Source organism: Oryctolagus cuniculus, chromosome 15 (genome assembly GCF_051225735.1).
Source record: "Oryctolagus cuniculus isolate XC-2025 breed Fujian yellow rabbit chromosome 15, ASM5122573v1, whole genome shotgun sequence".
In the NCBI taxonomy this organism is placed as follows: Eukaryota; Metazoa; Chordata; class Mammalia; order Lagomorpha; family Leporidae; genus Oryctolagus; species Oryctolagus cuniculus.
Window position 1 is genome coordinate 60,826,494 of NC_142881.1, and position 114,238 is coordinate 60,940,731.

The window sequence follows — 114,238 nt, forward strand, 5'->3', positions numbered from 1 at the left end:
TGTGAAGGTGTGCAGTCTGGGCTCACTCCTGTTCTGTTGGGTTCCTCCCCAAGGCAGGCTCCCTCTTCAGGCCTGATTGGTGAGGAGGTGTTACCTCCAGACAAGGCTCCAGGGAGTTTCTGCTAGAACTGTGTCCTGCCAGAAGCCTCTTTCCCAGGGTTACGGAGCCTCTGGAAACACCCTGTCCCTCACCCTCAGTGTCACATGATGGGCTTCCCATTGGTGAGGACAGGAACAAGGCGGCCAGACCCTGACCTGCCGCCTCTGACCTTGGCCTTTCTGCAGGCGCAGGAGACTCTGCTGCTGAGAACAGTGAAGACCAGGACAGGCGCCCCCGCCATGGGGCAGAACTGCCAGCGAACACAGGTAAGCGCGTCCTCGCCTTTCTCTGGCTGCTGCTCCCCACGGAGGGGCCTGCGTTTTCCCTCCGTGCTGCAGCAGAGGCGGAAATGCCCCCTTCACCCAGCCCGCGGCCTTCCTACCCCACAGGGCTTTGAGAAAACTGAATCCCACCCTGTTTCTAACGCCCAAGTGGAAGCTCCTGGTCCCATTCTCTTGCAGAATCTGAGTCGCCTGCTTGGTTTACAGTGGGCTCTAGGGGTCAGTAAATACATAAATCTGAAGACGCCCTTTGGCCGTTGGACCCCCGGGGGGCCACCTTCTTCTCTCCTCTGTCACCCCCTCAAGCAGGGTGGAAGAAGTGTTGCTGGCTCTCCAAGCTGGGAACTTGTTTGAGATGTGATTGCCACCTCTCACGGCCCCCACCCTCCCCCGCCTGTGCCCCTGCCTGGCCTTGCCAGCCCCAGGCAGAATGCCACTGAGGGTTTAAAGCAGGCCAGGCCAGCCTTGGAGAGGTGGCACAAAGCAGCCAGTGTCACGGGCGCCATGTGGCAGTCAGCAGGTTTGGGCTCTGGACCCGAGTTCAGTGTCAGTCGTTGGGCTAGGATTGGTCCTCTGTAGCAGGTGGGGGTCCAGAGAGAGGAGCATGGGCCAGACACAAGACACAACCCCAGGAGTTGACCTCCAGGTAGCCCAGGGTATGTTCAGTTCTTGTTTTTTTTTTTTTTTTTTTTTTGCTTTTTAAAAAAAATCTTTTTTTAAAATTTGAAATGGCTGCAACAACTTGGGTTGATTTAGTCTATAACTGGGAGCCAAGAACTCCATCCAGGTCTCCCTTGTGGGTGGCAGGGGCCCAAGTACTTGGGCCATTTTCTGCTGCTTTCCCAGGTGCATTAGCAGGGAGTGAGTTGGGAAGCAGAACAGCTGGAACTTCAACTTGCACCCTGAAATGGGATGCTGGCACTGCCAGTGGTGGCTTAACCCACTGCATCACGGCTCCAGCCCCATGTTCAGTTCTTGCTCCGTCCTACATCCATCAATGCTCTTTGCTGCAGCCACTGCCATTTAACAAACAACTGGGATAGGTGTGTGGTGCAGGGGGTTAAGCTGCCACTTGTGACGCCCGCATCCCGTGTCAGAGTGCTAGTGTGAGTCCTGCCTGTTGTGTCCCATCCAGCTTTCTGCTAATGCATCCTGGGAAGGCAGCGTGGATCCCTGCCATCCATGTGTGAGTCTTGCATGTGGATCCTGCTTCCACCTGGTCCAGCCCCAGCTGCTGCAGGCATTTGTGGAATAAACCAGCAAATGGAAGATATCCATTTCTCTCTCTCTCTCTCTCTCTCTCTCTCTCTCTCTCTCTGTCACTCTCTGTCACTCTGCCTTTCAAACTAAACAAATTGTTTTATCAAAAGAAAAAAAGGACATCCCACAGAAATCATGGTGCTAAGGAAGAAAAAAGTAGGGGGACACCCCAAAAACAGCCGTCTGGCAGGTTTTCCACATGCCCAAGGATCGAACCGTCTAGACCTTACAGGTACACCCCGCAGAAGCTGAAGGGGCAGCTACTTCAGGCCCGCAGGGAAAGATACCGTCTGGGGCTGGACAGGGAGCCCAGGAGAAGGAGACTGAATGGACCCATGAATTTTGGCTCTTCCGTAGACCAAGAGTGGGAAGTCAATACCCAAAGCATGGCGTTTCTCGGCCGGGAACAACTCAAAATACCTCCATCCTTAGGAATATGTGGTTGGGAGACCTCAATTTTCTTTCTTTTAAAAAATTCTTATATATATATGGGGTAGGGGAAGAGACAGACACTTAGAGGTACAGACAAAGCAGAGACGGAGACAGGGGTCCCAGGTGCTATTTTACTCCTCAGATGCCCACACAGCCTGGGCAGGGCTGGAGCCAAAGTTGGGAATTGGGAACTCAGCCCAGGTCTCCTATGAGAATGTGGCTGGGGGGGAACCCAGTCATGCGGGCCATCACTGCTGCCTCCCAGAGTCTGCATTAACAGGAAGCTGGAGCCAGGAGCCAGAGCTGGGTACTGAACACAGGCAGTCCTATGTGGGACACAGGCATTTAACTTAACTGGCATTTTAACCGCTGGGCCAGTTTTCTTGGTTGTGATTCCCTACCCCTTATTTTTCTTTCCCTGATGCCATAGAGGGCTGCATCAGGCTATTGATGTAGTCAGAATCCTACAATTGACAGGATCCTAAGCCTCTAGTCAGGACCAACGAATGTGCTTGCCTTTGGGTCGCATCTCTTCTAGCTTGGGGTCCCCCAGAGAGGCTGTCTGTAGCAGCCCTGGGATAGGTTGAGACCAGGGCCTGCCCCACCCTGCCAGAAGGGGTGGAAGGGCGCAGCCAGGCTCTCGTCCATCTGACTGATCTCCCATCACTGGACAAGCCTGATGTGCCCCCTTCCCACTGACGGTGATGCAGGCCTGCTGGCCATGTGAGTGTCCCCAAGCATCCATTACTGGCGGTGTGATTCAGCCCATCACGGAGCATTTTAACTCATCTCTCCATCCCCGTCCTGGCAGCCTCAGATGTGGGGACATTGGCCATCCCTGCACTTCTTAGGTAGCTGTCTTCTGTGCCTGAAGACAGGTGACAGCTGGCTCCCCAGCCTCAGCCAGCTGCCCCAGCTCGCTGTCGAGGCAGGAGGGTGGTATTCGCCTGTCCCTCAGCTTCCAGCCCTCTTCACCTCCAGTAGTCTGGGCTTCCCCTTCCATGACACATTCCAGCAACGAAAGGGCCAAGCATCCGAGTAGTGGGTACTAGAGGAAGAAAAATATCCCTAAGATGTGTGTGCCCTCTCATTTCTGCCTCTGACTTTCAAATCTCTCTGTATCAGTCTTTGCTGTGTAATGAATCACCTAACCAGGGGCCAGTGCTGCAATGTAGCAGGTAAAGCCGCTGCTTACAGTGCCAGCATCCCATATGGGCACTGGTTCGAGTCCCAGCTGCTCCACTTCTGATCCAGCTCTCTACTATGGCCTGAGAAAGCAGTAGAAGATGGCCCAAGTCCTTGGGCCCCTGCACCCACATAGGAGACCCAGAAGAAGCTCCTGGCTCCTGGCTTCGGATCAGCACAGCTCTGGCCATTGCGGCCAACTGGGGAGTGAACCAGTGGATGGAAGATTTTCTTTCTCTCTCTCTGCCTCACCTTCTCTCTGTGTAACCCTGACTTTTCAAATAATTAAATAAATCTTTGAAAAAAATAAATCACCTATTAGTAGCTTAAATAATCTTTTATTTAGCCTCCATCCTGTGTTGGCAGTTTGGACTGAGCTCAGCTGGGACAGCTCTTCTCTGTCTCACCTGCTGTCAGCTCTGCTCACTCAAGCATGATGCTCAGTTTGAGGTCTGTGGCTTCTCTTTTATGTCTGACTGTTGACTGGCTATTGGCAGGGGTGAGGAAGGTAACTAGGCCATGTGTCTACAGCAGACCAGCTGGGACTCATTCATTGCAAGGACCCCAGGATCAGCAAGAGAGCAGACCCCAAAAAGCAGAGGCATTTTCCAGTCTCTGCTTGCATCACATTGCAGTTATCCGATTGGCCAAGGCAAGTCATATGACCAACCCCAGAGTCACAGTGGGCAGAGAATATATAAGAGCATGAGTGCAGGGAGAAGCGTTACCTTGGCCGTTTGTGCAAACATTGTATTGTGCCCCCACCCCACCCCTTCAGCTACTATTTTAAAGAAATTCACATGGGTTTTTTTCTGGACTGGCTGCAGCTCCCCTAATCTGTCAGACAAGGGGAGCTACACAAGGGCAGGATGCTGGCTCACCCTTCCCAGACCCCACCAAGAGCTGGCTGTGGCTCCATGGCTGTGTTCCCCCCAGGCTCCTCTAGGGAGCGTTGCATCCTGCAATCTTTGAGACTTGGCGGGGCGGTGGCTGAGCAGGGATCGGATCCCTCTGGTCTGTGGGAGCAGCCCCTTCCTGGGCCTCCGCAGCAGGTCAGCAAGGAGCTGAGCTTTTAATATTGATGGACACATCTGCCTTCCCTCGTGGGCGGTGGGTTCTCTGAGGCTGAGCCTCTGTTGGTTTTCCTCTTTGACTCTCCAGGGCCTAGCACCGTGCCTGGCACGTTTGAAAGCACGCAGTAAGCATTGATTTGCATACATTTGGAAATTGCGTGTTTCTGAGCTCTGCTGAATTTGCTTAGACCATCCAAGGTTATTTGTCACTGCTTTTGCTTTCTGAGCATGCTTAGTTATGAGCATTAACATGTTGTAAATACAAGTTGCGAAGATGCTTTTGTAACACCTCTTCTTGTCCTGCCTCTTTCAGGCTACAGAACCTAAAATGGTGATACAGCCCCCACTTACTGAAAAGAAGGTAAGAAATGTTAATGTTCTTCTCATTTGCTTCTGTAACATTGACTGCAAAAGGTAGACGTTGCATGGCAATCCCTTTGGGGAGTTCTGATAATAGTTTGAAGGCGGCCCAGTAGCCCATGTGGACTCCCTAGGGTGAGGAACAGCCGGTTCCTCGTGGCCCAGCCCACCTCTGCAGAGCCTCTGAGGCAAGGCTTTCCTTCTTAGCTCCTCTTGGAAGCAAAATGCTGAGTGTCAGAGCCACACACAGAGCCCTTGTGTCCCAGAGCTGCACGGTGCACTGATGGTGGGCGAGCCTGGGATAGGACATAGAAGGGGCTCTCCCACCTGGCTGACCTGCGTTGTGCAGTCAGGCCAGACAGGAAGTTGCCCCGGCCCTTCTGCACTTTGGCATGGGTGTGTTTCAGATCATCCCTACTGACAGTCCCTAGGGTCTCAGATGAGTTTTCTTTGCTGTTGCGGATGCTGCTTCCGCTCCCCTCGCTATGCCTTTATGCCTTCAAAATTGTGATTGAGCAGATTCAGCTATGTGAGGGCAGTGAGTGGAGACCTGAAGAGTCCACTCGTTGGGAGCAGGTATGGCAACATTCCATTTCCCCTGCACCTGGGCCTATTTCCTGGTCCCAGGTGAGGCCCAAGGCTGGCTTTGGATTCATCACCACCACTGCCTGCTCCTCACTCTGCCAGTTGAGTAGCTACTTTCTTGTTCTTTTAAAAATGAATAAGACTCAGTCCCCAGTCTCAAAGGAGTTAGGGCTGAGAAGTGGAACTCAACGAGAAAGGAAAAAAAAGTGACAACACAGAGTGACAAGTGTCTTAAAGTAAGGGAGTGATCATCCCTGTCTTAGGGGACAGGGAAGGGTGGGGAGAAGTGGCAAGATGTTGTCTTGATGTAAAATGGGCCAGCTCAGGAGGGATGTGCCAAGCAGAGATGGCAGCAAGTGCAACAGAATCGCCTGTGAAGAATAAGGAGACGCTGGAGGAGGCTGATGAGGCTGGGAGCGCTGGGCTTGCTTGTTCAGTTAAGGCGCTCAGGAGTTCCAGGCTGAGCAGTCCTTGTCTGCGGTAGCAAGGAGCGGGGGCATCCAGCACACTGGAAGGGGGCAGTGGGGTTGGTGTAGGGAGACCTCCAGAATGAGGGCTGTGTGTGTGTATGTGTGATGTGACTCATTCAGCATTGCCATCCTGCTGTGATCAACACTGGTGGCCACGTCTGGTTGGCACTCCAGATGCCCCCTTGTATCATCCTGCACCCGGCCTCTCGGTGAAGAGGGTCTACAGTGGCCCCCACTTTGTCTCCTCGCATTGTAGCTGGAGAACTGTGTAGCTGAATGGGTTGTGTGAATCATGTTCTCTGGCTTTAACTAGAGTGACCCTCACAAAACAGGCAGGTGGCTCAGAACAAGTTCTGCACGGAAGCTGCGGCTGAAGCTAACACAGATGAACAGTGAGAGAATAAGAGCACCTACATTTTCCTATCCCTGGTACAAGCCATTCATCAGCCATATTGTGGAGTTAAAAGAAAATCAAAGGTCTCCTCAGATACATTAAGAAATCAGTGAAAAAAAATGAAGATGAGTGAGGCTATTTAAATTCTGGTTTTACACATGATATTGTTAGCAACGAGTGAATCCCTGTGTATACAAAGGAACTTGAGAGAATTAGGTGATGACATCACAGGGCTACCACACTTTAAAATAATTTATTCTATCTCTCTCTACTTGTATTAAAATTTTAGTAAAAAAAATTTGTTTAAAGGATTTATTTATTTACTTAAGAGGTAGAGTTACAGAGAGAGAGAGGGAGAGACAGAGAGAAAGGTCTTCCATCCACTGGTTCACTCCCCAAATGGCTGCAACAGCTGGAGCTCAGCCGAACCAAAGACAGGATCCAGGAGCTTTGTCAGGGTCTCCCATGTGGGTGCAGGGGCCCAAGCACTCAGGCCATCTTCTACTGTTTTCCTAGGCCATAGAAGAGAGCTAGATCTGAAGAGGAGCAGCTGGGACTCAAACCGGCACCCAGATGGGATGCCAGAACTATAGGCAGAGACTTATCCCACTACACCACAGCACTGCCCCCTAAAAATTTTCTAGCAGTCAAATACACAAATATCATCTGCTAAATGAGTGTTAACACAGATGTGTCCCTGTTTAACCATTACCACGCTATGGAACACTCCCATCACCTCTCAGTCCCCATATTCCCTTCCATTCAATACTTGTCCATCTCTCGTCCTGAGGCTACCACAATGCCAGCCTCTACTGCCTTAGGCTGCTTTTAACATTCTTGAACATCATGTAAATATAACTTTCAATGTTGTTACATTGCTGCATATATCAAGAGTTAACGATGTTTGTAGAAATCCCGAGATATAGGTGGGCCTTTGACACAGCAGTTAAGATGCTGCTTGGGATGCCCATGTCCATATCGAGGCACCTGGTTTAAGTCCCGTCTTCTCTGCTTCCAGTCTGGCTTCCTGCTAATGCAGCAGGTGAAGGTTCAAGTACTTGGGTCTCTGCTATCCATGTGGGAGACCTGGATTAAACCAAAGCCAGGAGCCAAACTGTGGCTCCAGGAACTGTGGGCATTTGGGGAGTGAACCAGTGGATGGATGATCTCTCTATCCGCATTTCAAATAATAAAAAAATTAAACTTTAAAAAGAAAAATCCCAAATATTCACAAAAAAATCTATCAAAACATAAACAAGTTCAGTAAGGCTAGAAGATATGAGATCAATATACAAAACTTAATTTGATATGTATACCCTTGCAATGAACCATTTAAAAATGAAATTTAAAAGACAGTTCTATTTATAATAGCACCAAAAGGAACAAAATACTTTGGAATAAACAGAAGAAGTGGAGTGCTTCTACTTGGAAAAGTATAAAATGTTGTTGAAAGAAAATAAAGATCTAATAAAAAGACATCCCATGTTCATGGATTGAAAGATTTAATATTGTTAAGATGGTAATACTCCCCAAATTGGCCTACAGATTCAACTTAATCACTTTCAGAATCCCAGCTGGCCTCTTTGCAGAAATTTTCAAGCTGTTCTTAAAATTCATAAGCAAATGGAAGAGATCCAGAATAACCAAAACAATACTAAATAAGAAAGAGAATTCACATATCCTGATTTCAAAACTTTATAAAGCTACAGTAATCAGGACAGTGTGATACTAGTAAAATGATAGACATGTAGATCAATAGATTAGAATGTAGAGTTCAGAAATAAACCCTTACATTTATGGCCAAATGGTTTTTGATAATGGAATAAAAACAATTCAGTGGGGGAAAGAAAAATTTCTTTAACAAATTGGGGCTGGGGCTGGGGCTGGGGCTGGTCTTGGCACAGCAGGTTAAGCCGCCTCATCCCATATCAGAGTGCAGTTTTAAGTCCCCACTGCTTTGTGATCCAGTCTCTTGCTAAAGCACCTGGGGAGGTAACAGACAACAGCCCAAGTACCTGGGCCCATGCCGCCCAGTGTTCCTGGCTTTGACCTGGCCCAGACCTGGCTATTGTAGCCATTTGGGGAGTGAACCAGCAGATGGAAGATCTCTGTCTGTCCCTTTCTTTGTCACTCTGGCTTTTGAATAAAGAAACAAAATTTTTCCCCCAAAAGCAAAACAAAACAAATGGTACTGGGGAAATTGCATCTCTATATGCAGAATAATTAGGTTAAACTCCCTCTTCAACCATACACAAATTTATTCAAAATGCATCAAAAGCCCAAATGTGGAACTAACATCATGAAACTCCTAGAGGAAAATACAGGTATAAATCTTTGAATTTGGATATGGTTTCTTTACCATTCCTTTCCATTTATTTGAGAGGCAGACAAAGAGCTTCTGTCCTCTGGCTTACTCTCTGAATGCCCATAGCAGCTGGGGCTGGACCAAGCTATAACCAGGAGCTGGGCACTCAATCCAGGTGTCCTATGTGAGTGGCAGGGACTCAACTCCTTGAGCCAAGACCTGCTGCCTCCCAGGGTGCACATTAGCAGGAAGCTGCAGTTGCAAGAGGAGACAGGATTCAAACTCAGCTCAACTGCTGTCTCAACCACTGGGCCAAGTGCCTGCCCCTGGCAATGGTTTCTTAACCATTAATTAACCCATTATGGGCTGAATTTACCTCCTCCAATTTACATGCTGAAATCCTAACCCCTAGTACCTAAGAATATAATTATGTTTAGATATAGTTTTTAAAGATTTAATTATTTTTATTTGAAAGAAAACAGTTGTAGAGACAGAAATAGATCTTCCATCTGCTAATTCACTCCCCAAATGACTGCCGCTGAAGCCAGGAACCTGGAACTTCATCCAGGTCTCCCACATGGGTGGCAGGGGCCCAAGCACTTGAGCCATCTTCTGCTGCTTTCCCAAGCACATTAGCAGGAAGCCGGATCAGAGTGGAGCAGCCAAGTCTTGAAGCAGTGCTCCTATATGCACTTCAGAGAGGGAATTAAGTTCAAATTAGGTGTTTAGCATGGCTCCCTAATTCTGTGTTATCCTGCTTGGTCCGTTCGTGTGGCTACCATTCCCAAGGCACAGTATTCCCAAGGCATGGTATTCCCCAGGTAACTTAGGATGGCTGCTGGATGTCCAGCCAGTCTGTGCTCCAGTCAGCAGGAAGGGGCCTTGTCTTAGGAGGCTCCCAGCGGCTCCATCGCTTTGCATCTCTTTGGCCAGAACTTGGCCACGAGCAGCCGCAGAGGGAGGCTGGTCCTGCAGCCTCCTACAAACTGAGTCGCTGATGAGGGCGAAGGGGAAATGGACACAGTGGGATAAAGCTGTGCCAGCTCCACCCTGCTTTAATTTCCCTGCTGGTGCCTGGCCTGATGTATGTTTAACTGGTGATTGTTTACTGTCCGTCTCTCCCCTGCAGATCGTAGGCAGGGTCTCTGTCTTCTCACGGCTTCCGCCGTGTTTATTTATTTATTTATTTGAAATTCAGAGTTAGAGGGTGAGAGAGAATTTTTCATCCGTTGGTTTCACTCCCCAAATGGTCACAATGCCCAGGGCTGAGCCAGGCCAAAGCCAGGAGCCAGGGATGTCATCCAGGTTTCCCACATGGGTGGCAGGCACCATCCTCCACTGCATGTCCAGGCTATCAGCAGGGAGCTGGAATGGAAGTAGAGCAGCTGGGACTCAAACAAGCGCCCATATGGGATATAGGTGGCGGCTTTACCCGCTGTGCCACAACACGGGCCCCAACTGTCACTGCTTCTTTGGTGAGAGGGGAGTGTGGCGCAGATGAAGTGCTTCACAGATGTTGGTGGCGGGGATAAATGACAAGGCCGGGGACTTGAGAAGAGTCAGCTAAGGACGAAAGTGATGGCAAGGGGAGACACTGAGCTCCAGGTGCTGGGGCATCTGGGAGGTGACGAGTCTGGGCAGTTGGAAGTAGGACTTAGGGGAGAGGTGGGGGCTGAAGCTTGGCCAGGTCACGCTGGGACAGATCTACAGGTGTGACAGTAGCACCATCAGCCGGCTGAGCTGCACACCCCAAGGGGAGTGGCCACTCGCAGCCCCCTGCTCAGGGACCTTTCGTCAGCTTCCCAGGGGGCCTCCTTGGACAGAAGCTGAGAGAGGAGTCTGGGGGCCAGGCCCTCCCTGGGTGAGGGAGCAGCAAAGGACAGGCTGGCCGCGACCTTTAGGGCTGGGGCTTGGGGGAAGGAGAGACACCTAGGGCCCAAGACTCCGGTGCAAGATTTAAATTGTGCACGCTGCCTGCCTTACTTCAATCCCAGCTCTAACACCTGCGGCCTTTTGCCTGGAAAGCCCAATCAGCAGGCGCTGGAAACTGAAGACACGTTACAGGGATCTATTAGCAGTGTCAGTGAAGTGGGTGGGCTGTGGGGCTGGGCCAGGCTGGAGCTCCTCTGACCCTGTGTAGAGGGCCACAGGCACTCAGCTCCAGTCCATTGTTGCCACAGGGTTGCCCATGTGGCCCCCATGTAGCTACACCTCAAGTATCAGAAGCCTACGTCTTTTTTTTTTTTTTTTTCAAAGATTTTTTTTTTGTTTGAGAGGTAGAGTCACAGAGAGAGGGAGAGACAGAGAAAGGTCTTCCATCCGCTGGTTCATTCCCCAAATGGCCACAACGGCTGGAGCTGAGCTGATATGAAGCCAGGAGCTTCATCAGGGTTTCCCACATGGATGCAGGGAGCACTGATTTCCCAGGTCATTAGCAGGCAGATGGGTCAGAAGAGGAGCAGCTGGGACATGAACTGGCGCCTGTAGGATGCTGGCACCGAATGTGGAGGCTTAACCTGCACCACAGCTGAACCCAGAAACCTAGGTCTTAAAGTGAAATTAATTATTTTTTACATGTTGTTCCCTATTTAAAAACAGGAGGGCCAAACAAGACGTTATAGACCACAGGTTTTTATCCTGAAAGCAGATGAGAGGAGAGGCGATGTACACTACATCCCCAGCCACTCCCAGGGCCAGGCAGCTCGTGTCTCCACACCTGTCTTTTCCCGCAGGAGGTAGACATGTCTGGGAAGCCGATGAATCACCATGAACTTCACCCCACCATGCTTGGGACCTGGAGGAGTGGCCCTCGGCATCGTCCAAGGGAGGCTGTGATATTTATGACAGCTTGATTCATTTTAGAAATGTCTTCCAGTGCAAAGTTAGGGTCTCCACGAGTGGCCGCATTCCTGGCCACACCTGAGTCTCTCCCCAACTCCAGCCCAGGTCAGTCATCGTCTCTGAAGCTGGCCTGGGCAGCAGTGTTTAGAAAAGCTCTGCAGGCTGGTGCCATGGCAAGGCCAGGTTGAAAACCAAGGACTGGGCCGGCGCTGTGGCTCACTATGCTAATCCTCTGCCTTGCGGCGCCGGCACACCGGGTTCTAGTCCCGGTTGCCCCTCTTCCAGGCCAGCTCTCTGCTGTGGCCCGGGAGTGCAGTGGAGGATGGCCCAAGTCCTTGGGCCCTGCACCCCATGGGAGACCAGGAGAAGTACCTGGCTCCTGCCATCGGATCAGCGCGGTGCGCCGGCCGCAGCACACTGGCTGCGGCAGCCATTGGAGGGTGAACCAACGGCAAAGGAAGACCTTTCTCTCTGTCTCTCTCTCTCACTGTCCACTCTGCCTGTCAAAAAAAAGAAAAAAGAAAAAAAGAAAAAAGAAAACCAAGGACCAGCAGGGTCAGCACTCCTTGCTGGGGCATCTCCTTGGGACCCGTGAGCCAGCTAGCGTGAAAGTCCCAACTGTGGCAGGATTCTAAGAGGCTCAGTGGTGTGGGATCTTCTTTCTGGTCATCTTTGAGATCTTAGACAAGCTCTCCAGCCCCCATACCCTCACTGATGAATTCAGAGTGGATAATGATATTTGCCCTTCTAACTCACTAGGCTGTTATCTGGAGAAATGAGGCAATAAATGAGAAACCGCTTTGTAAACTGTCGTCCTTGTGCAAACAGTTGCTGTTCCTGCTGCTCCTAGGTGTGGGGGCCCAGCTTCGATCTGTGGGAAGGCATTTGTGTAGTAGCACTCCCGGTGCTGTGCGTCGGGTGGGAGCTGGTACACTCATGCTGACTTAGAATGCAGCCTGCACTTTTACGGGCAGGTTCATGGTTTTCTTAAGTTAACTGATTTTCATTTTATTTGAAAGGCAGAGTGACAGATCTTCCATCTACTGGCTCATCCCCCAGCTGCCCACCAACAGCTAGGACTGGATCAGGCTAAAGCCAGGAGCCAGGAACTCAATCTGGGTCTCCCACATGGGTGGCAGGGACCCAAATACTTGAGCCATCACCTGCTGCCCCCCAGGACGTGCATTAGCAAGACCCCAGGCACTGATGTTGGATGCAGGTATCCCAAGTGGCGTCCTAACCACCGCACCAAACATGTATCCCGGGCAGGTGTTTCATGGGCTGGCAACCTGGCACTATCTGAACACCTTCACCCCAACTTGTGTAGGAGAACCACAGTAAATGAACAGAGCTCAGGGGACTGGAGGGAATGGGCAGGGCCATCTGGGGGGAGGAAACTGAAGACTCATTTGGGTTGGGGTTCTCCTGAGGGTCCAGGGAGTAGGCACCAAAGGGTTCCTCTGGGGTCCAACAGCTGTGACAGCAGACAGGGGCAGCACAGAAAGCAGTCGGTGATCGCCGCTATGACACGGGGGGAATACCGCAGGGCAGCATGGGCTCTTGGCCCTGGGGAGCTGTCTGATTGGGGCAGATAAGACCAGCCTCTTAGAACACAGAAAGCCCTATCACGCGGGCGGTCATGACTTGGTGTCACTTATCTGAGGCCCAGGCTGTACTGGGTGGCAGGGTGGGATGGTCAGGGCTCTGGCTTGGCATCAGAACTGGGTTTGAGTCCCGGCTCCCAACGAGCACAGGCTGACACTGGGCAAGATGGCCCACTGGCTGCACCTCAGGCTCCCTGTGTGTGAAGAAGGGCCTTGGTCTAGAGCCGGATGGACTGTGAGCACAGTCCGTGCTCGGCCTGTGGAGGCGCTGCGGTCTGGGAGCCTGGGGTGAGTAGCTCTGGGAAGGAGGGGGAGCAGGGCCTTGGCTGAGAGGAGAGATTTGAAGCCAAGGTGAGCAGAGGAGCAGGGAACAAGTGGAACGGACTTGGTGGGGGTGAGGACAGTGGGAAGTGGCCGTGCTGTGGCCACGGGTGGAGGAAGAGATAAGCGGGAGAGCCTGGAGTCAGATTACAGAGGGCCCCAAACACCAGGCTGCGGCGCTTAAATCGCTTCCATCAGGAAGGGGGGGGGGAGGCAGGCATTTGGGACAGGCTCACGATGTGATTAGGCTGCTTTTTAGCAGGATTAATGTGGCCTGGAGCTCAGAATGAGTGGCATGGCAGGAAGCCAGGAACCAGTTAGGACAGCTTCAAGACTCCTTTCGGATCTGTGGCCTGGGGAGATGAGGACGGGTGTTGGGTCAGGCCTACAGCTATTTCTCAGGGAACACTGACAGGCCTTGGGCCCGCTTGCATTCAGTGGGTGGGAAGAAGTGAGTCACCTTGAAAAGCAGCCTCTCTCTCAAAGGCCAGGAAAGAGAAGGCAGAGGCAGACTTCCTGCTGGCAAACGGAAGTCTCAGGGTAGCCTGGCCCCTGGGGGAGGCAGCCCCCCCCCCCACTCTGGGTCAGATAGGGGTTCTACAGCTGGGCTGCACAGGGGGTAGTGCAGGTGGGGGTGGGGGTGGGGGCTGTGCTAAGGCCCATGCTCTTGACTGCTGCACTGGTCCACGCAGTCTGCAAAGTGCCGGGCCTGGGCTAGATGTGGGAGCTGGAGTGATCAGCAAACCCAGGCCTCCATCCAAGAGGAGCCTTGGCAGCATCACATTTACAGCACGCACATCAAATGGCAGCTGAGAACCGGCTTGTTCCCATTCAGACAACGCAGGGTGTTGTGTCTGATGGGTGCCAGAAAATCTCTCTGTTCCTGGTTATTGTAAGCCAGGGGCAGGTCCAGGTTTTGCAGGGCCTTGAAGCCTAAATAATTGGTGTTGGGGGGGGGGGAGTGGCGGGGGGAGGGTCTTTTTAGAAAGAAACTCAAATATAACTATACAAATATAAAACTGCCAGGCCTACCCCAGGCCTAGACAGAGGGGACGCAGGTGTGAGGCCCTGAAGTTTTAGCCTCATCAGCTTCCCAGGCAATTATTCAAGTCTCCCTGTTGAGTAGGTGTAGGTTACTGCAGGTGTTTTAGCTATAGTGCAGGGGAGAGGGGCCGGCAGTGCTAACCCTTACCAATGAGGAACTGAGCTCAGAAGGCAAGTCGGGATGCTGCAGTGCATTGGTCACAGGCAAGGGTGGGGGCCGGGGCTGGGCCCCGGCTCTGGCCTCCAGGGCAGCAACCAGGCTACTCCTGTTCAGGTGGCGAGGGCAGCTGTCAGGACCTTGGGGTTCCTGATGGGGCTGTCCTGGACCCCAGTCTCTCCCCCAGATTCAACTGTACTTTTGCCAGGCCTGGCCAAGATGCTAAGGGACCCCCAACCCACCCCAGGACCTAGAGGTATAGCTGGGGGAGTGGACTCTGGCCGTCTCAGGGCGACAGATGGTGCCGCCTTGGTCCCAGGACGTGGGCCATTTAGACAGAGGGGATTACAGACATCTGGGAGGTCGGCACACCCTGGGGGTGAGCAGGTGCTGCGGAGTCACACAGAGCCGAGCTGTCATCCAGCAGTGCCAGCTTCCTGGCTGGGTGGAGCCCTACAGCACGGAGGCCTCCCCAGGTCCCAGAACCCTTACCTGCTCAGTCAGGACGGCGACCACTTCCTTATAGGCCTGAGCTCACTACACGGCGGTTTGTAGGCGCCGCATTCCTGGGGTCCCCCAGCACACTGAGGCGGTTAATCTTGCTGTCCGTCCCAGTAGCAGCGTACACACCTCCGTCACTGCACTCCCTGTCCGGCCCCTTCGGACGGCCGGGTCCCTCCCACCCCACCTAACCTCCTCTAGGGAAGTGGAAAAGAAGGGGGCCCGAGCTGTCCCCCAGCTCCTCGTACGGTCCAAGAACCAGATGAGGCCTGGGGACCAGGTCCCGCGCAGCGGGCGCGAGCCCTCGGGGAAGCCGGCGGCTCAGGGGCGGGCGCCGTGGGCTGGAGCAGCCGAATCGGCCAGCCGGAGACTGGGACCGGGTGGCCAGGGCTGCGAAGGATGCCCGGCCCCGCGAGGGCGACCAGGAGCGGAGACCCGGGTGCGAGGGCCGCCCCTCCGCGCGCCCGCTTCCGCTCGCTTTCCACGCCCACTTCTGCAGGCCCCCGCCCTCGTTTCCGAGGAAAAGGCCCGCTCCCCCGGGTCCCCGGGGCCGGGCGGTGCCTCCCGCCTGCGCCCCGCACCTCCGCCCGGGCACGGCGCCGCCACGCGTGACGGTGCGCGCCGCTCCCTACGTGGGGGACGTGCCGGGTGATGCCGGCCGGGGGGGACCTCGGCGCGTCGCCCGCCCCCTTTCCGGCGCGGGAGGGCGCGGCTGCGCCCCCCGCCTCCCTCCCCAGCCAGGACGCCGCGCCCCGCGCTGCAGAGGCGCACAGCAGCCAATGGGCGCCGAGGAGGGGCCGGCGGGCGGCTGTCACCCTGTCGGGCACGGGAGCGCGCGAGCCGCCGCCGCCGCCGCGCCCGGGCCCGGGGGGCGGAGCCGAGGAGGCGGAGCGGCCGCGCCGCCGCGGGAGGACCACTGCTCGCCCGGCCGCCCGCCTGCCGCCCCGCGCGCCCGGCCGCCAGCATGATCGCCGCGCAGCTCCTGGCCTACTACTTCACCGAGCTCAAGGATGACCAGATCAAGAAGGTGAGCCCCCGGCCGCCGCGCGCGCCTCGTCCGCCGGGCCGGCTTCTGCCGGCGAGAGGCTCCGCGCTGTTCTCCCCGGCATTGTGTGTGTGCGCGTGTCGGCGCGGGCGGCGAGGCGGAGACCCCTGAGGCTGGGCTGCTGGCCGCAGTGTCCTTGAGACGGGCTGAGGATGTTAGATGGGCCCCCGCACGCGCGAGGAGGGGGCTGGTGGCGAGGGGCGGCCTTGCGCAGGGTTCGAGCGCCGCGGGTGCCGGGATGCCCGGGAGCGAGCCGGCCGCCGGCGGGCGTGCTGGCTGCGGGCCAGGCACCCTGTGTTTGGGGTTCCCAGCAGGGAACGTCCGGGGCCTCCCTTCCCTCCCCCTCTCCCCCCGCCGGGCTCCCCCAGCAGTTGCAGTTGTGCTGAGGACGGGGTGACCCGCCTGGCTTTCCGGAACGGGGAGGGTTGCGCAGGCCACCGGAAACTTTGCTCATAGGCCTCGGGTCCTGGAGCCGCACGTCTGAGTGGAATTTTTTATTCCTCTTAAGCTGTAATTTCCAGCCAGCCTGGGAGCTCCAGTCAGAGACCCTGGGCACTGGCGGCTGAAGGAGGCCTTGGCGTGCGTGCTTGCGGCCTGTGTGTTCCCTCTCTGGGATGCAGAGCCCTGCCCTCGGGGGGTGACTGCCTTTGACGTCTGCCCAGTGTCACACGCTGTCCCGCTGGCGGGTCTTAAAGGTGTAACCCTCCCTTTTGCCGGCTTTGCATACTGAGTATGCAAGAAACAGCCAGAGCTGCAGGGAAGGACGCCCATTTTATCAGGGCCAGGTCTGGCAAAGGCTCCTGACCCAGCCACCTGGGTGTGAGTGACATTCCTGCGGGCTTAGTTGGGATGGGCCGACAAAGTCAACCTGTTTGCAGCTCAGACAGGTAGTGCTTCCTACAGGTGAGAGGTAGGAGTGATGGGCCTTGATTGGCTGCCCTGCAAGCCACAGGATGTCCCCTCTGGTCCAGCCCACCCAAGGTGACTCCGTCATCTGGCACAGCCGGAAACAGGCCTCCTGAGGGCAGTGGCCTCCTCATCAAGGTCACCGGGCCAGTGAGAGGCGGTGCCAGGGTGGGGTCTCCTCCTCTCTCCACTCAGGAACTCGACCACGCCTCCTCCTGGAAATCAGCTGAGGGGGAAGTGCAGCGAGAGTCCCTGGGGACCCTGCTCCCGGCCCTGGATCCTGGATCCTGTGCCGTGGGTGAGGAGCAGGAGTGGGGTAGTTAGGAGACCCTGCCATGATTCTGGGGTTGTCACACCATGGGGCTCACTCCTGCTGCTGGGGAGCACGGGGATCCTCCTGGCTGCTGACCCCAGCAGCCGTGGGTGCCAACCCTTGCGTTTCACACATTTCCTCGGGGGGTGTGCGTCCCTGATGTCCTTCCTGCCGGAGAAGGCCGGTCAGTCCTCTGGCGCTGGCAGAGCCTGCCCAGCTGGGCTTCTGAGGCTCAGAGGTGGGCACTGTCTCTGCTCATGGCGGCTTGTGCTCAAGGCTTCGGACTGTGCAGGAGGAGGCCTGCTCCACCTTATAGCCTGCAGCATGCACACCCCAGACCACCACCTGTGGGACTGCCGGCCAGGGCGCCTGCTGAGTTGGCCGAGGTTTGGGCTGCACTGGGAGGGACTGGGCGGTGTCCGGAGCGTTTCAGAGCCATCTGCTGCTGCGGTGGCCCGATCACCTCTGTCCTCGCACGTACTCCCTGCCAGGTCCCCTGGAGGTAGTGCGGGTGCGCCTTCGATTCACATGATCTTAAACTCTGAGGTTGTAACTCACTTATGACTCCAGGGCTCCTGGATCCTCTGGCCCCAGAACCTTGCTGGAGGAGGGTTTTGGGGCCAGAGGTTCAACCAGATAATATCATTTGTTAAGGAGATCCTGAAAAACCACATGGCTTTTTGCATCTCCCCGAGGTGCTGACCTGCCTGGTGGGTTGCGTGGCACTACATCCGTGGTGTGGTCCCCTGGAGGCTTCCTAGGCCACAGTGGGCACTTGCTCTGGTCACCCCTCAACGGTCCCCACTCCTGAGTGTGCAGATGTTGGTGGGCTACATCTGCCCTCCTGGGGCTCAGAGCTTACTGGAAACCAGCCCTTCTCACCCAGCATTCCCCCAGGCAGAGGCTGGGCAGGGGTGCAGGATTCCAAGCCCTCTGGGCTGGGCCCTGCCTGCCACCCAAGGGGAGCCCAGTGAGGGAGTTCCCCTCCCGAGGATGTGTGGGCGGCCATGATGATTCAGCCTCCGGGGCTCTGGAGAAAGACCTGGTGTCCCTTGGTCCTGCTCATCCATTTTCTTGCTGTGACCTGGAGGTGGAAGGAGGGAGGGTGGGCACTGCAGAATTAATTGCTCAGGGTGCAGACACGCACGTTTGTCTCTTCCCGGTCTGTGGGGCCCCTCGGCACTGCAGCCTCCCGGAGTAGACCCTGGGCTGACGCAGTCCGGACGTCCCACTTCGCCTCGTGGACGTGGAGCCCCGTTGTCCGGACTGTGTGTGTGTGTGTGTGTGATGTTGGTCAGCGGGTGCTGTGAAGCGGCGTCCTGTCGTGAGCTGAGTGAAGCACAGAGCACACTCTCTGGTGCTTTCTGCAGGGCGAGGAGGCACGTGTGCTCTGTGAACGGTGCCATTCATCAGGAGCCCAGACGCCTGCTGGCTCTGCAGCTGGAGGCCGGCCGCCGACCTCTCAGTAGCTTTGATGGCCTCTCGCCGGCGTCTTCCACTTGGGTTAGCCGGGTCAGCCGCGTGGAGCCTGGGGGAGGGCGAGGGATCAGTGACATCCAGAAAGGGCGGAGGGGGCCGGGCGTGTCAGACCTCGGCTTTTCAAGAAAGCCTGGGCCTTGCCTTCCTCCAGACTTGTCAGTGCGGTGGGTGGGGTCCCTGTAACCCTCCACAGCCCCTGCAAACACAGGCGTGGTTTGTGGGAGCCCTGGAGTGCTTGGTCTTGGCAAGGTGTACCGGAGGTGAACCCATGTGTTCCAGCTGCCAGAGCAAGCATTAAAAGAATAATAATAATAATAATAATAATAAACAGACCCTCCTTACCGCTTTGGGGGTGAGAGAGGTGAGAATTACAAAAAGATCAAAGCGTTTCCCGCACCTCTGGGCCAGGTGTTGTCCGGAGAGCCGGTGAGAGCCTCGCTCCTCTGAGGCTGCATTTCCTGTGCCCTGCCCCCTCACCGTGGCCGCTCCTAGGGTTTCTCCTCCTCCCGAGCCCCGTCGCTTCAGCTTGGTGGATAATTTGGGAATATCGTGAGGGAATGGACCGAGCAAGTGGGGCGGCCACACGGCGCTTTCACATCTGGCCGTGCTGCACAGCGCTCCCACGCTCCTGCTGTTCCCCGGAGAAGCCATGGGCAGCCTTTCTCCAAAAAAGACTGATTGGGCGTGACTGGGACCGTCTCTGTGTGTGTGTCTGCAGTCAGGGAGTCCTGGCTGCCAGAATTAGCCACCCAAGTCAGCACTGAGCGCCGGGGAAACCTGGCTACAGGGCTGCAGCCATGTCCCTCTGCATCCGCCAGACTGCTGGCACCTGCTTATTGATTGGAGGACGTTTGGAAGCAAATCTGATCACGGGAACTCAGCCATTTCTCTAGAAGTCTTTGAGTTCGTTATATGTGGAGTACTGCGCCGGGCCTGTAAGCCAGGCAGAAGTGGTCTCTGCTCACAAGCACACATCATTGCATGCTGTCCCGGGGTACGTGCAGAGACTGCTCTGAGAGCACCGGGTCGTGCTGCAGCCGAGGATGGGGAAGCACTCACTTAGGAACTGCTCGAAGCCGGGCTCCAGAAGTTATCTGGGGAGGGGATGCCAGTTCATCTGTTTGAGGTAGCAGGACAGGTGCCCACTGCCTTCCAGACTAATAAACAGTAACAGTGGATCTGCTGAAACCACTTCCTGTGCACAGGGTTGTGTCTGTGGTACCTGATCTTAAAGAAAGATGGGTGCACATTTTACTGATTGATGGGTTTTCATTTCAGGAAATAACATCACCCTTTGGCAGGCAGTACAAATGGTGATATTATACTTAGAAACTTTGCAAGGTGGAATTACACGGGCAATCACCCAAATGTAGTTTTGCTTTCTTTTTGAATGGTTTGTTATCTCTGCACATCCCCCAGCATTCAAGGGGTGTCACAGCAGACATCAGTTGTATGTCATGTATAGAATTGATATCACAAATGTTGCATGCACACAAATGTGCTGATATACGTGTACGCGTGTGTATGCATTCACTTGCTCTTTGGAAGAGCTCGGCAAGGTTGTCGGGAGAGGAAGCAGTGTTTCTGGGCTTCCCGGTGCTTCCTCCCCTGCAGACAGAAGGCAGAGGTTTTATTCCCCATTTAGAAACAGGGACCAGAGGCTCCCCTGGAGGAGATAAGCAGTTTTCTCAAGGTCACAAGAAAGTCAGAAATGGGATCCATGCAACTCTTCCTGTTCCCTCTGCTTCTTTCCTTTGGGAGAAAAACCTCTCTTTGTTGATTTTAATGGTTTACTTTGGAAGCTACGTTTTAAAATTCTCCCTCCACACACATCAGTCAGAAGAGTTCCAGAGCTGAGCATAGCAAATGTCCGTATATTTCCACTCGGTTTGAGAAGTTACAGACACAACTGTAAATCTGTTGCACACACAGTTGAAGCCCCTGCTAGGCCCACCTCCCGTCCCATTCATCCCATTTGCTGCTGCTTCCCCCAGAGGTGAGCTTTGTTTTGAATATCATTGCCATGCAAGATTTTATTTTTTTAAGTTTTTTTTTTTTTTTTTAATTTGAAAGAGTTACAGAGGGAGGTCTTCCATCCACTGGGTTACTCCCCAAATGGCCACAGCTGCTGGATGGACTGATCTAAAGCCAGCAGCCAGGAGCTTTTCCCGAGTCTCCCACATGGGCCCAAGGACTTGGGCCATCCTCTGTTGCCTTCCCAGGTGCATTAGCAGGGAGTTGGATTGGAAGTGGAGCAGCTGGGACTCAAACTGGTGCCCATACGGGATGCCAGCACTGCAGGCTGAGGCTTTTAGCCCGCTGTACCACAGCACCAGCGCCACCATGCAAGTTTTTCGACTGCCTTTACATATGCATGTATCAGGAAACAGTAGATGGGATTGCTGTCTGTGGTTTTCCCCTTTTGCGCATGGTGTGTACTGTGTGCATTGCAGTGTATCCTGTTACTTTGTATGGTGTTAAATGTGTGTACCTGCTGCTGTACTGTGTGCATTCTGCTGCAACTTGCTTTTTTTAAAGCGTAACATGCTCTTGAGATTTTTTTCTTGTTGATCCATGTAGCTACTTCATTCATTGAAACTGCAGCTTTTGTGTTCTTAACGTTGTATAAATACTCCACAGTTGATTTAATCTTTCTTCTTTTAATGAGCATGTGTGTTTCTTATTTTTCAAATGACAGTGCTGCAGCGGACTTTCTCTGGAACAAGCCCTTTAGCACACAAACAAACCTCTCTAGGCTGCAGGCTGCCTTGAGCTGGAAAAAGCAGGGGGAGGAGGGGTGTGCATAACCCCCGTTTGCAAGGTTTTGCCTCATGGCTGTCCTTCACGGTCTGCCCGTCATCCACACTGCCACCAGGAGCACATGCAGTTGCCAGTGCCCTGTGCCAGCCCTTGGTGTGGTCAAACCTTTGCTGATTTGCCGTAGATCATTTTTAGATTCAGCTGTTTCCATTCTCATTGCATCATTGGGGCTTAGTTTAAAATTAGAGCACTTCCTAATCTACCTGCCTTATCGACTGACCCTCGTTCCTGGCATAGGGCGTGAAGTGGGACAGCTGTCCTGGTGAGCCCCTCGCCCCACCCAGTGCTGCGGGTGGGTGCTGGGGATGGGGCAGACGCAGAGGAAGCCTGTGGCGCTGGTGCTGTGGGGGTGACTCCGTTAAACTTTTCTGGGAATTAAGCACGCCCCTGTGCTTTCTTGGCTCCTGTACTCTCCCTCTTCCTGGGAGGACCAGCCGGCCAGCCGGGCAGGGCTTATCAGCCCCCTAAACGTGCCTGGCTCCTTTCAGAGATCACTGCAGCCAGCGGCCTCTCCCAGATTACCTTCCGTAAAAGGAGAAGGAGGCTGCACCCCGCAGCGGGGAGAGCGTGCAGCCTGGCCCTCTGCAGACGGGAGCAGAGCGGGAAGTGTGGCTTGCATTTTTCTGGAGTGCCTTTGCATTCCAGGCTACAGACGCCACGCCGGGAACGCCGGGAATGGCATTGGGTGCCTACCAGATGCCTTTGCTCTCCTTACCGTGGACCTCACTTAATCATTGGTAGTAATAATCCTTCTCCAAGCCTACGTGCACGCCTGCCGCCTGCCTGCTTGTTCATTCCCCACGGTCCCCACGAGGAGGGTCCCGCTGCCATCTCCATTCTTGGATTGCCACCCTGAGACTCGATAGATAGGAAGTGGTGGAGCCTGCGTCCAGACCCATCAAGTGTGATGGCTCAGCCTGGGTTTTTAATTTTTTTTTTTTTAAACTGAGCTATAATTCCTATCGTGAGAAACTCGCCCTTTTAAAGTGCACAGTTGAAGTTTCTAATCCAGTCACAGGTTGCGCAGCCCTCACCACCATCTAATTCCAGAACGGTTCTATCATCCCCCAAAGCAGTCCCCTCCCCCTCCCTCCCTCCATCCAGATCCCAGCAACCACTAGTCTTACCTTTGTGGGATTTGCCTCTTCTGGATGCTTGCTGCAGATGCAGTCCTATAAATGCAGCTTCTTGGTGATGTAGCATAAAATTTTCAGTGTCCATCATGCTGTAGTGTGTGTCTGTACTTGGCTGCTTTCTAAGGCTGGATAATGCCCCCTGTCCCTCTGTGCCACATCCATCCAGTGGTCAGTCAGGTTGTTTCTGCCCCTTGGCTCTTAGGAACGATGCTGCCATGTGTCCTGGGTGTCCCTTCCAGGAAGCCAGACTCTGCATTTAGAGACCAGGGACCCCAGGCGGGGAAGCGACTTGCGCAGGACACCTCGCAGCCCACGAGGGATGGGGACTGCAAAACTCCCACTAGTCCCCGACTCAGAAACCTCCCTCTGCACCGCACGGCACCCGGCTCTCTTTCTCGACAGTGTAGGGAAACAGGTCTGGGGTGGGAGGCTGTGTGGGGGGTGGGTTGGGGAGTGGGCAGAGCTAGCTTGAGGGCCCCCAGGGTTCCTGAACTCAGTATCCTGCCCCTGCCCCACACATGCACCCTCACCCCCATCCCCCGAGCTCCCAGTTAGTCCGTGTGCATGGGTCCCTTCCACCTGGGAAGGAAGTCGGTCCAGTAGGGGCGTTTGCGGTGAGAAGTCTAGGCCTTGCCCTGGTTTTTGGATTTCTCTCTGGTCCCTGGCCCCAGTCCTTGTTTGCATTTACAACAGGTTGCCCGGTGGGGGCAGGACTTCCCTGTTAAGAGCCTGCTTTGCTCGCTGTAATGCCTGCTCCACTTCTGCCTGGCCACGCTGTAAGCTGCTATTGTTTTCATCCAGTGATGAACACATGGGGTTCACCACACCTCGTTTCTCTGATGTCTCCTGGTGCCTTCCAGGGTCCTGCTGGCGTGGGTAGGGGGAGTGGAGAGCTGGCCGTGGAGGCCACCACTTTCACAGAGACCCCATCGCACCAGCACAGTGCCGCACAAGACCCTGGATTTAGCTGGGTGCTTGGTGTGGGACTGGGTCCTTCCAGCAGGTGCAGACATAGGTATTTGTTTCTTCCTGCTTCTCACATGACACCTGGGAGGTGGAATGGAGGCTGTCTCAGGGGCCAGCAGGGGATAGGGAGTCCCTGACACAGGTGGGCCGCTTCTCATGCTTATAGAACCAGAACTGTGATCTGGGGCTTCAGACCCAGAGCCCTGATGCCCCCCAGCACGGCCCCTTGGCATCTGAGAAAGCGGTAGGAGCAGGAAGGTCACCTCGCCCTCCCCTGCCCACCTCCCTGAAGCAGGTTGGAAGGCCCTACACGTGGCGCACCTGGAGGAAAAGAACATTGTATTGTCTGCAAACTCAGGGACACAGAGAAGTGTCCGAACAAACAGGCCTTGCCAGATCCCCTGTTTGTTACCCCGAGGCCACAGCCCCTTTGCCCAGGTGTGCTTCTCCGTGGCTACCCACCTGCTTCAACCTCAGCACGAGCCCGACCACGGCTCGGTCCACTGTGTCTCCAGGTCATCATTTCCTGAGAAGGGTCCCTTGTCTTGGGAACCTTTTTATAAATCTGTGCCTTTTCTCTCGTGAAAGAGGCTGTCGGTTGGTGCATCCGCCACGCCACGAGCCTAAGGTGGGCAGGAGGGGGATTTCCTCCCCCTGCGGCGTGGTCTGCATTGCGGTGCCACCCTCCCCCCAGTGGACAGCATGCTCCTGGAACTGTAACCTCCAGCCCCACGTGGCTGTGAGTGCTTGAGATGAGGCAGGTCTGATTCCAGAAGTGCTAAGTGTGAAATCAATCCACCCAGGTGTTCCAGGCCTTCAGACCAGAGAATGTAAAATAGCTTGTTAATAATGATTACTTTTTTGGACAGGCAGAGTTAGATGGTGAGAGAGAGACAGAGAGAAAGGTCTTCCTTCTGTTGGTTCACCCCCCAAATGGCTGCTACGGCTGGCGCACCGCGCTGATCCGATGGCAGGAGCCAAGTGCTTTCCCCTGGTCTCCCATGTGGGTGCAGGGCCCAAGCACTTGGGCCATCCTCCACTGCCTTCCTGGGTCACAGCAGAGAGCTGGACTGGAAGAGGGGCGACCGGGACAGAATCTAGCGCCCTGACCGGGTACCGGCGCTGCAGGCGGAGGATTAGCCTAGTGAGCCGCGGTGCCGGCCATAATTACTTTTTAGCTTGGTTTTTTAAAATTTTTTTCCTAATTTTTATTTATTTATTTCTCCAGAAACCTTTTATTTAGGGAAGACAAACTTCATGCATTTCATAAGTATAGCTTTAGGAACATGGTGATTCTTCCCACTGTACCGGCCCTCCCACCCACACTCCCACGCCTCTTCCTCCTCCCTCTCCTATTTCCATTCTTATTTTTTACTAAGATAATAATGATTTAGTATTGATTACATGTTGAAATGTTTGGATATACTGGGTTAAGTAAAATACATTACTAAAGTTAAGTTCACATGGTTTCTTCTTTTAATGTGGCGACTAGAAAATTGGAAGTCATTGTGCGTGGCTTGCATTATATTCTCTTCGTATGGAGTTTGGACCAGGACGCCTGTGTTTAGAGCGTGGGTGCCTGAGGGCCCTCGTGTGGGAGGCCAGGAGGCTGGAATCCAGCACCTCTGGGGGTCCCTGCAGCTGGCGCGGGGGTGGGGGTGGAGGTGGGGGGGCGTGGAGTTCTCAGGGCCTTCGTTTCCTTCTCTGCTAGGTGGGGCAGGCAGTTCCGCCCGTGGGATACGCCCACTTGTGAAACTAGGGAACGGACGCAAAGCGCTTGGAAATCGTACAGGTGCCAGGTGTGATCACTGCCATTCACCCAGCACACAGCCGTGGAGCGGCTGGGGGATGGCCGCTCTCTGGTAACAGTAGACAGACAGCAGAGCTGTGAGCCCGGGGCCGGGGCCTGGCTCCCCACTCAGCGTTTGCTGTTGACTGTGTGGGAGCTCTCAGACCACCTGCAGTCCGTGTGGCCTGGTGCTCCTGTGCCCACCATAGGTGAGGGCAAGAGGGCAGCTTTCAGTATTGCTGTGTTACTGTGTTACGCAGACGTGGGAGTGCCCAAGGTCACAGAGAGGCCGTGCTGCAGCCTCATCGGCTCCACTGCTACAGCCACAGCCCACGGGGTCTGTTTGGTTGCCTCGCAGTGAAGGCAACCACTCTGCTGCAGTGGAGTGCAGTGGAGGATGGCCCAAGTGCTTGGGCCCTGCACCCCATGGGAGGCCAGGATAAGTACCTTGCTCCTGCCATCAGATCAGCGCGGTGCGCCAGCCGTAGCAGCCATTTGGGGGGTGAACCAACGGAAGCCTCTGCTGCAGGCCCAATCCTCCGGTCTGCAGGGATCCGAACATTGGGAATTGTGAGCCTGGAGGCTGGCTTGTCCCTGGCCCAGGGCAAGGAGGAGGCAGAGAATTAGCCTGTTGTTCCTACCCCACCGCATTCCAGGGCTGTGCAGTTCCACTGCAGGGACCTGGAGGCTCCTTAACTTTCAGAGCAGAGTGCAGTGCCACAGCTTTGGGCTGGGCCACACTCACCGGCCTGGAAGCTCCTGTTAGTGGGTGCCTGGGCACGGCGTCAGGGCCTCACAGTGGTCCCCCAGCAAGAAGAGTCGTCAGGGCCTCACAGTGGTCCCCCAGCAAGAAGAGTCTGGGGAGAAAGGGGAGGGGCTGGGTTTGGAGTCAGAGCTGGGGCTGCCCTGGTTGCTGGGTGCCTGGGTGTATTGCTTACCTGTGGAGCCCCAGGGTCCTGTGTCCTCAGACGGGGTGGATGAGGCCTCCTTACAGGCGGTGTGGATTTGGGTCAGGGTAGGTTGACATGGCTAGCATGGGCCCTGTCCTAGAGCCTCAGTTTCCCCATCAAGAGTGAGACTGGGGTCGGCGCTGCGGCTCAATAGGCTAATCATCCACCTTGCGGCGCCAGCACACCAGGTTCTAGTCCCAGTCGGGGCTCCGGATTCTGTCCCGGCTGCCCCTCTTCCAGGCCAGCTCTCTGCTGTGGCCAGGGAGTGCAGTGGAGGATGGCCCAAGTGCTTGGGCCCTGCACCCCATGGGAGACCAGGAGAAGCACCTGGCTCCTGCCATCGGATCAGCGCGGTGCGCCAGCCGCAGCGCACTGGCTGCGGCGGCCATTGGAGGGTGAACCAACGGCAATAGGAAGACCTTTCTCTCTCTCTCTCTCTCTCTCTCTCTCACTGTCTACTCTGCCTGTCAAAAATAAAAAATAAAAATAAAAATAAAAAATAGTGAGACTGGGACCAACGCCATGGCGCACTAGGTTAATCCTTCCCCCGCAGCGCCGGCATCCTATATGGGCGCCAGTTCTGGTCCCAGTTGCTCCTTTTCCAGTCCAGCTCTCTGCTGTGGTCTGGGAAAGCAGTGGAGGATGGCCAGGTGCTTGGGCCCATGCACCTGCATGGGAGGCTAGGAGGAAGCACCTGGCTCCTGGTTTTGGATCAGCACAGCTCCGTTGCGGCCATTTGGGGAGTGAATCAACGGAGGGAAGACCTTTCTCTCTGTCTCTCCTTCTCACTGTCTGTAATTCTTCTTCTTCTTCTTTTTTTTCTTTTATTTTTGACAGGCAGAGAGGACAGTGAGAGAGAGAGAGAGACAGAGAGAAAGGTCTTCCTTTTGCCATTAGTTCACCCTCCAATGGCCGCCGTGGCCGGCGCATCGCGCCGATCCAAAGCCAGGAGTCAGGTGCTTCTCCTGGTCTCCCATGCGGGTGCAGGGCCCAAGCACTTGGGTCATCCTCCACTGCACTCCCGGGCCACAGCAGAGAGCTGGCCTGGAAGAGGGGCAACCGGGACAGAATCCAGCTCCCTGACCGGGACTAGAACCCGGTGTGCTGGCGCCGCAAGGCGGAGGATTAGTCTATTGAGCCACGGCGCTGGCTTGTCTGTAATTCTACCTGTCAAATAAATAAAAAGAAAGAAATAGAAGGCTGAAAATTAAAAAAAAAAAAAAAAGTGAGACTGTCACTTGGGGCAGACACTGGCATTCTGTTTAAGAAGCTGCATGGACGCCCGCATCCCATATCAGAGTGCCTGAGTTCGAGTCCTGCTCCGTCTTCCTGCTTCCCGTTAATGCAGACTCTGGGAGGCAGCAGTGATGCCTCAAGTACCTGGGTCCTTACTTGGATTGAGGTCTTAGCTCTGGGCTTTGGCCTGGACTAGCCCTGGCTGTTGTGGTCATTTGGGAAGTGAACTAATGAATGAGAAATCTCTCTGTCCATCTTTCAAATAAATGAAATAAATAAAAAAATTTAAAAAGCACAACTCGCAAGCATGGGGATTTCGTCTTCCTTCTGATTTGTGTGTTATCAGATGTAGCAGTTGGTGGGTAGTCCATGTTCATGGAAACAGCCAGGGTTCAGAAGCATTTACAGAATGCTGGGTGGGGCACTGGGACAGCAGAATGGAGCTGGAGAAAGAGTCTGGGATACAGGGACCTCCCCAGCACGGTGACTGTGAGTGCCTGGGGCACGGCTTTTGCTTGAATGATGTTCACATGTGATCTTCCCTGAGGGCCTCTGCTGTGGAATTCGTTTTCCCAAACACATTTCCTCCTAGTGACTTTCAGGCAGTTCAGAGAGCTCTGGGATCCTGATTATTTTAGGGATTTGCAGCCCTTGTGTTCCTCTGGACGGTAGTCGTTAATTGGAGATATTGTGACGGGAAGGAGGGCTTAGAAACGCCTGGAACTCACCACACCTCAGAGAGAGGCTGAAGTTCGGGGCTGGGGCATGGAGAAGGGCTGGGCTATTCGGGGAAGAGTCGGTGCCTGGGCCTTATCTGAACCAGCAAACCCTTGGAGACCTCCCACCAGAGGCCTCCCGCCCAGCCCAGCCCAGCAGCACACAAAGGGACCGGAAGACATGGCCCCTGCCCTCCTGGTACTCACAGGCTAGCTGGAGGCGTGCACCATGTGTGTGTCCCTGAAGCCCCCAGGAGAGGCACCTGTCACGCCATGTCCCCTGGGGCAGTTGGACTCACCTGTGTTGGACACCTAGGTCAGAGGGGATGTGGAGGAGAGGAGTGGACTGTGTGGGCGGGGCGGATCATGGCTGGTGCTCTGGGCAAGGTGAGTTGGGAAGAGGAGGGGGTGGGGGACGGAGAGGCCAGCAGGTGGTGGCTCTGGGAGAAGGCCTTTTAGGGGTCAAGAGCTACTGTCGGACTGGCAGCGGGGAGGGGGTGCCGGGAGGAAGTGGTTGCTGGGGGGACCCCACCAGGTCACAGAGGTCTTGCTTGGAGTCACTTCCCTCCCTGTTTAGAGATAGGCTGCTGAGAGCACAAGGGAAACTGGGTTCCCCCCTGCCACCCGCAGCGGCGGGGGAGCTGGGAGAGAGGGAAACCGGAAGAGCCACATGCAGGCAGGAAGGGGTTGGGAGGCCCTGGCTGGCGCAGGCCACCACGGAGGATCTGGCTGAGCCGGGGCCTTCAGCTTACTGTGGCTTGTGAACTTCCTTCCTAAGACTGGGTGGGAGAGGAGAGGGGTGGGTGGACAGCTTGTCATGGGTCTGGTTCCCAGTAGCGGGCAGAGTGGGGCCTCCGCGTCTTCCTGGCGTGGCGTGTGCTCTCTACATGCGCAGGGAGCCACGTGGCTTCCGCACTGATGCCTCCCATGATCCCGGGTCTCCCCAGGGTCTCCCCAGACTGAGAGGAAAGAGCCTGGGCCTTGGGGAATGTGGTGTCTGCCCCAGTCCTCTAGCTGGCTAGCCGGTCACTGTGGCAGCGGAGGAACCTCTCTGGCCTCTGAATTTTCCTCGGGGCCTTAGAGGTAATGCTGCACGCCCGGCTTCTGCAGACCAGATGGTGTCGGGGGCACCCTGGGGAAGTGCGCACCGTGGGGAGAGCTTCACGGAGCACAGTCCCAGGAACACACCCACCTGATGCATGGGAAGACTGGCGTCCAGGGGCCTGGCAAGGCCACAGTCCAGTGCACAGGTCTCTGTTTCCACACTGAAGCAGGCAGGGTGGCCGTCAGTGCCCACACCGTCTTAGTTCCCAGAGGACTTAGGAAGATGGAGGTGAGGGTTCAAAGGAGAAAGTGTTTATCATTTATTTCTCTAAATTCAAAACCCAATCTCTGTAGGTGTGTTTGGTTAGGTAGGAAAACAGTGGTGGAAGTTAAAGAAGGGGTTTCTCTGGGGAAATTGAGGGGGAGAACACTTAATTTTTACTTCTGTGCATTGGTGTGCTGATTATTTTTATACTAAGTATATGTCACTTACTTTAAAAAAAAGTGCAAATATTTTGCAGGGATTTTACTGGAATCTTTCATTTGCCATAATTTCTGGCATGCTGCTACCTTCTTTTAATTTTGTCTTCAACAAAGCGGGTCAGTAACATTTGTGGTAGAAGTAGTTTTTTAGATCTTTAGGTAAAAAGAGTAGCAGGCACGTGGGTATGTCTCTAGGCAGGGTGGGAGAAAGGAAGTGATACCGAATGCTTCCTTGTTTTTGGCTTGCTGTTAAAACCCTCCCCCTGTCCCTCCAAGGCAGAGGGACTACTTCTCCATCTTAAAAGTGAGGAAAGCGGGACACAGAGAGGTTAAGTGACTGTCCACAGTCACACAGCTAATAATCGGGCACATCCTGGATATGGGCCTAGCTGTTTACCCACAGCCCTGTGTTTTCTCCACTGTTTGAGAGATAATGAACGTGTTTAAGGAGAAGCCCTGAATGAAGGGTTAGGAGATCTGGATTCTGGGCTCAGCTGCCACTTACAAACCCTGTGATTCCATGTGAGTCATGGCTTTCCGTTTCCTCTCTTACTAAAATGGAGGTAATGGGATCTTTCCTGGAGAGAGGGACCGAGGCACCTGCCGTGTGCTCGCCACTCGGCATCTGTGAGCTCGCTGAGGTATGATGGGATCACACACAAAGGATCTTCTGGAAGCTCACGGAAAATGCAGTTTATGGAAAAACTACGCGTGGATTTCAAAAATCTTTTGCACCCAAACTGACCGCTTCATGCTATTTCCATGAACTTTTGGGAGGACTCCTATGTGTCGACAGCAGGGCCCTCCGCAAGCCTGAGCTGAGGATTTGATACAAGCACACAAGGACCCGGCCTCTCCTGGGTCTGAGTCCCCGTCCCGTGCCTGCCCTGGAGCTGGTGCCCTTGACCTTTCACCGCTGGCTCCCGGCTTGCCTTTGCCCGGGAAGTGTCTCGCTTGAAAAGTTGTTTGGAAGTCCTGCGTGGAGCAGCGTCCGTCACGCCTGTTGCTCTGCCCTATCCTTGATCCTCACGGGAGAGCAGACAGGAGAGGGAGTGACATTTTCCACGGCCAAGCCCCTTCCACAGGGTCGCCGGTGGTCACAGCGCCTCCTGCCACAGCTGGCTTGCTCACTTGGGCATGTCTCGTCTTGAATTTGTGTTTTGTGCATGTTCCTTTGGGAGCAGGAGGGGAATGTGAGATCGGGCGCAGACCTGTCTGGGTTTAGCCCAGTGGCGGGCAGGCAGGTTCCCTCTTGGGTGGACGGCTTGGCCAGGCTGTGTTCCTTCTGCTGCAGGGCACTCCCCTGGGGTCAAGCTTGGGGAGCTGCTGTGAGCTCCAGGGCCCTCTTGAGCCCAAAAAGGACGAGTATCTGGACAGAGTTTGGGCCGGAGTGCCTGCCTGCTGCGGCCGGCTTGGCCCCTCGCCACAGCAAGGAGACCCGCTCTATTGACGGTGGGAGAGGTCCATGTCCCGGCGAGAGCCTGCACGGCCCAGTCTGGCGTGGGGCATCTGGTGGCTGGCACCTCCCCCACCCCCTGGGCTGACCCAGTCCTACACGCTCAGATCAAGCAGTGAGCAGTTGAGGGCTCAGGGCTTCTGGGAGCCTTGCCTTAGGACAGATGTTCCAAAGGCCAAGGCTTGGGGTGGAAGCTCCCAGAAGAGGTGCTGTGCTGGCCTCCCCACCCCCAAGCGCAGGGTTGGACGCTCTGGGCCCCAGTGTTTGACCAACAGGGTGGTGGTTTGGAGGCAGCCCCTGAAGGGGAGGGGCAGGCTTGTGAAAGTGGGAGTGTGTAGGGGGCAGAGAGGGGGGAGAGGAGAGGAAGAGTTCTGGAATGGCCGTGCCCAGGGCAGAGCGGGGCGCTGGGAGGTCGCCAGCCTCTCTTGCTGGTTTCCTGCAGAGCGCGGAGATGCAGCAGTGACTGCCCCGTGCCCTCCTCCCCTCCACCTGCCTCCCGTTCTCCGTCTCTCCTTCCTAGGAGGACGCGCTGGCCCGGCCAGTGCCAGCAGGTGCTCTGAACGAGGGCAAAGGCCCCTCGTTTGGGGAGGTGCCGGGTGCCCGGGGAGTTTCCTGCAGGTATCTCATGGTGAGCTTCTCTCTGGCGCTAACAGCTGAGTCCCGCTCCTGTGGGTGCTGCCTGGCCAGTCCAGCCAGGCTCAGGCCCTCCCTGGCCTGCAGAGGGGCTTCCCGCACTCGTCACGGGAGGTTGTACCCCTGGATGACTCATGAACCTGAACAAGAGGAGGAAAGTCCTCCCCCTAGAAGCTCGGGGGTGGGCTCTCCTGTGTCCCTGGCTCGTGTTTGCATTTGGATTCTGCTGGAGCTGTTGGATTCATTGGACTCTGTTGGAGCTGCCCCTTGAGTTGGGAGGGAGGCTGACTGTGGAGCTGTGGGGAGCCCGCCTTTTCCAGAAGATTCTTCCTGTCCAGGTGGAAAGCCGCACAGCTTTACTTGAGCCTGCCCTCTGCAGAGTAGGGGAACCAGCCTTCCCCAAGGGGTGGGGACGGTTGCACTGAGGAGCCCCAGGCTCACAGGCACGAGGCCTCACTCCCCTGGCTGTGTGCTTTGAACCCATCGTCCCTTAGTGTTCAGGGGCCTCAGTTTCTGCATCTGTAAAATGGGGGCAGGTGACATGCCATACCACACGTGGAAGTACTTGCTGCACTACAACCCACAGTGTAGTTACGAAGTCTGACGGCAGCATCCGGCGTTATCTGCATTCCTCCTTCGTGCCAGGCAGCTGGGTGACTTCCAAAGGTCTGGCCAGCACTTCCTCGCCCTGGGGAAGCCCGCGGTGTCAGGGGAGGTGATGCCCGCAATGCCACGGGGAGGGTGGTCGTTGGAGCGTGTGCAGGACACCTGCAGACAGCTTGGTCTTTCAGAAGCACAGCCTCGTCCTTTTGCCCCCACCAGAGCCGTCTGGTCTCTGTGTGGCTCGTCAGGCCCCACGCGGGACGCAGCTCTCGCCGTCTGTCTGGTTGTCTCACGTCGGTTTGATGCGTTGTGGCTTCATGTCTGCTCATCTCACAGGCCACCCTCCCTTGCCTCTGGCCCTCACACGCTCTTGCTCGTGCCTGGACGCACCCTCCGGCCTCGCCGCTTTGGGAAGCCTCCTCTTACAGGCTCTTTTGTGCCCGCCGTGTCACTGCCCCGCGAGACTGAGTGTGCCGGGATGGCGAAGGCTGCTGACCTGGTGCTGCCAGCCCCGGGGCCGAACATGGTGTCTGCTCCCGGGGCCGTGATGCTGGCAGCTTCTATCCCAGCATGCAGTGGTTTCTGACCGTCTGTGCCTGACTGTATTGTGAGGAGGGAAGGAGAGGGCGGGTGGGGTAGTGACTGGGAGTGGGGGCAGGGATCAGCTGGCCCCAGGGGACGTGGGCAGAGTCCTGTGAGCACCATGATTGTCCACAAGGCAGAGGACAGGCAGGGCCTGGGGGAGCATCATGCATGGAGACCAGCGAGGAGGGGCTGCCAGGAGTGAGGTTTGCAGAGGTAAGCTTCGGACTCTGCGTCCTTGAGCTGGGACGATCAGCCACCCTGAAACGGGAGCGTGAGATGCCGTGCAGAAGCAAGTCAGAGTCAAGGGCTTCTCGGCCTCACTGGGTCATGAATCTGCCTCTCCATGTGCCAGGAGCCGCCTGCATGCAAGACTGCATGCTGGGCACCGGGGAGGTCGAGCCCGGCCCCCGGAAGGCCAGGTGAACGGAGCGCAGGGTTAACTCCAGCTTGACGCACTTGGCCATCAGCAAGAGGAGGCGACATTTGATCTAAACTTAAAGGGGGAGAGAAGGAAGGGAATTGCAGGGAGAGTGACAGCAGAAGCTGGGAAATCTGGGGCACCTCCCAGTGCTGGGAGAGGTAGTTTGGCCTGAGTTCAGAGCGCAGGAGTCACCTGCAAGGGGTAGGTGGGTCCGTCCAGGGGAGGCATGGAGAGGCATCGCGAGGCTTGGGCAGTGAATGACCAGGGCTGCACTTCGAAGACCCAGTGTGGCCGAGATGTAGAGGGCAGGTTTTGGGAACCAGACTAAAGGTGGAAAACCCTTACAGTGGACGAAGCACTGGTGATCCGAGGGTGTGGTTCCAGGCTTTCCAAGCTGCAGAGGGCTGGAAAGGTGAGGTGAAAGGGCTTCCAACAGGTGCACAAGGACAGTGCCCGAGGACAGGTGTCGGGCCCAGTGCCAGGCAAATCAGATGGAGAGAATAAAGGGGAAGATGCTCCGAGGAGCAGCCAGTGGCGACCTGGGAGGCTTGAGGTTGGGAGCCTGGGTGCTTGCAGGAGCACAGGGCATCCAGGAAGAGAACCAGTTTGTGTTGGCTCGGGTGTGTTTCTGTTTGGAGGTCCCTGGCACACAGACCCTGCACTTGGGTGTGGGAGCCTAGGGGCTTTCTCCATACATCCTGAAGGTGGCATTGGGGTCTTCAGGCTCTGGACCTGCTGTCTCATGTTCCCTGAAGGGTTCTGGCCTTGTGGCCACCATTTGTACCTTCCGGGAAGTCACACCCGCGGAAACCCAGCAGCACCGCTGTCGCACTTGGATACAACAGGTGTTGTTTTGGAGTGCTTACAGTGTCCTGAGTTCCTCTCTAGCTCGCTTGACCTCACAGGGTCCTGTGAACGAGCCGATTTATCATCTCAGTTTGTCACTTGGTGGAAGTAAAATCCATGTCGTTGTTAGGCAGTGAGGGGTGGGGTTTGAGCCCCGGAGTCCTTGTTCTTCACCTCTGATCCACATGTCCACACCCCTCACAGCGGGAAGGAGGCTTGAAGTGTGTCTGGGGCTGGAGGAAACCTGCCTGCACTATAAACTCGGGCTTGCAGGGTTGTGCCGTGCAGTCCTTAAGGGTTGGAAAGGACCCTGAAGATGTCCAGAGCCTTTTGCGGGGGCGGAGCTCTGGGGCTCAGAGCATCTGCAAGTCCGCTACGGGTGACATGGCTGGTGGAGGTCGAATGGCCTCCCCTCGTGTTACTTGCCAGCCTGGGTGCTCCGGGGCCCGCAGCAGCCGGCTTGTCCTGAGCAGGCAGGTTCCTCGGCCTGCTCTTCCTCGTCCAGCCAGGCTGGGGCCGCAGCCGCCTGCCTGACCCTCAGCCTCACTGTCCCTTCTCATCCTTTGCCCAGATTGACAAGTATCTCTACGCCATGCGGCTCTCCGATGAAACTTTGGTAGATATCATGACTCGCTTCAAGAAGGAGATGAAGAATGGCCTCTCCCGGGATTTTAACCCAACAGCCACAGTCAAGATGTTGCCAACGTTTGTAAGGTCCATTCCTGATGGTTCCGGTGAGTCTCTCAGCCAGAGATTGGGCTCTGACGCCTGACTGTTCTGGGCGGCCACCCCTCCCGCTTTCCTTTGCTCATTCATTCATTCACTCACTCTCACTCACCCCTTCATTCATTCTGTCCACCTGTTCTCCCATCCATCCATCATCCACCCACTCACCCATCCATCCATCCACCCAGCCACCCAGCCAACCTGTGTCTGCAGGGCATCTGGGACGTGCCAGGCATGGCTGGACCAGGCCGACCGCCTGATGGCCCGACTGCCCAGTGGCTTGTGGGACTTGGGAAGTGCAGTGTTGGTGGGTTTTGCTCTTCTGAGCATGAAAAGCCTTGGAATAAATGGAGAATTCCCTTCAGGCGAGTCTCTCCATCAGGGCACCAAGGTCTCCCTCCCTTCGGTACTCCAGAGAAGTAACCATCCTAGTGGCCAGGTGGGCCTTGGACTCAAGGAGGGGCTTCAAGTCCCCATTTGAGCAGATTTCATCGACGCTGAATCCAGGTAGCCCTGACGTGGAGGAAGGGAGAGACGAGGTGGAATTAAAAAATTGAAAAATCCCCTGAGTCTGCATCCCTGAGACTCGTGCCCACAGCGGGGGGTGCAGGGGTCAGTGTGGGGTGTCACTGTCCGCCCCCTCCAGGAGTGGCATCGGTCCCTGCTTGGGACAGACAGAAGCCAGGAGGGTCAGCTCTGCTCTGCTCAGCCAAGCATACTTGTTAGTTTGCAGAGGTGGGTGTGGTGCCTGCCCCAGCTCAGCGCAGTCCCGCGAGACCCTCTGACGGGCTGGCTGGAGCTGTGCTCCGTGCTGTGGCTGGGCTTTGCTGGCCGTGTGTGGCTGGGAGGATGTCGTATGCGCCTCCTGAGTGTGATCCTTGTGCACTCAGCCCTGCTGTTCTTCCCTGCTCTGCAGGAGCTGCTAAAAGCAGTCATTTAAATCTTGTTTAAAGCGCTTGAGTGCAGCCTGCACTGTAGACACCAGAAAGACTGACGCAGCTATACTTACGCTCAAAAGACACCGCTGAGGGCCAGCCTGCCCGGCAGACCGGCCGCAGTGGGACAGCCCTGCTCTGCCTGCCGCCAGCCTTCCCAAGGCCTGGGTGCAGCTGTGATGCCGACAGCGCGTGCGTGCTCTTCACTCTGTGGCCTCGGGTCCGCGTGCTGCACTCGCCTCGGCCTTTGTGTCTCTGGTGTTTCTTTGACCCTTGACTCATCACTGTGCCTTGCTCCTCTGGTTACCTTTGAGGGGCTGGTTACAGCGCTTCAGCTATTTAAGAACTCCTGCAAAGTGGCCAGCGCTGTAGCACAGCGTGTTAAAGTCCTGGCCTGCAGCGCTGGCATCCCATATGGGTCCCGGTTCGAGTCCTGGCTGCTCCACTTTCTATCCAGCTCTCTGCTGATGGCATGAGAAAGCATTAGGAGATGACCCAGGTGCTTGGGCGCCTGCACCCACGTGGGAGACCCAGAAGAAGCTCCTGGCTCCTGGCTTCAGATGGGCTCAGCTCCAGCCTTTGTAGCCATCTGGGGAGTGAACCAGCAGATGGAAGATGCCCCCCCCCCTTCTGTAACTGTCTGTCAAGTAAATTTAAATCTTAAAAAAAAAAAAAAAAGAACTCCTAAGAGGAGAGCTGGCCACCAGAGAGACCGCAGTGTGGTGTCCCTGGGGTATGTTCTTGTGTCTCTGGCTAGGGACAGACACTGCCGGCTCTGCTTTATCCCAGCTGGGTGGTACCTGCGTCCAGGAGCACTGGAGCCTTTCTAGGATTGGTGGAATTCCCCAGCAGGGGTGGGGCTGTGTCCACTCCCAGCCAAGGGACAAGGAACTGGGAAGGGATTGGGTGTAGGCAGCGCCAGGAGAGCTCCTGCTTTGGCTTTGCTTGGGCGACTCTGATCCCTGGGTGCCTGGCCGGGGGCAGCTACACGGGAGGAGATGGTGCCTCCCCCTTCCTCGTGACCCTGCTCTCCAGTCAGCTCGCCCTACCTCCTCCCCCTCAAGACCCTGTGTCAGCAGGGGCTGCTCCCCGCACTCTTTGCACACACACAACTTCCAGGATTGAGGGTCTCCACATGGGAGCCAAGTCCTCTGATAATCGAGCCACTTGCCCCCTCAGCCGCTCCTTAGAGCAAGGCCCGGGGCTCAGGCTCGTTCTGCAAGCCCCTCTTAGAGAGCCACAGCAGCAGCAGTGGACCAAAGGCCCTGGGCAGGGCTGTGGGAGAGAAGCCCGCGTCGCCTGGTCCACCTTTCCCCAGCACCTGCTGGCGCATTGCATCCATTCTCCGTCTGTCTGTGATGTGAGCTCTGAAACCAGCACCGTGCGCTATATGAATCACTTGTAAAATTGCTGTGGGTGGCTTTGTTTCTTTGTTCGTGTTACATAAAATAATGCCATCTGTCAGTGCATGGAGTCTCCGCTGTGCCGGCAGGTGTGGCTACATGCCTGTGATCCCGTGATCTGGCTGGCAGGTGTGCTTACACGCCTGCGTTCTGATCCCCGATCAGAGGCTTGTGGGGCCAGAGTCAATAGCCGGGGCTCCTGCTGCCTCTGAGCCTCTTCTTCTCCAGGGCTGATAGGGCCCCTCGGGAGCATGGGCTGCTGCTGAGAGCACAGGGCAGAGGAGGGGGGAAGTACAACCAAAGCCCCCCACAGCAAGGGCCACCCTCCTCATGCAGAGAGCCTGGGTCGGCCTGTGCTCAGCCCCCTTCTCCCCTTCCCAGACCTCTCTCCTGTGTTAATGTCCCAGGGCCATCATAACAAGGGGCCACAAACTTTTTTTTTTTAAAAGATTTATTTATTTATTTGAGAGGCACAGGCAGAGAAAGGTATCTTTCATATGCTGGTTCACTCCCCAAATGGCTGTAAGAGCCGGAGCTGGGCCAATCAAGCCAGGAACCAGGAGCTGATTCTGGGTCTCCTACGCAGGTGCAGGGGCCCAAGCAATTGGGCCATCTTCCATTGCCTTTCCAGGCCATTAGCAGGGAGCTGGATCAGAAGTGGAACAGCCGGGATTCGAACCAGTGCTTATATGGGATGCTGTCGCTGCAGGCAGAGGCTTAACCTACTGTGCCACAGCGCCGGCCCTGTGGTTTTAACAACAGAAATGCATCGTCTCACAGTTCTGGAAGCTGGAAGTCCAGAATCAAAATAAAATGGCCATGCTCCTTCTGGACTCTGAGTGGAGCCTTCCTCGCCCCTCCCAGCTTCTGGCTGGGGGTGCCCGCCCTCGCTGTGCCCTGCCCACAGCGCCACCCGTCCAGGGCCTGCCCCTTCCCCTCCCGCTGCTCTGTTCCTGGATCATCCAGGACCCAGCAGTCTGGGTGGAACCAGGCCGTGGGTCTCCTTAGGAGGAAGTTCACAGCGCGTTTCTTCCTGAAACGTTAATCACGGCTTCGCTGCATAGTAATTACTCAGCCTCAGAGTCAGTGGTAATCCCAAAGCACAGAGCAGGGATGGAGCCACCCTGGAGGGAGCTGCTGGGGAGACGCGCCCCGGCCTGCCAGGGAGGAGCAGGCCTTTCCCTTCCCGCCGGCCTTGGCCTGCGCCGGACGCAGGCCTTGAGAACTGCTCATTTTCCGGAGGCATCTCCGAGAACATCTGATAAGTACGTCTGATAGCACCTCAGCCGTTTTTTATTAACTTTTATCCCTTTGGACATTTACTATGAGTGGCATGGTTTTTTTTTTTTTTCTATTCTTGTGAGTAATCCATATAATAATTTTTTAAAAATATGTATCTGCAGGGGAGGGTGACACAGAGAAAGGGGGGCCAGGGGAGATCCATCCCCGAATGGCTGCAATGGTGTGTGTTGGGGGAGGGGAGTTGGGTGAGGCTGAAGCCAGGAACCTGGAACTCCATCTGGGTCTCCCACGTGGGTGCCAGGGACCCAAGCACTTGGGCATCTTCTGCTTTTCCAGGTGCATTAGCAGGGAGCTAGAGTGGAAGTGCAGCAGCTGGGACTTACCTTGGCACTCAGCTGTAGGTAGGACGCTGGCGTCACAGGCAGCACTTAGCTCGCTGTACCACAACACCGGCAGCCCCAATGCATTAATTTTTAAGCAAAACCCTGAAATGGCTTTCAGCTGTTACAAATCCTTTTGAGGTAGGAAGGTGTGAATAATAGATGAAGGAAGGAGAGTGTTACAGTCTTTTGACGCTGGTGCCTTGGCTAAACAGAAGCCCCTCCTCAGGCCTCCTGGTCTGCGGGAGCAGCTGCCCTTCTGGGTCCGGCGCCTCCGAAGGCCTTGTTGTTCGTGCAACCTCTCTTCTCTGCTCCCTGTCTCATTCATCTCTAGGGGTATCGTGGTGCCGGTGGAGCTGTGAGCTTTTTGGGGGCAGATGACGTGGCATCTTTCCTTGTTTCTGCTGCATGGTTTTTAGCACAGAATTTGTGGAAGCTCCTGTGTACCACCGCCTTTCTGCATGTGAAGCAGAGTAGGGTACAGGCGGCCCCAGTTATCCCTGGGCCCCGAAGGTGCACGGTTCTGCTTCCCGGCCAAAGGAAGACGGATACTTCCCTTCTCTCCCCGCGGCATCTCAGCAGCCTCCAGCTTTCTTGTCTGGAAGGGTTGCTAGATTCTCTTGCACATTTTCTCCATCTGTGAACTCTTCCGAATGTCTGATGCCCTCGCTGGGGCTTTTACAAAGTTATTTACTTATTTATTTGAGAGACAAAAAAAGGGAGAGAGATCTCCCATCTGCTGGTTCCTTCCCCAAACGCCTTCAGTTGGTACTGAGCCAGGCCAAAGTCAGGAGACTAGAACTCCACCCAGGTTCCCCACATGGGTATCAGGGACTCGGTTACTTGAGCCGTCACCTGCTGCCTCCTATCCTGCACATTAGCAGGAAGCTGGAATGGAGAGCAGAGCCGGGACTCGAACCCAGGCACGCTGATACGGGACGTGGTGACTCGGCCGCTGTGCCGAATGCCTGCGTTCTAGCCGGACTTTTGATGAAGGTGCAGAAGTGTCATCGAGTGGCCGGGAGGCAGAGCCCTCGTGGCTCCTGTGCAGAGTTAGCTCACTGAGCTGCAAAGGTAGGCACTTGGTGGAGGCGGGGTTTGTTTGCCCTGGCCCAGGCAGGCCCAGACTCGAGAGAGACATCTGTCCCGTGTTTGTTCTCCATTAATTGGTGGTAATAATGGCTGTCCTCAGAGAGGGAGAGTTGCAGGCCCTTCAGATGTTTTGTTTAATGAGCCTCACCTGATGAGGGCTCTCCTGGCCTCTGTGGAAATGGGAAGTGGATGACAAAGGGGCGCGTGAAGGCCCCGGGAGCATGGAGGAAGCCTGCAGACCAGAGATTGGAGGAGGGCATTGCAGAAAGGCTGAGCTTTAAGTGGAAGGAAAACAGTAAATCAAACAAAACCCAGTGTCCCTGGCTCTGCCAGTCCGTGTGACCTTGGAGAAGCCGCTTCTGGGAGCTCCACTTCTGTGCAGTGGGCACGATTGTCCCTGCCTCACGAGGCTGTCATGGATGGTTTAAATGGAAGCACTTTGGCAGCCGCCGCAGGTCATCACCGACTTCCTTGTAATTTAATAACTGACTTTGCACGGGCTCCTTGGGACGCCTTTGCTAACCGTGGGGCCAGTCAGAGGGCCCTGCCCGTCAGGGAACTCACTGTGGGAACGCAGCCTCTAGGGGAGGAGCATGGTGTTCAGAATTCACAGGCATCTCAGTGATGTTAGAGGCAGGGGTGGAGTGAGAGGGGACCTGTGTCCCCTGCCTGCAGCCCACGGGTGCAATGGGGTGCACGTGCCGAGTACAGTGCGGGGCTCCGCACTGGGGTGATGGCCCCGCAGCTCCGCATCAGGAAACCATCTGAGGTAACAGGGGTGAGAGATTCCCTTTGTTGTGGAGAGCAAATGGGTACTTGGGGGCCTCACTCCCTCGTAAAGAACCAACCTGGGAGCCTTGTTGTGGCTGAAAGAAATCCAACTCAAATCAGTTTAGGCCGAAGAGAGAAAAATTCTAGCCTCCTGGAACTGGAGTCCAGGTGTCAGTTGGCGTCTGTGTCCGGGGATTTAATGGTCCCTATTGTTTGTCAGCCCAGCTTTCCTTGGTGCTGGCTCCATTTGTGGGACCCCTGTCTCCTAACACTGGAGGGGACAGCGCCTGCAGCCCTAGGCGATTCCAGCCGGAGAGCAGGCACGGCTGCCTCTTGGAGACGGCCATGATGGGCAGACTGGAGTCCTGGGCCCATCCTGAGCCAGTCATAGTGCCCGAGACGGGTGACCCTGGATGCCCCTGGATCCAGGTGCCTGAATCACAGGTTGGTCCTCTGGACCTAGGGCAGGGAGTTGACCCCACCCCAACCTCCTGGGTAGAAAATACGAGGATCGTTACCTAAGGAGATGCTGGACACCCCACGGTGTTGCCAGAAGTCTTGTCGCCTGCACGTTAGTCATCCCTGGTGTGCCTGTGTTGAACAGAAGCCCACGGCCCGGGCACTGGCTGGGGCAGTTCTTCCTGAGCCAGCAGCAAGTGCCTGGGGGCTGCCTGCTGCCTGCAGGTCCACACGCACAGCAGGAGCAAGGGGAAGATGCAGGGGGACCCCTGGCTTGGCCACAGGTGTGACCAGGGTGGATTAGTCAGCCTTTTCCACAGCCTGAGAGCGGGAGCTGCTCTCTGTCCAGCATTTTCTAAGCTGCAAATGTGATTTTCAGAAGAGGTGTCACTACCTCTTTGTGCAGCCACAAAGCACAGCTTTCCCGGGCCCAGGCCAGTGCTCAGGAAGGACAGGCTGAGAGACTCCTTGCAAGCACCTCCCGGGGCTGTTTGTCGAGACCCCTGGCCTCTGCCGCCCTCCACTGCACTGCGTGAGGGTCCAGTGTCTTGCTTTGCCCCGCCTTTCATGGCTGCCCTTTCTTTTCTGACTCCTTGGGACCCCCACCCCCCCGAAATGTGCTTGTTAAGAAAGGAGCAGTGGAGAGCTGGGGTGAGGCAGGGATCTTTGCTGAGCTGCAAGAACGTGGGCCAGCCTCCTGCACCCTAAGGCAGGCTCCTCCCAGGTGTACAGGGAGCTCTTTTTAAAAAAGGTTGATTGATTGATTCAAAAGGCAGAGAGAGAGAGAGAGAGAGAGAGAGAGAGAGAGAGATCTTTATCTGCTGATTCACTTTCCAAATGGCTGCAACAGCCAAGGCTGGGCCAGGCCGAAGCCAGGAGCCTGGAACTCCATCCAGGTCTCCACGTGGGTGCAGGGGCCCAAGCACTTGGGCCATCTTCCACTGCTTTCCCAGGTGCATTAGCAGGGACCTGGACTGGCAGCAGAGTAGGTGTGGCTTGAACTGGTGCCCTGATATGGGACGCTGCTGTGCTACAATGCCAGTCCCATGTGGTCATTTTTGATTTACTTGGCTGGAAAATTTTCAGGCTTGGGACTCCCAAAGGTGCTGCCTGAAACCTGACCTCTTCCTGGGTGGGGGACTGAAAGCTTCTACGGGCTCTGTGTCCATACTGGCACCCACATCTGTAAGCAGGAGGTCCCAGTCTCCAGACACCTGGAGCTTGTGTAACCTGAACCCTGCGACAAGCAGTGGCACCGTGAGTGAATGGGCCACCACTGCCTGTGACCAAGCAGCCACTGAGCATCTGTGGCAGTCTCCCGGGTACCGAGAGCAGGTGCGCAGAGTCCTGAGTGTGGCCCTTCTCCCGAGGCACGTGAGAGGGCAGATAAGAGCAGTGAACTTCAGTGCAGGAGTTTCTCTGTTCATTCATTCATGAACACCTTAATTAATTCAGCACGTGTTCGTTCAGCCTTTCCAGTACGCCAGAAACTGCTCTAGAAATAGAACAGGGTGTCAGGAGCGCACGGGTTCCGTGGACACACATGCAATGATTTGTCAGCTCTCTGAAAGACAACACTTTCGTGTTTCAACAAAAAGCAGCCATTATTTTTTGAAAATAAAAAAACCTAAGGGATCCAGGGTAGCCAAAACAATCTCAGGGGAAAAAGCAAAAACAGAAAAACAAAAACAGACTTGGAGCTTCCAACTTCCCAATTTCAAAATTTCCTGCAAAGCAACAGGACGCCATGGTCCTGGTGTAAGCGTGCAACTGAATTGAGAATTCAGAAACGAACTCAAATGTTTGCCGTCCAGTTCATGGAGACAGAAAGTAGCAGAGGTTACCAGGGGCGAGGGGGGAGGGAAATGGGTGTGGGGTTTCTGTCTGGGCTGATGAAGTTTTGGGAACAGGTGGTGGTGATGGTTGCGTAACTGTGCGTGCTCATCATGCCACTGAAGGCAAACCGAAAAGTGGTCACCATGGCAGGTTTCATGGTATGTGTGTCCCGCCACCGCCATCCCCACCAGCATAACAATAATAAAAAAACGAGTCCTGGGGGCTGACCCTGTGGCGTAGCGGGCAAAGCCATCACCGCAATGCTGGCATCTCATATGGGTGCCGGTTCAAGTTCTGGCTGCTCCTCTTCCAGTCCAGCTCTCTGCTATGACCCCGGAAAGCAACAGAGAATGGCCCAAGTCCTTGGGCTCCTGCAACCACATGGGAAACCCAGAAAAAGCTCCTGGCTCCTGGCTTCAGATTGGCCCAGCTCTGTCCGTTTGGGTAGTGAACCAGTGGATGGAAGACCTTTCTGTCTCTCTGCCTCTCTGTAACACTGCTTTTCAAATAATAAATAAATAAATATTAAAAACAAAAACAAAAACGAGCCCTGGAGTGAATGGAGCCTGGACTCCTTGCTGACGTGCAGGTACCAGATGGACTCTGGGTGTAGGATTCTCTCTGAGTCAAGATGCTGGGTGATTTTTACTAATGGACGGCAGTGCTGTTTTTGAAATAGGGAAAAGAAGTGAAGAAAGATGGACCAGGGCCTTGTACTTAATTCAGTATTTCCATTGCCCTGTGGTAAGGAGTGAGAGGCTGGATTGCTTGCAGCTATTTCTGTCTCAGGCGGGGGTGGGGAGCGTCCGGCCAAAAAAATCACTTGGTCTGGTCCTGCGAAGGCAGCCACGGGCGGGACTCGAAATTCAGCAGATCCATAGCAGCTCATTTTTAAGTTGATCTTTGTGTACGGCCTGTGAATGATGCTACGCATAGCCAGGTGGCCCTTGGCAGGAACAGGGTCCCCACCCCTGGTCTAAGGGCCCCAGGCCAGGCTGGGGTCTCCACACAGGGCGTGGGTTCGCGTGGCTGACGCAGCAGGGACAGGAGGAAGCAGGCAGGGCCTGCACAGGGAGCAGGGGTGGGACGTGATTTTCTTCTGACACGTGAGACTGACATGATGCCCGTTGTCTCCCTGGACAGAAAAGGGAGATTTCATCGCCCTGGATCTCGGGGGGTCTTCCTTTCGGATTCTGCGGGTGCAAGTGAATCACGAGAAGAAGCAGAATGTCCACATGGAGTCCGAGGCCTACGAAACCCCCGAGAACATCGTGCATGGCAGCGGGAGCCAGGTGGGTCCCCGGGGTGCCTCCAGGCGTCAGACTGGAAAGCATGGGTTCCCGGGCCCCTGGAGGGGGTTGCAGGAGGAGTCTGTCGCCAGTCTGTCTGGATGAGGACTCTTGGGTGGAAAGGTGCAGTGGCCCCGGGCAAGGCTGGGCTGGGTTGGAGAGAGGTGCACTGTCGGGGTGAACGGTGGGGAGCAGGAGCTGGCGCTGGCGCTTTCTTGGAGTGGCGGGAGTGAGCAGGGGCCCCCAGCTCTGCTGGCTGAGTACCCCCCTCCCTGAGGACCCTGGGCTGGTTCCCCAGCACGGGTTCAGTGGAGCCCTTGCTGGAAATGGCCCTTCCTCCAGGTTTGGCCTCCTCGCCCACCCACCAGGTAAGGTGTAGCTGTGGTTTTGTCAGACAAGAGGTAGAGTTCCCAGCCCGGAGGCAGTCGGGGGCTCCTCGCCCCTGATTTTGTAGTGAGCCCGAGCACAGGAGCGCAGAAGGCAGGGCCTGGACACTGGCGTCTCCTCCTTGCACTCGTATGGGGCCCATCCCTTCGTGTGCCCCACCCCTGACAGGCGGCCTCCCTCCCGGCCGAGGGCGTGGCCGTGCCCAGGAGGGGCCCCTGTGCCCACTCCTGCGTGTCTGCTTGCTGCGAGGTCCCGGGCCCTGGCCCACGGAGGGCCCTGAGACCAGGGTTCCTGCAGCCCCCTGGGTGTTCAGGGTCCCCTAAGCCGGCCCCTCCTGTGGACATTCCTGCTCCTCCAGTCTGTCCTGGCTTGAGTCAGGGCTGCTGTCCAGGAGGTGGATTCGGAGTTTGCTAAATGTTTGCCCTGGGGAGGGTGTGTGCACGGCCAGTGCGTGACTAAGGCCTCAGAGAGCCTGGTGCTTCTGAGTTGGACTTTGAGATGGGACCCGGGAACCCTCCCCTGGCCTCACTGGGTGTGGGTGGGACCAGAAGTAGGCCACCAAGCCTTTCTTTGTCCAAGGGCCAGTCCTGGCCTTTGGCCTGCTTCCTGGGTTTTAGGCTCAGGTGAGCATTAGAGGAGATGCTAGCCCTGGAGCAGGGGGGGTGACTACAGGCAGCCACTGAGATGGGCACCTGTCACTCACTGGGTGGTTCCCCGTGACCTTCTGCTACTGGGCTGTAGCACCCAGCTTCTTGGTCCCGTGTGTGTATGTGGTGGCCAGCGGGCAGGTCCTTACTGTGCCCTGTTGACCACTGCATTGCTCCTTTTTGTGGGTGGCTGGTGCCTCGGAGCTTGGCGTCCTGTTTGTCCATTTGGTGTTGTCTGTTTCTTAAGCTGGGCCACCCAGCCCTGGTGCCTTCATCACTGGGAGGCTGACCTGTGTGCACGCATCCCCTGGGGGCTTTGTCCTGACCTATCAGGAGCAGGGTTTGTTAAGGGGGACCCTGTGCAGGTGCACACTTGGTGCACTCACTTCCACAATAACCTCCTTCTCCCCACTGCTCCCCTTCTTACCATCCTCTGTCGCCCCCAGCCTCTGCCCCCTCCTTCCCTTCTCAGCCCCAGGAACCCTGGTTTCTCCCGCTGTCTCTGTTTCTCCTCTGCCCCTTTTAAGCAGTCTGCTACGACGATGTTGATGAAAATACACAGTCACCATGCAGATGGCTACATAGTGCTTGTTGTATACAAGCACTTTATGTGTATTAACTTGTTTGACCATCACAGTAACTTCGAGTGGGGGGGTAGGTATTGCTGCTATTCCCATTTTACAGTTAGGAAAGTTGAGGCTCAGGTGTTGAATAACTAAGCCCCTTAGGTTACACAGCTCAATGGTAGCAGACCTAGGACTTGAACTTAGGCAGTCTGGCTCCAGATGTTATCGTTTTAACAACTTGGAACTCCTGGGCTGGGTTTTGTCTTTGTCTTTATTTTCTGTCCTTTGATGGTGTGGTGGGCAGCAGTAGTTCAGGGAGGGAGGGAGAGAGGGTTGGAAGGTGGAAAAAATGAAACAGGAAGTTGTCCTGCAGAAATTCGGTGCTGGGTTAGAAACACACATTTCGTGTTCCGCCTTCCCGAGCTCTCCCACTGACCTGTGCAGTGCCCAGTCTGCTGGGGTTGAACTCAGACTGAACAGTGGCCGGTTCTTGGGACTGTCATCCTAGGGGGAGTGTCATTTCTGTTGTGCATGGGAATTTGCAAGTAGTTTTTTTCTTTTTTAAGATTTAACTTATGTATCTGAAAGGCAGAGTTACAGAGAGAAAGATCTTCCATTTACGGGTTCACTCCCCAAATGGCTACAACAGCCAGGAGCCAAGAGCTTCTTTGGGGTCTCCCGTGTGGGTGCAGGGGCCCAAACACTTGGGTCGTCTTCCACTGCTTTGCCAGGCCCATTAGCAGGGAGCTGGATTGGAAGTGGACATGAACCATTGCCCATATGGAATGCCAAGGCTGCAGGTGGCATTAACCCGCCATAACACTGGCTCTTTGAGTAGAATTTTTAACCTTTTATTTGAAATATTCAACTTAGAAGTTTGAAGAAAAGCATAAAGAACTCCTGCAAATGCCCTTCATTCAAAGTTCCCAGGTATTAGCTGTTTCCTTTATCCTTGTCTTCTGTCTTCATACACACGTGCACCTGCCCACAGGTGCACACGCACACGTGCACACACGCACACAGGTATCCCCAGAGTCTCAGTGCATTGTTCAGCTTAAGCACCAATGCAGCATTCCTAAAACACCAGTGACTTAGTTTGGGGAATTTCAACAAGTGAATGTTTTCTGTTTCTGCTGCAGTCCTGTCGACCATCTCCCAGCAGAGGGCCTGTGCCCGGCTGGGGAAATATTTAGGAAGTGAGTGAGCTGTTAGAGAGCTAATTCATGCTTCTTATTAGACACTCGAACTGTGAGTCCCCCGCAGTTGGGTCAGTTCTCTTCCTGGCTGACCCCAGCTGGGGGTTAGCCCTGGAGTGGCTTCCTGCCTCTGACTGTGAGTGTCCCCAGAACCGCCCCTCCCTCCTCAGCGGAGTGCTTTGCCTGCAGGAGGCGGCTGCAGGCCCTGTGCGGGCAGATCCGGTTCTGCAGCCTGGGTCCTTTCTGGTGCTGCCCTGCGCCAGCCTCCCCTTCTTCCTTCCTTCCGCCCCGGCCTGCATCAGGGGAGCCTGGAGCCTCTGAGTGCAGATGGCGTGGGCGCGAGGACGGACTTAGTAACGGGCTTATTATCAGTCTGCAATATGGGTCACAAGAAGCTTAGCCGGGCCTCTCCAGGGAGGGCGGGCGTGAGTCTCCGCAGGCAGAGGGGCGGGCTGTAGCAGGGGCACAGGCCCCAACCTCAGACACACTGGCACAGAGGTCTGCATGAGAGCTGGCTGTCAGGGGCATCTGAGGAGAGTTGGGCAGGACAGCAAGGACTCTGACCCCTCTCGAGGGCACCCCTGCAAGGGAGACCTTCAGGCAGATGGTGGCCTTGTCTGGGAGCATGGACTGGCCAGCCTCATGGGACTGTGTGGTTTGCTTCTCTCAGTTCCTCCTCCTAGGCTCTGAGAAGCTCTGTGGCTGTGTTCATCCCATGTGTAAGGAAGGTCTAGAGTCATGATTGTCATGTGCAAGAAACAGAAGGTGACCGGGGACTGACCCAGACCGTGGCGTGGCTGCCCAAGGAGCTATGGATGCCCAGGTTGCATTCACAGAGGGACAGAGCTAAAGAAAAGAGAGGCTCTTTGTTCTACTCAGCTCTCCTCTGTTTGGAAGGCAAATGGAATATTCTCTTCAGTTCTGATGACATTAGGGAGGAGGGGAGTTAACAGAGACCCTAAAAGATTACCCCAGAGGGGTGGCGAGCCTCCTGTCCCTGGCAGTGTTTACGCAGAAGCTAGGGAGCCCGTGTTCTGGGCTCTTCCTAGAGGATTCCAAAGGTGCGTGTGCGCCTATAAAGCAGCTGTGAGAACCCAGTGAGCTCTCGCCTTCAGATGTGTGCCCTGTTTTGGGTACGCACCTCGTGCTGCAGTAGACAGTTACTGCCACGGGCCCCTGGAGGCTGCAATTTACAGAGCGGGGATCAACCAGTGTTCTGTGACTTTCAAGTCCTCCCAGTACCCGACGCCCCATCCTGGCGCCCGCTGCGGGGTCAGCCTTCTCCACAGGATCTCAGACGCTCCTGAGAACGGCGGTCACGACCCACAGCACAGCTCCTCTCTGCCATCCACGCACCATGCAGCCCATGGGGACGGGGCCCTTTTGTGTGTGTGCTTGGGAGGGGAGCGGGAACGCCACATGCCTTCCCTGCCTGCCTCCCTCCCTCCCGCCTGACCGCCCTCGCGTGCTTCCTGCAGCTTTTCGATCATGTCGCCGAATGCCTGGGAGACTTCATGGAGAAAAGGAACATCAAGGACAAGAAACTGCCCGTGGGATTCACCTTCTCGTTCCCTTGCCGACAATCAAAAATAGACGAGGTAAGGGCGCCGATCCGGTCAGTGCGGCCTGGGTGCCCCATGTCGTCTCGTGTTAAGATGTGGGTGGAACTTAACACCTGGCGCTGATGCACTGTTTACTTTGTCAACTGCTTTCATGATGCGTGTGCGTTTGGAGCTAAATCCTGGTGTTTGTGGCCACCAGGTAGGCAGAGCCAGTTTATTGACCCCAAACAAGGGAAGGAGAATGAAGTGGGCGTGGCGGTGGTGGCCAGTGGGCAGTGTCTGTAGGGCCCTGGGTTGCCTTGTTGCACTCCGGGTGGCTTGGCGGCACTCACCCTCCTGTTTGTCATTTGTTCACTCGTTCTTCTGTTCAGCAGACCTGCAGTGACAGCGGCGTCCCTTGGAGCCCTGCAGGAATTCCACATAGACAGCTGCAGCCTTGTTCTTTTTCTCTGTACAAAGACGGAAATACACACAGACACAGACGCACACACACACACACACACACACGTACTGCTGTCATTAATAGGGATCCTGATATTGGCATAATTGAGGACCCACAAGATACCAGGTGCTTCACACCATATGCACATAATCTCCAAAATCCACTCCTGAGTTAAGTGATTCCCACTCTGCAGATGAGAAGACGAGGCTTGGAGGGCTCAGAACCTGCCCAGGGTCACCCAGCCAGGCGACGGCAGAGCTCATGCTTGGAGGGGTGTCCTTTGCTGGAGGGTGGTGATGTTGGGGCGTGGGGCACCTCCCACACGTGTGGGTGGCCTCTCAGAACCCCTTTGTCAGTAGGTCTCTCTCCCAGGCACTGCTTCCTGCCACTGGAGCCATTACACCTGTTCAGTTTGCAGAATCAGCATGAAGGGGCTGGAGAGGCCAAGGCCCTCATTCCAGGATGGAGAAGGGAGGCCTGCCGGGGCCACAGGGCTTCTTTCGGCAGATCTTGGCCCCGAAGCCCCAGACCCTGCCTCCTATCCATTGACGCACCCCTCCACTTCCCCTGACAACCCCCCCCCCCCCACACACACCCCTTCCAACACGGCTACCTCCCTGAGATGCTGCTGGCGCATCTTGCATCCATGCAGGACTGCCTCGGCTGAAAGATTGGGAAGTGAGACATCCAGTCACATCCGCTAGGCAGAGACAGACCTGGGACACCCTCCTGGGGGAGTAGCTGAGAATGAAGAGACTCCGGGGGGCGGTGCCTACTCCTCGCTCCCTAGTTCATTCAGCAAGCTTCCTGAGTGCTGACCTGGGGCTGGGCGCTAAGCCAGGCCCTGGGAGACAATGGCTGGGAGACTGAGCCTACCCCCAGGAAGGTGCAGTGTACCAGGGAAGAAGGTGTAGTAGGAAGGTCTGGGAAGGGGCCTGCAGGGTGGAGCACTGGTGCCTGGGAAGGGCTGCTGTGGGCAGAGAAGGAGCCAAAGGTGGGGGCCCCACCTGCCTGCTTTGCCTGCCATCTGGAGAGGGCTTCCTAGGCGCGGCCAGGCTGCCTGCCAGATAGCCCGTGAGTCACATGCACACAACTGCCGTCCAGGGTGCCGTGCGCACTCCTCAAGGCTGGCCAGGACCTTGGAGATTGTCCAAGTCTAGACCTGCTCCCTTATTCTAAGTATGCAAAGCAGACCTCAAACAGTAGACCGACCAGCTCACAGAGTGGTGGGCAAACAGTGTGGAAAGAAGTTAACCAGGTCTCCCGACTCCCGACCCCTTGCTCCTCCCGCAGGTTCGTGTTCTGTGTGGCTCTGGCGGGAGGGAAGCAGTGTCCAGGGGCTGCTTCTGTCCTGCCTGGCTTAGCCACAGCTGCTGCTGAGCGGAGAACCACAAACTCTCTCCAAGGGCCTCTGGTCCACGTGGCTTTCAGCAAGTGCGGATAGGGCCTGTGTGGGCAAGACCCCATTCCTGTGTCCCCGGGGGACCCACAGGCCCAGACAGCCATGTTCCCAGCCCTGCTGCATATGGGTAATGACTTTCCCCATTCAACGAGAATAGCCAAGTGTAACGATGAGTTTGTTTAAGGTACAAAAGCAACATGGAAGACTCTTGAAATAATACTTAAAGTCCAAGGTTGGATTGCTACCCTCTGTGTTCCTATTGATAGGAAAACTGAAATGGGATGTTTCTGTATAGATAGTGCAGTCAGCCCTTACAAATGGGACTGAGTTCCAGAGATGCCCAAGCACGTGGTCAGCATCAGCATCAGCGTCAACATCGTCCCTGTGCATTCTGGGCCCCGAGTCCCGGCAGCTCAGCAGCCAAGAATTACGCTGGCCTCCTGTGTCTCCCCCAGTTTGGCCCTGATTTCTCTCCTTGGGACTGTGGTAGCCAAGATCTGGTGGGGATTTCTCTTGCTCTCCCCCTTTAAAAGATTATTCTCATCTATTTGAAAGGCCGGGGGGAGAGAATAAGATTGAAGGATAGAGGGAGAGAGGGAGAGAGGGAGGGAGAGAGAGAGAGGGAGGGAGGGAGAGAGGGAGAGGGAGGGAGGGAGGGAGGGAGAGAGTGAGAGAGAGAGAGAGGGAGAGGGAGGGAGGGAGGGAGAGAGGGAGAAGGAGAGAGGGAGAGAGGGGGGAGGGAGGGAGGGAGGGAAAGAGTGAGAGAGAGAGGGAGAGGGAGGGAGGGAGAGAGGGAGAAGGAGAGAGGGAGAGAGGGGGAGAGAGGGAGAAGGAGAGAGGGGGAGAGGGGGAGAGAGGGAGAGAGAGGGAGAAGGAGAGAGGGGGAGAGGGGGAGAGAGGGAGAGAGAGGGAGAAGGAGAGAGGGAGAGAGGGGGAGAGGGGGAGAGAGAGAGGGAGAGGGAGAGGGAGAGAGGGGGAGAGGGGGAGAGGGAGAGAGAGGCAGAGATCTCCCATTAACTGGTTTACTCCCCAGATGCTCACAACAGCTGAAGCCAGGAGCTTGGAACTCAGTCTAGATCTCCCACGTGGGAAGCAGGGCCCCAACTACTTTAGCCATCACTGCTGGCTTCAAAAAGTTGTGCATCAATAGGAAGCTGGAATCAGAAGTGGAACTGCTTGGGGCCAGTGCTGTGGCATAGTAAGCTAAGCCTCTGCCTGCAGTGCCCAGCATCCCATATGGGCGCCAGTTTGAGTCCCAGCTGCTCCACTTCCGATCCAGCTCCCTGCTGATGTGCCTGAGAAAGCCATAGAGGATAGCCCAAGTGCTAGGGCCCCTGCACCTGCTTGGGAGACCTGGAAAAAGCTCCTGGCTTCTGGCTTCAGATTGTTCCAGCTCCAGCTGTTGTGGCCGTTTGGGGAGTGAACCAGCGGATGGAAGACCTCTCTCTGTCTTTCCCTCTCTCTCTCTCTGTGACTATACCTCTCAAATAAATAAAATCTTGAAAAAAAAAAAAAAATGGAACTGCAACTCGAACCCAAGCACTCTGATATGGGATGTGGTTGTCCCAAGCAGTGTCTCAACCGCTGCACCTAATGACCACCCTTCCTGCTGTCTCTTTAAATGGGATCTGGCTACACAGTGGATGTCTAGTTAGATTTGCATGCTGTGTGGTATACTGTACCCATTGGCTGCTTCTTTATGCTGGTATGAGCTCTGGGTATGGGAGCAGGGTCTTTCTCTCCTGGCAGACCCCATAGAAACGCACTGTGAGGGTGAGGGGAGGGGGAACAGAGCCAGGCTGCATCACAGTGAAGTCTGGAGGAAGCCACCCAACCTGGTGGCCTGAGCTTCGTCCCTGTCCCAGAGCAGCTCCTGAGGGCTGGGGTGCGGGGGGCTTGTCCTACCCCATCTGCTGTCCCTTGCAGGCTGTCCTGATCACCTGGACAAAGCGATTCAAGGCGAGCGGCGTGGAAGGGGCAGATGTGGTCAAGCTGCTGAACAAAGCCATCAAAAAGCGAGGGGTATGTCCTCTGGGGCCATCTGCCCTGGCTGTGCAGACGGGGGCTTTGTGGGAAGAAGTCTGAATCCTAAAATGCCACACAGCCCTTGTTGGGAGCTGGGGGTAGGGGGTTGGATGGTGGTGCCGCGGTCTGAGACTGTGGCAGGTCAGGGTGGTTCAAAGCCGAGCTGTCAGAGGGGCTGCCTGTAGGAGCCAAGCCCCGGGCCAGGGCACTGCTGCTTCTGACGGGGGCGGGCTGACCTCGGCAGGGAGCAGGTATCCCAGGTGCAGCCCACCGTGCTTGGAACAAGGATGGAGCAGCCAGCCTTCAGTGGAAACGCGGACCCCATGCAGGGCCTGCAGAGGCATGTGGCTCCGTGGGTAAAATCCACTCCCCAGAGGATGCGAAGGCAGACAGCGAGGGACTGTGCAGTTTCCAGGACGTAGTCACCGCGCTCTCATCGGCTGATTTGCATTCCAGCAAATCAGGGAACTAGCACCGCCCACAAGCGCAGGTGCAGAGACCCGAGTGCTAGCGCCAGGCTCCCCTCGGCTGGTGAGCGGACGGTGACACCCCGTTGTCTGTCCCCAGGACTATGACGCCAACATCGTGGCTGTGGTGAACGACACGGTGGGGACCATGATGACCTGTGGCTACGACGACCAGCAGTGTGAAGTCGGCCTGATTATTGGTAACTGCCGCCCCTTTGCTTCCGGGAGGCACCACGGCCTCTGTCTCCGGTGGTCACAGCTTCCCCCCTGATGTCGTCTCTCCCAGGCACTGGCACCAACGCGTGCTACATGGAGGAGCTGAGGCACATCGACCTGGTGGAGGGCGACGAGGGCAGGATGTGCATCAACACGGAGTGGGGGGCCTTCGGCGACGACGGCGCCCTGGAAGACATCCGCACTGAGTTTGACAGGGAGATCGACCGGGGCTCGCTCAACCCGGGGAAGCAGCTGTGAGTCCCAGGCCTTCGTGGCATGTAGGGGTTGTGGGGGAGGCTCCTTGGGAGAGCCAGGTGGTTGCAACCAGAGAGCCTGTCGCGTTTGCATGGCTCATCACTCCTTGTTGGGACAGAGGCACAGCTGTGACATCTGCAGCTCTAAAGGCCGTTTGACACCACGTTCTCTTTCTTTTCTTTTCTTTTCTTTTCTTTTCTTTTCTTTTCTTTTCTTTTCTTTTCTTTTCTTTCTTTCTTTCTTTCTTTCTTTTTTTTTTTTTTTTTTTTTTTTTTTTTTTGACAGAGTGGACAGTGAGAGAGAGAGACAGAGAGAAAGGTCTTCCTTTGCCGTTGGTTCACCCTCCAATGGCCACCACGGCCGGTGTGTTGCGGCTGGCGCACCGCGCTGATCCGATGGCAGGAGTCAGGTACTTCTCCTGGTCTCCCATGGAGTGCAGCGCCCAAGCACTTGGGCCATCCTCCACTGCACTCCCTGGCCACAGCAGAGAGCTGGCCTGGAAGAGGGGCAACCGGGACAGAATCCGGCGCCCCGACTGGGACTAGAACCCGGTGTGCTGGCGCCGTAAGGCAGAGGATTAGCCTAGTGAGCCGCGGCGCCGGCCCACGTTCTCTTTCTTTAATCACATTATGGTTGTGTCACTGTAAGCTATTTTGGGAAAATCAGGATCCATACAAGGTTTCAACACATTGCAAAGTGCCGTAGTCATGAACCTTGCTGCTCAGGGTGAGAGGGGGGCTGTGGACACAGCGGGCATGTGCTGAGCCAGGGGCGGAGAGTGTCCATTTGTGGAGCACACACTCGCCGAGCACTTGGGGGCTGAGCCCCGCTCTGGGCTCTGAGGATCCAAAGCTGCGCCCACCCCCGCCCCCTGCTTGCTGTCTCGAGGGAGGGTGTGAGTCAGAACTATGTGAGTCCTGCAGAGCTCAGGGGGCACGGGGGATGATGTTCTTCTGTGCCTGTGCCAGGCTCGGGCAGGTGGGCTGATGAAGGAGGTCAGCCTTCGGGCAGGTCGCTTTCGACCCTGGACAGCTCCAGGTCGCAGAAGTGGCGTTGCTCGGGCTGCAGAGGGCATCGCTGCCTCTGAGCCACGAGTCTCCTCTGTGCGGGCCGCGTGCTGCCAGCCCTCTCTGGTCCACCCCATCTCCCACCAGCCTTATCCTGGGGTTGGCCGGCGACCCTGTACACCCCTTATTCTGATGCCATCACCCAAAAGATCTTCATCCCCCGCGCTGGACAGCTGTCTTGGTCAATGGCATGTGTAAAGGTCAGCCGCCCAGCCCCGGGGCAGAGGTGGTGGTGAATACAGTGGGTTTCTTTTCTTTCTTTTTTATTTTTATTTTTTAAGATTTATTGTTTTGAAAGGCAGAGTTACAGAGGGAGGGAGAGAGAGCTCTTCCATTCGCTATTTCACTCCCCAAATGGCTGAACAGCTGGCCTGGGCCAGGCTGAAGCCAGGAGCCTGAAACACATCTGGGCTCCTCCCATATGGGTGCAGGGACCAAAACACTTGGGCCATCTTCCATTGCTTTCCCAGGCACATTAGCAAGGAGCTGGATCAGAAGTGGAGCAGCTGGGACTCGAACTGGCACTTGTATGTGATGCTGGTGTCACAGGTGATGGCTTAGCCTGCTGCACCACAACGCCAGCCCCAACAGTGGGTTTCTTAGTGCATGGATTCCAAGTTCTCAGACCCCAAGTTGAACATTTGCTTCCCAGGCTGGGATGAGGACACCAGCTTGGGGACTTGTGGCCCCAGTTCCAAAGCTCTGACAGTTGAAGAATTTTTTTTTGTCTCCCCCCTGTCCCCCCTCCCTGCCGCCCTCCTGCCCCAGTCCATTGACTTGGCCCCAGATCCTAAAATGTGGCCCCACCCTTGAAACTGTTTTCTGTGCTTGTTTATGTGTTTTGCGGTATGTGACATCTGCACCACCTCGCATCTCTGAAGTCCTCAGGCTTCCACATTCCAAAGCATCAGTGGCCCCAGGGGTTGCAGATAAAAAGTTGCAGATGAAAACCCAGCAGGTGGGGCAGCCACCTGTGATGACTGAGCAGCCGTGGCCCAGGCCCTTTCTCTGTTCTTTGTATGTCAACTTGAATTTCTCTGCCATCCTGACGTATTTCTGAATTTCTCCAAAGGGCTGTCTCACATCCCCAGGTTGATCTATCAGCTGGATGCCAGTTGGCTTGGGTCGGTGGCTGGCTGGCTGGCTGGCTGGTGAGAGGGAGGAGAAGCAGGGTGAATGAAAGGCAGGAGAAGTCTGCCTTCTCCCCATGGGCCGGGTCTCATTAAGTACAGTTCCAGAGAGATGAGATTCCTGAGTTGCGTCGCGTGTTTCTGGAAATGCGCTGTTGGCCACAGAACGTTCTGCACAAGCAAAATTCTGCTCTGCCCCCAGGCTTCTGTCTGGATCTCGGGAACCGCCCGAGTCTGTCTTCCACAGAATGCAGTCCTTCAGGGCTGTTGTGGCCTCTGTGAGCTAGGGACTGATGTTTGCCCGAGCCTCTCTGTTGAGATCTGACCTGGTGCAGGCTTGGGGTTTGCTGCTGGATTTGGAAGTATGAGGTTTTCAGGGTGAACCAGGACTGAAAACTTGGCTGTGTTAGGTTTGTGCCAAGGCTGTCAGTGCCTCGGTGGGCTCCAGACCACTACACACCACTCATTTCTTTCAGTCGAAGTTAGCATTTACTGAGTACCTGCTGTATACGTTACAGCACAGGGAGGAGTGTCACAGTGGCGCGGCGGTTCTGCCGTACTGGGGCTGCTACTTTCGGTGGCGGTGAGTGGTCAGCTGGGGAGCCCACCACTGCCCGGGAGCTGGGTGGTCTCTCTCTCAAAGGGAGCAGACATTTAGTCCTCCCCCTGCCTTGTGTCCCAGCCTCTGATGTCCTTCTCACATACCTGCCTCCTGTTGCAGATCTGGGTTCCTTCTGCTCCCCTCCTCCCCTCCTGCCTTCTCGGGCCTCTTGCTCTTCTGTTTGCCCCGTTGTGTCTGGAATCTCAAATCCCATTTCCCTGTGGCTCCTGCTCAATGCGAGGACAGCAGTGAGCACACAGGTCGGGGAGTGGCCTTCTTTGGCCCGGCTGGCACAGGGCTCCTGCTCGCCTTCTCAGCCACTTTTCTTCCTGTCTCTTTGCCCACGCCATGGCTTTTTTCCCGGCAGCTCTTACATCCATCTGCTGCTTGCCTGTAGGCCTCCCCCCTCCTTTCCCTGGGCTGCCAGCTGGAGCAGTCCCGGAGGCCGGAGGGGGCCTTATTGGCGTGCAAGGTCTTGCTTGTGACCGCCACCCCGCCTCAGCCCTCCTGGAGCTGCCAGCAGACCGGGCGGCTGCAGCAGTGTGGTGTGAGAGGCCAGCATGGCCCGTCCGATTTCTCTGGCGCAGAGGGGGAGTCCAGCCCCGTGAGCCTGTGGCTTGAGCAGAGTGGGCTGGTGGGAGGTGCTCGGCTAGAGACTGGGAACGGGCAGACGCTGGGTCTAGGGCTCCTTTTTCTGGGAAGTACGTGTGTAGAAGACCACCGTGTAGAAAAGGGAGCGATTGTTCTGGGTGTTGCTAGAAGACAGGGTGAGAAGTGGTGGGTAGGAGGCACCAGGAAGCTGATGTCAGGCTGCCCAGGGAGGAAGGGAGCTGCCTCAGTTTTCTTGTCTGTGAAGTGGGGATAATGCAGATGCTTACCTCATAGGGTTATAAAAGGAATAAAAGGATGCCAGCTCAGGGCTACATGGGGGCTGTTCCGTGGGCACTCGGTGGCACCTGGGTAGCTGGGACTCCTCTGCCAGGGATCCTCAGCACCGCCGTAGCCAGGGTGGTCCCGGCTGGTCCTGCCAGGAGGGAACACAATGAAGACTGTGTTGCAGTGAGGCTCTGCGCCATGTTCACAGGCGAGGGCCAGGCGCTCAGGCCCCAGCAGCACCTGGGCTCGCCGGCCTGCAGACTGGAACTGCTTGTTCTGCTGGGTCACTGCCAGCTCCGGGGATGCCGGCTCCCTCTGGGGAGGGGCTGGTGCTCCCGTGCGGACCTGCCTGCTTCCTCTGTCCTTCTCAAGGGTTTCCTCCTAGGACCTGAGCAGCCAGGACTTGGCCCTCTCTCACTCCTGGCTTGGCTGTCCCCTGTGCCTGTAACCTGCAGTCTCGGGCTCCATGCGGTCTCCTTTTTTCTGCAGCATCGGCCTGGAAGAGCCCCACCCCCAAGGGCAGGTGACAGAGAGTCACTCTCTGATTGGCCTGTGCCCAGTCATGGCCAGAATGGTGGGATGAGCTGATGGGCTGTGAGTTTAGGATGAGGTCAGTGGGGGAAGAGCAGTTCCTCAGAACAAATTCGTGGTCCCCTGGCTGGAGACCAGCAGACGCCCCAGCAGTGGCCTCATGGAAGCAGCTGCTTCTCCTTTGGAGACACTGTCTGTCCTTCGTGTGCCACACGTCCAAGTGCCTGGGTTGGGTTCCCGGCTCCAGCTCCTCACTCTCGCTGCTGTGAACGCAGACCATGGGAAGCAGCAGTCATGGCTCTAGTAGTTGGGTCCCTGCTGCACGCTTTCGGGAAACCTAGATTGAGTTTCCAACTTGTGGCTCTGGCCCTGGCCGTGACCCAGCCCTGGCCATGGTGAGCACTTAGGGAGAGAACCAGCAGATGGGAGCTCACTCTCTCTGTCTCTGTCTTTCTCTTTCTCTTTGCCTCTCAAATAAAATAATAATAAAACAGTGTGTGTGGCCGGCGCCGCGGCTCACTAGGCTAATCCTCCACCTTGCAGCGCCGGCACACCAGGTTCTAGTCCCGGTCAGGGTGCTGGATTCTGTCCCAGTTGCCCCTCTTCCATTCCAGCTCTCTGCTGTGGCCAGGGAGTGCAGTGGAGGATGACCCAAGTGCTTGGGCCCTGCACCCCCATGGGAGACCAGGAGAAGCACCTGGCTCCTGGCTTCGGATCAGTGCAATGCGCCGGCCGCAGCACGCCGGCCACAGCAGCCATTGGAGGGTGAACCAATGGCAAAAGGAAGACCTTTCTCTCTGTCTCTCTCTCACTGTCCACTCTGCCTGTCCAAAAAAAAAAAAAAAAAAAAAAAGTGTGACATACAGTTACAGTTTTGTAAGAACTTACTATGTTCTGCCTTCCTGCAAGCCCTCTTATCTGTCATCTCCAGTGTAACCCTAAGGCTCCCCCTGCCTCCAGGCAGCCGTCCCTGCCTGTTGCTGCCCTGTAGTGGTCCCTGGGCACAGGCGTAGGGTCTGGACCACCCCTTTCTGGCTTCCCATCCCTGTCTGCTCATTGTTCAGTCACACAGGGGCCAGGCGTGCCGCCAGTGTGGCCATGAGGGATGAGCAGTGCCTCCTCTCCCGGCCTGTTGCCCTCAGGTTGGTGCCCAGGAAGGACTGACGGCGCCCGTGTGTCTTTCTCCTGCAGGTTTGAGAAGATGGTCAGCGGCATGTACATGGGGGAGCTGGTCCGGCTGATCCTGGTCAAGATGGCCAAGGAGGGCCTCTTGTTTGAAGGGCGAATCACCCCAGAGCTGCTCACCCGAGGGAAGTTCAACACCAGCGACGTGTCAGCCATCGAAAAGTAGGTCCCGCCCCTCAGGCCTTGTGGGGACGGTGGGTTGGAGGAGGGCCGTGGGTCCCTCAGGAGTGTCAAGGCTTTCTGGGCCAGGCTCCCCACAGGTGCCTTGTGGGGGTTCATTGCTGCACGGCCCAGGCAGCAGCTGACGCTTCAGATGATTGTCCTGGCTGCTTACCAAAGCAGCCTCCTCTCCCACCCCTGCCGCCCCCTCTGTCTCTCCCTCTCTCTCTCTCTCTCACACACACACACACACACACGCGTGCATGCAGGAACAGGTGTGTTACTATGCATGTACACATGCGCACACTTACATAAACACGTGCACATGTTGATGTGCACACACATGAATTTGCATGCACACATGCACTCAGAGGCAGATGAGGGTCTAGGAAGCCAGTGGTGAACAGTCTGATCCCGTAGCGCACATCTGGTGAGTAGGGTTCGGCCTAGCCAGGGCCTTGGAGCTTTAGTGTTTCGCCTTGCCTCATGTGGTCCTTAGCTGCTGCGTGTCGCCCTCTCCCCTCCCAGGAATAAGGAAGGCCTCCACAACGCCAAAGAGATCCTGACCCGCCTGGGAGTGGAGCCGTCCGACGATGACTGTATTTCCGTTCAGCACGTGTGCACCATTGTCTCGTTCCGCTCGGCCAACCTGGTGGCTGCCACGCTGGGCGCCATCTTGAACCGCCTGCGGGACAACAAGGGCACGCCCCGGCTACGCACCACCGTCGGTGTCGACGGCTCTCTGTACAAGACACACCCACAGTGAGTCCACCCTCTGCTGCCTTCCAGGTGGGAGGAGCCTGTATGGGGAGGCTCACCCTCCGCGGATTCTTGCTGTCGTCTGTCCTCGTCTCACCACGCGAGCTAGGGATTCCCACAGCTGCCAGGGACGCTGGGTGGAATGCATGTGGGTCAGACGTGCAGTACCTGTGTTCTTGTTTCAGAAGCACCCGTTAAAAATCTCCCTAACGCTTAGATGTTACTTAATTTGGGAGGCAAAGAGAGAGAAATTGAAATCTCCCATTCACTGATTCATTCCCCCCAGACACCCACAGTGGCCGGGACTGGGCCAGGCCCAAGCCCAGAGCTGTGAATGCGGTCCAGGTGCGTGGCAAAAACCCAATTATTTAAGCCAGCATGACTGTCTCCCAGGGTCTGTGTCAGCAGGAAGCTGAAATCTGGAGCTGGAGCCAGGAATCAAACCTGGGTGCTTTGATATGGGATGTGGGTGTCTTTCCCAGTCGGCCAAACGCACGCTCCATGTTACTTTTTCAAATGGGCAGCTTGTCAATGCTTGGCATCTGACAGCCAGAGGCCAGGAGCGAGTTGGAAGTCTGCCCCATTGATGAGGGGGCACTGCGTTCACTACTCAGCCCTCTTGTCCCGTCGGCTGCCTCGGCCGTCTGCATGATTGCTGGCCCTCGCTTCCACAGGCCCCCTGGCCAGGAAGCACATGGCTTGCACATTCTAGAGTCTGCAATTAGATTCTAAGTCTTTGGTGGGGTTCGGTGGTAACGGCCTGTGACGTTCAGGACATCAGATGTTTCCCCTCTGCGGCTGGACCCTGCCCGGCACCAGCCTGGCAGGCACTGCAGCTTCACACCGGGCCCTGGGAGTGGCAGACACACCCCGGCTCCAACTGAGCGGTTCTGTGTTGCTGGGGTAGAGGTTGAGCCGCTTGTGTGGTTTACCTGCCACGTTCATAGTTTTAGCACTTTTTAATTTTTTAAAGTTTTGTAAAAATTCTTGAAAATGAAACAAGCTACTTTTTTCTTTTTAATTTATTGGTTAATTTTTGGACAAGAAATCCCGTAGACATTTTATATTGAAAAGTTTTTCAGTTGTGATTAAAAAATATACCTAAAGTAAAATATGTCATCTAAATAAATCATTTTTATCAGTTTTTTTTTTTTTTTTGATAGTTTTATTTCTTTATTTGAAGGGCAGAGTGGCTATGAGAGGGGGGTGGAGAGAGATCATCCATTTACCGGTTCACTCCCCAAATGCCCACAATAGCTGGTGCTGGGCTGGGCTGAAGTCAAGAGCCAGGAACACCATTGGGGTTTCCTACATGGGTGGCAGGAGCCCAAGTACTTGGGCCTTCTTCTGCTGTCTTCCCAGCTGCATCAGCAGGGAGCTGGATTGGAAGCAGGGTTGGAACGTGACCCCAGGCTCTGTGGTGTGGGATGTAGGCATCCCCAGTGGCAGCTTAATCCTCTGTGTCACAGCGCCGCCCTGCAGGCCGTTTCTGGGCGTGCAGTTCAGCGGCACATTTGCCTTGTTGCGCAGTCACTGCCGCTGCTGTTCCCAGGACAGCATTGTATCTTTGAAAATAGCCTTGATGGCATAGTTCTGACTTCAGAAGTAATACAGGCTCCTTGTGGAAACTTTAGAGAGTTACAAGGAGAACAGAAGCCATTCTGGATCCCGCCCCATGTTAAGGCTTTGGGGGCTGGTCTGTGTCCCTCGCAGGCAGCCTTCCATCCTTACAGCTGATGCAGGCCGAGGCAGTTCTGTGTCTCAGCGAGCCCTGGCCACATCCTGAGTTATGGGGGAGCTTGGCGGGGAGAGAGCCAGGTGACAATGAAAAACAAAAGCCCTGAGTTTTCAGTCCTTTTGATGGACTCGTTTGCTTCCACACACTGAACTGAGCCCTTCTCTCTGCCCAGGCTGAGTAACCGCTGATGGGGCCATGGGGGAGCTCACCCACTCTTGTTTTCCGATCTGACCTGCACACGCTGCTTTGAGCACTACGCCCCACCATCATCTCCTTGTTGTACGGAAGATAAGATCTTTTAGGGCCTTGGATTTTCTTTTGATCAGTACTCACATAATAATGAAAATCCTCTCTTATGTGTGCCTGTGGCTGAGTCCCTTTTGCCTTGTCTGCGTTTGCTAGTTCTTCAGCGGGTATATTAAAAACACAAGCAAGCGTAGACAGTGGCATCTGAGTGTAGAGAAGAGGGGACCCACAGGGCGCCCCAGACGGTTTTCTCCAGCTGTCGTGCTGTGCCCCACCGCCCAGGTATTCCCGGCGTTTCCACAAGACCCTGAGGCGCCTGGTGCCTGACTCCGACGTGCGCTTCCTGCTGTCGGAGAGTGGCAGCGGCAAGGGGGCCGCCATGGTGACGGCGGTGGCCTACCGCCTGGCTGAGCAGCACCGGCAGATAGAGGAGACCCTGGCCCACTTCCGCCTCACCAAGGAGATGCTGCTGGAGGTGAAGAAGAGGATGCGGACCGAGATGGAGGCGGGGCTGAGGAGGCAGACGCACGACAAGGCTGTGGTCAAGATGCTGCCCTCCTTCGTCCGCAGCACCCCCGACGGCACCGGTGAGGCCCTGGCGGGGTGGGGGTGGGGCTGGGCCAGCCCCAGGGCCGCGAGCAAGAGCCGTATCCCCCTCAGACCTCTGTTTCCCATTTTGGCCGCTGACTTGTGTGTACCGACTCAGGGCTGTCAGCGTTCCTCTGGCTACCCCTCTCACCCTGGTGCTGTCTCAGAAGCCTTGGCCCTGCCTGTGGAGTTGAAGGTGCAAGTGAGGCCGGGGACTGGCTCGGCTGTGGCTCAGGAGAGATTCAAGGCCAGGCTGGAGCCCAGGGGAGGAGGAGCGAGCTGCCTCCTTTGGTGGGAGGGACTGCATAATCACGTTGCAGAGGAAGGCAGGTGTGCCGCTTTTGCACGCACTCCGCACATTGGCATACATGATTTTTGTTGAGGTTCCTTAAAATCCGGCATTGCTGTCAGGCTCTTTGGCAACCCTGTTGCTGGTGACAGGTGGTTCAGGTGCTGGCCTTCTGCCCTTCCACGTGGCTCAGAGTTTGTGGTGGTGGGGAATGAGCACCCACTCCTCCGCGTAGGAGGGAGGACTTCCTGCTGCCCCTTTGACTCACTGTGGGCATTCCCTGATGGAAGGCTGCAGAGCTGGGGTCCCCAGCTGCCCCAGGGCACAGAACTCTGGGCCCTGCTTGGAAGGCGGCAGAGCTGGGCTCCCTGGCTGCCCAGGGCACAGAACTCTGGTCCCTGCTTGGAAGGCGGCAGAGCTGGGCTCCCTGGCTGCCCAGGGCACAGAACGCCGTTTCTGTCCTTCGCTGCCGCAGAGAACGGTGACTTCTTGGCCCTGGATCTCGGAGGAACGAACTTCCGCGTCCTGCTGGTGAAAATCCGAAGCGGGAAGAAGCGCACGGTGGAGATGCATAACAAGATCTATGCCATCCCTCTGGAGATCATGCAGGGCACCGGGGAAGAGGTGAGGCCCGTGTGCAGCCCACACAGGGACAGTGGCTTTGGTGGTCCTGCGATGCCCCCAGCTGGGCCCTGTAGTCCCCTCAGCCACGCTTGGCCTGCTGCTCTGGTGGCTGTAAGGAAAGGGGAGCTGCTGTGTATGTCAGGATGTGCATGTGTGTCAGTGTGTGTGTGTCAGCGTACATGTGTGTCAGTGTACATGTGTATCTGGGTGTGTGTCAGTGTGTGTCAGGGTTTGTGTGTGTTGGTATGCATGTCAGTGTGCCTGTGTCAGGGTGTGTGTCAGGGTCTGCATGTGCATCAGTGTGCATGTGTGCTAGGGTGTGTGTCCGGGTGTGTGTCAGGGTGTGCGTGTGTGCCTGGACATGCACGCTGAAGGTCTCAAGAGCAGAGAGGACACGCGTGTGCCTCTTGCCTCCTGCAGCTGTTCGACCACATCGTCTCCTGCATCTCCGACTTCCTGGACTACATGGGGATCAAGGGCCCGCGGATGCCGCTGGGCTTCACATTCTCGTTCCCCTGCAAGCAGACGAGTCTGGACGCGGTGAGTGTGGGCAGGGCTGCCTCCAGCCTGGCCGTCATCCCCGGGTGCCTGGGCCTGTCTCGCAGGTCCAGGGGTTCACGGGCTCTGTTGGCACCTGGACATCCTTCGGGGCCTCCCCTTGAAAACCAGCCTTCCCCTCGGCCTCCCGTTCCTTGGACGTGGTCCTGATTATGACTTTCCCATGGTTCCTGGTGACTGTTGCTGGGCAGGTGCCTGTGTCCCCGCACACCCAGCACAGCGTCCTGTCAGAGGACAGCCTGGAGAGCTCCTGTTCAGTCAGCACCGTGAAGGCTCCGAGATCAGGGCCTGAGCTCTGGGCACAGAACCAAGGGCCACAGGGTCTGTCCTTAGGGGGCCCCCAGCCCCAGGGAGGAGGGTCAAGTCCTTGTCCTAGCTGGATAGGGCTTGGGTGTGGTCCTGGAGGGCACCCATTATGCCATCACCCAGGCAAGACGGGGCAGGAGCGAGCCTGTTGAAGAGCCGCAGGTAGTGCCGTCTGCCACAGGTGGAGGCCCTGGACACAGTGTCCACTCACAGGGCCTGAGGCCAGGGGTGAAGGTGGGGTAGGCAACACTGGGAGAGCCAGGTAAGGTCTCTGCCTGACTTGAGATGTTTTCCTTCTATTTATTTATTTAGCTATTTGAGAGGTAGAGTTCCAGAGAGAGGGAGAGACAGAGTCTTCCATCCACTGGTTCACTCCCCAAATGGCCACGATGGCCAGAGATGGGCTTATCTGAAGCCAGGAGCCAGGAGCTGCTTCTGCGTCTCCCACATGGCTGCAGGGGCCCAAGGACTTGTTCCATTTTCCACTGCTTTCCCAGGCCACAGCAGAGAGCTGGACGGGAAGTGGAGCAGCTGGGACTCGAACTGGTGCCCATAAGGGATGCCGGCACTGCAGGCAGTGGTTTACCTGCTACACCACAGCGCCGGCCCCCAGAAATCTGGTGATTTTTTTAAACAGTGGTGCTTACACCGTTGCCTTGCCTCTGTCACAGAGGACCTCCATGGCATGTCCCCCAGGTGTGTGGCTTCGTTGCAGTGAAACCTGCTGTGTCCCACGGGCAGTGATGCCAGTGCTGCAGGATCCTTGCTTCCCTTAGTTAGGTTGTCAGCAAGCTGTGCTGTAGGGGACCTCTTGGTCAGACCTCAGGGCCAGACTGAGAATCAAGAGATCTGGGTTCTTGTCCAGCATTGCCATTTTCTGAGAGCCGTTTGCCGTGTGTGCCTCAGTTTCTCCGTCTGTGCAGTGGGGTTATAAGCCGGAGCACTGTGAGGACAGAAGGAGGGGCACCGGCCTGCCGCGCTCCCCGTGATGTATTGGTTTGAGCCTTATCTTCTTCAGAGTCCCCAGCAGGTGTAGCCTCGGGAGGGAGGGCGTGAACTCCACGTCAGTCACACGGGCCTTCCCCGGCGTCTTCCGTGTTTCAGGGAATCCTGGTCACCTGGACCAAAGGCTTCAAGGCGACTGACTGCGTGGGCCATGACGTAGCCACTTTACTGAGGGACGCCATCAAAAGGAGAGAGGTAACTGTCGCAAGAGCACTGCAAGAAATCTCTGTGGAATTCCAGCAATCCAGGAGCGCGTGACCTGGGCAGTCAAAGCACCTCGCTTCCCCACCTGACTGCCCGCAGTAAAACCAGGGCACACAGCCTCGCGAGACCATCACAGGAGGATTGCCTTTTAGTAACAAGACAGTGGGCCACAGCCCGGCACGTCCTGCCCAGGATGGCCTCATGGCACGCAGGTTTCCCACACAGCCGTGGTGGGTTTAGACGAGAGGCACCCCACCTATGATGGCCATCAGAGTCACCCCTGCTTCCTGACCACGTCCCACCTGGATCCAAGCCCCAGGCCTCCCCATTGCTGGGGTAGCAGAGTGGACGAGCGGGAGTGGGGGTGGGGGTGTGGAGCTGGCCCTTCCTTAAAGCCACACCTCTTTCTCTTCAAAGGAATTTGACCTGGATGTGGTGGCCATGGTCAATGACACGGTGGGCACCATGATGACCTGTGCCTACGAGGAGCCCACCTGCGAGGTTGGACTTATTGTAGGTGAGTGTTCTAACGAGCTGCAAAGGGCTGGTGTGGCCCTGGACACCATGGCCTTCAGCAGCCACTGACACGGGTTCTGCAGGTTGTTCCCTTTTATTCTGCACACGTCGGGGGTCTAGGTTCGGTAGCATGTAATCCCTGATGCACACTGACTGGGGCGGGGAGAAACCTGTCTGTCCCGTGGTCCTGCCCCAGGGGAAACACCCAATCCTGGCCGCCATCTGCAGACTCTGCCTGCACAGGGAGGTGTGTGTGTCTCCCCCTCCCTGCCCCGGCCCAGCCCGGCCCCGCCGCATGGGCCATTTGCTGAGTGTCTAGAGGTTGGGTAAGGCCCCAGCAGGCTGCCGCGCCGGTGCTGGAAGACCTTCTCCTTTGTTGTTGAGCTGCTGTGGCTTCTGCAGAAATTCAAAGAACGAGGGAGCAGGGGAAAGGTTGTTTGTGGCCGGTTCTGGGGCTTTGCCTCTCCCTCTGCTGGGCGGCTCCCTCCCTGCTGCTGTGGGCTTGGGTGTGAAATGCAGAGGCAGAGTGACACAGCACATTCCCCGCTGCAGGCCAGGACTCACCTTCTGCTTTCCAGGTCAGGCCCGCAGATGTTCCTGGCACCAGACTCTGGCCACGTTCAAAGCCATTGTCTCCTTCCCTCCATCCGTGGGTCTGTTTGCTGGGAACTCCCTTGGGTGACAAGTGGGGATTATGTGACTTGGCTTGGCGGGTTCCTCCCCCGCCTCCATTCCTGGGGTTCCTCTTCCCTCTCTTTCACACCTCGGGTGAAAGGGAGCTGCGGGTGCAGAAAACAGAATGAATCCAGGCATGTACTCAGTCCACGGGTTCCACTTGTTTCTTCCAAGGCAGTGAAGGTGCCAGAGCCAGGGGGTCTGTCCCTGAGTCACTCCTTGATGCTGAACTTGTGCCTACATCCCAGGCAGGAGGGGTCTATGCTCCAGGGCCACCGTGGTCACTGGGCCAGCAGCCCAGGCGTGCCTGGGAGCCTGCTGGACGCGCCAGGTCTCAGGCCCGCCCCAGGCTCCCTGACCCAGATCTGGATCTTAACCAGAGCCCCTGGGGGTTCAGACGCGTACTGAAGTGTCTGGGAAGGACTGCTTGGTTTGGTTAGTTGGCTGGTTTTTAAATGTTTAGTCCATTCAATAAGAGAAGCCCCAGTTGCTCCTCTTCCAGGCCAGCTCTCTGCTGTGGCCCGGGAAGGCAGTGGAGGATGGCCCAAGTGCTTGGGCCCTGCACCCTCATGGGAGACTAGGAGGAAGCACCTGGCTCCTGGCTTCGGATCGGTGCAGCGCTATGGCTGTGGCAGCTGTTTGGAGGGTGAACCAACAGAAGGAAGGCCTTTCTCTCTGTCTCTCTCACTATCTAACTGCCTGTCAAAAAAAAAAAAAAAAAAAAAAGAGAGAGAGAGAAGCCCACTGACTGCCCATTTACATGTCCTAGCAATTAAAACTGCAGTGAACACATCCTCTCAATTTCCTTTTTTTTTTTTTCTTTTCAAGATTTGTTTGTATTTATTTGAAAGGTAGAGTTACAGAGAAAGGGGGAGAGAGAGATCTTCTGTCCTCTGGTTCACTCCCCAAATGGCCACAATGGCTGGGGCTGGGCCAGGCTGAAGACAGGAGCCTGGAACTCCATCCAGGTCTCCCACAGGGTGGCAGGGGACCCAGTATTTGGGGCCATGTTCCACTGCTTCCCAGGTGCATTAACAGGGCTCTGGATAGGAAGTGGAGCAATCAAGATTCAAGCCCGTGTCCCCTGCAGTACAGCCCCAGCTCCTCAGTTCCTTTACATGGACTGGAACGGCACAGTTTGTGGTCCCACCCCAGCCCTGTGGGGGCCGCACTCTCAGGAACAAGCTCTAGGAGTGCAGGCATAGAAACCCGCGGGCTGTGAGCCCCTGGAAGCCATCTGCCAGATAGTGGGTACACCTGTACACCCAGATGAACGTACCTTTTTCCTAGGAGAATCATCAGCTTTTTTTTTTTTTTTTTTAAGGACTCATTTCTTTATTTAGAGGCAGAGCTCCAGACAGAGAGAGGGGTCTTCCATCCACTAGTTCACTCCGCAAATGGCCACAATGGCCAGAGCCAGGCTGATCTGAAGCCAAAAGCCAGCAGGATCTTCCAGGTCTCCCACATGGGTGCAAGGGCCCAAGGACTTGTGCCATCCTCCACTGCTTTTCCAGGCACATTAGCAGGGAGCTGGATTATAAGTGGAGCAGCCGGGACTCGAACTCATGCCTGTATATATATATATATATTCAAGTGCAAGTTTTTTCAGTTTTCATTTATTTGAAATGCAGAGCTGAACAAACTCCATTAGTTCACTCCCTAAATGCCTGCAACAGCTGGGGCTGGACTAGACCAAAGTCAGGAGCGAAGAACTTAGTCCAACTCTCCCGCCTGGTTGGCAGGGACCCAAGTACTTGAGCTGTTACCTGCTGCTGCCTAAGGTGTTCAGTACCAGGAAGGTGGAATCAGGAGTGGAGTCAGGACTCGAACCCAGACACTCCGGTGTGGGAAGGAAGTGTCTCAAGCAGTGTCCTCACCGCTGTACCAAATGCCTGCCCGAGTGTTTGTGTATGTGTGTGTTCACATATTTTTTCCTTGTCTGCGCATTGCCTAAACTTATACCATTCCAGATTTATGCCTGTGTCCTAAGACCATCTATTAACATAAGTATAGCCCTGCCTGCATGGATAAACATGGAAGGCCGTTGGTGTAAAGCGAGTTAATCAGACGCTCTCCGGGTGGCTTAACTCATACTCTCTGTTTATATTTCAAAATTTTTTCCTGGAGGACATGGGGGAAGCAAAGCTGTTGCTGTGTTCATCTCCAAAGCATGCCCCTTATCTGCGGAATGCCGGCCCCGTGCCTGGTGTCAGGGCCGTTCGCGCACACGCCCCCGTTTGTGTCGCAGGGACGGGCTGCAATGCCTGCTACATGGAGGAGATGAGGAACGTGGAGATGCTGGAGGGGAACGAGGGGCAGATGTGCATCAACATGGAGTGGGGCGCCTTTGGCGACAACGGCTGTCTGGATGACATCAGAACCATCTACGACCGACTGGTGGACGAATATTCTCTAAACGCTGGGAAGCAGAGGTAATTGTGCTTGGGGGGTGGGGGACACCCGAGGGTCAGGACCTTGAGGACACTCGGCTGCCTTCTACCTCTTGCCATGGGAAAGGTTTAGGAGGAGTGAGGTCCTGGCAGAGACCTGGAGACTGACCCCTGTGGCTCACTCCTGACCTTGGCTTTTGGTCCAAGGACAGCAGAGGGCTGGGCCCCCAGAGTGGTACAGGATGGCCCAGAGGACAGATAGCCAGACCGAGCCTCCCCATCCACATGGCATGGGGGTGGGGCTGCAGGTAGGGGCAGCAGAGCCCTCCCTCCCCATTCTTCCTTGCCTCTGTGAGCCTCCAGCCCCACCTAGTGCTTGCTAGGGCTTTGCCGCTCAGTTCCCAGGGACCATGTCTGAAGCAGCAGTGTCCACGCTCCCAGGAGATGGGACAAAAGAGCCTGTGTCTCCAGAGGCAGAAGGCAGGGCTAGGTCAGCACCTCCCGACACGGGTGGGTCCCCAGCCTTTCCCAAGGCACCACCTTGTCCCATTATGTCCGTTAATGAGGGAGGAAGAGAGGAGCGAAGCTTGCCATAGACAGATGGTGGTTATTGCACCCCATGCCGGGTGGTGTTTGTCCTCGCTAGCTGACACCGGCGCCTACCAAAGGCTCTCAGCCAAGCCCCTCTGTTGGAGAGGAGGACGGGCAGGTGCTGGAGGAGGTAGAGACCTGCCAGCATCCACCTGAGATTGTTTCCGAAGGGCTGGGGGTAGGGTGTGTAAGGAGACCCCTTCGCCACCCTCTGCTGGTTCACGTTTTCCACGGCGTGTGCCGGGGAAGCCCTTAACCCCTGTCGCTTGCTGACGCCCTTGAGCGTGGGGAGGGCAGGCCCCATCACCCTTGGGAGTGTGTGGCCCTGAATCCTCTGGCCCGCGTGGCCTTAGCACACGGCTGTGTGTGTCCCCCAGGACCCTGAGTGTCTTCCTAGAACCCAGGGGCTTCCCATTGTCATTCACTTGTCCCTTTGACACTCAGCCCACTCATCTGCTTATTCTGTCGCCAAGTATGGAGCCCTTGATGGGGGGCCTGATGCTGTGCTGGGCCCTGGGCACTCAGGGCCGAGCCAGACACGCGTTCCCTGCCTTTGCAGGGCTGTCACTGCCGTGGTGACAGGAGGCAGTGAGGCCCTGGTTGTCATGAAGCTGAAGGGCAAGGTGTGTGTGTGTGCATGTCCGTGTGTGTTTGTGTGTGTGTGCTGTGCTGTGCTGACGCCCGTGAGGGGCCGACCGAGGGCTGGCGGTGGCCCGGTGGCTTCGCCTGGATGCCCAGCCTGCCTGCTGTCTCAGGTACGAGAAGATGATCAGCGGCATGTACCTGGGGGAGATCGTCCGCAACATCCTCATCGACTTCACCAAGAAGGGCTTCCTCTTCCGCGGGCAGGTCTCCGAGCCGCTCAAGACGAGGGGCATCTTTGAGACCAAGTTCCTCTCTCAGATCGAGAGGTGAGTGGCAGGGGCTCGCCCGCCGCACCCACGCTGACAGCTGGGGCTGGCTGCCAGGCTGTGCGGGCGGGGGGTCGCCGGGGGTTTGGCCCCGGGTGGGAAGTGTTTTCCCCACGGCAGTGGCCGGCCCTGAGTTTGCTTACTGAGGCCAAATCCTTTCGCTGTACATTCCTTGGCTTTTGTGCATCTTTTCTGCTGGGCAGTCATTATTCTTGTGTTGACTGATTCAGCGTAGGACAGGTAGAGTGCAGATCCCTGAAGGGGCATGGAGCAAGAACCTTGGGCCCAGTTGCCCTCAGTGCAGCCTGTGTGGCGTCCATGGGCCACCCCTCAGTCCCCTGCCTCCTGGTAAAGCCACTTCTGTCTTTGTCTCATGGCGTGAACATTTCATCCCCACCTTTGCTGTTAGAAAGCAAAAGCGTTTGCGCAGATGCCACCTTAGTCTTAGACTGGTCTTCGGGACCCAGGGGTGGCTCTGCACAGTCACCTAACGAAGCCTGCATGTTGATTTTGCCCAGACAAGGACATTGGCAAGTGCACGGCTCAGTGGCATTGTGTGCCCTTTTTTTTTTTTTTTTTTTTCTGAAAGGCAGAATTAGGAAGAAGGGGAGAGAGAGATCTTCCATCCACTGGTTCACTCCCCAAATGGCCATAATAGCCAGGGGCTGAGCCAGGCCAAAGCCAGGAGCTGGTAATTCCACCTGGGTCTCCCATGTGGGTGCAGAGTCCCAAGCACTTGGGCCATCCTCTGCTACTTTCCCAGGTGCATTAGTAGGGAGCTGGATCAGAAGTAGAACAGCCAAGATTCGAACTGGTGGTCTGTGGGGTGCTGGCATTGCGGGTGGCAGCTTAACTCACTGCGCCGTAACACCTGCCCTGGCATCGAGTGCGTCCACGTGGTTGTACAGTGGTCACCACCCTCCCTCTCCAGGACTTTTTCACCTTCTCAAATGGAAACTCCGAGCTCATCAAACGATTCCCATTCCCCGCCTCCTCCCCTCCCCGGGCTGCCAGCGTTCTGCTCTGTGCTTCTATAACAAATGCTACGTGCTTCCTCTTACGAGGTACCTACAGCATTTGTCCTTTGGTGTCTGGCATCTTTCACTTAGCATAATGTCCACAGGTACGTCGGGTCATAGCACCTGCAGTTTCCTCCCTTCAAGGTGACTGGTGTAGTGTCTCCTTTGTATATATGCACCGGAGGGATTGCTGGGTCATATGGAAATCCATCTTTGGCTTTCCAAGGAACACCTGCTGTTTCCTATTTCCACAGGAGCCGCTTTTACATTCCCCCAGCAGAGCAGTGAGGCTTCCTGTCTCTTCGTTTTTTTTGTTTTGTTTTGTTTTTGTTTTTTAATTATTTATTTATTTGAGAGACAGAGTTATGGAGAAAGGGAGAGACAGAGAGAGGCCTTTCATCCACTGGTTTACTCCCCAAATAGCCACAACAGCCAGAGCTGGGCCCATCCGAAGCTAGGAACTTCCTCCTCTACACCACAGTGCCAGCCCCCAGTTTCCTCCTCTTTAAAACAGGAATAATCCTCATCTTTGAGACTAAGCATGTACTGGTTGGTTGAGGAGTAAATGAGGTAGTGTACATGCGGGGAATCCTCAAAAAGGCAGACTGGTCTCAAGATCATCCATTGTCAGTCATTGTCCTCTCTTCTGCTTAATGCAGACAAGACAAAATCCCAGGAGAAAACAAAGGCCCTGGTACACATTAGGGAGGCCGTGCAGCCAGTGGACAAGTGAAAGGAGGGGCCGTCCCCACTAACGGAGCAGAGTGCCGGTCAGCCACCTCTCCACGAGGAGCAGGTGCCGCCTCCTGGGTAGCACTGGCACTGTGTGTCCAGAGCCCTGTGCCTGAGAAGTGGACCCCAGGAAATGATCCCAACTGCATGCAGAGACTTAGCCACAGGAAACTTCATCACACTAATTCTCTTAGTTATTATTGCCACTTACTTGAAAAAGGGAGACAGAGACCTTCCACCTGCTGACTGGGGCTGGGCCAGGCTGAAGCTGGGAGCCTGGAAGTCCATCTGGGTCTCCCAGGTGGGTGGTAGGGACCCAGGTCCTCCCAGGATGCATGATAGCAGGAAGCTGGAACTGGAACCCAGACGCTCTGATATCAGCTGCAGGGGTCCCAAGTGTTATCTTAACCACTGTGCCAAACATCCCTCCTCAGAGTCAGTATTTTATAATAGAAAATTGCAAAAGACTGACATTTCGGCAGACTGCTGATTTGGTAACGCTGCGTGCCTGGAGTGCAATGCTGTGTCAGCACTCTGCAGTCCTGCCCTCAGAATGGCTCAGGTTTACAAACCAGGGAAAAGGAAAGAAAACCACATGTGTGCAAAGGACGATTCCGTGCTCAGCTCACGAGCACAGCACCGTGTCCAGGGACAGCTAAGGAAAATACATGGGAAGGAAATATATTGAGCATTTGTCGAGGTGTTGGAATAATGGGTAGTTTTAATCTCCCAACTTTTATTTTTCTAGATTTGTCAAAATTCAACAAAATCCTTGTGAGATTTTTTTAAAAGAATATTTTCTTTTTTTAAAGATTTATTTTTTATTTGCAAGGCAGAAGTAGAGAGAGATGTTTTATCTGCTGGTTCACTCCCCAAATGGCCATACCGCTGAGGCTGTGCCAGGCCAAAGCCAGGAGCCAGGAACTCCATCTGGGTCTCCCACATGGGTGCAGGGGCCCAGTGACGTGGGTCATCTTCCACTGTTTTCCAGGTGCATTAGCAGGAAGCTGGGTTGAAAGTCGAACAGCCAGGACTCAAAATGGTGCTCATATGGGATGCTGGTGTCACAAGCGGTGGCTTAACCCACTGAGCCACAACGCCAGCGCCCTTTGAGATCGTCTTAAAAAAAAAAAAAGTTATTTTTAAGGCCTACTGGTGGCTAAGTACAGTGACCTGGGGCAGTCCCGCTTCACCCAGCACCTGGCTTCTGTCCCTCGCAGCGACCGGCTGGCGCTGCTCCAGGTGCGGGCCATCCTCCAGCAGCTGGGTCTGAACAGCACGTGTGACGACAGCATCCTCGTCAAGACCGTGTGCGGGGTGGTGTCCAGGAGGGCCGCGCAGCTGTGCGGCGCAGGCATGGCTGCGGTGGTGGACAAGATCCGCGAGAACAGAGGGCTGGACCATCTCAACGTGACCGTGGGCGTGGATGGGACACTGTACAAGCTTCATCCACAGTGAGTGGGGCCTCCCCCAGGGCTGGGGTGGCAGGGAATGGGGCCAGCCTGGAGGCTGTGCGCGTGTAGGGCCTGCTCCGGGCGGATGAGCAGCTCCAGAGTGTGACTGGGACTCGCGGGGCCGGGGGTGGGGTGGGGGGCTCAAGATGTGGCTTTCCTTGGCCAGCGCAAAGCCAGACCCTCAGGTGGGAGAGGAGGTAGGGGTGGGCGTGAGCGTGTGCTGGGAAGTGGAGAGGAAACTGAGAAAGGAGAGGGCCTTGTCTTGCTCACCTGCTAATAACTCAGTTTGTGGAGCCTTGGAAGGGCAGGAGCAGCTGTAGCTCTGGGCTTGGGGGCAGGGAGTGGCCTCCTCTTGGTCATATGTCTGACGCCCATGCGGGAGACGGGCGTGAGACCCATCTGTAGACTTACAGAGAACAAGAGGAGGAGGAGGAAAGAGAGGTCTTACATCTGCTGGTTCACCCCCAAAATGGCCACAGTGGCCAAGGCTGGGCCAGGCCAAAGCCAGGAACCAGAAGCTTCTGGATCTCCCATGTGGGTGCATAGGCCCAAGCACTTGGGCCATCCTCCACTGCTTTCCCAGGCACATTAGCAGGAAGCTGGATTGGAAGTAGAGCAGCTGGGACCCATATGGCTGCTGGCATCACAGGCGGGGGCTTAACCCATTATGCCACAGAGCTAGCCCCCATTTTTTCTTTCTTTTTTTTGGGTAAAGATTTGTTTTTTTTTATTTGAAAGACAGACTTAACAGAGAGAGGAGGAGGAGAGAGCAAGCAGGCAGAGTGTGGCATTGACGAATAGAGTGACCCTAATTTTATTGTCTAAACTGGGGTGCTTTTGCCAGCTTATTAGTTCCTGGTAACTACCCCGGGACCATCCTGGATAAACTGAGCCTTTGTGTCACCTCACACGTAAGCAGTGGCACCTGCTTACCTTGATGAAGCCACATGTCTTGCCACATCCTCACCCATGTCTGTACCTGCAGAGCTGTCCTCGCAGTCGCCTGAGCTGGCCCTGGCCCTGTCTCTACCTTGGCATAACGTGCAAGTGCCCAGAGTCATCCTCGAGTGCAGACCGCCCTCCACTGGGGGCTGCCTGCTCCAGGCTGTGGGTGCTGGGTGTTGAACTGGGATGGCAGTGAGCTGGGGTCCCAGCGCTGCAGCTGGGGGTTGGTAATGTTTAGTCCACAGAGCCCCCGTGTCCTTCTGGGATTTCAGGTTCCCTGGAGCTCCAAGCTCTGGGGGTAAAGGTGGAGGTGTGTCTGTGTCACTCATGCCCTCGCCCCCCCAGAAGCGATTTGGGCCAGGGCTGCTGAACCCATGTGGCTTCCGGCCACCCTGCTCCCGGGCAGCCTCTGCCGCCTTGGTCGGGCACTTGAGCGTCTGCAGGGGAGCACAGTGGCTCTTGTCTTTCTTCCTGTCTCCATCGTCTCCTCTGTCTCTGTCTCTTAGCTTCTCCAGAATCATGCATCAGACCGTGAAGGAGCTGTCCCCAAAGTGTAACGTGTCCTTCCTCCTGTCCGAAGACGGTAGCGGTAAAGGCGCCGCGCTCATCACGGCTGTGGGCGTGAGGCTCCGAGGCGAACTGAGCAGCTAGGAGCCGGGGCCCCAGCCGCCATCCTTCTGGCACGTCTCTGCCAGCGCCGGTCCTGCTCCTCCCTGCGAGCCGTGCTGTGGCACGCGGCCGGAGCCCGCCGTCCCCGCCGCAGGGAGGAAGACGAAACCCAACTAACGGCGTATAACCTAGGGTACAACGTAGAGTGTGTGCTGTTGATAACCTCTCTCACCTGGGTCCCTCCTCACCCACCCTGCCACTCTGCATGATCTGATTTCGACCTGGTCGTCCGTCCCCCACGTGTGAAGTGTAGTGGCATCCATTTCGACCGTGTACATTTACCCAGCGGAGTTATCTATTGGCTCAAGATGAAAAAAATCACAGCACTGGGCAGCCCTCATGGGCCTCCGAAGCTCATCGTTGGGGTCCCCTCCCCCGTGTGAAATGTATTATCACCAGCAGACACTGCCGGGGCTCCACCTGCCGGGGCGCCGCCTGGAGGGCAAGGGGGGGCCTCATGGTAGCCGCTGCCTCCTGTCCCGGCGCCACCCTCACGTGTCTGTGGACCCCGATCCTAGCCACACCGTGACAGTCTTGCATCCTGTTTGTCTTGTGGGGGGAGGGGGGCTGTCTGGGGGAGAATGTCTTGTCTGTATGTGGGTAAGAGGAGCCAGCCAGCCACCGTGCCGTCACTGGAATCTCCATCGCTTCTGTGAGCCGTGTTGTATGACCTAGTAAACTTTGTACCAATTCAAGGCCCTGCGTCCCGCGTCCCGCGCCTGGGGATGTCCCCAGACTAAATGCAGGAGAAAGGTTATGGTCTTCAGCCCCCGGCCTTGGGTGGGCACGAGGGCTTAGGTCCTCTCCCTGTGGAACGTCACAGAAGTAGTCTTTCGCCCTGTCTTCCTCCTCTAGTCCCAGGGTCCCATAGCCCCTTCCCCACCTCCTATCCGAAGGTGACAGTGTAAGGCCCTTGTCCTCCGACTTGGCTCCCAGGAGCCATTCAGGGCAGCCCTGATTCACACCCCCTGCCCCTGCCGTGTGCCCCAGGAGGCCTCCTCTTCCATCTCCCTGTCTGCCAGCGGCCGCCTGCCCCACGTGGAGCCTCGGAGCAGCCCAGCTCTGCGGGATTGCTGCACTCGCCCCCCAAGTCTGAACTTGACCCTGCCCATCCATCGGGCACTAGCCCTTATCTGACCCTTCTCATTCTGTGGCTGCCATGTTGGAGTCTCCTGCCAGCCCTTTGCTGGGTCCCACCCCCTTGTGGCTCCAGGCGCCCCGTGATGTCCCAAGCCACGACTCCAGCTCTCCGTGGCTTCCCCAGGACTGACTGCCCGCTTGGTCTGGTGACATCAGAGTCCCTTTATTTGGGGTTCCTGCAGTGCCGGTGTCTGGTACAGTGATCTGTGGAGAACATGGATAACGCAAAAACATTGATGTGTACGTGGATGGGACATGGTTCTTCTGGGGGCAGGGGTGGAGCAGGAGTCAGCGAGAGGGGAGGGCTGTGCCCTGGGCGGGGCTGGGGGTCGGGACACCTGCTGCTGTCGGCTGCTGCATGGGTGAGGTTGGGAGCTGCGTGGCTGACTTGCAGGTGGTTTTTGTGGGAGATGGCTGGCAAAGAAGTCGCAAGAACCACGCTGCTGTTTGGTGAGCGCTGTGTGGCCTGGTTTGCACGCGTCACGTGCATCAGTCCCCTACCTCCATGTGAGGCGTGGGCTGCTGGGCAGAGGAAGAGGTGGAGGGCCAGAGCGACTTGTCCAAGGCAGCACAGCTGAGGTCCCCGCTGACTCAGCCCCCCTCTCCACTGGCCTGGAGGTCCTGGGCCAGCTCGTGGCCGATGGGCGTGGCCAGGCACACAGCCGCCTCCTTGTGTCTTTAGCCTGATGAGGAATCGGTGTGTCGGATTCTGCACTGCCCACAGATGTCCTTGGCTTGTCTGGAGGTGTTTTTTGCAAGCCAGATCTCACAGGTCCACAGGTCGCACACTTAAATTTGGGATTTTGGGTTTTCCTGAAAGGGTGAGAGGCCCTGGCAGCTATGGGCTGCCCTGACTCTGACACCATTCACCCAAAGCGGAGCGGCTGCCGACCCCCTGACAGCCTAGCGCCCCGGTTTGCCGCAGTCTGCACCTCTCCCTATCACATCAACCCTGACGCTGGAAATCAGCACGTGGAGTTTTTCTTTTGTGCTGGATCCAGTTCACTACTTTATGTTGCTTGCTCTAGGAAGGTACCTGAGCTTTCGATTCCTGGCGTAGGTAAGTGCTGGCCCCATGGGAGACCCTGGCCCCATCTTGTTTTCCCTGGGTGTGGCGGGCATGGGCCAGACCCTCAGATCCGGTCCTCTCAATTGGCTGCTTCCCAAGGGGTGCTAGGTCCCCACCTTGCAGCCAAGCACGAGGCCTCAGAAATCATAGGCACCCCCATCCTGGGGACCCCCAGCCTGCCCATTGGCAGCCTCGGAGGGAGCCACGTCCCCAACCAGGAACAGAGTCTCTTTGGTGTGACACCTGTTGACCCTCACGGAGAGGGACGGCGTGTGCGTCAGCTCCAGCTTGTCTTCCTCGGTGGGCGTGACCCAAGGGCAGCAGCGGAAAGCAAGGCGGAATCCGGAGCGAAACCTGGGGGGGGGGGGGCGGGTAGGTCACCTTGAGCGAGGGAGTGGGGTGCGGTAGCCCTCGGGAAAGTGGGGCCTCACGCGGGGGAGACGCCATGGCTCGCTGTGTCTTAGCAGGTGCGTTCTATCCCCGTGTGGGGTTTGGGAACCAGCCGGAAGTGCTCTAGAGCTAAGAGGCCATCGGGTGGCTCTGCGGGTTTGGGCTGTGTCGTTGCAGACACAGGAACGCAGCCAGTGATATAGTCCTGGCTGGTCTGTTGGCTGGCTTCCCTAAAGAGTATTCAGAGTCTGTTTTAAAAAAAAAAGCAACTAGGACTTGGGCAGCGTGGGTGCACTAAAGGTGCTCTCCGAGGGGACTGCAACAGAGAAGGCACATGTGGAGCTACCGAGTTACGACAGGTTTGCTTAAAAAATAACCCCGCGTGGCAGCACTGAAAGCCCCTGGACTTCAGAGGCACAGTGAGTGGCTTGGCAGGAGCGCCAGCTGGCCAGCCGGGGCAGAGGGGAAGGAGCCCTGTCCCAGCCGCGTGCACGCTCTCCCTGGGGCTGTGTGCCCCCGTGTCCCCGCAGAGCTGCAGTGTCCAAGCCTGGCGGCCTCGGTGCCCAACCTGCCCAAACCCGGCTCCCGGCAGCTCTGGCAGACCTGCTGGGGTCGCCCCGACTTCCTCTCCCACGCCGTCATCACGCCTGACCGTACCCCAGCTGGTCTCTCACCTGGGTGACTGCGGTAGCTTCCCTGAAGCCCTCTCCCTGTGTCTCCCCTTGTCCCTGTGGTCCAGCTCCCGTGCAGCACGGGCCTGGTTCTCCTGAGAGCTAAGCCAGAGCACAGGACGTGTCCATCCTGGAATGCCTGGTTCCAGCCCTGGCTACCCTGGGCTGCTAATCCAGCTCCCCGCTACTGCACCTTGGATGGAGTTTTCCCCCTCGTAGCTGGTGCTCCCCTTCTTCCCGTTCTGTCTGTCCCGACCCCCTCTGACTTCCCCTCCTGAGCATCTCTCTGGTCCTCCCTTCTCTCTCCTCCTCGTCCTTGTCCCGGATGTGGACCGAGGGGCAGACAGACGAGGGGCGCCGTGGCCTGGGCAAAGGGGCGAGGCTTTGCGGAGGAGGGGTTAGAGCTCAAGCCAGGCCCGGGCCAGAAGGCAGACTGCTGAGAGCCGGCCAGGTGGGAGGGCAGGCGGGCGGGCAGGCTCACCTGTGGTTGAGGCAGCAGTAGATGATGGGGTTGTACATGGTGGAGCTCATGGCCAGCCAGAAGAGTACCAGGTAGACCTGCTGGATGAACTTGCGGCAGTAGATGTCGTCCTGGAAGTGGCCCAGCAGGAAGTAGAGGTGGTAGGGCAGCCAGCAGACGGCAAACGTCACCACCACCAGCACCATGGTCTTCACGAACTGGCCACGAGAGCTCAGGTCACTCCGGAGCCGCGAGCCACAGCCCTCCAAGGGCAGGTGCCAGCCTGGGCCGCCCTCCATGGCTGGACCTCACCTCCGGGCCTCTGCCCAGGCTGGTCCTTCTGCCCTCACTGCCCTCCTCCTTTGAAGTCCTCATTGCTGTGAGCCCAGCACCAGATCCTGGAGGGTGGATGGGCTCCCGCCAGCTCCTAACCCCAACCTCAGGGATTTACAGAGTGCTGTATCCCTGAGATATGTGCCTGTCCATGGGCAAGCCGGAAGGCTCCCCTGTGACCCCCTGCCTCCCTGAGCCCGCAGGGGCGGCTCCCAGGCCGGCCCCCGCCCAGCCCCACACCCACCTTCTTCTTGGCCCGCAGGTGGCGCAGGTTGGCGCCGTGGGTCTGGTGTCCGGGCACAGTGCGCCTCCAGAGCTTGAAGCCAATGACACTGTAGGCCACGAACATCACCACGAGTGGCAGGAAGTAGATGAGGGCGATCACCGTGAGGTGGTACCTGGGGGAGAGCCAGAGGTCTGGGCAGCGGGCAGCCGCCCTGGCTCGGACGTCCCTGGGGCCCGATTGGTTCCAGAGGCCAGGGCTTGGTGTAAAGAGAAGGCCATCTCGGCAGCATTTGTGCCCCAAGGGGGGACACCAGCATTAGCTGGGAGTCGTCCAGGTGACAGACACTACCAACGAAGGAAATAAATAGCAACACGCTGGCTTTGAAATTTAAGTATAGAGGAGAAAGTCAAATCCCAGGCCCACCACGATTAGCGATGTGGCCTATTTTCTTCTAGAATCCTATGCATATGTAGCAAACCTCTATGTGGGTGGATGGATGGATGGATGGATGGGTGGATGGGTGGATGGATGGAATGGCTAGCATCAGTGGGATTCCATCTTGTACCCAAGCCTGCAACAAGGAAAGGCGGTGGGATTGCCACATTGCACACATCACTGGGCCACCTGCTTCCTGCCCGCGTGTCAGCAAGGCCCTGGCATGCCACCCCAGGCAGGCCACCCTCAGACCCCTGCATGGAGACTACCAGTCCCTGGGCGCACGCCAGGCTAGGCTGAGAGAGTGCAAGGGCACCATGGCCTACTCTGCTCTGCACCCTCAGGAGTGACCAGCGGGGGCCCCAGAGCAGCCCTGGAGCCAGCCGAAGCCCTGCCTGTGGCCTTTTCCTTTCTTCTTACCCTGCACGCCCTGTGGGAGGGGAGCAGGTGCCCCAGCAAGTCTCCCTCCCGGAGCCTGGTGTGTGGAATGCCGCTCGCTGGCTTTGCGAGTATGGCCATTGCAGAAGCTGGGGTGGGGTGGGGGCGGCTCCTGGATGCCCTGGTCCTCACGTGGGGTCTGGATGGGGAGCCCCGCTGCAGAACAGGTGAGAGGGGAAGGCACAGTGAGTGCCCGCCCTGTCACCACTCAGGGTGTCCGAGCTAGAGACACCTGGGAGATCAACCAGGCCACCTGCCTCAGTGTCCAGAGACAGAACTGAGGCCCAAAGAGGCGCAGGAATCTGTGCTGGTCAAAGCTCTGCAGGCTGCACCGGAACCCACGCCACTCCCCTCTCACTGAAGGGCGGCACTATGGGAGTCGGAAATGTGGGATTCTTGCCCAGCCTCAATGCAGCGTGTGACTTAGGGCAAGGCAGTTCTCGCCCTCAGCCTCGGTTTTCCCGTCTGTAAAATGGGGAGGTCACCCCTACCTCCTCCCTCCTCCACTGCCCAGGATGATAGGAATCCCCACGGGCTAGGGTGAAAGAGCTGAGCAGCGTGGGGGCCGCCTTCCGGGGTCTCCCCAAATCAGGGATGTCTCCCCTTGGGCCTGGCTGGTGTTTTTGTACTTTTGGGTTCGGGGGATGTGTGTCTCTGAGGGGGCCTCCAAAACTTCATCAGATTCCTACACACAGGCTGGGAGCCCCCAGTCGCCTGAGGCTAACGACCCCAGCACAGCAGTGCTGTTCTCGCACAGAGCCAGGCTTGCCCAGATCCTCTCTGACTCCATGGAACTCGAGAGTGCAGCTCTCCTGGCCCAGCGCGGCCGTCCTGTTACTGCACAGGGCTGGAAGGCCCTGCCCGCAGTAGCTGGTATTTGATGGCCTAAGTTCTTGCTTCCACTCCCAGGGACAGAGGCCCATGCCTGAAGGTGGGGAAACACTGCGCCCTAGTGGTCAGTTCCAAAATGCCACCTTTCCCAGGGCCTGCAAGGGGGATGCTGCCTGAACACCAGCGTCAGTGAGGGTGGGGGACCAGGTGGAGGCCGAACACCAGGACCAGGCTCCGTGGCAGCCTGACGCCTTCCCTACCTAGCATGGAACGGCCTCTCCTGCTAGGTGCTTGAGACAGATGGAGACCAGGTAGGGGCGGGGGTGGGGTGGGAGGATGCTAGGGGTGGAGGCTGGGTTGTCATGGTTACCCAGCAGCTCTTGGCCAGGAGTGTGTGCGTCCCCATGCTTGCAGCATCAGGGACTTTGTGGGACTAAATCGGCCACCTCCAGGTCTGGTTTTGTTGTCCCTGGGTTGGGTGCCTGTTCTGTGCCCTGCACACTGCTAAAGGCTTCCTACGATCCATGGTTACCAGTCCTCACTCGAAACAGAGGCTCTGGCTGGGAGGGGTGGGGCCAGCATAGACTCCCAAGCCTCCATCAGCTCTGTGCTCTAACAACAAGCCATGCTGTGCTTTGCGGGGCACAAAGCCACACTGTGACGGGTCACACAGCGTCTGTGCTGCACCCAAGTTCCTCTGCCCACCCCTGCCATGGTGCCCACCTCAGCATGGAGCAGGCAGCAGGCCTGGGCACACACAGAGCCCTCTTCCAAACAGATTCCCTCACACGTGCCTGCCTGCACTTGCATAGGGATGCAGACAAGAGTGGCTGCAGCGTGTCTGTGACGTGCGGGGTGACTGCGCCTGGGCCTGTGCCTCGAATCCTTATTCCAGGACTCCCATCCTTGTTTAAGTAGCAGAGCGGCTGGGAGATGGGGCTCAGAAGCAGCACTGCCTGGGTTCGAATCCCACTTTACCACTTACTTGTGTGCACTTGGGCACACTGCTGAGTTTTCTCAATGCTTCGGTTTCTTCACCCAAAATGGGAATAATAAAAAGAATAATATGGGTAGGTCCCAGGTCAGCAGACGGCTGGGCTGCAGAGCTGCGCCGACACACAGGTTAGGTGGGGGATGTGCACGCTCCACTTAGGACGTTTTCAATTTACCATGTGTGCTCCTAGACGCAGGTGCACGCCCCAGCACCTACACTGCTCATCCATGGATGTGAGTGCACACACACATATACACACTGCTCCTGTGTGGACATGATGCACACACACACACTGCTCCTGTGTGGACATGATGCACACACACACACACACTGCTGCTGTGTGAACATGATGCACACACACACACATACACACTGCCCCTGCGTGGACATGATGCACACACACTAGTCCTGCGTGGACATGAGTGCACACACACACACACTGCTTCTGTGTGGACATGATGCACACACACACTGCTCCTGTGTGGACATGATGCACACACACACACACACTGCTGCTGTGTGAACATGATGCACACACACACACACACACTGCTCCTGTGTGGACATGATGCACACACACACATACACACTACTCCTGTGTGGACATGAGTGCAGACACACACACACACACACTGCTCCTATGTGGACATGATGCACTTACACACACACTGCTGTGTGAACATGATGCACACACACACACATACACACTGCTCCTGTGTGGACATGATGCACACACACACACTGCTCCTGCATGGACATGATGCACACACACACACACACACACACACTGCTCCTGTGTGGACATGATGCACACACACACACACACACACACTGCTCCTGTGTGGACATGATGCACACACACACACACTGCCCCTGCGTGGACATGATGCACACACACACACACACACTGCTCCTGTGTGGACATGATGCACACACACACACTGCTCCTGCATGGACATGATGCACACACACACACTGCTCCTGCATGGACATGATGTATACACACACACACACAGCCTTACAGGAGGAGCATCTTGCCTCCGCTGTCTTCAGGCCAAGCCACCACGCACTTGGTGGCGCCCTGGTCCATGGTGATGGTGGAGTAGAAGCACTGGGGGAAGGCGAGGGCCAGGGCCACCAGCCAGATGCCAGCAATAACTGCCTTGGTGCCAGGGCCCGAGAGCCGGGGCTGGAAGGGGTGGACGATGGCCATGTACCTGTGAGCAGAGCACAGTGTGAGCAGTGGGCTGCTGCATCAGCCTGGCTCTCACTCCCCTCCCTTCCCCCAGCTCAGGCCCACAGTGCCCAGGCACCAACCCACGCCTCCCTCTGGATGTGAACGTTCCCACAGACGGCCACAAGAGGGCGCTGTGGCCTCACGGGCAGTCCGTCTCTCTACGTGCCAAGAGTGTCCACATTAGCCTGAAGCTCAGCCCTCTCGGAGCCCCTCAGCCCCGTGCCCAGCCCACTTCTGTTCAGAAACCTCGGCAGAGCTGGTAGCCTCCAGGATGAAGGCCAGATCCGTGCTGCCCACTAGAACTTTCTCTGATGTGGGAAACGCTCTGTTCATGCATTGTCCTGTTTGGTAGCCACTAACCACCTATGGCCACAAGCACGAGAAAGTGTGGCTAATGTGGCCAAGGAGCCATGTTGCATACTTCAATTCATGCACACTTCAATACGCACCTATGGCGCAGGTCAGGCCCTAGCCTTTAAACTTGGCGTTCAAGGCCCTGTGCATGTGGCCAGCCCACGTTTCAGCCTCCTTGGTCACTGCTCCCACACCACCCCTGGCTCACGCTGGCTGTGGGGCAGCCCTGCGTGACCTTCTATGGGGTGCTCCCTCCCTCCTCAGCTTGGAAAGCCTCCTTCCTGCCCCTCCTGTTAAAATTCATGTTGGACACCACCTCCCTGTTGCAGGTAGCAGGAGCTGCCGCCTCTCTCTGGGGGAGCTGCAGGGGTTGAATCTGCCACCTGGCACCCCTGCTACCTGGATGCGGAGCTCCTCTCTGCTCCCAGGCGCCCCGGAGTCCTGGCCCTGGTGGGACTGAGGAACGGTGGGCTTCGGGGAAGCTGCCTGCTTCTCCCAGGCCAAAGGAATTGAAGGGTGGGGTCCACTAAGGATACAGGCGCCGGCCTCTGCCCACTCCCTTCCCTTCACGTGGCCGTGTGGCCTGGCCTTTGGTTTTCTCTCCAGGAGAGTACCTGGCAGATCTTTGTGCCCAGGGACCGCTCCTTAGAATGAGATTTGCATGTCTAGGATACACAGGGTTACAAAGACAATGGGTTCTACCAAAGGACAAATACCCAAGTGGAAAATACACGCCCTTGTTTGCCACCCAACGAGTAGCAAAGTGGAGCACCAACAGTGAGTTTCAGAGGTGAGCAGTGCAGTGGCCCTTCTAGACAGGTGATGTCAACTCCCTCCCTCCCGGGCCCTCCCTGGGGCTGAGCCAGGGCCAGCTCCCGTCTGGGGCTGCAGCAGGTGCCTCCGGATTCCCGGGCACCCGTCCCCGCCCCCACAGGTGAGGCAGGTGGCCTCAGGTCAGTGTGGGGGCTTGGTTCCCCGCCTGTTCCTGGAGGGAGGTGGCCGAGAGGCCATCTTGTGCGTCGAGGGGCAGGGTCCTGCGACCTGGGATTCAGACGGATTCGCCACCGGTGCTCCCACTGTCCAGCAAATGGCGGAGCTCTCCCCGCCTCCTGTCCACTCTGCGAAATGGACTGTTGGTGTCAGCAGGGCTGCTGTGGGAAGCGGCGAGGCGCTCATTACTGAAACTCTGCCCCAGCGGGCAGCCTCCGGTGGTGCTGGCCGCAGCATCGGGGAGTAGGGCCTGCAAAGAGCCAGAACAGGCCTGCGCAAGTGCTTGTTGCGCGCATGCGCGAGGACAGGAGGCGCCGAACGGGTGAATCTCCGCTGTCGCTGTAGCGGGCCCGGTTATTCCACCGGCCTCCAGCGGGTTCCCCCGACTGCCCCCGCCCCGGCCCCCACCGTCTCCTCCCGCCCCGCAGTGGAAGCTCTGGGAGGCCGGTTTTTCCTAGGGCTGTGCCTGCCACAGAGACGCGGGAACATTTGCTGTGGGAATGCCGAGAAAACTAAAGACGAGCTGAAGCATCAGGGCATAGGGTGCGCGGTGCAGGGGCCCCGCTCTGAGTGCTGGGGGGGGTCCCCGCTCTGGGTGCTGGGGCCCCGCTCTGAGGGCTGGGGCGCCTGGCCCTGCCGCTGCCTCACTGGCGACCTCTCGGCAGCCTGCTCATCCCTGCCTCAGTTTCCCTGGGTGAGCTTTATTCTGCCAAGGGCCGTTTGGATATGTATAACCTCATTCCGGGGCCATACCAAATGATCCACCGCTGTAGTTTTATTGGATTTCGAGTCTGCCTGCGGGTCTGTCCCCTTGGCCTCGGCAGACTCGGGGAACTCGCCAGCCTTCTATGGCCAGGACGTACCCCACCCTGCAGATGAATGGGGTTCCAAGGTTTCTTTCCGCGTGGAATGAGTGGGAGAAGATGTCTCCCACAGGAAAACCCGCAAAGCCTGGCGCTGCGCAGCTGGGGTGAGAGAGCTCCTGGGGCTACCGGAGCAGGGCGGGGTGGGAAGGGGGCACAGAGCGGGAGGGTGGTGGGTGGACTTGATAGGGACTCAGTGCCTCCGGGGTCACAGGCTCCTCACGTCCCCTCCCACATCCAAGGCAGGCCCCAGCGGTCCCAACAGCCGCCAGAGGGCTCCAGGCTGGCTCACTGCCGAGTACTGAGCCTGCTTGCCCCAGGGCCCCTCAGCAGGAGGTCAGGGTCTCAGCCCCCAAGGGCAGTGCGGGACAAGAAGGGGTCCTATTACAATGCTATGGCCAGGTGGACGCTGCGTGCCCTCCTGTGACCCACCTGCCACAGAGAGACAGTACCAGCAGGTTTCTTATAGCAAAGGAAACACCCCAAAGACCAGCTCCGAGAGCCCCACCGCAGGTGCCGCCCCCCGACCCCCGTACCGGTCTGCCCGTCAGCCCTTTCTCTCCTTGTGTCTTCTGGACTCTACTTGCTGCCTCCCACGGTGTTCTGGGCCCGGACCAGGTCTGGAAGGCAGTTCCCTGGGGTCTACTCTGACTGCAGCCGCCCGCCCCCGTCTGAGCCCCAGCAGAGTTGGGGAGGGAGGAGCTGCCCCGGTTCCCCTCTTGCCTGTCAGCGGCGATGGCCGTCATGGAGTAGATGCTGACGAACATGGCCGTGATGGGAAAGAGGTTCTGGAAGTAGCAGAAGGCGCGGCCAAAGTACCAGATGTTGTGGCTGGCGTAGACAAAGTTGAAGGCCGCGTTGAAGGTGGCCATGCAGAGGTCAGCCAGGGCCAAGTTGACGATGAAGTAGTTGGTGACCGTGCGCATCCTCCGGTGGGCCAGGATGATCCAGATGACCGTGGCATTGCCCACCACGGCCACCAGCACCAGGGCCAGGTAGGCTGTGGCCCACAGAGCCAGCTGCCAGCCGGGCATGGAGAAAGCGGTGACGCCTGTGGCGTTGCTGTCAATGTCAGATGAGATGTTGGCCTCGGTCACAATGTCACAGGCCCCCATGGTGGCTTCTGAGCAGGGCACGGGGGGCTGGGGCCCACAGCTCCTGGGTCCTCTCCCGTGCGTGGGTATAGCGTGGAGGGGTGGGGTGAGGAGAGGAGGAGATGTAAAGGAGATGCAGCCACGCGCCTGGGCGCCGGTCCTATGTATCAGGTAGAGGTGGGCTAGGCAGAGCAGAAGGCCTGGTGCACGGCCATGGTCAGCTCACGGTGCCTCCTCCCAGCCAGACTTCTTGCACATCGCATGTAAAAGTAGAGCTCAAGCCACGTATTCAGAGCAGGAAACATCCCCTTTACCAAAGATCCAGGCTTCCGGAGGGCATCTGACCAGCGCAGGCCACTCGGCGGGTCGGTGACAAGCCGGCACAGGAACGCGGGGTCCTCCTAAGTGCTATTCAGGAGACATCGCAGGTCAGGAGAGCATCCCACAGGTCACCTATGCAGCAGGCCGTCCCTCCAGGATTCAGGGTGCAGGCTGGTCTGGGGGCCGGGGTGCGCTCACGACTCCGCCAGCTGCCAGCCTGTGCCGCTGCTCTCCCAGGCAGGGCGGCCAGGGCCTTGGCAGAGGTGCTGCCTGCTCACGAGGTGGGGCTTCAGCTCCCGCCCCTCGGCCCACCCCCTGCTTGCACGGCCAGGCCTTGTCTATTGGAAGATTTAGCACTGGCTGCGAGGCAGGGAGAGACCCAGGGCAGCCTGGGGGAGAGGCGGGAGCGCTGGCACGGCGGGCACAGTCCCGGCTGCGTGTTTACATTCAGCCTGGGACAGGCGCTCCAGCGAGACGGTAATTGCCAGTGCACACTCGGGAGCTGGACTGAGCCTGATCTTAGTCCAGATCTGACTGAGCGTGACCTCTGACTTTGAAAAATGACTGTTAGTGGGATGTTCAGAAATATCCAGGGGTGTTAAGGTGCTTGTAGGGGGAGGGGGGCTCGGCTAGATGCTGGGAGAGCCTCCCCTGTGCTGAGAGCCCACAGGTCTGGGTGCTGGGCCGCCTGGCTGTGTTGGTGACCTGCTGCATCAGGGGTCAGGGGTCCTGCTCTGCTCTAGCCTCAGTTTCCCTGGCTGTACAGTTCAAAGGCTGGCCTAGCTAAATGGCCTTCAAGCTGTTTTAATCAGCAAAGACTCAGGGGGACTCCCTGGTTCCACAGGCTAAAGCACAGAGATGGGTGGATGTAGGGGGGTGGGGAGGTGGCTGAGGCCGGTGGGCTGGGGTGGAGCTGTGAGGGGACAAGAGGGGACCCGCCACCCCATTCGCAGCACAGAGAACAAAGGTGCGTCTTGCACGAGGTGTGTGAGCTTTAAACGCGATGACGTGCAGGAAGGTCACTTAGCAGGGACTTGTGTGTGGAAAGCGTGGCATGGACTTGTGACCCTGAAGGAGGCTCCCAGGTGCTCAGGGCCCGGTCAGAGGGAGAAGAGGGGGCCCCAGGCGTTTCTAACCAGTTCCCCTGTGATGCTGCCCCCGCCGCCGCCGCCTGCCCAGGTCGCCCTCTTTGAGAACCACTGTTGGAGGATAAGGCCGGGGCTCGTGGCTGTGAACCCCAGAAGGGCTGGCATCTTAAGCCCCAGGTGGCTGCTCTGGGGTTAGCTCGTGAGCACTAGCCGTGTGCCTGTGTGTCGGACGCCAAGTGAGGTGCGGGTGCTGCGTGTGCAAGCTGGCACACACTCATGCACCTGTTTGGCACAGACCGGAAGGCGAGGCAGGCTCGGGAAAGAGCGTGTCCCTCATGAGAGCGCAGTGGGCTCTGGGCTCCCCCAGCTCTGCCTGGCACAGCCCGGGTCTCTCACGGCCGTGCCCCTCGCCCAGTCCCCTCCTTCCTGCCTTTCTCTCCGTGTGCCGTGTCCCCCATGTGGGGCCTCCTGCCTCCCTGGCTGAGCTGGGGGAAACGTTAAAAGTGACCAGTGCCAAAGAGGTTATGTTGCCCGAGGAACTTCAAAAAATTCATAGAAAAATGGGATCAAAAGATTTATTTTGATACAAAGAAATCTTACATCCATGCATAATCTTTTCATAATCCACATTTTCCAAGAGCATTTCAAAGACTCTTCATATACAATTAAAAATTATTTTGCACCCAAATAAGCTTATCTTTTAATTCCATTTTTCAGTGAACTTTTTAAAATCTCTTCATAAAACTCAAACATATGCCAAAAATGAGAGCGCTGTTCTCTAGATTTTTCCAAGAGTGAACTTCTGGATAAGACCATCAACGGTCAACAGTGACATTATGTCTGTTATTTGATGTCCCTGCTATACTGAGTGTATGTTCTTGTCCTCGGAGAGGGGCAGCTTCCTGGGCCCCTGCCCCGGTGAGGACAGGGACAGCAGATCCTGGCGCTCTCGCCCTCCCAGGACCAGCTGTGGAGCCCTGGCCAGGCAGTGTGGTGGTAGCCCGCTCCCTCCCTGGTGTGGGCCGACGTGCTCTGGGCGGTCTCTGGGCCCTTGCTGAAGGGTCTCTGCCCGTGGTCTCCTTCCACTTCACTTGGTCAACACTGGGGCCCGCTTCTGTCTTGTGTTCATTGGCCCAGGGACCTAGAGCTGTAGAAACAAGAAGGTGAGCTCAGCCCAGCCTCCCCACACTGCTGTCCTGGCCTCGCGCTTCCGGGCAGCCAGGATTGGTGGAGCTCCGGGTGCAGACACAGTGCAGGCAGGGATGCCTGACTGTCACCCGCCACAGCAGCCCAGAGCAGTATCCATCCCGCTCCCCGCTCTGTCCTCCAACCTCCACTGTGTATGTAAGGGGATTATATTGTGCAGCTATTAAAACTGAGCTTTTATTTCTCCCTTAAATCATATGGGCCTGCAGCTTTCCAACTATGTGCTCTGCACTTTGCAGCCTCTGGGGGGGGGAGCGGGAGGGGCCGCCCAGGGCACAAGGGGTGATGGGTGGCGATGTTGCTCAGAGCTGGCCTCGAGACCACCACTGGACAGTGGTCTCAAAGGCCCATCTTTGTTCAAAGACAGAAAATATTCTCCGTTCTCTGAGTTCCTGTTGACAGAGCTGGACTGGATGGGCTTGCGCATCAAGGTATCCGTATGGGAAATTCCAGCTGGGCGAGAAATGGGGCAAAGGCAGCCAGCGTCGCTCAGCCAGCGGCTCAGGTTGGGTTCCCCGGGAAGCAGACTCTGCTGCAGAGACCAGTGTGCAGGTGGATGAAGGAGGAGCCATCAGGAATGGCTCTGGGGAGGACAGGGCAGGAGGCGGGAGTAGGGGGAAGAAGCTGAGTTCCATGCAGCCCAGCACCGGCTTGGACAACCCCGTGGTCTCTTGGAAGTGGACGAGCCCATCTGAGTAGCCCCGAATTGGGCAAAAGTGAGCAGATCTTTCCCCTGCCACAGCCATCGCTGGATGTGGGCCACCCCAGGGAGGGCCGAGACAGTTGACAAGGCCAGGCCACCAGGGGCTGACAGCTGAGGGCTCTCCTTGGACAGCACAGCCAGTGTGGATGAGGGTCTGGAATCACATGACAGCGTCCACTTGGCTGACAGGCGGCTGCTTCAAGGGCTCCCTGCTGACTTAAGTTACTGTCACCTCTAGGCTAGGGGCCCACTGCCCAGAGTTGAGGGAGGGATGGTTTTCCAGGGGGCGTATGGAGGTGGAGAGGGTGGGAACAGGTGCAAGGGATGAGGGAAGTGGGTGAGAGAGAAGGGAGGGGGCTCCCACAGTGTCTGAGGGAGTCTAGAAGCTGCCTGGCTGGGGCCGTGGCCTGGAGACTGCTCTGGGTGGAGGCTTCAACCGGTCACATTGGCACTGGGCAGTGCTGGGGGCCGTCTTGTCAGCACTCGTGGTACCAGGTGGTGACGGAGCTGGCCTGGAGCGGGCAGAGGGAGGACACTGAGGACAAGGCAGTGAATTCTCATGCAGCTCCCTGAGTCCGGTCCCGAGGCTCACCCTTCCTTGGGAGACCGTGAATTTGGGGGCGCCGGTGCTAAACCATCCTTTCTTTCCAGAGTGAATGGCAGAGGTGGGCGGCAGGTGTTCACTTGCTTTTTTGCTTTGCCTCTAGAATTTCTTATTTGATGAATAAAAAGCTGGTGACCACATGGATTTCTCAGTTAGGATTTTTGGTATTTTCTCAGCCCTTGAGAGCTCTGATCTGGTTCCTGGCTTGGAGAAGCATCACGGGACCGGGGCCCTGGGGAGGGGGTGACTCGGGTCCCATCCCAGATGGGACCACGCCCCCAGTGGCTCTGCTTTGTCCTACGGCCTTCCCTGGCCTGTCGGCCTTCTCCCTCTGGACACTCATTAGAGTCACTCCCGGTCACTTCCCTGTCACACTAAGCAGGAGCCCCTCGGAGCCCAGGCCGTATCTTCCTGTCTCCAGTGTCTAGGCGAGTGGCCGCGTCGGCAATGGCCTGTGGATGGTGGTTGAATGAACATGAGGGATGAAACAACAGTGCAAGGGGACTGGTAGACGGAAAGGTCCCGGCCCTCCACGTCTGGGCCGGCGTCTGTGCTCACCAGCCACAGGTCGGAGAGACTTAGAACACGATCTGTACTGAATGTGCAGAGACTTTTCTTTTCCTTGTTATTCCCTGAGCAGTGCTGGGCGACACCTGTGATGTGCACAGTGCGTGCGAACGCTGTGCTAGGGGTTGTGAGTATCTAAGAGGACCAGGTACTCAGGAGGATGCCGTGGCTTTACTGCCCCCGCAACACCGTCTTATGTAAGGGATCTGAGCACCTGCAGTCCTGGTGTGTGGGCGGGTCCTGCAGCAAATCTCCTGGGGATGCTGGGGGGTGATGGTAACATGTACCATTCATCTCCACCCATAGAGCGCACTCAGATATGGGTGGCTTAAAAAAAAGATTTATTTACTTATTTGAAAGGCAAAGTGACAGAGACAAAGGGGGAGACAGAGCTAGAGAGAACTCCATCGGCTGGCTCACTTCCCAGACAGCCCCCAACAACTGAGGCTGGGCCAGGCCGAAGGCAGAAGCCTGGACCTCCATCCGGGTCTCCTACTTGAGTACCGGGGCCCAAGTATGAGGGCCATCATCTGCTGCTTTCCCTGGTGTGCTATCAGGGAGCTGCATCCCCAGCAGGGCAGCCAGGACTCAAACCAGCCCCCCCACAGGGGATCTGGCAGTGTAAGCCGTGGCTTTACCGCTGTGTCACACTGCTGGCCCAGACATGGACGTCTTCATCTCACGGGACGAGCACTCAGGGTGCCCTGAGATCATTTAGAGTGGGTGGGCAGTAGGATGCCTGGCCCATGGCACATAGTAGGTGCTCGGGAAATGTCAGATGAGTGATGTTTAAGCCATCGGCCCAGCCTGTAGGGTGAAGGGGGTAGCGTCCTTGTTTACACAGGGTCCAGAGCTGAAGTCGGCAGGGGCCTTTGGAAGGCGTGGGAGTTTCGGTAGCACTCCTGGGTTGATTCCTGTACGGAGCCCCCCGGTCTATAAGCCAGAGAGTTCCAGGCCAGCCCCTTTAGGAGCTGCGCTCTGGGCCCCCTGGCCTGGGCATCGGTGGCCTGGTGCTGGGGATGTCCGCTGGGAGGGGGAGAGGCAGCTCTGCCAAGGGCACGGCTGCCGCTGACATCTCCCGTAAACACTGCGAACGGCAGGGCAGCGCCGGCCGAAAGCCTCAGTTCATCCAGGCGGAGAAGCGGCGGAGTGTTTACATCTGCTGCCGGGCTGTTGTACACAGAGCTCCCAGGCTGTTAACACAAACGTGTTTATTTCCCCGCCCTGGGCTCCGGGCTCCGGGCTCCGGGCTCCGGCACTATCTGCCCATCTAAGGCTGCCTGGGGAGGAAGTGGGCGGGGCCCATCCCAAGAGGCGTCCCCTTGACACCTGCTTGCCTGCGGGGGTGGGAATGGGGGCAGGGCTCATCCCAGTGCCAGCCTCAGTATTGCAGACTTGCCCTGGGCTGGCCAGTGAGTGCTGTGTGAAGCACTGGGCCCCCGGAGGGTCTCTGGTGGGCTCAGAGTGAGGCAGGCAGGCCACGCCCCTCTCTGCACGCAGCTCCCAGCCAAGCTGCAGAGCCAAGCCCCAGCCTGGTAGAGAGAACGCACCATGCCCTCTGCCACAGGGGCGGTGCCAGGAGCGTCAGGCTTCCGGGGAGGAGGGGGCTGACACAGAGCGAGCGGCTCCCGAAAGCAGTGGAGGAGGCCCAGCTGGGGCCCAGGGTTCCTGCAGGAAAGGAGGGAAGAAGTAGCAACCCCCCAAGCCTCGGGCGTGCATGGGGGGGGGGGGCAAGAGGGAGGGCAAGCTCCCTCATCCCCTCCCAGATCACTCCAAGTCCCTCCCCCAGGGTGGGGCTGAAACAGAGCCCAGGCCTCTGGCAGAGGCCTCTGTTGTCACCCCCTACGCAGGTCACTCTGGGGGCGACTCTTCTCCATATTTCTGCAGGCAGCTGGAGGTTGTGGGACTGAGGCTGGGAACTGGGGGTGTGGCTGGGGGTTGGGCCCCAGAGGTCCAGCTGCCTAGGTCCCCCCACTCCCCCTGTCCCCCGCTCCTGGCCCCGCAGTGCTCTCCTCCCACGCCTGCTCCAGCCACCCCCGCTGCTCCCTGCCTCAGCCCCTGCCCCACCCCCACCCCAGCCCCTGCCCCAGCCTGCCACCCTGCCTTTCGCGGAATGCATCTTTGATGAGACCCAGAACACTGGCAACCAACAACTCAGTCTGCCTCCCCCAGGATATGCAGATCTTTCATCTTTGCGCTTTACTAGGAAGTGAAAAACATTTGTGTTCCATCCTTCAAGCGTGGCGTGAACCGGGAGGAGGGGAGGCGGTGGGGAGACTGTGGGGGAGAGCCCTGCTGGCCCTTCTGGGACCCCTCAAATGTCAAGTCTGATTGGAACGGCCTGTGGGCAAATGCCCTTCCTGATCGCGAGCCTGACCCTCACAGAGCACCCCAGGGTGCTTGCACAATGCCCCCCCCCCAACCCCGCTCATCTCTTAGGAGGGGCGCAGAGCCTGGCCCTGCCACAGGCTTGGCTGTTTCAGAAGTGAAAGCCAATTGACCTTCTCAGTTCATGAAACTGGAGGTGTGGGAGATCACCTGAGCAATGGGAAGCAGGGATGGGTTAAGGTGTTACATTGCCAGGGCCGGCGCTGTGGTGTAGCGGGTGAAGCCACCACCTGTGGTGCCAGCATCCCATATGGGTGCTGGTTCTAGTCCCACTTGCTCCACTTCCGATCCAGCTCTCTGCTGTGGCCTGGGAAGGCAGTAGAAGATGGCCCAAGTCCTTGGGCCCTGCACCTGCGTGGGAGACCTGGAAGAAGCCCCTGGCTCCTGGCTTCAGATCGCCGCAGCTCTGGCCATTGCAGCCATTTGAGGAGTGAACCAGCGGGTGGAGACCTCTCTCTCTCTCTCTCTCTCTCCCTCTGTCTGTAGCTCTGCCTCTCAGATAATGATAATAATCAAAAAGTGTTACATGGCTTCAGCTCATCTTAGATTCCCGTCTGGTTCCTGTCATTATAAATGATTTTTCACTTGGCAATAAAGCATGCCTGGGTCCACAGACCCTTCTGTCTACCCCCAGCCGATCCAGGTCACCACTGTCATCAGCTTCTCCGTAGTGTCCTCCTGGCCACTTCTGGTATGATCTCATTCCCCTCCATGCCCTCCTCGACGTGTGCCATGGCACTGACCCAGGCTGGGCATTTGGCGCAGTGATTAGGATGTCTCTTGCGACCCCTACATCCATGTTGGAGAGCCTGGGTTCAGGTCCCGGCTCTGCTTTCAATCCCACTTCCTACTAACTCACACCCTGGGAGAAGTAGGCAGTGGCTCAAGTAGGTACTTGGCCCCTGCCACCGTGAGGATGGAGTTCCTGGCTCCTGGCTTTGGCCTGACCCAGTCCTGGCTGTTGTGGGCATTTGAGGAGTGAACCAGCAGATGGAAGATCTCTCCCTCTCCTTGTCTCTGTCTCTGTCTCTCTGTCTCTCTGTGTATGGTGCACTGCCTTTCTAGTAGATGAAAATAAATAAACTTCTTTTTTTAAAGGAAGCCAAACCAAACAAACTTCTCTGCTGGTTGAGACCCTGTGGGCTAGGCTGTCTCTTCCAGCACTTACTGCTAATCAGCAGCCTTCCAGAACTCCCTGGGTGCTGATCCACCTGAACCCGCTTTGATCCACATTCTGACCCGCCACACCTGTTCCCATGAGGCCAGGGCTTGTGTCTCTCTGGGTTATGCCATATCCCTGCCCCGAGCTGTGCCCCATGACATTGGATGGTGAGGTGCCTGGGAGGTGGGACAGATGGATGGACATTCCGAAACAGCTGTGTGGCATCAGGAATCCTTGCTGCTGTGGCAGCGACTTAGACGTCTGGAGCAGGCGAGTCCGTGGGGAACAGCTCCAGGACATCAGCAGGTCTTTGGGAACATTGGGTTCTTTTGGCCTGCCCCTCATGCCTGCAAGGCGCCTGGGACAGCTCTGAGTGCCACGGCCCTGAATGACAGCCCTGGCATCCCAGGAGGGGGGCAGGAAGGAAAGACTTGTTGTCAGGGAGGGAAGTCTTTCCCAGCATCCCCTGGCCCATGTCATTGGCCAAAACTAGGTCACATGTCCACCCCAGCTGCCTGGAAGCTGGGAAAAGGAGAACTTCCTGCTTCCAGACCCAGCCGGCCTTCCTCACGAGAGGCCTTGCCCTCCTGGCCTGGGGGGGCCCCCTTTAGGGAAGCCCTAGGGATGACGGGGTGTCACAGTGTGGTTGCCAGGGGTGCTGAGCTTGGGGCTTTTCTGCCTGTTGAGATTTCCCCCGTGACACTGTCCCCTCTGCCAGGAGCTTGCCTGGTTTGGTGCAGCCGGTACTGTCACCCCTGTGGTCATGGCAGTAGCCTGTATTCACTGAGTGCCAGCCGTGTGCCAGACGACTAGACGAACGACACAAGCCCTCTGTCTGACTTCTGTGCATCTGTAGAATGGGCTGTTTGTAGTCGCTTCAGGATTAGGTCAGTTTAATCCATGCCAAGTGTTCAGAGCAGCACTGGACACGCAGGGCTAAGCAACATTTTCTCTTGATAGCTTATCACATCCCCATTTCACAGGCAGGACCGTGTGTTAAATGACTCGTGGGAGGTCATGCAGCTGGGCGGGCCGACAGCAATGCCCAGCCTGACTGCAGAGCCCATGCCCATTCTTCTCTGTCCTCTGACCTCTCACCACAGACATCATTTACCGACCCATTCATTGCTTCCGGGCCCAGAAAGAACACCACATCCTCCAGGAAGCCTGCCAGGATTCTTCCTCACCTCCCCTCACTGGCACTTGGCAGGCCTCTCTTAAAGAGCATAGAGCTGCCCTCATCTCTTACGTGCGGGACAGAGAACGTTGGTCTCACGTGATCTTGTGGTCATCACAGACAAATGTGAGCCCTCCAGAGACATCCGGTCCCAACGAGGACCAACACTCACTTGCAGGCAGGCAGCCACGTCCTGGAGCTTGGGGCCCCGGGGTCTCTGCGGAGACCTGCTTTCTCTGCCCCGTGACAGGTGACCAGCGTGCGGAGAGAGCTGCTCATCCAGGGGAAATCCTCACTCACGGAGGGGCCAAGCGTGGGCTCCCCTGAGCGAGAGTGGCCTGGGCATTCAGAGGACACCACCCTTACTCATCCCTGGCCCCCCACCCCCACCCTGCTTCTGCTGGGGCCAGGGCTCAGCCCTTGCCCTGCCGGCATACAGATGGCCGTGTGAGTGCCTGTAATAGACAGGTGATGACACTAGAGGGCAGTGCCACTGCTCTGATCCTTGCCAGCACAAGGGCTTTAAGCAGCCTCTCTCAGTCAGATGATGAAGGTGGTGATGGTGGCAGTGGCCAAATCTCCTGTTTCCGGAGCCAAGCAGCCTTGTACTAAGCACTCCACTCAGCAGGTGCTACCATACACCCCGCATTCTCCTTCTCTGTTCTGAATCTTAGAAAAAGGACGGCATCCCCCCAGTTGCCCAAGCCTGAAACCTGGGGTCCTACTTGCCTCTCCCCGCTCCCTCTGTCCACACCATGGCTTCCTCTGTCCTTTCTCTACCCCAAACCTTAACCCATCCATCGCTCCCTGTGCTCCCCCTGCTCTCCCCGTTCCGTTTTCCTCATGCCCTGATGCCGGCTCGTGGCTCCTGACCCTCCAGGCATGAGGGACTCACTGGAGAACCTTTGGCCACCCCAGAGGCCCACGTCATACCCCAGACCCACCAAGGCGGGATGCCGGGCATGGGAGCCAGCGCCAGGACCTTTCACAGATCTCCAGGTGGCTCCAGTTTGTGGCCAGGCTTGGGCATCCCTGTGCCTGGGCAACTCCCACTGCTCTGGGGGCCTCTGATTAGCAGTGCTGCCTTCCCTGGAATGCGCAGGGCCAATCAGCTGCTCCCCCACACCCACGCTTTCCACGCCCACTGTGAAGGCCTCTGCAGAGAGAGAGAGAGAGAGAGAGAGAGAGAGATGCCTGTGCTCCCTCGGTGCCTGGGTTTGGGAGTGTGCGTGGAGTGAGTCTGCTCAGTAGCAGGAGAGGGACCTCTGTGATTCTGAATAACTGACTCCTGCCCGGGACTGTGGGAGTGCAGGTCGTCTCCGTGGTGTCCATGCACAGAGACACAGCTTCTCGTCCCTGGTGCTGTTTGCTGCTAGGATTCCCCAGAAGCGGTCAGCCCCAGCACCCCAGGGCTATGGAAAATGCCTCAGATGCAGATGGTTTAAGGAAAGCCAGAACACAGCAGTTCTGAACCAGGAAGTGAAAGCCAGGCGCAGGTGAACTGAGTTAATCCGCGAGTGTCTGCAGCCGGGGTCCTGCTCGTGCTGCAGTGGGGGGAGTGGGGGGGCGCCTGGTGTGTCCCTGGCCCTTCCTGTGCTCCTGTAGACAGACAGACCCAGACTTGGAGTCGCCAGAGAACCCAGAGGAAGCCGCACAGCCTGGGCCGGCTGTGCCGCTGTCCCTGTGGGGTGGGAGAAGGCCCGCAGCCACTGTCCCTTCACAGTGCAGATTTTTTTTTTGACAGGAAGAGTGGATAGTGAGAGAGAGAGACAGAGAGAAAGGTCTTCCTTTTGCCGTTGGTTCACCCTCCAATGGCCGCCATGGCTGGCGTGCTGCGGCCGGCGCACCGCGCTGATCTGAAGCCAGGAGCCAGGTGCTTCTCCTGGTCTCCCATGGGGTGCAGGGCCCAAGCACCTGGGCCATCCTCCACTGCACTCCCGGGCCACAGCAGAGAGCTGGCCTGGAAGAGGGGCAGCCGGGACAGAATCCGACGCCCCGACCGGGACTAGAACCCCGGTGTGCCGGTGCCGAAAGGCAGAGGATTAGCCTAGTGAGCCACGGCGCCGGCCCACGGTGCAGATTTTTAATTTATTGCTTATCAAAGTAATAAGCTTATATAGTGTACGGAGACAAATAATGCCATCATGATAGCAGCAGTGCTGTAATAATACTTCCTTAATCCTCGTTCCTGTTCCCCAGGGGCAGCTGATTTCACTTCTTGTAGCCCTTTTTCTGGAACTCACATCCATTTTTTTTAAAGATTTATTTATTTGAAAGAGTTTACAGAGAGAGAGAGAGAGAGAGAGAGAGAGAGGTCTTCCATCTGCTGGTTCATCTCCAAATGGCCACAATGCTTGGGTCTGGGCAAGGCTGAAGTCAGGATCCTGGAACTCCATCCGAGTCTCCCGCATTGGTGACAGGGACCCAAGCGCTTGGGCCATCTTCTGCTGCCTTCCCAGCTGCTTTAGCAGGGAGCTGGGTCAGAAGTGGAGCAGCCAGGACTTGAACTGGTGCTCATATGGGACGCTGGCATTGTAGGCGACGCTTAACCTGCTCAGCCACAACACTGGCCCCTAATTTCTTAAATTTAATGAAGTCATGCATTTTCAATGTTCTGTCTTAAATAAAGTAGAATTGAAGACCGTCATGTCTGCTTTGAGTGTGGTTTCCCTGTAGCTCACGGGTTTTAGGTGCATTCTTTATGTCACTGTGTTCTAGAAATCTTTAACCGCAGTTTTCTCATTGAACAAGAATGTTTCATAATTTTCTAATAGTTGAGAGAATTTGCTGGTCAAGTTGTTTCTTGTTGATTCCTAGTTTTATTGGCTTATGATCAGCATATATTTCTTGTGAAATCCCTGCTTTTTAGAATTTGTTAAAGGTTCCATTATGGTCAAGTACATGACTAATTTTGGTAAACTTTCCACAGACAAATGAAAAGGATCTATAATCTATATTTGTGGTGTTAAAAATTATAAAATATCTATTAAACTAGACCTATTGATTTTATTACTCCATTCTCTATGATTACTATTTGTTTGATCTCTTAACTTTTGAAACAAGTATATAAAAAAATCCAACTGTGTTTTCTTAAATTTGTCTGTAGGTATGGGATTATGGGATTTTTACCTTGTGTGTCTGGCTGCTCTGTTATTTGGTGCCTAAAGATGCATGGTTTTTCCGTAGATGTTAAAGTTATATAATATACTTTTTCCTGTTTTATGCTTTTAATCTTATATGTCACATTGATATGAATGTTGCAATTCTGATTTCTTCTTCTTTTTTTTTTTTTTTTTTTGCATTTGCCTGGTATCTCTTTGCCCCTTTTTATTTTCAAATTTTTCTTTTTCTGTTTCACATCAGCAACATACAGCTAGATCTTTTTTCCTTAAATTTTCTTTTTTTTAAAGATTTATTTACTTGAAAGTCAGAGTTACACAGAAAGAAGGAGAGGCAGAGAGAGAGAGAGAGAGAGGTCTTCCATTCGCTGGTTCACTCCCCAATTGGACACAATGGCCAGAGCTGTGCCAATCCGAAGACAGAAGCCAGGAGCTTCTCCCAGGTCTCCCATGTGGGTGCAGGGGCCCAAAGACTTGGGCCATCCTCTACTGCTTTCCCAGGCCACAGCAGAGAGCTGGATTGGAAGTGGAGCAGATGGGTCTCCAACCAGCGCCCATACAGGATGCCGGCACTGCAGGCGGTGGCTTTACCTGCTATGCCACAGCGCCTATCTTTTTAAGGCAACTGACAATTGATAAGAGCATGAACCCATTCACATTAAATGTTGTAACTGAAATACTTTTATTTCTTTCATCATATTTTACATTTACACTTTATTCTGTGCAATATGTTTCTTTTTCATCTCTCACTTTCCTTTTGGTTTTTGGCCAAATTCTAGAATACATGCTGTAGAGTTTTTTATCACTGCAATTAATTAAAACTTTAGTTCTCTACTAATACATAAAAATCATGAAATAGAGATTTTCCTCCACTAGGACATTTTACTTTCTGTCTTTGGCAAGATAGATACAGCTTTTGGAAAGTTTGCACCTTTCTCTTTTCTTCTCCATTTAAGGTCCTGAGTTTTGCTGAGATCATTTAACTCCTTTAGTCCTGGGCTATTGTTATGTTTTAAAAGTTTTATTTATTTGAGAAACAAAAAGAGGAGCAGAAAGAGATAGGGAGAGAGCTTCCATCTGCTGGTTCACTCCCTGTGTCTTCAACCATGAGGGCTGGGCTGGGACAGGAGGTAGGAGGAGAGAACTCGACACAGGTCTCCCACACTGGCGGCAGGAACCCAACTACTTAAGCCATCACCTCTGCCTGCCAAGGCCTGCATGAGCAGGAAGATGGGGTCACAGGCCCAGGAGCGCCCAGGTACTCTGGTGTGGGTTGCAGGTGCTCAGCCAGCGACTTAACAGCTGGACCAAATGTCCACCCCCATGGGCTATCTGTAACTGTGCATCTCTTGTTCTGAGAGTTCTCGTTTAAACGCACGCGCGCGCGCGCACACACACACACACACACACCATGCCCCATCATATTACCACCGTCTATTTAGTTTTTTAAAAAAATAAATTTTGTGGGACTGGCTTTGTGGCACAAAAGGTAAAGCTGTCGCCTGAGTGTCGTCATCCCACATGGGCGTTGGTTTGAGTCCCGGCTGCTCCACTTCTGATCCAGCTCCCTGCTAATGCACCTGGGAAAGCACCGGAAGCTTCCCCAAGTGCTTGGACCCCTGCACCCACGTGGGAGACCCAGAATGAAACTCCTGGCTCCTAGCTTCATCCTGGCCAAACCCTAGCTGTTGCAGCCATTTGGGGGAGTGAACCAGTGAATGGAAGATTCTCTCTCTCTCTCTCTCTCACTCTCACTCTGTCTCTCCCTTTCTCTCTGTGTAACTCTTTCAAATAAATAAATAAATCATTAAAAATAAAATAAAAATAAATTTAGGTAGGCATTTGGAGCAGCAGTTAAGATGTTGCTTTGAACACCTGCATCCCATATCAGAGTACCTGGGTTTGAGTCCTGGTGCCACCCCTGATTCCAGCTCCCTGTCAAAGTGCACCCTGAGAGGTGATGATGGAAGTACTTGGGAACCTGCCACCTGTGGGGCACCTGGCTTCATCCTGGCCTCGCCCTGGCCATGGTGGGAAGTGAGCCAGCAGATGGAGGCTCTCTCTGTCTGCCTCTGTCTTTCTCACTCTGCCTTTCAAAGAAAATGCAAATAAATTTAAAACATTTAAAAAACAAATTCTGTATATGTAAGGCATACAACAAGAGCTAGGGGTTACACATGCAGGATACGGACGTTACTATAGAGAGTAAATGAACAACATATCCATTCTTGTGGAATCCCAGGACTTGAATTCCACATACACAGCCTTGTTACCTGTGATCTTCTCATGGAACTTGAGGTCTCTGCTGCTGTGTCCTCTGACCCACACCCTTGCACAACCCACCCCCCCACCCCGCCCCTGGGAACCACTCTTGCCCTCCGTCTGTATATTTGAATTTTTATGAAAAGGATTCCACAGACTGGCTAACTGAGCTCATGGAATGCTTTTCTCTCTGACTACTGAGTGCAGTGTCCTCCAGGCACCTCCACGCTGTAGCAGATGGCCAGGTCTTGTTCTTAGTAGCGCTGAAAACATTGGGTTGTATGTACGTGCAATGTCTATCCTCTCACCCGGAGCCGAGCGACACCTAGGTTGTTTCCGTAGCTTGGCTGTTGCGAATAGGGCTGACATGACCACAGAGTGCAGGTATCTTTCATTCCCTTTGGGTATATATGCCCAGAAGGATCGCTGGGTCCTGTGATAGCATCCATTCAGCTGTATCTATTTCACAACTGTTTTCTCTTTCTCCCGCCCCCGCCCCCAGATGTCTGCTCTGATTCATATGGCCCCGTGGGTGTCGGTGTCTGATGCAATGGTTAGGATGCCACTAGCGATGCCCACATCCCGTGTTGAGAGCCCCGTGTTAAGTCCCGGCTCTGAGCCCAGGGCCAGCTTCCTGCTAATGTGTACCTTGGGCAGCAGGAGGTGATGGCTCTAGTAGTTGGGTCCCTGTCACCCTCGTGCTCCCACATGGAATTCCTGGCTTCAGCCTGGTCCAGCCCCAGGTGTTGCAGGCATTTAGGGAGTGAAGCAGGGGATGAAAGATCTCTCTGTGGGTCTCCGCCTTTCAGATAAGGAAAGATTTAACAAGGGCACTAGTCTTAATCTGTGCTTTAAGGATAAATACATTTCCATGTGGTTAGAGTACTTCTGGCACATATATGCATGGTAGGTGTACGCGTTTTATTCTGAAAACCATTTTCCTTTATCTGTCAGGTGCATGCTATCTTGGCAAAGAGTCTTAGGTCATGGTTTTCCCCTCTCTGTGATGTCTCTGTCTTCCTGATTGAAGAGTTCAAAATGAAAAATCAAATGCTTATTTGATGCTCTTTTATTTAAGAGAACTTTTATCCCCACTGGAATATTGTAGATTTTTCTCTTTCTTGACAGATCAGGAATTTACAACTTTCCGCCATGGCCATTAGTGCCTGGAGCTCAATGAGTCCTTTCAATTTGAAAGCTCCAAGTTGTCCTTCCCCACAGGAACTTGGCTTCTCTCGGTTCTCTAATGATCACTTCTCAGGTCTGTGAGGAGTGCGTCAGGCACCAGCAGCAGAAAATGCAAGGGAAGAATGCGGCTCGGTGCTGGTCTCCCTTACTTAGCGAGAAGCCCAGAGCCAGGCAATTGCTGGCTTTGGCTCATTGTTCAGCAATGACAGGGTTTGGGCTGGCATCTCTTCGACTCTGTTGGCCTCTTACTTGTGGTCACAGGTTGGCTGCTGCTGCTCCAGACATCATGTTCGTATTTAAGGTAAGAAGAAAGGAGGAACATGTGTTGCACCAATATCATGTGTATTTCATATCAGGAAAAAATCTTTCTGGAAGCTTCTATCTCCTTGGACAGAACTGTGTCATACAGAAGGGAAGCTGGTAATGAGTGCATCTCACTCTTCCAGCTTCCGCTGTGGGGTCAGAGAAGGGAGGAAGCGGTGGGGAAGGGGTGGGTTAGCCAACAGCTTCTGCTGCACCTCTTCACGGTGGATCTGACCTCCACACCGCCCAGCCTTCCCTGTGGCTGCCTCTTTTGTGCTTTCGCTGTGTGTTGACACAACTCACATTTCCTTCCCGGCTGTTGACTCCATTCTGGACTTTCACTGGCCTCTGGTGAAGTGTTGTATTTGTAAGTCACGTTCTTTGCAAAATTTATTTTCATTTTATTTAAAAGACACAGAGAGGGAGACGGAGACACAGACCCAAAGGGATCGTCCGTCTGTTGGTTCGCTCCCTCGGATGCCTGCAATGGCCCAGGCTGGGCCAGGCTGAAGCTGGGAGTCTGGAACTCCATCCAGTTCTCTACATGGATGGCAGGGGTCCACCTACTTTTCACCTGCTGCCTCCCAGATGCACATCAGCAGGAAGCTGGATTGGAAGCAGAGCCAGGACTGGAAGCAGGCGCTCTGCCATGGTCTGTGAGTGCCCCAAGCAGAGTCTTCGCTGCTATGCCAGTGCCTGCCTCTGCAAGTCATGGGTTTCAGGCTCCAAGAACTTTTTTTGCATGCATCTTAACTACCACTTCCCAAGAATTCCTATAGCCTTTTATTTTTTAAAAAAGATTTATTTATTTGAGAGAAGAGACACGCGTGTGTGTGCGTACACACACACACAGGTCTTCCATCTGTTGGTTCACTTCCCAAATGGCTACAACTGTCAGGTCTGAGGCTGAAGGCAGGAGCCAGGAACTCCATCAGGGTCTCCCACATGGATGGCAGGGGCCCAAGTACGTGGGCCATTCTCTGCAGGAAGCTGGATTGGAAGTGGAGCAGCTGGGACTTTAACTGGCACTTCAATATGAGATGCAGGCTTTGCAAGCATGGCTTACCCCACTGGGTCACAATGCCATCCCCCATAACTTTTATTCCCCTCTTTTCCTTTTTTAAAAATATTTATTATTTGAGAGGGAGAGTTAGAGAGAGAGAGAGAGAGAGAGAGGAAGAGATAGTGAGATCTTCCATTGGCTGGTTCATTCCCCAAATGCCCTCAGTGGCCAGAGCTGGGCCAATCCGAAGCCAGGAGCAAGGAGCTTCTTCTGGGTCTCCCATTTGGGTGCAGGGGATCAAGCACTTGGGCCATCTTCTGCTTTCCCAGGAGCATTAGCAGGAAGCTGAATCAGAAGTGGAACAGTGGGGACTTGAACCTGCACCTGTATGGGATGCAGGCACTGCAGGCGGCGGCTTTACCTGCTATGCCACAGTGATGGCCCCTGGTTTCATTTTTGAAAAAACTTTATTTGAAAGGCAGAGTTACAGACAGGGTGGGGAGTGGGGAGAGAGAGAGAAAAAAATCTTTCATCTGGTTCACTTCCCAAATGGCCACAGTGGCTGGGGCTGAGCCAGTCCAAAGTTAGGAGCCAAGAATTCCATCTGGGTCTCCCCCGTAGGTGCAAGCAAGAACTTGGGTCATCATCCCACTCCTCAGATACACGAGCAGGAACCTGGATTGGAAGTGGTGCCAACTGGGACTCGAATGGGCCCTCATATGGGATGCTGGCACTGCAGGTGGCGGCTTAATCCACGGTGGCTTCATCCACTGTGCCACAGTGCCAGCCCCTGTTTCAAACAGTGGACTGTGACTAGCATTGAACAAAAGGGATCCTATAGGAAATCAAAGAATGCACAAAATGAATGCATTTGTTCTCTGTGGCTTTTTACTCAGTTGCTTGTATGCACGCTGGGCTGTGGAATACTAGTATAATGCATTCCTGGGTAATGTTAAACATGGATGAGCAGCACTAAATTAAAGGGTTTCTGGGACAGCGGATTTGACTTCGCAAGAGAGCAAATGGAAGGCCGGGTCCCTTACCGCAAGGATTGCATGGCTCCCTCTATCCCCAGCTGGCTTTCATCAGCAGGCAGCCCAGGGCACTTCTGCTGCACCAGTGTGACTGCTAAACAGGAGGCTAAGCTGTGGCTCACCGGACTCTTTCCCTAGCCCTCCAGGAAATCCACAGTAGCCCGGTCTCCTGCAGCTGTCGGGAAAGGCTCAGGGCTATTGCTCAGACAGAGTGAGGAAACATTGCTGGGAAACATTGCTGGTGTCGGAGACAGAGGCGGAAGAGGAGAAGAGGGGGAGGGGAAGGAGAGGGAGGAGGAGGGGGAGGGAGAAGAGGAGGAGGGGGAGGGAGGGGCGGAGGGAAGAGTTTCAGTGCACACCTGCTTGGAACAGGAAATGCTTTGCTATTGGAGGGCCTTGTGTTTTCTCAGAACAGGGTGGAGAGGGGTGGGATATGCAAGAAAGTAGGTGCTGCACTGAGATGAGCTCAGGAACAGGAAACAGGAAGTGCAAATGTGCTGGGGGAAAGCACAGGAAGTAGACAGGAGCCAGGGGCTGGGAGCAGAGGACAGAGGACTGACGGAGCGTGCATCAGATGCCCGGAGACTGGACTGGGAGCCTGGGGGGACGACAGACCTCTGCTGTCTGAGGTGCGGCTGAGGGGATGGCAGGCTGCGACACACTTATTTCATGTGCCTGGCACCCTACCAGGCACCCAGACCACGCAGTAGGATCCGGCAACCCAGTGGAGAAGGAGACGCCATCCAAGCAACCTAGGAGTAGCCAGGGCGCCACGGTGAGCCGTGATGTCACCTGCAGGGGCTGTGGCCCACGCTGGGTGTGGTACCTTCCCCGGCACAGAGCAGCTTTCTGAGGGCAGAACCCTCCATCCTTCCCCATGCCCACCTGCCCCGATAGCTACAGGAGCAAGCCCAGACCCCACTTCTGTGTTCCCCACTCCCCTACCCTAGCACCTGCAATGGTTTGTCCCCTAGAGTTCGTGTATTGGTGACTGAACCCTCACATCTATATTCACAGTGTTTGGAGGTGGAGCCATTGGGAGGTCATTAGGGTTAGATGGGGGCCCCAGGATATTACTGGGTGTATGAGAAGAGACTGGAGCTGGCGGCTTGCTCTGTCTTGCCGTGTGATGCTGTCTGCCATGCTGGGGTGCAGCACAAGGCCCTCACCAGGAGCTGGCACCACACTCCTGGACTTCCCAGATGCCAGAATCATGAGCCAGACAAACTTCCATTCTTTGCAAATTAGCTGGTCAAGAGTATCCTATGACAGCAACAGAGAGTAGACTAAGACAACATCCTTAGATGGCCCTGGGAACCCAGCCGGCTCCCCTGTGGCTCAGCTGCCCTCCCCTGGCAGCACCCTGAGTGACAGGTGGCACGGCCCAGACAGCCGGCCCCTCACAGTGTGAGTCACAGGGCCTGGCCCCACATCCCAGCAGCTGGTGCTCCCAGGCAGCCTTTCCGGAATGCCCGCAGCCTGCTGGAGCACTGAGACCCTGCCGCTTTCAAAGCTGTGAGAGCACCCGGAGCCCCGCCAGCCAGGTGCACCCCTGTCCTGTGGGCATAAGAGGGGAAAACGGTATTTTCTCAGGCTGTTGACCCACAATGTTGGCCACTTATGAGAACATATTGCGGGGCAGCACTGTGGCACAGTGGGTTAAAGCTCTGGTCTGCAGTGCCAGCATCCCATATGGGCCCAGTTTGAATCCTGGCTGCTCTACTTCTGATCCAGCTCTCTGCTATGGCTTGGGACAGCAGTGGAGGATGGCCCAAGGGCTTGGGCCCCTGCACCTGTGTGGGAGACCTGGAAGAAGCTCCTGGCTCCTGGCTTCAGATCAGCTCAGCTCTGACTGTTGCAGCCATTTGGGAAGTGAACCAGTAGATGGAAGACCTCTCTTTGGCTCTACCTCTCTCTGTAACTCTTTCAAATAAATAAAATCTTAAAAAAAAAAAAAAAAAAAAAAAAAAAAAGAACCTACTGCTCCACTTGAAAACATGCAAAGGACAGAAACAGCAAACTGACGAAACTACAAAGGGCCGATCAACATGCCACATATATTTGCTCAACCTCACTCGTCACAGGGGAAGGAAAGTGAAAGAGAATGTGTTTGTGTTTAAAACATTTTATTGTGCAATATGGCGCGTATGTCCAACCTACAAATGCGCAACCATTAGCGGGGGCCGCCCCGCTGTCAGCGTGAGCTTCTCTGTCATTCACGTGGGGGCGCACACCTAGGAGGGGGAGATCATCTTGCCTCCGGCACTCCTCCACTCCCCACCGTCTTCAGTCCTGGTCCCTTGGTGATGGTGAAGCAGCCTAACCACTCTCTGTTTTCTCCTTTTTTCATAGTAAATAAAAATTTTGTGAAGATTTACTTATTTGAAAGGCAGAGTGACCCAGAGGGAGAGGCAGAGAGAGAGAGAGAGAGAGAGAGAGAGAGAGATATCTTCCATCTGCTGGTTTTCTCCCGATGGCTACAATTTCCAGGGCTGGGCCAGGCTGAAGGCAGGAACCTGGAACTCCATCTGGGTCTCCCATGTGTGTGGCAGGGCCCAAGCACTTTGGCCATCTTCCACTGTTTTCCAGGTGCATCAGCAGGGATCTGGATCAGAGGCAGGGCAGCCGGGGTCGGCGTTGTGGCACACGGATTAAGCCACGGCCTGTGACACCAGCACCCCATAGGAGCGCAGGTTGGAGCTGTGCTCCATGGGTCACTGGTCAGGTGCAGCCTTGCAGCAGGGTCAGCAGGGAACCGTAGGAGGGAGGGCCTGAGCTGACCACCACAGGAGGAAAGCATCTGTGTAACTGCCCAGGGCCTCCTCCAGGACTGGAGGGGCCTCTTTGGCAGGTGATTTTGTCCTGACTGCCCAAAGGAGGCAGAAACCCCCTGGGACTTCGAAGGTCCAGACCTGTCCTGGGGCGGGGGCTGTGGGAAGGGATGCACAGCAGACCAGGGCAGGAAGGAGGCCCGAGGATAGATGGAGAAATGCCTGGGGCTGTTGGCCTTCTGCCGCCAAGCAGCCAGGGCAGTGGTGCAGTCGGGAGAGGGGGCCAGAGGAGCAAGGGTTTCCCCAGGCAGCTCTTCAGGGATTCCCAGAACGGATGTGCTGGATCTGGGCCCCTGTTTGCATTTCCTTGGAAGTTTTTCCCCTGAGTCCCCTTGGGCCCAGTCACCCAGGTGTGCTCTTAGACGGTCACAGAGAAAGTTGTTTAATTCTGCAATGGCAGGCACAACACATGATCAGTGTTCTCTATAGTTTTACACTTTTTTTTTTTTTAAAGATTTATTTATTTGAGAGGCAGGGAAAGAGGACTTCCATCTGCTGGTTCACTCCCCAAATGGCCACAACGGCCAGAGCTGGGCTCATCCGGAACCAGGAGCCAGGAGCTTCTTCTGGGTCTCCCCCATGGGTGCAGGGGCCCAAGCACTTGGGCCACCTTCTACTGCTTTCCCAGATCCATTAATAAGGAGCTGGATTACAAGTGGAGCAGCCGGGGTACGAAGGGACCCATGTGGGATGCTGGCACAGGTGTAGGCTTAACCTACGAAGCCACAGCGCCGGCCCCTGTGGTTTTCCTCTGGACACGGAGATTCCAACTTTCAACTCCAGAGAACTGGGAACCAGTCCCGAGGGCAGCGTTTCCCAGAGAAGCTTCCGAAGACCGCCATTTCCTCGGGATGTTAGCTGGGGTCTGGAGAAAGCAGGGTGGGTCTTCTAACAGGAGCGTGGTGGGCTGCTTTAATTCCACCGTCCACAGCGTGAGGGCAAGAGGTGGGTGCTGGTGAGAGAAGACAGCTGCCCTTCTCTCCTCCTGGAGGTTCCAGTACGCATCCCGTCTCCCAGGGAGAAGTCTGTGGCATTTCTCATGCTCATTTGATGGATCCTTTGTTACAAAACTCTTAAAATCTCAAGGGTTTTGCTATTTTGTAGTAATCTGCAGTAACTCTAAGTGCGAGTCTAAGCAGGATTGAGTGCTCAATATATCTTTTTTTTTTCTATTTATCTGAGAGGCAGAGTTACAGACAGAGAGAGGGAGAGACAGAGAGAGAAAGCTCTTCCATCTGCTGGTTCACTCCCCAAATGACTTTAACAACCAGAGCTGAGCTGATCTGAGGCCAGGAGCCAGGAGCTTCTTCCAGGTCTCTCACGTGGGTGCAGAGGCCCAAGCACTTGGGCCCTCTTCTACTGCCTTCCCAGGCCACAGCAGAGAGCTGGATTGGAAGAGGAGCAGCTGGGACACACCCATATGGGGATGCTGGTGTTGCAGGAGGTTGCTTTAACCTACTATGCCACAGAGCTGGCCCCTGAGGACATCCTTCTAATTTGCTTTTTTAGGCATGTGTGTTTTTGTTTTTTAAAAGTGAGGGAGAGCGACAGGGAGGGAGGGGGAGAGAGAGAGAGAGTCCTCCCCTGCTGGTTCACTCTCTAAATGGCTAGGGCTGGACTGGGACCAAAACCAGGAACACAATCCAGGTCTCCCAGCACCTGCTGCCTCCCAGAGTCTGCATTAGCAGGAAGCTAGAGAACAGAGCCAGAGCTGGGAGTTGAGCCCAGCCACTGTGATATAGGACAGTGTCTTACCTTCTAGGCCACACGCCCATCCCCACATAGTTTATCTCACTGAAAGGTAGCTGGGGCACCAACTGCATCAGCACTAAAAAGCACATGGTTTTCTGGGTCAGGGAGCTCCTGAACTTTCTGGTACAGGAAAATCAGCTTACTTCTCTACACTTCAGTTTCCTCATCTGCAAGGTGAGTTTAATAACAACAAATCCTCTGGGTTGTGGAATTAAGAGGTGATTTTTGTGAAAGCCCACACCTATGTTAGACAAGTAACTGGTGGAGGACCAGTGCAGGTCCTTGAGAACAGAAATGGATGGAGAGGAAGAAGTGGCCCAAAACCTGAGCCAGGGGAAGGCAACAAAGGAGGGCAAGGAAATCTTGAAGGACCCTTGAAGTTCCTTCTCAAAAATGGGTGCCCAGACTCCAAGGACAGGACTGGGAAGAAGAGCTGGAGGCAGAGGGAAGCGGAAGGGCATGGGTATTTGAGTTCACGTTCACGTTTGCTTTAGGATCTAAGAATGTGTCCATTACCTTGTGCTGTAAAACAAATCACCCTAGAATTTAGTGTCATAAGAATAGCAATCCATGGGGCTGGCACTGTGGTGTAGTGGGTAAAGCTGCTGCCTGCAGCACTGTGTGAGAGACCCAGAAGAAACCCCAGGCTCGTGGCTTCGGATCGGTGCAACTCCACCCATTGCGGCCAACTGGGGAGTGAACCAGCGGATGGAAGACCTCTCTCTCTTTCTCTCTGCATCTTCTTCTTTCTCTGTGTAACTCTGACTTTCAAATAAATAAATAAATCTTTAAAAGGGGGGGGGGTGCAATTCATGCATCAGTTGGTGGTTCTGTTCGTCTCACCTGGATTTACCCACGTGGGTGAGGTTAGGAGTTTGGGTTTTGGGCTGGATGGGCAATGATAGCTGAGGGTTGTTGGCAAGGACGCTGGGCTCTACTGTGTGCAGTCTCCCCACAGCCCAGCTCCCACTGTTCCCCGGGCTGCTGCTTTGTGAGCGCCAAAACAGAGGCTGCAAGGTATCTGGATTCCTAAGCTTAGAACTCCAGCAACCTCACCTGGACCCCAGCCCGTTGGTGACTGCCACTCCAAAGGCCAATGTTGAGTCAAGGGAGAATCTAAATTGATGGGAGAAGTTGCAAAGAATTCATGGCCATTTAAAGTCTCCTGTGTGGTAGTCATTAGCTCTTGCCTGCTAGGTGGCGTGGGAGGAATTCCATGCATGAACTTCCACATGAAAGGCATCATGCATCCTTGGGAGGACCCCTTCCTTCTGTCATCTGTCCTCGCTTCCTCCCTTCCTGGCCCTTACTACCCTCAATCCATTCTACTAAGGCTTTCCCTGCCAAGGCTCATTGAATGGGCTCTCACAGGCCACCAGTGGCCCCCATCTTGCAAAGCTAATGAGTGATGCTGTGTTCTGTCCACTTATCTTCTCGGGACACAGTAGAAGCTGTGGTGTATGAAGGGGCATTCCCACGGACCTAAATCCTTTCTACATTTCTCTCAGCTTCTCCAAGCATCTCTGTCGCCTGCCTGGCCTTGTTTTCCCTCTCCCTCCCTGGCTGCACCTTCCGCTGCTTTGCTGGTTCCTCTTCCTTTCGGCGCTGGAGGGGTCCAGGCTCTGTCTTTGTCTGGTCCTGCTGTCTGCTGTCCTAATGATGGCACATAGGCCCAAGGTGTCAGCTGATCTGATGACTCTCAAGTTTAAGTCCTACAACCCAGACCTCACCTCCGAGCTCCCCAAGGGATTTTGAAAGCACATCTCAAAAAATAAAATGGCCAAAGTAGTGGGATTTAAAACAAATTTTTTTTGTTGTTTTATTTAAAAGGCAGGGTTACACAGAGAGAGGGAAAGACAAAAATCTTCCCCAAATGGCTGCAACAGGCAAGGCTGGGCCACATCAGAGCCAGGAGCCAGGAACTCCATTCTAGTCTCCCACATGGGTGGCAGGGGCCCAAATACTTGGCAGGGAGCTGGACTGGAAACAGAGAAGCCAGGACTCAAACCGGCGCTCTGATATGGGATGCCCACATCACAGGAGGCTGCTTAACCCGCCACGCCCCAGCACCAGCACCGTTCCTGATCCTTGACCCCAAAACCCCACCCCTTCCTTATCGTCCTCACCTTTGTAAATGACAGCAACAGCTGCCTCGTCATTCAAGGCAAGAAGTACTTGGTTTTCTTCACACCACACATCCAGCCCGTCAGTAAGCCCTGCTAGCTGGTCCTCTAATCTATGTCCCCAGTCCAACCAGGTGCCGCCGTGTCCAGAGCTATCCTCCTCATCCAGACCAGAACACTCCTGGCATGGGACTGCTGCCACTGTCCTCACCACTGCCCCCTGCCATCTGTCCATCCCCCAGACAGCAGCCCACTAAAGCACAAGTCACACTGTGAGACTTTGCTGCTCAGAGCCTGTGGCCCTCACTGGAACTAGAGAGAAATCCAAACCATTTGCTAAAGCTATGGAATGTCTTACTCCTCTGCCCATGTACCCTTCCACTCTCCAGGAGCCACGAGGCTCTCCCCTAGGCCTTTCCTGTCTCATGGATCCTACATGCCTTTTCTTCCACTTGGAAGGTCTTTTTTTGCAGACCTGCAGTGGTATCCACACCGAAGCTACCCATTTCACGTGTGTGTCTCCTAAGTGGAATAGGAGCTCTTGTCTGTCTTGTGTGAAGCCACCTCCTCGGAGCCCAGGCGGGACTTCGCTGAGAGTAGAAGCTCAGTCTACACCTGCTAGCTGGTCTGCTGACCGAGGATTATAGCTAAGGTCACTGGAGCTGGAAAGAAACAGGGCAACCCCACTGCCTCACAGAAGGAGAAACAGAGGCAGAGAATCACCTGCTCAGCAGCATGGGTACCAGCTTACTCAAGCCAAGTCGGTCATGTACTGTCCTTAAGTCCTTTTTCATAAACCACAGTAGCCACTGAAGGCAAAGGTTAGATGTTTTCTCTAAATCTCTCTGCCAAGTTATCAGGAAAACAGATCTCAGAACAAATTCTGCTGCCCATGCAAATTTCCATAGAAGAAACATTTATTAGTGAGTAGTCACAGAACCGGTTCCTACAACCTCTTCTGTGAAATCAACCGAGGCCCAGCTCTCTGCACTTTTAGGAGCTCGGCCGTCTCGCAGGATGTATCTGCTGGAGGAAATGACAGCATCCGAGGGGCAGCGCTCGGTCAGAGGGACGGCTGCAGCTGAACACCTCGGGTCAGAGGCCCCCGAAGGATTTAAGCCAGAGCATCTTTCCTAAATGAGAACCGGCAGCTTCCCGAGTCTCTGAATATGGAATGAGTGACATCTCAACTATCTTAGCCAGCCTATATATCTTTTCTCCAAAGGAGAGCTCATGAATCATAGCTGTTATGTTAATTATTCTCATTAACAAGCTGCGGATTTCGCCACTCATCCATTGTGCTATCAGTAGATACTGAGCTGGCTGTGCAAGACTGGGCACGCCTCTTCTTAACTCCCAGGTTCAAGGGCTTCAAGTTGGCAACTTGCAATGTGACACAGGGGAAGTATTTACACTGTGGAAATTGATCACAGCCCTGCCCGACTTCCCAGCCAATTTCTAAACATTTTCTGGCACTCCAGAGGACCGCTGAGCAAGCCACCTGACTGCCTCGCTCTCGTGACTGCTTCCAGCACCAGGAAGGCCCAGTCCTGACTGCACTTGAGAAATTACCTGACTGGGGCCGGCTCTGCGGCATAGTGGGTAAAGCCACCGCCTGCAGTGCCAGCTTCCTGTATGGGCGCCGGGTCGCATCCTGGCTGCTCCACTGCTAATGTGCCTGGGAAAGCAGTGGAAGATGGCCCAAGTCCTTGGGTCCAGCACCCACGTTGGGGACCCAGAAGAAGCTCCTGGCTCCTGGCTTTGGATCAGCGCAGCTACGGCTGTTGTGGCCATTTGGGGGAGTGAACCAGTGGACGAACACCTCTCTCTCGCTCTCTCTCTCTCTTTCTCTTTCTGCTTTTGCCTCTCTGTAACTCTGCCTTTCAAATAAATAAATAAATCTTTCAAAAAAAAAAAAAATCCTGATCCTCAGGTCCCCGTTGGCAGAGATTCTGTGTTGAGCAGGATGGGGCTGGGATATGAGAAGACACAGTTAACAGCAGCCAGGGTCACATTCGCTTCTGTGTGTCACACATCCCAACGGTCCCACCACAAAGTCATGGTAAAACCAGGATTGGCACCAGGCCTGTGACCCCAGCCTGGAGCTCCCGGCACGGGGAGGGGGTGGGTGGGAGTGGAGCACAGGTGTGCTTCTGAGCTCTCCGTATGTGCAGCTGTGGCTCTGAGCGCCCTTGTGGGTGGGAGGACAGTGAAGGAGGCTGGGAGCCGGGCAAAGCCACGCCAGTTCCAAAGAGCGCCAGGCTCCCTCGGCAGGGCCAGCCCCCTCAGCCCGCAGGGCACTTTATGGGGGTTGAGGGAGAGCTGAGAGGGCTTGCTGGGAGGTCTTTGTGTCACCCCAGAATAGCTGATAGATGAGAGAAAGTGCCCCCGGCCAGAGGGGCCAGAAGGATAGCTGGGGGACCCTGGAGGGGGCAGGGCGCTAAGCTGGTTTTCCAAGGGCTAGGGAGGGCAGCAG

General features: G+C 56.0%; 2 protein-coding genes and 1 long non-coding RNA gene across 5 annotated transcripts; 1 reads left to right on the forward strand and 2 right to left on the reverse strand.

The window, feature by feature from the left end:
- Positions 1-290: 290 nt before the first annotated feature.
- HK1 (hexokinase 1) lies at positions 291-76,101 on the forward strand. 3 transcript variants are annotated; one of them, XM_070057777.2, is made up of 19 exons: positions 291-366; positions 4,645-4,692; positions 34,912-35,074; positions 44,328-44,476; positions 48,748-48,867; positions 52,602-52,697; positions 53,268-53,367; positions 53,454-53,637; positions 59,035-59,190; positions 59,716-59,949; positions 62,213-62,517; positions 63,283-63,431; positions 63,852-63,971; positions 65,400-65,495; positions 65,922-66,021; positions 68,944-69,127; positions 70,432-70,587; positions 73,559-73,792; positions 75,244-76,101. In XM_070057777.2, exons 1-19 carry the CDS (start codon positions 340-342, stop codon positions 75,386-75,388), a joined length of 2,766 nt encoding a protein of 921 aa, XP_069913878.1. In that variant the 5' UTR covers positions 291-339; the 3' UTR covers positions 75,389-76,101. The 3 variants fall into 3 exon arrangements, with proteins under 3 accessions (XP_069913878.1, XP_051679186.1, XP_089171114.1); XM_051823226.3 differs by lacking the exons at positions 291-366; positions 4,645-4,692 and adding an exon at positions 15,630-15,940; XM_089314988.1 differs by lacking the exons at positions 291-366; positions 4,645-4,692; positions 34,912-35,074 and adding an exon at positions 38,591-38,669.
- Positions 6,439-15,345, reverse strand: LOC127484121 (uncharacterized). Its single transcript, XR_011382429.1, has 2 exons — positions 14,905-15,345; positions 6,439-6,652 (listed from the first exon to the last, which is right to left on the reverse strand). It is a non-coding gene; the product is annotated as an uncharacterized LOC127484121 (long non-coding RNA).
- Positions 76,102-77,534: 1,433 nt separating the features above from the next.
- TACR2 (tachykinin receptor 2) lies at positions 77,535-87,361 on the reverse strand. The gene is given in 5 exon segments (NM_001082331.1): positions 77,535-77,969; positions 79,158-79,354; positions 79,714-79,867; positions 83,416-83,610; positions 86,561-87,361. Coding segments are annotated over 5 exon segments (1,155 nt in total). The 5' UTR covers positions 86,953-87,361; the 3' UTR covers positions 77,535-77,752.
- Between the last annotated feature and the right edge of the window lie 26,877 nt (positions 87,362-114,238).

Bases quoted from the DNA above. Each gene is read 5' to 3' on its own strand.
- HK1 (XM_070057777.2), top strand. From the start codon at position 340: ATGGGGCAGAACTGCCAGCGAACACAG. The intron at 35,075-44,327 runs GTGAGTCTCTCA...CTCCCTGGACAG, and splicing joins GTCCATTCCTGATGGTTCCG to AAAAGGGAGATTTCATCGCC. The intron at 65,496-65,921 runs GTAACTGTCGCA...TTCTCTTCAAAG, and splicing joins ACGCCATCAAAAGGAGAGAG to GAATTTGACCTGGATGTGGT.